Source organism: Microtus pennsylvanicus, chromosome 6 (assembly GCF_037038515.1).
Source record: "Microtus pennsylvanicus isolate mMicPen1 chromosome 6, mMicPen1.hap1, whole genome shotgun sequence".
Classification (NCBI taxonomy): domain Eukaryota; kingdom Metazoa; phylum Chordata; class Mammalia; order Rodentia; family Cricetidae; genus Microtus; species Microtus pennsylvanicus.
Window position 1 is genome coordinate 26,731,838 of NC_134584.1, and position 102,562 is coordinate 26,834,399.

At 41.8% G+C, this 102,562-nt stretch overlaps 4 protein-coding genes across 6 annotated transcripts; 3 read left to right on the top strand and 1 right to left on the bottom strand.

The window, feature by feature from the left end:
• The first annotated feature begins 333 nt into the window (after positions 1-333).
• Positions 334-51,869, top strand: Ttc23l (tetratricopeptide repeat domain 23 like). The gene is made up of 12 exons (XM_075977804.1): positions 334-401; positions 7,009-7,192; positions 11,759-11,882; positions 13,865-14,021; positions 15,077-15,202; positions 19,756-19,933; positions 22,356-22,464; positions 28,622-28,746; positions 37,366-37,509; positions 42,304-42,386; positions 49,779-49,879; positions 51,768-51,869. Exons 1-11 carry the CDS (start codon positions 334-336, stop codon positions 49,852-49,854), a joined length of 1,374 nt encoding a protein of 457 aa, XP_075833919.1. The 3' UTR covers positions 49,855-49,879; positions 51,768-51,869.
• A 2,673-nt stretch (positions 51,870-54,542) lies between these two features.
• Positions 54,543-60,676, bottom strand: Rad1 (RAD1 checkpoint DNA exonuclease). The gene is made up of 6 exons (XM_075975889.1): positions 60,494-60,676; positions 59,962-60,188; positions 58,343-58,451; positions 56,797-57,055; positions 56,285-56,383; positions 54,543-55,796 (listed from the first exon to the last, which is right to left on the bottom strand). Exons 2-6 carry the CDS (start codon positions 60,157-60,159, stop codon positions 55,619-55,621), a joined length of 843 nt encoding a protein of 280 aa, XP_075832004.1. The 5' UTR covers positions 60,160-60,188; positions 60,494-60,676; the 3' UTR covers positions 54,543-55,618.
• A 124-nt stretch (positions 60,677-60,800) lies between these two features.
• Brix1 (biogenesis of ribosomes BRX1) lies at positions 60,801-69,726 on the top strand. Its single transcript, XM_075975888.1, has 10 exons — positions 60,801-61,002; positions 63,358-63,469; positions 65,116-65,159; positions 66,758-66,828; positions 67,096-67,145; positions 67,246-67,319; positions 67,425-67,475; positions 67,578-67,679; positions 68,987-69,115; positions 69,323-69,726. Exons 1-10 carry the CDS (start codon positions 60,844-60,846, stop codon positions 69,590-69,592), a joined length of 1,062 nt encoding a protein of 353 aa, XP_075832003.1. The 5' UTR covers positions 60,801-60,843; the 3' UTR covers positions 69,593-69,726.
• Positions 69,727-74,386: 4,660 nt separating this feature from the next.
• Dnajc21 (DnaJ heat shock protein family (Hsp40) member C21) lies at positions 74,387-98,559 on the top strand. 3 transcript variants are annotated; one of them, XR_012910871.1, is made up of 13 exons: positions 74,387-74,723; positions 81,588-81,681; positions 83,369-83,492; positions 83,726-83,848; positions 84,317-84,621; positions 85,987-86,138; positions 88,552-88,639; positions 90,517-90,675; positions 91,069-91,111; positions 93,668-93,840; positions 95,792-95,867; positions 96,370-96,779; positions 98,457-98,559. XR_012910871.1 is itself a non-coding variant. In XM_075975890.1 (12 exons), the coding sequence occupies exons 1-12, from the start codon at positions 74,627-74,629 to the stop codon at positions 96,535-96,537; spliced, it is 1,602 nt and encodes a 533-aa protein (XP_075832005.1). In that variant the 5' UTR covers positions 74,387-74,626; the 3' UTR covers positions 96,538-96,877. The 3 variants fall into 3 exon arrangements, 2 of the variants coding, with proteins under 2 accessions (XP_075832005.1, XP_075832006.1); XM_075975890.1 differs by lacking the exon at positions 98,457-98,559 and having other exon boundaries at positions 96,370-96,877; XM_075975891.1 differs by lacking the exons at positions 90,517-90,675; positions 98,457-98,559 and having other exon boundaries at positions 74,388-74,723; positions 96,370-96,876.
• Positions 98,560-102,562: the final 4,003 nt, after the last annotated feature.

Here is a 102,562-nt window from a genome sequence, read left to right on the forward strand (position 1 = left end):
CTCAGTGCTGCCAAAGAGTATTTGAGTTGAACAGGTCACCATTGTTCTGATGACCCAGTAAATATAAAAGATGGGCCCTTTAGGAAATACTTTAAAGGAACCTTGGGGACGTAATATAGAGTAGACAACAGGAAAAAGAGATACGACTCTGAAAAACACCTCCAATTTCATCATCTTAGGAGTTTCTCAACATGGGTCTGCGTGGTCTATTTGTAGATTTATATTTAGCAGTTTTCATTTATAAAGTTAGGAATATCCAGCAGAAGGAAAACAGAACAAACGTCTAAGCCCTTTCCCCCCAAACTGACCTCATTTGTGATTCTTGGTAGGAAAATGCAAGCCAACCCTATTCGCATTCCAACCGTTAGCAACGACACCGACTGGGACTTCTGCTTCCACCTGTAAGTACCGACAGGCCTTGCTAGGATTCTCGCTCGCCACGTTACGGGAAGTCTGGGTGAAAAGCTGTACAGGCACTTTCCATAGAGGAGAAAGGTCCACAGCTGGGCCTTATGTTAATAAGATTATGGAATAACCTCCATTGGTGTCTATAACTTCTGAAAGATGGAGGGCAATTGTATTTCCCTAACTTATGAAGATGTTCACGTTTATAAAAATAAGGCGGCATTAGAACAGCTCCAGTAAATCCAGGGAGAAAAGCATAACAAAAATCAGAGTAAGACTTCATGAAAAAAAGAGACAGTGGATACACGAAAGCATTTTTTAATTTATTTTTACTGTCTTAAATTTCAAATGGGGAGGGGCTATGTGGGTTCGGACCACGAGTGGAAGCCAGAAGAGGGTGCTGGGTTCCCTGGTGGTTGCAGGGAGTTAGGTGTAAACAACCCGACCTGAGTGTTGGGAAGAGTCGTAAGTGCTCCTAGCAACTGAGACATCTCTCCAGGCCTACTTTTACATCCTAATAATCAATTCTTATTGAGCAGATTCTGTGTGCCTGTCCTTTCACAACTCTGTAGGGACGAGCTGTCTGGACCATCATTACAGCATTGTCTAGATGGTAATTATAAATCTGAGAGAGAGAGAGAGGTTGAGCAGTTTGCCCAAATTGCACGGCTAATTAGTGGTATTTAATCCAGGTAGTCTACTTTCAACAATTAGCTTTTTCTCTATGTAGCTATCTCTTACTCATGGCACTACTGACTTTTTGAGTTGAATAACTCTCTGTTAGGAAGATTTAGAAGTATACCTTGCTTTTAGCCACTATATGCAAGTAAGACTGTCCCGTCTGTGGCATTGCCAAATGGCCCCAGGGAGCAGAATCTGCCTTAGATGAGAACCACTGCTTTATTCCAGGCCATTGTGGAGAGACACAACGGCTGTCAACCACTTACAGCATTTACATTTTTCTGAGAGCCGTAATAAAAATAAACAAAAGTATGTTTGATTTTAATGCTGTCTTATTTCAGTATACTTAAAATATTATATGTAATTGCTAAATATTTTCTACTGTTTAATATTTTATACAATTTTTTCATAGTGCACCATCAAAATTCAGCCAATTTTCACATTTTTGAGAGTATTTTAATTCTAACTAGCTATATTTCATGCTCATAATAGCCACCCGTGGCTAGTGGTTACCTTATTGAAGATTATATATTATAAGATATCGTGTTAAATGTTATGGAACTATAAAAATGGACTTTTAAAAAATATAGCAATATTTTTTTATTCTATATTCATCTCTGAGACTGATGACTCAACAGTTAAGAACACATTTTATGCATCCAAAGGACTAGAGTTCAATTCCTAGCACCGACATGGCAGCTAATAACTGTCTACCTGTTTCCAGTTCTGGGAGATCCAAACCCTTGTTTGGCCTCCATAGGTACTACATACACAAGATGCACAGACCTAATACAGGCACAACTGTGGAATATCCCTTTACACTGTGTGACTATATATCACTGTGATTGGTTTAATAAAGAAGCTGACTGACCAATAGCTGGACAGGATAAGGTTAGGGGCAAGCCAGACAGAGAACCCTGAGAAAAAGGAGGACAGAATCAGAGTTGTTGCCACATACCAGAGAGGTATGCCACGAGCCTTGGGGCAGCATATGGATTAGTAGAAATGGGTTAATCTAAGTTGTAGGAGCTAGTTAATAATAAGCCGGAGCTATTGGCTAAGCATTTATAATTAATATTAAGACTCTGGTTATTTGAGAATGGCTGGGGGCACAGGAAATCTCTGCCTATACAAAATACCCATGAAATAAAAATAAATAAATCATTTTAAGATGTAGAGTTCACAATACAGCATATTGGAAATAACCATTCTTCAAATATATTACCAATCAGGCTTTATATTTGTTATTTCAAAAGATGGAATGAGTCACAGCCTAAAAAGTTTTCACTCACCTTGCTGATTCCTTTTATTCTGACTTTCCTGAGATATCTCACTTGTGATTATGTGGTGTCTTAGGATTTTATTGCTGTGAATAGACACCAGGACCATACAACTGTTAAAAAGGAAAACATTTCATTGGGGCTGGCTTACAGTTCAGGGGTTTAGTCTATTATGTCAGGTCAGGAAGCATGGTAACACGCAGGCAGGCATAGTACTGGAGCATTTATAATTAATATTCAGTCTCTGGTTAATATTAAGGAGCTGAGAATTCTACATCTGGATCCTCAATCAAGAGAGAGTGCCCACTCCCACAACCACACACTTCCTGCAACAAGGCCATATCTCCTAATAGTGTCACTTCCTTTGGACAAAGCATTCAAACACGAGTCAAGGGAGGGGGGCAATTCCTATTGAAACCACCACATGCAGCCACCTTTTTTTTTTTTTTTACATTCTTTTACTAAATGCTCCAAGCTAGCTCAGGGATTTTTGTTTTCAACTCACCTGGGAAGACTTCAAAGTTTGTCATTCTTTGAGGTTGTTATTGAAGACTGCTGCTTTGATCTCAATATAATCTCTTTCAAGGCTTAATTAAAACATTAGAGCTTATGATTTTTAATATCCATAATTAGCATTCTCTCTCATGACTTCATGGACTTGACGTCTGCACCACATCTGTGAAATAAGAAGCTCAAGCAAAAGTTTTCTATTGAGTGAAAATGTCCTTTAGCTGTTCTGAGTTGATAATCTTTTTTTTACAGGTTTCTCCACTCCTTGGTACTTTTAAACAGTCTAAAGACTCATGTTCTTTTTTTTTTTTAACCCTTCCTTGTTTGCTAACAAATGGCTTAAATTTACTGAGAGCTAGATAGGGCTTGAGAAACAAATGTGATTCAGACCCTACCTCAGTGGAACTTACTTCTAGAAGGCCAGCAAGACTCTCAGGAGGTGGGAGGAAGCAGTGAAGAGAGGCAACTAGAGAAGGGAGGTTAAATCAGACTATAATATGAATTGTATCTTAGTAGAATTTAGGAAAATTTTTGAACCCCCTTTGGAGTGTATCTTTTTAGTTCTTAAGGAATTTCATACAATGTATTGTAATACTGTCCAACCCCCTTCCCCGCCTACCCAATTTGGTCTTCTTCTGTCACTATTGAGTGCAATTTGTGCTAACCACACACTCTTGAGTGTATAGCCACCCACTAGAGTGATACCCTGAAGAGAACTGACTCCCTCTCCCAGAATCCATCAGTTGCCAACAGCAACTCAGCTAAGGTTGAGACTTCAGGCCCACCTCCTCTCTGTATGCTGGGATTCTGTCTGGCTTGATCGTGTGCAGGTCTCGTACATATGATCACAATGACTGTGAGTTCCTAACTGTAATCACTCTGTGGTATCCAGAAGACACCATTTTCCTGCAGTCACCCACTACCTCGAGCTCTTACTGTCTTTCCACTCTCACTTCTGAAATGATGCCTAGGCTTTGGGAGGAGGGGTGTGCTATAGATTAGTTACTTTTCTATTGCTGTGAGCCATGACCAAGACAACTCAGGAAGAAAGAGTTTTATTGGGAGCTTACAGTTTCAGAATCTATGACCATCATTGCAGGAAGCATGGCTGCAAGCAGGTGTTTATGGTGCTGGAGTCATAACTGAGTGTACATCTTGAGACACAACCATGAGGCAGAGAGAGCTAATTGGGAATGGCATGGAATTTTGAAACCTCAAAGCCTACCCCCAGTGACACAGCTTCTCCAACAAGGAGAATCCTTCCCAAACAGTTCTACCAACTGGGGACCAACCTTCAAATATGAGTCGATGGGGGCCATTCTCAATAGTCTGTAATGTTTAGGAGTCTACAGAACTTCACTGGCCAACAACTCCAAAAGAAGTAGCCCATTCATGACCCTGGATTTTTTTTGTTAGCCTCCTGTGTCTAATAAGAACATTGTCACCCTATTATGGGGTACCTCCATTTCAATTCACTTTACTACATGATCCAACTACACTTCTCTTGGGCATATAACCCACAGCACTGTATATCCTGTATCTCATCATATACTGTACTACAGAGTTGTAGTACCAAACTGCTCATCCATGTTCATCACAACTCTTTATTCACAATAGCCAGGGAATGGAAACAACTTTGATGCCCATTGGCTGATGAATGGATAATGGTCATTTACAAAATGGAATGTTACTCAGTTCAGAAATTATGAAATTCTCAGGTAAGTGGATGGAACCAAAAACAGTCATTCTGAGTAAGGTATCCTAGACCCAGAAAGACAAATGTCATATGTTTTCTCTCATCTGTGGATGATAGTTTTGAATGTTCACTTATGTGTGCTTTATTTGGAATACCCAAAGAGGTCAAGAAGTCAGTAAGGGGCCATGAAGTGGGGCTTTCAAGGAAAGAAAGGTGGAACACAGTAGTAATAAGAAAAGCAATGGAACAGGAAGGGTTAAACTGGGGATGGAGATGGAGATGGTAAAGCAAGGTAGAGGAGGAAATATGGGGAAGGACAACAAACATGAAGACCTTTAGGGCAAGGTGGAATACAGAGGAGGATAGCTAGCACAAATAGCTCTTGGAAAGGTCGTAGAGAAACCTTCCACTGGAGAGTCCTCTTGTTATACACATTAGACATATTATACACATATAAAAAGAGTTGGAGTGTCTGGATCACTTCTTCTGAGAGAGATTTCCTGACCTGAGGGAAAGTATAGCATTGAGCAGATGGATAAGAACCCAGTTTATTTCTTGCTCTCCAGCCACACCATATCACCAGCCTTTCTCTTGGTTTATTCAAAGCACGCTCATCTGTGGGAAGGGCTTTCTTCCCGGCCTGAAGAAATGCTCCTCTATCCAAATGACCTGGCATGCCTGCTTGCCTTTGGATATGTTCTTTGGGAGACTACTCTGAGTGGGTATTATATAATTTTTCAAACTTGGTCTAAAAGATAACACTTGACATCTATTTTCCTGTTCTGACTCTCTAAATTCCCTATTTAAAAGAACAACAAATGTATATTTCCCAAGTAGTCAATGTGAAAGGATAGTGTTTCTTCTTCTTTTAAATCATTTTTGCAGCCCATATTGGCCTTGAACTCATAATTCTTCTGCTTGAGCCTCCTGGCATTAAAGGCACGATCTACTACAACTGTTTAAGAAAGGTAAACTTTATTTTAACAAGTTTGCATTGGTTAGAACCCTAAGAACCCTTGTGAATATGAAGATGATCCTCATGGGAGACATTGCTAATTAATTGTCATTGCTCTTAAGATGTCAGAATTCTGTTTATTCCATATCATTTTGACTTATGTTTTCTGGTGATGTTAGGATACGTTTGTGTCTTTTCTCCATGAATACACTTCCAGCTACCTCTTTCTAAATTGCGCTCAGCCTTGAAGTTAGAGATTTATCTATATTGTCTGCTAATGTGTTTTTGGTGTTTGTGGGGAGAATTCTCAACTTGCTTCTTTCTTACCGCAATGGTCTCTAAGACAACAAAAGAGGCACTGGCTTCTTGCTCTGCACTTGACCCAGAATGTGGTTAGCTGCCTTCTCTTAGTGCAGCACCCACGTGACTATCGCAGCTTCCCCTGACTCCTGCGACTTCTGTACAACTGCCACTAAAGCATTCTCTTTGGCTAATTACAAATTATACATTGAGGTTTTTGAGACTTATGAAAGAGGAACTGTGAAGTTAGCCTACCCTCAAAATGTTATTTCGTGTCCCCTATTTCATTGTATCCATTCCTTTTCCTGGTTTGGATCTAAATTTGAGGACTTTAAAGGTCTTCCAACTCAATACTCTCATTTTGTAGGAAGAAATCAAGCCATGGGGCCAATTGCAGTAATAATAGCAGACATTAAGGAAGTGCTTGCAAAATGTTGCTCACTGTACACAGTGATTCAGGAGTGTCAGCTCCTTTAGTCCTTCTAACTGCATTAGGCAGGCATTCACATCAACCCACATTTACAGAGAAATCATTTGAAGAGCACTTACTCAGAGTTACACAGTTTACAAACAGAATAACTGTGACTCTAATGCAAGGTGACAAGCTTGCCAGATGTTTTACTTTGAGCTACGGCATTGCTGCATAGATGCTGGATTCTGAGAGTAGTGTGAGTTTACTGTATATCTTTATTTAAAATTGAACTGAGACAGTGTGGTGGTTTGAATAGGAATGGCTCCCCATAGACTCATGCATTTGACTGTGTGGCACATTGGAAGTGGTGCTGTTAGAAGGTTGTGGCCTTGTTGGAGTAGGTATGGCCTTGTTGGAGGAAATGTGTTATTGCAGAGGTGGACTTTGAAGTCTTATATAATCAAGCTAGGCCTAGTGTAGGGATCTATTCTGCTGCCTCTGGACCAAATTGTAGAACTCTCAGCTCCTTCTCCAGGACCGTAGCTGCCTGCATGCTGCCATAACAATATTAAACTAAACCTCTGAAATTCTAAGCCAACCCCAACTAAACACTTTCTTTTATAAGAGCTTCCGTGGTTATGGTGTCTATTCACAACAATAGAAACCTTAACTAAGAAGAAAGCAAGTTAATATCCTCCAGCTGCAGATATTTTAGCCTTCTGTTGGGTCTTTTTGAGAATTCTGATCCATGCCCACCTTATGCCCACAGGTCACAGCAAACCAGGAACCCCGCACAGTGTGCAGATGAGTTGTTTGCTGCTTGTCAGTGTAATCAGACTGAAGAAGACACCAAGGTCCAGAAAGAAGGTGTGACTGCTGATTGTATGTCTTTTCCCAAACAGAAGCTGGCTCAGTGCCAGAGGAAATATGACCAGCTCATTAAGGAAAAAATGGTAAAACAAACAAAATATTTACTGGGTTTGGGTTGTCATTGAAAAGTGTGCACATAACATGAGATTGCCTGCCTTTACTATGGAATAAAGCACACGAGGAAACCGTTGTTGGAACTTGAAAAAAACAGAGCAGAACAGGATCGGGGAGCCAGTCTACCCTTCAGTTCTCTGCCCATTTCATTTTGTCCCTCACAGAGGGCTCGTACTTTTAACTTTTAACCAAAACTTTAACTAAAACATTGGGTGTTTGTCATACCCAATTGCTGTTTGTTTAGCCTTATCTTAACAAGTCTCTTATGCCTTATATCAAGGTTTCGAGATAATCCTTGGGTAAGAAGAGGGTCAGGATGGTAGAGCAAAAGGCCAAGAACAGCAGTAGTCAAACAGATAATTGATGTAGGTAGGATGTCATGATCACAGTAGAATCAGACATATTGTAAGAAGCTGCTAGTTTGTTTAATGGCTGCTCAGACCCGAAATAATCACACAGAAACTATGTTATTTAAATCACTGCTTGGCCCATTAGCTCTAACTTCTTATTGGCTAGCCTTTATATCTTAATTTAACCCATTTTCATTAATCTGTATATCACCATGTGGTTGTACTTACCATTAAGGTTAGGCGTCTGTCTCCCGTGGGGCTACATAGCTTCTCTCTCACTCGGCCTTTCTTTCTCCCAGCAGTCAGTTTAGTTTTCTCTACCTACCTAAGTTCTGCCCTATCAACAGGCCAAGGCAGTTTCTTTATTCAACAATGGTATTCACAGCATACAAAGGGGAATCCCACATCACAGACATAAACCAAAGAACACAAAACAGAATGTAGCAGAGGTTTGCATCCAAATGAAGGTGAACATATTTATATGGTTAAGTTAAGGACTTGGGAATTCTGATCTCTGAACTGGTATATAAACAAAAGGATTCAAAATCTAGGATCTTGAGATAGCAACACATTCACTTTCTTTATTAGGACACGGCCACCAGCCTGCTCCCAGATTGTGGTTTATCAACAGAAAAGTTCATACACTGACTTCTGGCCATATGTGGCCAAGAGAAAATGATTCTAAAGTACATGTGAGGAAAGTGGGAAGAGGGCTCAGGGAAGACTGAGAAGGACCCTAGAGGCAAACACTGCTGTTACCTCTCTAATGGGTATCTGTACATCTGCCTCCACAAACTGTCTTGAGAACTTCGGTGGACAACCATCACAACCTGGATTCCTCAGTTCACACATGCATTCCAGAAATCTCATTTCTATAAGCAAAGTAGGGTCTTCCACACAGTGCAAGTGTGCTTCTCTGCTTCTGCTGCTACAATAAACAGCATGACCAAGAGCAACTTGGAGATCCAAGGGTTTATTTAGCTTATGGTTGCTGGTAACAGTCCATCACTGAGGGAAGCCATGGCAGGACTCATGCAGGGTCAACAGGCAGGAACCATGGAAAAAAGATGCTCTCTAGCTTGCTCTTTCTGGTCCATGCCCAGCTAGCTTTCTTATGTAGCCCAGATCCACCTGCTTAGGGATTTTCTGCCCATAGAAAAGGGCTGGGGCCCTCCTACACCAATTAGCAGTCAAGATAACAATTCGTAGACAAGAAGCCAATCTGATCTGAGTAGTTCCTCAGATGAGAGTCACTCTTCTCGGTCGACTCTAGGCTGCTGTCAAGTAGACTGCAGACTAACCAGCATAACCAGTAGAGGTTTCATGGTTTGAAACTCTTTGTCCAGTTTAGATAATGAAAATATTTATATCTTAGGAGTTAAATGTCACTCAGTCTAATAATCACAGCCTTAAAGGACAGGATACTACTGTAAGCAACAGTGATGGGGTAGTCTCTAAAGCCCATACTGCTTCCCTAGGACAAGGAGTATAAGAGTGATACAAACTATTAATGGTTAGCCAGCCCAACCCAGGGCTCTGGACTCTTCCTGCTGGCAGTTTTCCTGGTACTTGCTTTTATATTCATAATAGAGCTTAATGTTTGTTATGATTATCCCTTGATGAACTCTCCAAAATGCTGACTGGATATTTTTAAAGTGTGGGGAGATGTCCCTTGCTTGTGGCTTGCATCAGAAGAAGCAGAAGTACCTGGTTGATGTAGGAAATGCAGGAGTCGGGAGGAGGCAGTCTGTGGGTCCATATGAAGGGTTACTGTATTTTAAGAAGGATATAACTAGATGAGTCTTAACAAATTTGGATCACATGAACATGAACTAGTTGTCTTCTTGCAATAACTCTTTAAGGTAGGTGGTACAGGTTTCCAAATTTCAGGAAAGGGAGCTGGGATTTGGTTGACCTTCCCCAAAGCAAGGTAGCCAGCACACATCACAGATTGGCTAGAACTTTAGCTCTTGATTCCTTAAAGGGCTATTTTGACTTCACCTAAAAATTAATGTCTGGAGTTGATGACCACTGTAGCCACTGAATGACTATGTAAAGTCACTGAAATGCATGACAACACAAATGTGTGGTTTGTGGTCTTCTAGAGCTCTCTCCTGAGCTCCCTCACTTATCTTATTGTTCTAAGAGATGGTCCATTCATTGGGTGCTGTAAATATACCTTCTCTGTGTACAGTCCTATAACAGTGAACGAGAGGGAAAAAATCCCCTCTCTTTCTGGTTTTTTTTAATACAGGGTCTCACTGTATAGCTCTGGATATCCTGGATCTTACTGTGTAGACCAGGCTGGTCCCTAACTCACAGAGATCTACACACCTCTGGCACCTGAGTGCTGAGATTAAAGGTATGAGCCATCACACCTAGCAGGAATAAACTTCTTAAGGAAGTTAGAGTCTATTTGGGGAGGCAGATAGTAAACCAACAACAATATCAGATGGGAGTACCATGGATTAAAAATAAAGCAGGTAGGGAACAGGTTATTTTAGGACAGTAGCCAAGAACAGCCTAAAACACAATAAAACACAATAAAAGTGAAGTAAGAGACCCAAGTACTCCCAAGGGCATCTCAGGCAGGGGAGCCCATCGTGGGAGCTCGTTTGCCCTGTCTGGGGGCAGCTGGGCAGTATGCTTGCAGCAGTGAGAGAAAGGCGAGAATGGGAAGGGGTAGGAAATTAAGGAAGTGATCAGTGTACGGTCATACTGAGCGTGTGGAGGCTAATGGTAAAGACTTTGGATGTCCTTAAAAATAGAAAGGGATGATTTATATATACAGGACAGTAACATAAGCTAATTATACTCTTAAAAGATTATGTTGCCACACAAAATGTTTAAGAGCATTTAAGCTTATAATAATTACAGTAACATACTTGCTTGCCTTTGGAGGAAGCCAATGAACAAGCTTGTTGTTCTGAAAGTGGGTAGGCAAAGAGAAAGAATGATCATGTAGCCTGCCTTTTCATTACAAACTGTTCCACTGGGCAGCCAAAAAAAGTAGGTGGGTGAAATGTCTGTTTATCATTCTTGACAACTGTGTGTCTGTGCACCTGTGCCTGCGTCAGAGCACATGTAGTGATGAGAGGAGAGCATTGTGGAGCTAATTCTTTCCAGCTTTCCATGGGATCGGGGATTGAGCCTTAGATCATCAGACTTGCAGTTTTAGGCAGCAAGTGCTTTAGTCTACTCAGCCATCTCACCAGCCCTAAGGAATTTTAATTCAGAGAAGTATTCCAGCTAACATATGAGGGAGCAATGGTGGAAAATGTGTGCTAATATCAGGAAACAAGACAAGCAAATATTAACTTCTGACAGAAGAGCGTGCTATACTTACAAAGTAGTTGTGCCTACAAGTTTTTGTTTGGTTCGTCGTTTTGTTTTGCTTGCTTGTTTTCTTTGTTTTTAAAGATAACCTGGGCATGGTTTCACTCAATACTCATGAGGCAGAGACAAGAGGATCATAAATTTAAGACCAGCCTGAGCTACATAGCAAAACACCAAACAATAAAACATGCCTTTAATCCCAGCACTCGGGAGGCAGAGGCAGGCAGATCTCTGTAAGTTTGAGGCCAGCCTGGTCTACATAGTGAGTTCCAGGACAGCCTCCAAAGTTACACAGAGGAACCTTGTCTCAAAAAAACAAAACAAAACAAACAAACAAACAAAATCCCTTCAAAATATTGGGTTTATTGCTCTATTTGATATTAAGAAATCACTGCTAATGTTTTGGTGATAATGATTTTGTGGTTGTTTCTCATCTACCCACGAGATTACTAATGGATGAAATAATCTAGATTTTCTTCAGTGTTACAGAAGAAGGTGTGGGGCGGATAGGCTTGGGTAGGAGTGGCAATGGCAGGAAACAGGAAACTAAGGATGCTGTTTAACCCACTCTCTCTATTTGTGATGAAAGCTTTCCCTGACGAGTGCTAAAGGAAGCTCTTGGCTGACAGATAGAAGAGAGAGTGTGGCGGACAAGAGAAGCAGCAGTCAGGAGGGTTCCTGTGCAGCCACATAAAGCTGGGAGTGGCTGAGACACGACAAACTCAAAGCGGAAATGAGAAAAGCTTGGTTTTAGGGTATATGTGTAAGGGGAAGCCAACCAGACTCAGTGATGAAACAGAATGGCAAAACGATTCCTTCCCTAAACTGACTTTTTTCCCCTCTCTGCAGAATATCAAAGCAAACAAGGAGCTGATTCGGTGTTTCATCCTTTCTCGGATTATTTTTGGGAAAGAACACTGGAAGTGTGCTCAGGCTTTAGCCAACCTGGCTTATGGTTACCTGACTCTGAGAGGTACTTGCTTTCCCCAGCCAGGTCTTGCTGGGCCAGCCTGTGAGGGCAAACTGAGCCCTCCCTTGGGGCTTGGATGACTGGGAGGGCCCCTACTTAATTCCATGCCACATCTCATCAAGGGAAAGGGGGAACTCCATGGACACAGGAGACAGTGTACCTTAGTGATAAAGATGATGACAGTGACAACAGTTATTGACTGTTCACTGTGTGCCAAGGTAGCAGTCTTTAGCACTCACAAATCCTTCGAAGGACTGCAGGTGTTAGTTTGTGGCTAAGACGCTAAGGCACAGTGAGAAAGAGCAGGGCAATGGGGAGCTGACTCCCAGGTGAAAACACTCAGCTCATGCAGAAAGCTAACCCAAGAGTTTTCTGGTACAGGAGTACAAGCGTGAATGCATTTGCTAACACTGGAACCCAAGTAAAAGCTCTGAGTCCAGAACTTTTCAGTGAGGGCTCAATAAATATCTTCAACAGATTGAGGCATTTCTGGAACATGGTGAGTGGGAACTATGTCTTTTCCAATGGAAAACTCCTTATTCAATACATTGCAGGCTCTCTTCAGACACAAATGGTGAGAGTCTTTGCTGAAAGACACATGAAACTTTCCTCCTGGTGGTGCTTGTGGTCAGGTTTATCCAGCAACAGAAAGCAAACTAGAATTGTCAGCAACTAAAAAGTAGATCTGCAGCTGGGAAAACACAAGTTTGGGGGCGATTGGTACAGAGTACCAAGTTCAAGCCATGGGGTTCAGGACCATGTTCAGAGCCGTTCCAGAAAAGCCTTTGCTCCTTTTATTGTTGCAACCCAATAAGGTCTTGCACATTTAGAACATATGAGGGCTGTGGGCGCCATCGGCCAGTCCTTTCTGATTACCCTGGTTGAAAACTGAGTTGGATTCACGCAGAGAAACCATGCTCCAAGGACAAAGGCAAAGCAGAATAGTTTAGGAACAAGCCAGTGATGTGAAGTGAGGATTCAGGGCTCAAGAGACCTACTTGGCAGGAATGACCATGGTTGCCAGCCCTAGATGCCTGCAGAGAGGGCCGAAAGTGAGCGCTGCTTCTAGTTTTCTGTAGAGTGGAAGGGAACAGGGTGGTGTCTGACCCTTTTCTTTTCCCATGGGGAAAAGGAAAGATGTGAGTCAGGGTCGATGATGAGGCAGTAATCCAACAGGCAGTGTTCTCAAGTCTGCCTTCTACCTCTGTTAAAAGGACAAATAGCTTGGATAAGTTCTCGGGAATACCTTTTTTTTTTTTTTTTAAGAAAACAAGAGGAACACCCCCCCCCCAGTTCTGTCTAGCTGGGGCTTGACATTCCCTGCATTTCCCTAGTGCGGAGCCTCACTGCACTTAGAATTGGGGTGTGTGTCTGTGAGTGTGTGTGTGTGTGTGTGTGTGTGTGTGTGTGTGTGTGTGAGTGTGTGTGACCAATTAGTATGACCAGCTTCATCTTGGATTGGACAAAAAGGAACCTCAGATGGAAGTAATTACATTCCTAACCCCTTATATTTATAGAATGTATTTTCCAGAAAGCTGAAAGCTAGCCCCGTATGTCTCCATGTGCTTGGTAAGGGGCAACTTTCATAATGAGCATCATTTGCTACTCGGATGGCAGATGGAGAAGCTTGCAAGTTGAAAAGGTCACATGTATTTGCAACAACATTTCAGAGGGGCTGCTCAGCTCCCATTCTTCTCAGTTAGGGATTTCTAAACTGAGGTCCACATCTGTGGAGTTCAAAATAGCACTTCCTGGGTCTGTTTGTCTAGAGAGTCCATCTTACTAGGCCTAGGTTAGAAATGGGGGTCTGTGCTATCTAAACACCCCTAATACTGTGATTCACTAGATTAAGAACCATACCTGACAACCACACTATCTGCCTTCTGCTCTTTGAGAATTACCCTTTACTGGGACATGCCTTATGTATTGTCTTTTTTTTTTTTCTTGACATTTCCTAACTTTGACACCTCTGTAACCTTCCTCAGGCCTTCCATCTCAGGCCAAGAAACACGCTGAGTCGGCCAGGGGCACGCTACTGACCTGGAAGCGAAACATAACCCCAGACAAGGAGAAAAAGGAAATCCTGGGAGCTCTGGTCATGCTCTACTATACTCTGGGGATCGCCTGGCTCCTGCAAAACCGATATCCTTTCTTTCCCAGGTGGATCTGGAGATGAAGGTTATAGGCCACGTGCCAAATGGGAGGGCGGAAGATGGAACTGGCTCCTGTTAAACTGGGAGCAGCTAGGTCCTCCACAAGGTCCACCTAAAAAGGTACGCATCCAGGAGTGCCTAGTGAAGAAAAAACACTTACTTTATAGCCAGGGAGGAGATGAGAAAGAAGGAGGAAGGTTCTGGAAACCCACCATGTCCATCAAGGGCATCTGCCCTGACTGGATTACACTTCATCAGGGTTCCCCCGTCTTCCAGTAGGATCATGCTAGTACACAAACTCTTGATACACAGACTTTTCCGGACACCGGAAAGCAAAGTGATATCAAATGTCTGTCCTCAAAACACGTGTGGTTTTGATCTTTGTTTATATTCTCCTCTCTCGGGAGATGACAAGAGAAGTAGAGTTCCTGAGTGATTTTGGACATTCCAAGCTCAGAAGGCCCCAGCTCTCCCCACCTACCCCTCCTCTATGCTGGGTCTGTCAGCTTGTAGAGCTGATATGTGGTCTTCTGCTGTTCCACCCTCAGTGGGCAGAGACTGAACTTCGGGAAATGGAAGGATGTCTGGGAATTAAGGGGATTTTCCTCCCTGGTATTTGCCTCTGGCCCCAAACCTGCTTTTCTTGGGTTTCTGAAATGAACCAAAAAGTCCCTTTCAGCATAATTAGTTGCTCTCATTTCCCATTGCTATGAGACAGTTTGGTGAAAATGAGTAACTGTTGTCAGGCAGTCAGTGTCTGTAAAGGAAATGTAGTATAAATTACAGTTTCCGTTAGTTCTCGCAGACACTCCCCATTCCAGACCTGGATTCAGGCAGCCGCCACAGGAAACCCAAGGCTGTGCTCTTTTCCAGAGAATTCTCCCTTCTTGATGACATCCACATGGAGAATCGAGAACACAGTTAAATAAATACCTATTTTCAAACTCTGCTTTGCTTTCCCAGGGGCCCCTTTGGTGAACTGATAGACTGCCCTCCCTGTACAGTGACCGTTAGTGTGCTTGGCATTTCTCTTGACTGCTCCACAGGCAAACAGGCTTATATCCACCTGCAGAAAGCAGGCAGAAACATGAAGCAACTGAAAGAGTTAAACAACGGAAGCATTGGTGGAAGCCAAATCTCGGAGAAAGACCTAACCATTGCTTTGGGCAGGTAAGATCTGGTTATAAAGAAGCAGAAACTTTTTGTGAATGAGGTCTGGGATTTTTCCCCCCTTTATCTCTGACCTGATAAAAGGAGGGAAATGTTCAGAGCACATAGCCCAGAGCCCAGTGGATAATAGAAGAGGTCATACATACCAACTGGTTCTGTGAGTTTACGGTACACTGCCATGCTTAATTTTCACAGCCGCCATTGAGGTGGTCAGTAAGATGTGGTTTCCTCCAAGAGCCAGGAGACTGAATTGAGGCTGAGCAATGGGTCGAAGGCAGTGAGTCTAACTCACCTGTGGGTTGTGACCCCTTGGGGTCGCAAAACACATCCTGCATTGTCAGATACTCACATTGTGATTCCTAACAGTTATGAAATAACAAAAACATAATCTTATGATTCGGGATCCCCGCGCCATGAGGAGAACTGAGTTGGAGTGGCAGCATTAGGAAGGCTGGGCACTGCTGCTTGAAGGTGACTTCACCAGGACATAGCTGATCTGTGAGCTGAGCTCGCCTCCCTTTGCCCTGCAGTACCGTAACGCTCTTGCATTTACTTTGGGGTTGGTTTGTTTTTCTGAGTTGCCCCTTACTTTTGCCATCAAGTGTGGCATCTTAGCAGATAAGGAAAGAACACTTAAGACGATTACCAGAGCTGTGGACAGACATGCGCGCTTAGGGAAAGCGCTATCCTGTGTAGAAACAAAGCCCACGGCGTGTGTCCAAGCCAGAGCAAGACTCGAAACCGTTCTGAGTTGAGTTAAGGATCCTCTGAGAATCGAGTATTTAGAAAGGAAAGTGGGCCCATCAGATTATCAGGAAAAAGAAATGATGAAAGTTTACTGCTCCTCAGATTTTTCAAATATCATCACATCCTGGAAAGAAATCTTTCTAAAAGCTATAAGCACTGGGCACTGCGGGGGGGAGGGGGGCAGATGGCGGAATGGTGAATAAATGAAACACATGCGTCACATCTGCCTCCTTAAAACAGCCATGACTCTAGAAGTCAAACGGGACATGGTTAGAATCTGGTGGATGTCTCCTGCTGTTCCCAAAGGCAGTACTTAAAGTGCTCTGCCTTACGTGAAACAAGCTCATGTTTCCTTCTCTCAATCAATTCTAGTGTTTATTTTGCTCATCCACACCACGGTCTTTGAGTATCTGTTTTGTGTGTGTACTAAGTGTTAGAAGGCTTACTAGGTATAACACATAGCATACCCTGTCCCGAGTGCTTTGGAATTTTATTTCATTCAGGCCTGGCCATAACCTATGAGGATTGGCATTCTTTTTTTTTTTTAATAAGGTTTTTTTTTTCTTTTTTTTTATTGAGAAAAGGAAAAAAAAAAAAAACCAAGTTTCCTCCTCCTCCCAGCCTCCCATTTCCCTCCCCGTCCTCCCACCCTTCTCCCCCTCCCCCCACTCCTCTCCCCCTCCCTCTCAAGTCTGAAGAGCAGTCAGGGTTCCCTGCCCTGTGGAAAGTCCAAAGTCCCCCCCCCCCCCATCCTGGTCTAGGAAGGTGAACATCCAAACTGGCTAGGCTCCCACAAAGCCAGAACATGAAGTAGTAGGATCAAAACCCAGTGCCATTGTCCTTGGCTTCTCAGCAGCCCTCATTGTCCGCCATATTCAGAGAGTCCGGTTTTATCCCCTGCTTTTTCAGTCACAGTCCAGCTGGCCTTGGTGAGCTTCCAATAGATCAGCCCCACTGTCTCAGTGGGTGGGTGCACCCCTCGTGGTCCCGACTTCTCTGCTCATAATTGGTTTCTAGCCATAAATAAGGGTCACGGAGTCTACAATTGGTGAACCTAAAGAAGCTGAGTAAGAAGGTGAACCCAAGGAAAAACATATAGTTATCCTCTTGTCTATGGGAAGTAGACAAAATTGCCGGGGAGAAAATTGGGATCTTGGGGGTGGGGTGGGATGGGGGTAAGGGGAGAAGGGGAGAGAAAAGGGAGAAGGGGAGGATGGGGGGAACTTGGGGGAAAAGGATGATTGGGATAAAGGAAGGTTGGATAGGGGAGCACAGAAGCACAATTCTTAGTTAAGGGAGCCACCCTGGGGTTGGCAAAAGACTTGAACCTAGAGTGGCTCCCAGGTGCCCAAGGCAATGTCCCCAGTTAGTTCCTTGGGCAGCTGAGGATAGGGAACCTGAAATGACCCTATCCTATAGCAATACTGACGAATATCTTGCATATCACCATAGAACCTTCATCTGGTGATGGATGGAGATAGAGACAGAGACCCACACTGGAGCACTGGACTGAGCTCCCAAGGTCCCAATGAGGAGCAGAAGGAGGGAGAACATGAGCAGAGAAGTCGAGGATTGGCATTCTTAATAGTTTTATTTGACAGATAAGAAAACAAGGCAGAGAAAGATTAACTGAAGGTGACAGAATGAGTTTAAGAACTTGGCTTGTCATGAAACATCTGAATTTGTAGTTTATTTTCTGCACCATGCTGCTATATTTGATTCTAGTAATGCCTTTTTCCATTGAAGGGTAGAGATACTAAGGCAAGATTGTCAAGGTCAAACAACTTGCTAATATTTCCTTCAAAGCTCTTGCTGGGAGCCATTCTTAATGTCTGAAGAACAAGAGAAATACTTTTAGTCAAGAGAAGCACTTGTCTGGTTGATATAAGTATTTGTCAGAAGATTGATTAGATAACCTACCAGTGACTTTATCCCTCATCCTCATCTTCATGACAATATCCTTCTGCCAGAACGGCTAGCTAGCAGGCCTTGGCTTTCTTCAGGTGCAAGTCACAATTAGGCAGCCCTGAGTTCCTTTTTATTGAGTCAAACTCAGCTCTGTCACTTAGGCTGTTCTCCTAAATTTACACGACTCCTCCGGCTTCTGCATCATCAGTGCTGGACATACACTGTGGGCCGTCACATTTAGCCAAGCGTTTTGGGGACTCACAAACCCAGAGGCTTTAAGCCCTAACCCCTAGAGTTTATGACTTTAGAAGCCAGAAATTTGTAACTGCAGGCACTCAGGCAGAGGCTTTGAGTCCTGTCGTCTTACAGTAGATGGTACGGCATCTCCTGCATCTCAGGAGTCAGGTCCTCATCTTTTAATCATTGGTGGCTCTCTAGATCTTTGCTTGAGGGTCTCACAGTACCATCTTTCAGAGTCTCTCGCCTTCTATAGTCTTAGCTTTCCAGTTCCAAACCCTACCTGTGCTACTCTTCAGACACTTTTTTTTTTTTTTTTTGCTGATAGGTAGTCTCGGGCTGAGTGTTACAGGGTCTTCCTGTCTCCTGTTAGAGCAATAAAGACAACAGGAGGGCAAGAAAAGGCAATTCTGGAGAAGCCTCTGTTGGAGTCTATTTTTTTTTTGCTCTCGCATTTTCTTTTCTTTATTTTTCCAGGTGTAGGTACACAGCCCAGTTCCATAATTAACATTTGAGCTCATTCTCACTCAGTGAGAAAGGTGGAAGGAAATCTTGTTCAAATGAACAGAGAACTAACTAAGGTAAACAGACTAAGGCGAAACATTATTGCTGCTAACTAAGGCGAAACATTATTGTCGCTAAGGTGAAACATTGTTGCTAACCAAGGTGAAACATTGTCCCTAACTAAGGCGAAACATTGTCGCTAACTTAGGCTTAACATTGTTGCTAACTAAGGTGAAACATTGTTGCTAACGAAGGTGAAACATTGTCACTAAGGTGAAACATTATTGTTGCTAACTAAGGTGAAACGTTATTTTTTTATTATTATTATTGAAAAAAATTTCTGCCTCCTCCCCCCTCCCATTTTCCTCCCCCTCCCCCCACTCCTTTCCCCCTCCTTCTCCAGTGAAGAGCAGTCCTGGTTCCCTGCCCTGTGGGAAGTCCAAGGTTCTCCCCTCTCCATGTAGGTCTAGGAAGGTGAACATCCAAACAGGCTAGGCTCCCACAAAGCCAGTACATGCAGTAGGATCAAAACCCAGTGTCATTGTCCTTGGCTTTGGAGTCTACTTTTGCATCATAAGTACTGCCCTACTGAGAAGTCTCCAGCCTGTCCTGAAAAAGCATGGAAATGCGTCTGCCCGTGAGGCAGAGGAGGTGCATGGCATGCTGATGCCTAGCTTCTCATTCCACTGTCACAGCTCACATGCACATGACTGCTAGTTCTATCCGTTATCAGTCCCACATATAAACCAGTCTCATGTGTTCCATATGTATGGCATGTACACATGGCAGTCACAGGCTTTTTGCTGAGTCATTAGGGCTGGTGCTTTACCCCACCTTTACTAGTATTACAAGACTCACAGTCAGTGTTTATGAATAAATTATCCCATTTTATAAATTTCTGGGTGCCATTTTTCTATTTTTATAGAAATTGTATGAGAACCAAACATATTCGTGGGTTAAGCAAAGGCTGGTAGTTTGTGGGACCTTGTGGGCAAAATTCAGGATAATGGGAGTTTATTTAAAGCAATGCTGGATTTTGAGCCAACCGTCCAGATGATTTGTCTATGAAGACAAATTCTTCTTGGAATTAATTCCTTCCATGTCTGCAAAGGAAGTGACCTCCGTGTGACTTTCCACCTTCTCTTCTTTTCTTGTAGAGCCTCCTTGGCCATACACAGGATGAGCCTAGCTCTGGCATACTTTGAAAAGGCCATTGGCAATGTCATCACTGCCAAGGGACATGGCACATCAGATCTGATTAGTCTGTACGAAGAAGTCGCTCAGATTGAGCAGCTGAGGAAGAACCATGAGCAGGCCATCCAGTATTTGCAGCAGGTTGGTTCTTTGGCAAGGTGGCCTTGTTTGAGCCCAGGCCCAGTGGCTTCTCATGACAAAAAGATAAGATTGGTTCTTTACTTTAACCCTAACATCTTAAGGGGCAGAATTGGTTCCATGTTGTCTTAGTTAGGGTTTTTGTTGCTGTGAAGAAACATCTTGACCACAGCAACTCTTAAAAGGAAAATGTTTAATTGAGGGGACTCACTTAAGTTTCAGAGGGTCGGTGCATTATCATCAGGACAGGAAGCATGGCAGCATGCAAGAAGACGTGGTGCTGGAGGAATAGCTGAGAGTTCTACATCTTGTAGGTAACAGGAAGTTGACTGAGATTCTGATACCCTGAGCATAGGAAGCCTTAAAGCCCACCCCCGTAGGGGATACAGTTCCTCCAACAAGGCTGTACCTACTCTAATAAAGCTATACCTCCTAATAGTGTCACAACCTATGAGATTATGGAGGGCCAATTACATTCAAACTACCACACATGTTAACTTTGACTTTCCTCCAAACAACAGCCTCAAACCTAAAAAACCTGACCAGAGGTCCCTGACTCTAGTAAACATATATGTTCTTCACCTAACTGGGAAATAACACAACCTCTCCTAGGCCTCTCATCTCTGTCAGTGCTAGGAGGAAACCAAACCTAAGTCCAACCCAAAAGGAAAAACACATAGGGGCAGCTGAAGTTGACTTGAAGAAGACAAAAAGGGAAGGCTGGTGACCAAAGTTTGATCCCTGGAACCCATGTGAAAGTGGAAGGAAACAGTAGATTCCACAGAGTAGCCCTTTGACCGCCACACGTGTCTATACATGTATATTTGCTTGCAAAAACAAATAATAATAGTGACAATAATAAATAATAATTTTTAATGCTTGGATCATACAGAACAGCCCTATTAGGTGTAGTCTTGTTGGATTAGGTGTGACCTTGCTGGACGAAATGTATCACTGAGGAAGTGGGCTTCAAGGTCTCATATATGCTCAAGCCTCACACAGTATGATTAGATAGTTCACTTCCTGTTGCCTGTGGATCCAGATGTAGGACTCTCAGCTCCTTCTCCAGCACCATGTCTGCCGATATGCCACCATGTTTCCTGCTGTGACAGTAAGGGATTAAACCTCTGACCTGTAAGTCTGCCCCAATTAATGTTTTCCATCATAAAAGCTGCTGTTGTCATGGTGTCTGTTCACAAAAATGGTAATTCTAAGATAGGCCTCCTACATAAAACTCATGGTATTTTGTTATATCAGACTCCCTTTAAGATCATTGCAGCTGATTTTATTTCCAAATTTAAGGTTAAACCAATAAAGTATATCTCACGTGGAGGTAACTAAACTGACAAATACTCGGGGCAAACCAACACAAAGGAATATCGAGTCTGTGATATAAAAACCATTTAAGGCACTTCCGTTTAAAATGTGCTTGAACTGTTAAATTCACCTTTCTCTTTTTTGAATAAAACGTGGCAATATTGCTTTCGGCACAGATGTATAGACATGCTGGATTTCGTACATGGGAAAAATAGTAGCACAGCCCCATAGTCTTATGTTGAAACCCATAGAGTTAAGAAAAGGCGTGGAGAACGGTTAGACAGCCCAAGATTATAGATACCAGGCAATGGGGAGAAACACGAGAGGATCTGCTTCGGTGCCAGAGTCAGTGCCTGCAGGGAAAGACATGAGTTTTGAATTCAAGGATCTCTTAAAACTATGGTCAAGGGCTGGAGAGATGGCTCAGAGGTTAAGAGCACTGACTGCTCTTCCAGAGGTCCTGAGTTCAATTCCCAGCAACCACATGGTGGCTCACAGCCACCTGTAATGAGATCTGATGCCCTCTTCTGGCCAGCAAGCATACAGATAGACAGAACACTGTATACATAATAAATAAATAAATCTTTAAAAAAAACAAAAACAAAAACAGTGGTCAAGCCAGGCAGTGGTGGTGCACATCTTTAATCCCAGCATTCCGGAGGCAGAGCCACGTGGATCACAGAGTTTGAGGCCAGCCTGGTCTACAGAGGGAGTTCCAGGACAGCCAGGGTTAAACAGAGAAACCCTATCTCAAAAAAACCCCAACCAACCAACCAACCAATAAACAAGCAAAAAACTGATCAAATCAGAATGAAAAAAGTAGTAGTCAATGCTTATAGCAACACCAAAAACTAAGAGTTAAAAATTATAGATTGCTTTTATTGTGTGCACTTGAGTATGTATTTCATTTAACCCACAAAGATTTTTAAATAATTTATCCTTATTTTATCTCCCTTTAAGGATCAGAAAAGTGGAGCACAGTTATAGCTAATTCAACTGAAGTTATATGGCTAACGAGTGGCAGCAGAGATTTGAACTCAGATCTCACCCAGGAGCTTACAGTTAAAGGAACAGTACTGATCTTGTCACCGTTTTTTTCTTTTTCCAGGCCTATTCTATCTGTGTTTCTTCGTTTTCTGAAGTCAGCCCCCAAACCGCTGAGGCGAGTGCTTTACTGGCTAAAGCGTACGCCATGTCCGGAGAATCCCAGCACAGGGGTAGGTAGAAGAGATGACCTTGCATCTACTGTCACTCCCCAGCGACATGAAAAGCAAACTAATGAATGATCCATATATAAATAAGAGACTGTAGGTAGCTACTTCCTAAATCTGAATTTTCATTGAATAATTTTTTTCTTTTTAAGATATATATATACCCATGGTGTGTGCATTCCATGTATAACAAATTTTCATACTTTACAGTTATAAGAAATTTGATATATTTGTAAATATGAGGAATATTTAGCTTTTTATATGAGAAAAACCTCGATTTCAAGAAAATATTTTTCTCAATACTTAATTAAAAATAATATTTATTCTGTGTGTGTGTGCCCATGTGCTTACTATCAAAAGATATGCTTGCATGTGTGAATGCCATGGTGCATTTGTGAAAATCAAAAAAGTTAGTTCTTTTCTTTCATCATGGAGACTTGGGGGTTGGATTCAATCCCAGGTCATCAGGCTTGGAAGCAAGTTCCTTTACCACTGAGTCATCTTGCCAGCGCCCTGCATGCTTCTTTTTAATATTAAAGAAAAGATGTCAAACATGTGCATTGGGGAAAGAAACAGGCTCTTCAAAATAAGGTGCCAGCAAAACTGGATTACCACATGTAAAAGCTTGGGACTCGATCTTATCTCTTAGCCTGTAAGAAAATCAGCTCCAAATGGGATCACCAAACAGAAGATGAGGCTTGAAATTCCCCAAGTGATAGAGACATAAGCAGGGGCCACACTTCATTCTTGGTGCAGTGAGCGCCTTCTGAGCATGACTGCAGGCACTCAGCAAACAACACCAGCAACTAACAAATGAGATTTCACAAAATTCAACCATTGCCCAGCAGAGGAAAATACTGAGGAGGCAGCCTGCAGCCCAGGAAGAGATCTCTGCTAGCTCTACATCTGAGTAATATCTAGAATATAAAAAGAGCTAAAACAAACAAACAAAAACAACCCCGAAAAGCAGTCAATAAATGAGATAATGAAATGAGCCAGCAGTTCTTAGGAGATGAAATGCAAATAACCATGAGGCCTGGTGGTATGGTGGTAGGCGCAGTAACCTTCCAGATGGCCCGTTGTGGAATATTTTTTAAGGTGTGTTACTTTTGTTTGTGCTCTGGAACATTTGTTTAATGATGCAAAGATGTGTTTGATTAAATAAAATTCACCTGTGGTCCAGAGGTTGCATAAACAGCTAGCAGACAGGAAGTTGTAGGGAGGAGCTAGGTGGAGAAAGGGCTATAAGGAGGGGCGAGGAAAAGCACCGCGAGGACTTCTTGGGAGACGCGAGGAGGTTTGTGAGCGGCTTGGTAGTCAGCCTCTCTGGGAAGCAGGATTCTACCTCAACCTTTGAATCTTGCATTCATTAGTGGGAAAGAGATTTAGATAAGTTCTCTTAGTAGGGAAGAGAATTTCCTCAGACTGTGGCTCTTGCAGCCACGCGGCGGAGGGGTACTTGCTGACATAGATAGCTGTAGCTTAAAAGGCATCAACCGTTACAAAAGTGGACAACAAAGGGCCGATAAACCTGAAGTAATATTCAACATCAGAAACAGTCAGAGAAGAGCACACAGAGGCTAAGTTGAGATTCTATCACCCCAGGCAGAATTCACAGGAAAGGAGCTTGCTAGCCACCCTCCCCCGTTAAATCAGTCAAGTTGGCAAATGTGTATCTACAAGCCTTATAATTAGCTAAATTAAATTCCAGCTAAACTTTTGTCCATCAAAACTGAAAATAAAATATTTGTGGATAAAACTAATAAATCTTGTTATATAGATATAATAAATATCTATATATAATATATAAGTATCTAAAATAGAAAGAACTAAAATTAAACTTAGAGAAAAGACTTTCTAAGCACACATAAACATATACAATTGTATATATACACATATACATTGTGTGTATGTATGTGTATATATATATATATATATATATATAAAGATTATATAGAGATATACAATGAAAGAAGCTAGAAATTTTCACTCCAAAAATATCTAAAACCATGTCTGTCAAGCAAACAAACAAGAAAAATGCTGGTGAGAATGTGGACCAGCCGGACAGTGGTGGCGCACGCTTGTAATCCTTGCACTCGGGAGGCAGAGGCAGGTGGATCTCTGTGAGTTCAAGGCCAGCCTAATTTATAAGAGCTAGTTCCAGGACGGGCGCCAAAGCTACAGAAAAACCTTGTCTCAGAAAAACAAAACCAAAAAACCCAAAACAATACAAAAATTCTCTGAATCAGAGAAAACGGACCAAAGCAAACTCTTAGACAGTATCAGTGGGAGTGTAAACAGAGACTTGCACATTGGTGTTTATTAACAGTTACAGTATGAAACAACCTAGGTGGCCATTCACAGGAATGGATAAAATACACACACAGTGAAATGTTTCCAGCCATAAAGAAGAATGAAGCTATGTCATTTGCAGGAATACATACAGAGGACATAAAATGAGAAACAAAACTGGGCGGGCAGGCGACTTGATGGGCAGGGAGGCTAGGAGGGCACCTTAATCCCATGTCTCACTGCTGCATCACAGTGCCTGACGCACAGTTCCGGGGAGTGCATCCCGTCAGAGCAGAGGATGCGTGCTGTAATGGTAGCAATTGGCTTACATTCAGGAAGCAGTGCACTCATGAGGGCCCGTTCTCGGCTCCCCGTGTCCTTTTAATTCATCCTGGACCCCAGCCCACAGAGGGACATTGGCCATACTTAAGGCAGGACTTCTCATTCAGCTAATTCCTCACAGACTTGTCCAGAGATTTGTTCCCATGGTGATTCTAAGTAACATAAATTTAACAATCAAGAGTAACACCATATGAGGTATCAAAGGCTTGCATGAAAGAAGCCTTGTGTAACCCAGTACAATAAATAAAAAGTTTTAGAAATTGTATATATTCAAGTTTTATCATTAACTTAAACTTCAGCTAGATTAAAACTTTATCCCTACCTGACCACGGTCATCCGTGACATGACCACTTTGGTATAATTGACAGACTCGTGGCTACATTCCATGCCATCACAACCACCAACGTATTGTCTCTGCAGAAAACAAACGCAGAGGGGGCTGGAGAGATGGCTCAGAGGTTAAGAGCATTACCTGCTCTTCCAAAGGTCCTGAGTTCAATTCCCAGCAACCACATGGTGGCTCACAACCATCTGTAATGGGGTCTGGTGCCCCATTACACCAGGCATACACACAGACAGAATATTGTATACATAATAAATAAATAAATATTAAAAAAGAAAACTAACACAGATATGGAACTTCTAGAATCAGTAAGTTCAAGCTTATCAAGGTCTCCAAATGAAATCAGAGCTGACCTAACTAAGTGTAGCAACAGCCTGTGTGTAAAGTAGAAGGTTTAATAAAATGAATGGGCCAGCTTTTCTAGAAGCAATCTAAGAACTTAGCATAATTACAGTCATTGTCCCAGCAGGACCTTTTATAAATAAAGGTCAGACTCTAGAATCCATCTGGAGAAGTGAAGAAGCTGAAATTGCACATTCACATCTAAAGATGACAAGGCAGAATTTGCTTGTGTCATGCACAAGCTCTGAGTCATGGTCCCTTGTCTTGAATGTTAGAACTAAAGTTAAAGCAGAAAGGCAGGCAGAAGAGATCAAACACTGCATAAAAACTAAATGTAACTGGTCACTAATCATGAGAAAAGTATTAACCAAGAAATGAGTAAAAGGTAGCAAGCTGTGGTAGTTGAAATGCCTGCAATGTCAAAAGTCAGGCCGATGAGGAGGTAGGACTGTGAGCTTGAGACTAGACTGGCCTACATGGTGGGGAGGGAGAAAAGGGAAGGGGAGAGAGAGAGAGAGAGAGACAGAGAGAGAGACAGAGACAGAGACACAGAGAGACAGAGGGATAGAAAGAACTAAAGATAATGCTTTTGCTTTTTCCAACTGGAGTCTTAAATAACCAGTTAAAGTACACCACAGAGCAAATGGCCTTAGCAGATACCCACAACTATACTAATAAACATTCCTTGCAGCAACCAATTTAACCTTCTATAAAAACAAACCACATTCTAGGCCACAAGTCAAGCCCCACCATACTTTCGTGGATCTATCTGATCATATCTCACCCAAACTAGGAAACAATAGCAAGAAAAGCAGAAACACATGGAGGCTGAACATTGAGTATATCGGGAAAGAATTAAAACCAATTTCTGGAATCAAATGAAAAGTGAAGCTACAAATTACCGGAATCTTTGCAATGCACCAAAGGCAGGTTCAGGAGAAACGTTTGTACTCAAGGGTCCTTACATCTAAAACCTGAGACCAGGTGGAGTGGCACGTGTCTTTAATATCAGCACTGGAGGAAGCAGAGGCAGATGGATCTTACTGACTTTGAGGCCAACCTGGTCTACATAGTAAGTTCTAGGACATCCAGGACTATGTGGAGAGACACTGTCTCTAGTTAATCAATTAATTAATTAAAGACAAACCCTGAGTGCTTTCAAATAATATGATGCTGTGCTTCAAAGTCTTATAAGAACCAGAACAATCCAAACTAAAATCTGTAGATGGTAAGAAACAATACATATTAGAGCAGAAATTAAATAAAATTGACATAAAAAGAACAACATAAAGAATCAGTCAAAGGGTTAGTTCTTTGAAAACCAAACAAGAGTTTAAAACCCCTAATCAAACTAAGCAAAAGAAAGAGGAGACCCAGATTAATAGCAGTGAAGATGAAGAGGAAAAAGTTAGTACAGAGTTCATTGAAATTCAAATAATTCCTAGGAAATACTTTGAAAACCTACATTAGAAAATAACAAAAATGCAACAAAAACCCTAGAAAATCCAGAAGAAATGAACAAATTCCTAGGCACATATGTCTTATCAAAATTAAATTAAGAGGACTTATAAACTACTTAGGAATTCCACAATAAAAAATTGAAGCAATAATAAAAAGTGTCCAACAAAGAAAAGCCCAGGACTGGATGAATTCACTGCTGGTAACTAACTCCAAAGCTTCCCAACTGTTACAGAAAATGGAAACATTTGAACACTGCCAAGCTCATGAACGAAGCCAGCATTATCCTGATCCCAAATCTAAATAAGTTTACAACAACCAAAAGGAAAACTACAATTTCCATGATGAACAGAGACACAAAAATTTTCAGTAGAATTATTGTAAATCTACTTCAAGGATACATTAAGATTAGGTCAGTTTGAGTCCAGAGAAGAAAGGTTTAATCAAGATATGTAACTGCTATACGGTAAATAAAATACAGTATAAATAGAACACAGAAATCACATGATCATCTCAACCAATGCAGAATAAAACCTTCAAAAAAGTCCAGTGTTACACAATTATCACATGTACTCACTCATAAGTGGTTTTTAAACATAAGGCAAAGAAAACCAGCCTACAAATCACAATCCCAGAGAACTTAGACAACAATGAGGACACTAAGAGAGACTTACATAGATCTAATCTACATGGGAAGTAGAAAAAGACAAGATCTCCTGAGTAAACTGGGAGCATGGGGATGTAGGAGGAGGGTTGAAGGGGAGGGAAGAGGTAGGGAGGGGAGCAGAGAAAAATGTAGAGCTCAATAAAAATAATAAAAAAAAGTCAGTGTTCCTTTCTGATAAAAGCCTATGAGAACTAAAAATCGAAGGAACATGGTTGAACATAATAAGTCTATATATGACAAACCCATAGCAACTATTGTACCAAATAGGAAAAATAGTACATTTCCTCAATAACAGTAAATTTTCCAATGGTAAAAATCGCCAAATCATATTTCTGTATACATACATATGCTTATGTTATTATATGTCTTTATATATACACATAATTATATATAAACACAAACTATCTAAGTTTTAACTAAAGATATAGTCTTTTAATGTCCCTGGGTGTTTAATATGAGAATTATTTGGGCCTTTTGGATAACAGGGCTATTTGGACGGTTGCCCCTTCCCCCGCACTTGAAATCCATACATGTGTTTCATCATGAGCCTATCGTCTGATTCGATCTGATCCTGTCTTGATCTTTTGAAAAGTTTTGTGAAACCCGAGGTACGAACAGACACAGACTTTAAGCATGATGATGCCAAAGGGACCCAAGCTGATAATAGACATTTATGAAGGCTTGAGATTTGATTTAAATAATCCTCTCCGTTTTTTCAGATGCTGTTGAGATATATTTCATAAGGAGTATTAGTGCATATCAGATACTGGGCTCTGACGACTCTGAGAGTCTCACCACCATTGAAGACTTTTGTAGGTGGCTCCTCCAAAATGGCGAAAATCATGTAAGGTTCCCAAGTTGTAAACATGACTTCTCTGTTGTTTGTTAGATATAGATAGATGGGCCTTGTTTTGTCTCACAGTTCAGAAACTAGAGTTCACAGAAGTGTCAGATAAAACTGGTGTCACACACAGGACTGTTGCAGCTTATGATATTGATAAAATAGTTTGCTTTTGTTGTAATACGTGAAGTCCTTCATATCCAGTACATTTCAAGTTCTACCTAGCCACTACCTTTGGATCTAACTACTGGTTTCTTTCTTTTTTCATGGTTGTGTTTCCCTTTCAGTCTGACCTTCATCGCTTACTAGACACAACCTCATCTTCACATTTTTTTATTTTTTTTTATTTATTTTTTATTTTTTATTTATTTTTTTTATTGAATAGACCAATAATTTATTGTTAGTAAAATATTAAAATGTATAAGAAATGAACAGAGAGTGTGGGACACAGTGCACAGGCCCTGACAAAGTCAGATTACAATGAGTGAACCAAGTTCTTCCATAGCAGAAAAATAAGGAACAAGAAGATTGGTGATTATTGAAAGAGCAATGCACTGCGTTCCTGCCGGCGGTGGTTGCCTGGCTAGCTTATGCCCCAAAATAACAAAACACAAACTGTATTCATATAAACACTGCTTGACCCATTTCTATTAATGTGTGTAGCACCACGAGGTGGTGACTTATCTTGCCTAACCCATATTTAGTAATCTGTATAGCACCAGTCTTATCTTGCTTCATCGCGTCTGTCCTAGAGAAGAGCGGCATGGCGTCTGTGCTCACTTCCTCTTCCTCCCAGCATTCTGTTCTGCTTACTCCACCCACCTATGTTCTAACCTATCAGGCCAAGCAGTTTCTTTATTTTTTTTTATTTTTTAATTTATTTATTTATTAAAGATTTCTGTCTCTTCCCTGCCACCGCCTCCCATTTCCCTCCCCCTCCCCCAATTAAGTCCCCCCCCCCCCAGCTCGAAAAGCAATCAGGGTTCCCTGTCCTGTGGGAAGTCCAAGGAACCCCCACCTCCATCCTGGTCTAGTAAGTTGAGCATCCAAACTGCCTAGGCTCCCACAAAGCCAGTGCATGCAGTAGGATCAGAAACCCATTGCCATTGTTCTTGAGTTGTCAGTAGGTCATGCTCAACTTCCTTAGTGATCAGGGAAATGCAAATCAAGACAACTTTAAGATACCATCTTACACCTGTCAGAATGGCTAAAATCAAAAACACCAATGATAGCCTTTGTTGGAGAGGTTGTGGAGAAAGGGGTACCCTCATCCATTGCTGGTGGGAATGCAAACTTGTGCAACCACTTTGGAAAGCAGTATGGAGGTTTCTCAGGAAATTTGGCATCAACTTACCCCTGGACCCAGCAATACCACTCTTGGGAATATACCCAAGAGAGGCCTTATCATACAACAAAAGTATATGCTCTACGATGTTCATAGCAGCATTGTTTGTGATAGCCAGAACCTGGAAACAACCTAGATGCCCTTCAATGGAAGAATGGATGAAGAAAGTATGGAATATATACATATTAGAGTACTACTCAGCAATAAAAAACAAGGACTTCTTGAATTTTGCATGCAAATGGATGGAAATAGAAAACATTATCCTGAGTGAGGTAAGCCAGACCCAAAAAGAGGAACATGGGATGTACTCACTCATATTTGGTTTCTAGCCATAAACCAAGGACATTGAGCCTATAATTAGTGATCCTAGAGAAGCTAAATAAGGAGAACCCAAAGAAAAACATATAGGCATCATCTTCACATTTAACTTCTGTAAAGTGAGGTGCTGTCTCTGTTATGAGTTCTAGAGCTGAGATGGAACACCAAGTCCATATACAACATTGGGAAGGAAAGGACTTATTTCAGCTCACAGTTGGACATCACAGGCCATCACTGAGGGAAGTTAGGGCAGAAACCTATGTAGGACAAACTTGGACCTGATGCAGAAGCCATGGAGGAGTACTGCTTACTGGCTTGCTCAGCCTTTCTTACACCCAAGACCACCGGACCAGGGATGATACCACCCACAATGGACTGGGCCCTCCCCCGTCAATCCCTAATAAAATGACCCACAGCTGATGTATAAATGTATTTTTCTCTATTGAGGTTCCCTCCTCTTTAACTTGTGTCCAGCTAATATTAAAAATAACCAGCACAGTTACTGACATTCTTATTTAATGACCCTATTAGTCTAAGTCATTTGCTTAGGAAGTTATGACCTAAGCTCTATGTATTTGAATACAGTGAGAATTGTGTTATGAGATTCTATATGACTTTGAGTTGACCAAACCAATCTTATACTTCCTCAGACAAGTGGGGACACTTGGAGAGATTTGACATGATCTCCTCTGTCATATAACAACTAGTTTAAAAATGAATTTATAAGCATAGGGTTAAGAATTTGTTTCTTTTTATTAATAAAAGCTTATTTTATGCTACATAAAAGTACTTTTACAACTAATGATGTTTTTACTAACTAGTATTTATAAAAATGAAAGAAACATAGTTAGTGACTGTGACATTTTCTAATGGCTCAGAAGGTTAATTTTGAATCTCAGTGCCATAAAATAATCTCAGCTCTATAATTTTACTTTCAATGATGAGTTTTTAGCCTTTAAGAGCTTATCTTTTTTATTTTTGAAACAGTCTTATTTTACACACCAATCCTAGTTCCCTCTCCCTCCTGTCCCGCCACTCCTTCCACCTTCGACCTCCCCCACCCCCATCCACTCCTCAGAGAGGGTGAGGCCTCCCATGGGGAGTCAACAAAGTCTGCCACCTCACTTGAGGCAGGACCAAGGCCTTCCACACTGTATCTATGCTGAGCAAGGTGTCCATCCTTAGGGAATGGGCTCCAAAGAGCTTATTCATGATGGTGCAATGAACATCAAGATCTTGTTTTCTTTTTTTAGGCCGCCAACCAGCTCCCAAATCACGACACAGAGACATAGTATTAGTTATGAGTGCTCAACCTAGTTCAGGCTCAGTTTTTGCCTGCTCTTACAACTTAACCAGGTTTTCTTCATCTACATTTTGCCTCAGGACTTTTTGCTTTCCTTTCTGCATGGTTCTACTCCATGTCTACTGGCTGGTGGCTACTTTACTGGGCCAGGGTGTCTCCCTCTTTTTCTCCCTCATTCTCTCTCCTTCTTCTCTTGTCCTTTTTAGCCTAGATTTCTCCTCCTGTTTATTCTCTCTGCCTGACAGCCCCACCTATCCTTATGCTGCCTAGCTATTGGCCATTCAGCTTTTTATTAGAACAATAAGGTGCCTTAGGCAGGCAAGGTGAAACAAACGCAACACATCTTTACATAGTTAAACGAATGCAGCATAAACAAATATAACACATCTTTGCCCAATTAAAATAATATTCCACAACAATCTTGTTCATAATAAAATTGTACACACGAAGTGCTTCACAGCCCTCCTCTTCTTTTTTTAATTTTTATTTTTTTTTAAATTTTTTCCATGATATTTATTGAGCTCTACATTTTTCTATGCTCCCCTCTTTGCCTCTCCCCTCCCCCTTGAATCCTCCCCCAAGGTCCCCATGCTCCCAGTTTACTCAGGAGATCTTGTCTTTTTATACTTTCTACTTCTCATGTAGATTATATCTATGTAAGTCTCTCTTAGTGTCCATATTGTTGTCTAAGTTCTCTGGGATTGTGGTTTGTAGGCTGACTTTCTTTGCTTAATGTTTAAAAACCACTTATGATGTAAGTACATGTGATAATTGTTTTTCTGTGTCTGTGTTATCTCACTCAAAATAATGTTTCCTAGTTCCATCCATTTTCCTGCAAAATTCAAGCTGTTGTTATTTTTTTTCTGCTGTGTAGTACTCCGTTGTGTAAATGTACCACATTCTTTTTTATCCATTCTTTGATGGAGGGGCATTTAGGTTGTTTCCAGGTTCTGGCTATGACAAACAATGCTGCTATGAACATAGTTGAGCACTTGTCCTTGTGGCACAATTGAGCATTCTTTGAATATATACCCAAAAGTGGTATTACTGAGTCTTGCAGAAGGTTGTTTCCTAATTTTCTGAGAAATCGCCACACTGACATCCAAAGGGGCTGTACCAGCTTGCATTCCCACCAGCAATGAAGACGTGTTCCCTTTTCCCCACAACCTCTCCAGCATAAGTTATCATCAGTGTTTTTGATCTTGGCCATTCTTACAGGTGTAAGATGGAATCTCAGAGTTGTTTTGATTTGCATTTCTCTGATGACTAAGGATGTTCACAGCCCTCCTCTTCTAAAACCATGTGCTCTCTAGAATAACGAACTCTTGGAAACAGACAAAAAAGGCCTTGAGTGCAAGTGAGTTCTAATCTGCTCTAAAGCAGGACTGAGGATCAATGGCTCCGCCTTCTAGAGAGGAGGCTCCCTGAGGGCAGGAACTGTTCTCTACTTTGTTCACTGCTCCGCACCCAGTGTGTCAAACAGTACCTAGCACGTAGTATGTGCTCAACAACTATTTCATGAGGTTGCTTATGTGTAGTTTGATTGCACATCTTCTGCTTTGAAAAAGAATTCTTTAGCCTACTTCCAAGCCAGGTGTGAGTTATAGACTCCTTGTAGAGTACCAGAACAGAAGGAAAATTTCCACAACCTAAGGCAGGCCACATATGAAAAGCACATGCTGGTATCAGAGTCTGTGGGGGGGGGGGGGGAAACTGGAAGCTTTTCCTCTGAGTGTTATAGAGTGGGGACAGGACGAGAAGGTCCACTCTCAACACTTCCTTTTAATGTGCTGTAAGTACCAAGGGAGTAGTCTGGAAAAAGAAACAAAAAAGTATTCAAATTAGAAAAAAAATGAATTATCTCTTCAGAATGATGAAATGTTACATAAAAGTCCTAAAGATCTCTCTCTCTCTCTCTCTCTCTCTCTCTCTCTCTCTCTCTCTCTCTCTCCACACAGACACACACACAGACACACATACACACCTAGTAAGTTCAATGATTTTAGAAAAGATAAAAAAACACAAAAATGGGTTTTGTATCCGTGCACTATTAACGGAAAATCTGAAAAGTAAAGAAAATCCCATTTATATGAGTATAAAAAAGAGGACATACTTAGAAATAAATTTACTTAGGTAGGTAAATTATTTTTGAATACTGAGAAAAATAAATGGAGATATCTTTCAACTATATCTACACTTTCTTATTCTGAAAAATGCAAAAGCATGGAGTTTTGAGATTCCTGAACTATTGGCATTATTTGCTGAAAAGTAGTAATTGTTATCCTTAAATATGTATCATTCAACAACCCCTAAGACTCAGGGAGCATTACAAGCCTTGCAAGAGAGGAAATAGAAAGATTGTAAGAGCCAGAGGACCAGGAGGACTGCTGTGAGGTGTTTCTCTGGTCAGAACATGCAAGCTGCACCCTTGAACTCCCAACAATAAAACCTGCACAAGACCATACCAGTGGACGTACCAATCAGGGGAAAGTTCACAAGGTGCATGCCCAGATGACGACCTACAGGCAGTCGGTGACTGAAGAGGGAGGGAGAACCAAGTTTTCTTCAGGGGTGAACCGCCTAATATGTTGTCAAGCCTACATGGTGAAGAGGTCATGAACTTGAGAAGGGAATGTGTGTGGGAGAGGGGCTGTGTGGAAGAAGTTGGAGAGAAGCGAATGAAGGGTAGAAATGAGGTAAATATAGCATACTCATGTTTGAAATTCTCAAAACTATTAAGATATTAAAATATGTAAACTTTTTGGTTCCATACAGCACATAAAAATGATGATTATATGTTCAACTTCGTACTAAAGAAATGTTATGTTTATATATTCTGAAATGGGTATTTAGGCAATGCCATACATAATTCATGAGAGTATAGCAGGAACTGAATAGCTAAACCTCTTCACTCTTCCTAAATAATACATGTTTACAAGTAGATATGCCTAGAATATATAAAGAAATGCAAACACTAGACTCACAAGGGGAGCGTGAGGAAAAGTACACAATGACCTGAACAAGCAGTCCTCTAAAGAAGTACAGATACCCAATAACTGTGTATTAAAGTGGCTAAGGTCTGTGGCCGTCAGAGAATCGCAAGTTAAAGCCTCATTGAAATTCCATCTCACCTCAGTGAGAATGGCTAGAAAATCAAGAAAAGAAATTTCTAGAAATTAAGAGAACAGATGGCGGCAAATGCTGGCAGTGATATGTTGAAGGAGGAACCGTTTTGTCTACTGTTGGTAGAAATCAGTGTAGCGGCATCTCAAAAATGTAAAACTAAAACTGCCGCACAATCCAGCCATTTGCCCAGTAGTGGTCTACCTGTCCCACTACAGAGATACTTGCATATCTGCCTTCATTGCTGTTTGTTTCACAATAGCAAGGAAGTACAATCAGCCTGAATATCCACCGAGTATGGATGGATGTGTGGTACAGTTAGATTTAATCAGTGGGTAAAGAAAGATGTTGGGAGGATCTCTGTGAGTTCAAGTCCAGCCTGGTCTACAAAGTGAGTTCCGGACAGTCAAGGCTACAAAGAGAAAAGCTGTCTAAAAAATGAGAGAGAGAGAGAGAGAGAGAGAGAGAGAGAGAGAGAGAGAGAGAGAGAGAAAGAAAAGAGAGAGGGGGAAGGAAGGAAGGAAGGAAGGAAGGAAGGAAGGAAGGAAGGAAAAAAGGAAGGAAGGAAAAAAGGAAGGAAGGAAAAAAGGAAGGAAGGAAAAAAGGAAGGAAGGAAAAAAGGAAGGAAGGAAGGAAGGAGAGAGAGAGAAAGAAAGAAGGAAGGAAGGAAGGAAGGAAGGAAGGAAGGAAGGAAGGAAGGAAGGAAGGAGAAAGAAAAGAAAGACTTTTCCTGAAAGAGGTGGAAATGAAAAGCATTGTAGTATGAGGATAGCATTTCTCAACCTGTGGGTCTCAATCCCTTTTGGGATGGAACAACCCTTCCATGGGGTTTATGTAAGACCACCAGAAAGCATAAATATTTACATTACAATTCATAGCAGTACACAATTACAGTTATGTAGTAGCAATGAAAGTAATTTTATGGCTTGGGGGTCACCACAACATGAGGAACTGTGTTAAAGGATCACAGCATTAGGAAGGTTGAGAACCATTGTTCAGAAGGTCAAACACCAAATGTCCCTTTTCACATGTGGATCATAACCTCCAGTAAGTGTGTATATTCAGGCTCAGCATGGTGGCACAGACCTTTAATCCCAGCTCTGGGAGGTAGAGGCAAGCAGAGCTCTATCAGGCTAACCTGGTCTACATAGCAAGTTTCAGGCCAGGCACAGCCTCACAACGAAAGCAGCTTCCAAAGAGAAAAAGAATGTGTATTCAGGTGCGAGTCAACATGAATAAAGGCTGGGAAATTAGAAGGGGACCCATGACACTGGGACGGGGGTTTAAAGAAAGGGAAAGCAAATGGAGGAGGATGAAAGAAGCCTGGAAGGAAGGGAGGTGTGTGGACAGCAGGTGTGTGCGGGCAGAATTAACCTGAATGATGTAAGTATAACCATTTCATGGAAACCTGCAACTTTCTACGCTAATTTAAAAAGTACATTTTAAAGATTTTTAAAAAGACAAAATATCGGAAAGGCAAATGCAGACAATTGACATGAGGAGTGGTTTCTGGGTCTACACTGAACACTTTGCCGTGGAGCAAGCAGATAGGGAGAACACTGTACTGGAGACGAGTGGCTTGGGCTGTCGTAAATGTCAATGGTACAGAAGAGAAAGGGGAGGAAAGAACTGCTGTGGAGAAGAAGCCCAAAAACTAAAGTGCAAACTATGATCAGACATGTTCCTCTTTTTTAAATTATAAATAATATTAAAACAATTAGAAAATCTACATGCTTTGGTAGATAGTATTGTATCCATCTAACATTTAGAGTGGCAATGGTATACTATTAGTCTACAAACGGTTCAATATTTAGGAGTAAAAGTTTCTCGGTGTCTACAACTGATTTTCTTTCTTTTCTTTCTTTCTTATTTTTTTTTTTTTTGATTTTTGTGATAGGGTTTCTCTGTAGTTTTGGTGCCTGTCCTGGAACGTGCTCTTGTAGACCAGGCTGGCCTCGAACTCACAGAGATCTGAGTGTTGGGGTTAAAGGCGTGCACCACCACTGCCCGGCTTACAACTGATTTTTAATAACAATATATGCATATGTACTCATCTTCATATATACATATGTCTAAGACATTAGCAATAAAATACATGTGGAGAAGTAGTAAACACTGTAAATCTAGGTAGAAATTTTATGAGTCTGCTATTCTTGGGCTTTTCTGAAAGTTTAAAAAGTGGAAGAAACAAAAAGTTGGGGCCATGGAATTTAGGCTGGTATGGAATCCTGACTCTATGGCCGAAGCTATCTTGAGAAAGAGCTGAGCTTTTATTAGTCCTCTTTCCATTCTGTAAAGTAAGCACAGCGAAAGCTCCCATCTCATAGAACAGCGTGAAGATTAGCTGGTACCTTATATACTAATTAATTGGGTTAACTATCAGCGGGAACATTAATTCAGCATATGGTAGAGTACTGGATGAGTCGTCATCACTGACTGCTCCTGACTGATTGTGTCATTGTGGGGAAAAGGACCTTTCGCCATACCCACATCATAAACATGGCTAATTTTATTTTGAATTTTTACCCCCTAGGAGGCTTACAAACTGCTAATGTGTACACTGAATTCTGGCATCTATGGTGTCTGTGGTGAAAAAGTAGCCGAGACCTTTTATAATATAGGCAGCATCTATTTTGCCAAAGGAGAGCTCAGAAAGGCGATTCGGCTGCTAAGGAAGGTGAGCGAAGAAAGGCGACCTCTGGTTGATTTTGTTACAGTTTTTTCATGGGCTTATTATAAGCAGAATATGGGGGAAATGTGTGCATATATGTATGTGTATTAGCCAAGGTTCTCTAATGGACCAGGACCAACAGAATGATCACACACACACACACACACACACACGGTTTTATTAGAGTGGCTTGCAGTCTGTGGTCCATCCAGCTATTTCAACAATGAGGTTCTACCAACACAAAGTGTAAGAATCTAGTAGTTGCTCAGTCCACGAGGCTGGATGTCTCAGCTGGTCTTCAGTATACACTGGGATCCTGAAGAAGGAGGCTCTAATGCCAGTGATGGGCTGGACTTGCCAGCAAGCGTGAGGGCAAACAGGCCAAGAGCTAAAGCTTCCTTCATCCATGTCCTTTATATAGGTTTCCAGCAGGAGGTGTGACCCAGATTAAAGGTGGATGTTTCCACTTCAAAAGACCCGGATTAAAGGTGGGGCTTCCCACTTCAAATGATTTAAGAAAAATCCCTCACGAGTGTGCCCAGCCACCTGAGTCTTAGTTAATTCCAGAAGTGGTCAAGTTGACAATCAAGAACAGTCAGCACAATATGTATATCTTTTCTGATGTCTTTTTTTTTAACCTTTCTAAGGTATATAACCAGTGAGTATACCACCACCACCAACAACAACAAAAAGCTAGAGACTCAGTGAGCTAAGCAAGGCATAGGGGTGCACTCCTTTGGTTCCTGGACTTGGAGACAGAGGCAAGTAGATCTCTGTGAGTTCAAGGCCAGCCTTGTCAGCAAAGTGAGTTCCAGGACAGTCATGGGCTACACAGAAAATCCTGCCTCACAAAATCAAAACAAACAAACAAAAACTTCACAGAGCACCCCTCTGGCCGGCTCCACCACCATCACAGAGCACCCTCTGGCATTGCTCACTGGTGCTGTCGTTGGGTGATGCCTGGCAAGAGCAGCATGCTTTGTGTTGTTGGAGTTTCTTACAACCTTCTAGACTTAGTCCCTTCAGTAGGTCTACAGGAAGGAGAAGGCCTTCGGCAGGTGTATGAGGCCCAGAGCTTTTGAAACCCAGTGGAAGCGTACTTCTACTGAAGCCTGAAGGACTGAGAACAGCCCTCTGTTACTGACCTCATCAGGGTGTAGCCTGGGCTTTGGAAAGGGCGAGACTGTCACCCAGCTTTCTTACAAGATAAACCTTAGTGGAACCCTCCATTTCTTATCTTTTGGTTGTGCGCCTATGAGCCTAACCTTTAATGGCTGAGCCATCTGTCAGCCCAAATTTTTATTTCTAAAAAGGCAGATTCAATGCCAAGAGCATGATGTAAGCCTGTAATCGTAGAAATTGGGATGCAGGGCCAGGAGGATGGCTGTAAGTTTCAAGGCCAAGCGGGTCTACAAAATGTACTAAGAATCTGTCTCAAAATATAATAAAAGGGGGCTGGAGAGATGGCTCAGTGGTTAAGAGCATTGCCTGCTCTTCCAAAGGTCCTGAGTTCAATACCCGGCAACCACATGGTGGCTCACAACCATCTGTAATGAAGTCTGGTGCCCTCTTCTGGCCTGCAGACATATATGTAGAAAGAATATTGTATACATAATAAATAAATATTTAAAAAAATATAATAAAAGGTGTCTTTCAGAGTTTTTTAAAAGAGAAAAAAGTAGAGAAGTAAATATGAGGAGAAGAAGAGTCTAAAGAGCAGGGGGAGGAGGAACTAGAGAGCATCATGGGATGGGTGTGAATGAGAGCAGAAGGTGAGGAAGCAGAAGGTGAGGAAGGGGTCACTTATCGGGACAGTGGCCACTGGGGCAGCAAGAACCGATATGTGCATATGGAAATGAAACCCATGGCTCTGCATGCTAACAGATTTAATAAATACCTCTGTGTGTCTAGACTCTTCTGCTGCATTGATTTGTCTGTCTATATGCTAATGCATATTGGATAGTGTGGTTTTAAAACAAGGCTTAAATTGGGGAACTTCTAGCGCTTCTTCAAATTTATTGATGGTATTCTGGGAATTTTGCATTTCCAGAGGAATTTTACAGTCACTCTGTCAATTCATATTTTAAAACTTGCTGGAGTTGTGACTGAGATTGCACAGAAGGCCCAGATTTGTTTTTTATATTCTCTCTCTCTCTCTCTCTCTCTCTCTCTCTCTCTCTCTCTCTCTCCCTCCCTCCCTCTCTCTCTCTGTTTCTCTCTGCCTCTGTCTCTGTCTCTTCCTCTCTCCATTATTTGTTTTTGTTTTTTTTTTTTTTTTTGAGACAGGGTTTCTCTGTGTAACAGCCCTGGCTGTCCTGGAACTCACACTGAAGATCAGACTGGTCTCACACTCACAGAGATCTGCCTGCCTCTGCCTTTGAGTGCTGGGATTAAAGCATTAAAGACGTGGGCCACTGTAGTTTTTGCTGGCTGTTGCTGCTGCCTGATGTGCTATCCCTGTTTCCATGAAGGGGCAGCAGGGGGTGAGAAGATGTGAAAGACACAGACTCTGGAGATTCCAGTACAGAGCTCTCTATTGTAAAAAGGTGTGTTGGGGGGTCGGTTATGGGGTTAGGGAAATGAAGCTGCCACAGGACTATTTCTGGTTGGTTCTTTTGAAGCTGGTGGTCACTGCTGGCGAGTTGTCATTGACTAGGAAGGAGTACATGTCATTAATTTTCTCTCTTTGTGATAATCACTTTTTCTTGTTGCTTGATGTCTAGTTCATGCATTTGTTTACTTTCTATTGGCTGTTTGAGATAGAGATTAAATTCATTTTTTTGTGGAAACAAATGTCAGCAATAAAATGTCAAGAAACCTGCCTAAGAATAATGTGATCCACATCAGACTACAAGGCAGCTTTGCCGGACATACAGGGAGTCAATTGTATCTATTTAGCTTGAATTTTTTTTTAAAAAAAATATCCTGACAGAAACGAGTATTATAAACCATGTCTGAAGGAGGGATGCTATCACTTTGGGGTCCTGATGTCTTGGTCGTCTATAGCAACAAGTGCAGTAAACTGGATTGCGTATATATCGCATGCAGGCTACAAAAAGTAACTTGAGCCGTCAGTCCATACCGCTCTTCTCTCTGGCCAGGAACCAGTGGAATAAAGTGCATGCATTCCATCTGTAAACTTGGGACAGCCCAGGTGTTGCGGGAGGTCCTCCTGCTCCTCCAGCCTATAGCTGCTGAGACGTGGTCTCTCTCCCTTTAAAAAAGCGGCCACTTCTCCAAAATATATAAAGAAATCAAGAAACTAGACCGTAAAAGGCTAATCAACCCAATTATAAAATGGGGCACTGAGCTGAACAGAGAATTCTCAACAGAAGAACTTCAAATGGCCAAATGACACTTAAGGTCATGCTCAACTTCCTTAGCGATCAGGGAAATGTAAATCAAGACAACTTTAAGATACCATCTTACACCTGTCAGAACTGCTAAAATAAAAAACATCAATGATAGCCTTTGTTGGAGAGGTTGTGGAGAAAGGGGTACCCTCATCCATTGCTGGTGGGAATGCAAACTTGTGCAACCACTCTGGAAAGCAGTGTTTCGGTTTCTCAGGAAATTCGGGATCAACCTACCCTTGGATCCAGCAATACCACTCTTGGGAATATACCCAAGAGAGGCCCTATCATACAACAAAAGTATGTGCTCAACTATGTTCATAGCAGCATTGTTTGTAATAGCCAGAACCTGGAAACAACCTAGATGCCCTTCAACAGAAGAATGGATGAAGAAAGTATGGAATATATACATATTAGAGTATTACTCAGCAGTAAAAAACAAGGACTTCTTGAATTTTGCATACAAATGGATGGAAATAGAAAACACTATCCTGAGTGAGGTAAGCCAGACCCAAAAAGAGGAACATGGGATGTACTCACTCATATTTGGTTTCTAGCCATAAATAAAGGACATTGAGCTTATAATTCATGTTCCTAGAGAAGCTAAATAAGAAGGTGAATCCAAAGACAAACACATAGGCATCCTCCTAAATATTAACCTTCATCAGGCGATGAAAGGAGACAGAGACAGAGACCCACATTGGAGCACCGGACAGAAATCTCAAGGTCCAAATCAGGAGCAGAAGGAGACGAAGCACGAGCAAGGAACTCAGGACCGCGAGGGGTGCACCCACACACTGAGACAATGGGGATGTTCTATCGGGAACTCACCAAGGCCAGCTGGCCTGGGTCTGAAAAAGCATGGGATAAATTTGGACTAGCTGAACATAACGGACAATGAGGAAGAATGGGAACTCAAGAACAATCGCAGTGGGTTTTTGATCCTACTGCACGTACTGGCTTTGGGGGAGCCTAGGCAGTTTGGATGCTCATCTTATGAGACCTGGATAAAGGTGGGCGGTCCTTGGGCTTCCCACAGGTCAGGGAACCCTGATTGCTCTTTGAGCAGATGAGGGAGGGGGACTTGATCGGGGGAGGGGGAGGGAAATGGGAGGCGGTGGCAGGGAGGAGGCAGAAATCCTTAATAAATAAATAAATTTTAAAAAAAAGCAGCCACTTCCCTCTCCTCTCTCTCTTCACTTCCTGCTCCACAGGTGACTAGACTCCCTTCCTGGTTGCATAGAGGGCTCTTGCCTGGGACAGTGATCTGTAAGTTTTTTCCCCTTTAAATAAATACCACCCTATTAATCATAATTCCAAACTGGTGTGGCATTGTTTGTGACTTACGTCTTCACCCAGGTCCACCAGTCTGCTTCTGGTTTTGGCTTGCAATTGACGTTGACGTGTTTGCTCTGAGTATCTGTAACCTGTTACATTTCACCTACAGTGTCTGGTGGTTCAAAGTTTTGTCTATGGAAGAGAGCACATCAAGAGCAAAGAGACTAAACGCCTCCTTACCCTATTGCAGAGGTAAGTTCTGCATCTTCTGTCAGATTTTCCACAGACACAAATCATGTTGTCACTCTGGTATATGAATCAGCCTGTCTGATTCAGCCAGGTGCTGGTGGTTATCTAATTAGGCAAAAATCTTACCTCATCTATGGTTTTTGTCAAATTCTGTACTAGACATAATTAGTTCATCTCTTATTAGCTTAGGATCTAGAATTGCAGAAGCTGACTGTAATAATATATTATTACAGTGTGCAGGCAGACATGTTGCTGGAGAAGTAGCTGAGAGCCCTACATCTTGACTTAAAGACAACAGGAAGTGGTCTGAGACACTGGACATGGCTTGAACATATATAAGAACTCAAAGTCTGCTTCTGCAATGACACACTTCCTCCAACAAGGCCACACTTCCTCCAACAAAGCCACACCTCCTAATAGTGCTACTTCCTATGAGCTTATGGGGAAAACTTACATTCAATCTACCACAATGGACAAGGTTAGGATCCTGATTTCATTCACCTAAAGTGTCAGCAGACTCCCTGGGTTAGTCAAGCAGGAGAGATGAGCTTGAACAGTTGTAGTGCATGCTGTCCACACCAGCCTCGGGCAGCTACGCTGCAGGTAGACCCTGAAGAAGGCTCTTGCCTTTATTGTCCAGAGAATTGGGTTCCTCAGCCCCTTCTATAACTTTCCATTTACGCGGTACAGAAGACCACACAAAAAAGCAAGGAGGAATTTGCTCCTGGCATGCAAGTGTGTATAAAAGCATATTTTTAAATCAAAACAATAAGAATATGAAAAACTAGAATATGGATCTCCTTCCGTATTCTAACACATAGTATTTCTGATTTATAAGCCTCAGTTGGGTAGGTTAAAATGGAACCTTAGGATGTTTGGGGTCAGATATGAACTAAAGTTGACCAGATTTTTCTTCCTTTTGCAATGTAGTAAGGACTTTCAGTGGACTTGATTATACAAATGGGTACAGGAGCTCAGCTGACACGCTGCAGAATCATTTCTGTACTGAAAACCTGAGAATTGATTTGCTTAAGCTAGTGTGCCCAGAAAGAGGCGGCGTTGGGATTTAATACAGGTCTTTAAGTTTCTAATAGTGGCCTCTGGAGGCAGTCTAACTTCTAAAAGCAGGTTCAAAACTCAAGGCTCCAGTGCTCTGCTCTCCCGTCTTAGAGAATTTACTTTAATGCCCTTGGCCCCACTTAGAGCTTACTTAACTCCTCTAGCCTGTAGTTAGGCACCACTGTAATAATGGCACGCCCTCTCATCTCTGCATTAATGAGACCATGCATAAAGGTCAGGCCTGGCAAACCTTAAATCTTAAATGTTCACTGATTGTCAGCATCATAATAAAATATCGATAATGACAGTAATTCTTGTTCTGAAGTGGAGTCATAATGAGCCAGGATGTTTAAATGACTCATACACATTACCGTATTATTATTTGATGTTATGAGTAGGGTAAGGAATGTTCATGACTGGAGTAAGACTTATGATTTTAACCTATTTTCCACCACTTAGGATGTTCCATGAACCTGAGCAAATTATTTGCTCCTCCTTGAGCCTTGGATTCTCCATCACTGACATATCACTAAATCATGAGCTGTTAGGACTTCTTAAGTCATAAGGATTTAAGCAGAATCCTGTCTAAACAAGCCCAACAGAGCATGTGCCAAGTCAGTGAGAGCTAGACACTCCTCCCTCCCCTTCCTTATAGAACTCCTGTTGCCTCTTACTCTTGAGGTAAGCGTCAGAATATTTGAAATTGGAGGGAATTGTTAGTCAGAATCACCGTATTTTGTGATTGAGGCTTTGACAGTCTGCCCTCATTAAAGGACCTACCGTGTTTTGAAATAACTACTCATGAAACGAGAAGGAAAATACAAGCAGCATGCAATTTCAGAGACGAAACACAGGCTCTTTCCTCAAAATTGTAGTAACTTTTTCTACCCAGCTTATATTCAAGTAAGAGAAACCTCAGAGCTGAAGAGATGCCTAAGTCATTTAAAGGAACCTGCTGCCACGACTGAAGATGATCCCTGGGACCCACATGGTAGGAGAGGAGGATAGACTCCTATAAGTTGTCCTTTGATCTCCAAATGCATGGTGTGTGCTGTGGGAGCACATTCTGCTCCTTCAGCCCTGGTGCTTACCATGGCACGTGCACACATACACACTAAAGCAATCAAAAAATAAATATGTAGAAAGATACAAGACCCACAGATGAGATCAAGGTTCAAAGACTAAGTGACTGCTGAGTGCTCAGCCTAAAAGGAGACATCAGCTGCACTCCCTCCTCCTGGGGCTCAGGGATCATTGTGGAAGAGGGAGCAGAAAGACTGTAAGGGGCAGTGGTGCTTGGATGACTACAGTAAAGAAATGTCCTCTGCATAAAACAGTTGTATATATGACAACATGAGCCAGATCCACACGAATTTAAGGCACACATGTAAAATTATACAGGCAGCATTAATAGGACTTGATGACTAAAAAAAAATGAGAGAACAAAGTTGGATGGGTGAGATCAGAGGTGGATCTGCGAAAAGATGGGGGAGGAGATAAGATGGTCAAAATGCAGTGTATTTTCAGAGTTAGTAAAATATGTTTTAAATTTTTAAAAGAGAAACTTCAAGATAAATGGAGTGAATATATTTTCTCAGTAGCCTCAAATTGACAGGAGCCATAGGAGGAGGAGAAACTGTGGGAAGCCAGTGCAGACCAGACAGTCTAAGTTTCCTGAAGTGCTTGAACTTAAGTCAATCAGGTTTCAGATTCCCATTCTTTCACTGTGTAGAGAATCTGGCTTTGATGGGTTTTCATCTGCATCTGGAGAGATCTGTGAAGCAGGTCATACTCCAGAACCCGTCTGACACACAGGCACACTGAAAACTGAGTTTTTCCAGATACTTCGCCCAGGAAGAGGCAGGGCTGCTGGGATTTTAACATAGGTCGCTAATTGCTCTTTCTCTGCTGAAGACAGTGATATCTAGACCTAGCCAGAGTCAATATAAGGGGGAAAGAAATCTTTTGATGTCCTCTGCTGTAGTTGATGTTACGTCAATAAAGGATTTTCTTTCCCCGAAACAAGCCCATATCTCGTTTCCCAAGAACTGCTGAGCAAAGCCATGGGGTAGTTGCCAAAGCCCAGATGTCCAAAAGCAGCGCAAGAATCGCTTTCTCGGCTTCAGCCTCTCACTGGAACAATCAGTCCCAGATGTCCCTAGACTCCGCTTGGGATCCGATGTGCTCTAATGTGCTTTACCCCACCTCCTTCAGGAACTCAGTGAAACACTCTCTGGACTGGCATGGCCAGCAGCCTGCATTCTTGTTTTTTGGAGCCTCTGCAAAGAAGTTAGAGCAGAACAGGCCACTCGAAGCAGGAGTTCATTCCAAGGCAGAGCAGTAGTTGCAAGCGCATACTGCAAGATTTCAGTACATAGGAAAGGCAGAGAAAACTTCAGATGTGGGAACAAACTTGGGAGCTGTTTAGCTTAAATTTTACCTGAGTTACGAATGGACTTCATTTTGTTTGTTTGTTTGTTTCTGTTGTTTTGCTTTGTCTTCTGAGACAGGGTTTCTCTGTTATAGCCTTGGCTATCTTGGAACTCATTCTGTAGACCAGACTGACCTCTGAACTCACAGAGAACCACCTGTCTCTGCCTCCCAAGTGCTGGGATTAAATGCATGCACCACCATCACCTGGCCAAACACTTCTATTTTAACCATTCATAAATAAAGCTCCTAAGAATAAGAAGTACTTAATATGTTTCAGATATTTTCTTTTGGAGAAAGCATACACATAGCCAGTCTAAAAGTCCCCGTAGTACATTTTTGATGGAATTAGGAACAAAAATGACAGGGACTAAATTGTGAAGCCAGAGCTGTGAATTTAATTGTGCACAGGAAGGATCCAGGATCTTAAATGCCTGATAGAAAAGACGCCAGAGAGGGTCTTCCAAGCAGTGTGACCACAAGCTCAGTGTCCTGGAGCTGGTTGGCATTTCTCAGGAAAGTCAGCAGTCTTGACTTGCTATAGTTTAAGGTGCATAGGTGATGACAGGCTGCCAATAAAGTTGGGATGAAATACTAGGGTCATACTAGGGGACTTTCATAAATTATACTAATTAGTTTAGGACTTATTTAGAAGGAAGCTATTGAAGACCTTTGAACAGGATATGGTAGCCGGTTATCAGCTTTCAGACGTTAGGTCTGATAGCGAAGGGCCTGAAAGCCAGTCCCTAGGGAAAAGGAGGGAGAGCACTTTGAGGGCAGGTACACCAGCCCAAGAGAGGTGTTGCGGTCTTTAAGTACCTAAGCTATAGGAAGAGGAGGTATGGGTGATAGATTGAGAAACAGTCTATAGTCAATGCTGACAAACTTGAAACCAATTAGATAGGAAGTGCAGCAGTGGCAAGAAACCAAAGTGACTTTGAAGTCTCTGACTTGGGCCTGGAAAGATGGCCCAGTAGTTAAGAGCAGTGGTTGCTCTTCCAGAGAGGACTTGAGTTCAATTCTCAGCAACCACATGGTGGCTCAAAAACCGTCTGTAATGGGCTCTGATGCCCTCTTCTGGAGTAAGGGTGTACAAGCAGAAAGAGCACTCATACATACATAAATAATCTTTAAAAAAAAAAGCTGGCTCAACAGCTAGATGAACATAATGAACCTCTGCTGCGAGAGGAGAGGAGACTAGCTTGGGGGAGTCTAGGATTTAGGGAGATAGTGATTTCCATGTTGCATGTGCTATGTTTGAAGTACTCCCTGCACAGCCACTTGGCAATGTCTAGTAAGCTGCTGGCAGTTTGGAACAAGAGCTTAATAGGTATATTCTGAAGGCTATATCTGGATGGATAAAATAACCTACAGAATACGTGTATGTGAAACGAGAAGGCTTGGAAAGAACTTTGGGGACCACGCATGCTTCTTCTGGAGAGATTATAGCTCGATGATATAATACCTGAGCACTGGGACACAAATTTGAGCTTTCGTATTAACAGTAAGACATCCTAACTCTCACTTTATCCCTAAAAATAATAAGAGCACTCTATCTAAGCATTTAATATATGGGAGACACATATCTCCCATGAACTGTAGTAGTAACAACAACAATAAGCATTATCAGCTGGGCAGTGGAGGCACAGGACTTTAATCCCAGCACTCGGGAGGCAGAGGCAGGTGGATCTTTATGATTTCCAGACCAGCCTGGTCTAGAGAGCTAGTTCTAGGACAGCCAAGGCTACACACACACACACACACACAAACACACACACACACACACACACACACACACACACACACACAACTCTGTCTTGCGTGGGGTGGGGGTGTGGGCAGGGTAGGGGAATGCAAATGAGCAGTGAGATTGGAAATCTCATGCAGCACTAAAACATACGAACGTTAGCCTACTGTTTGTGATGGATTTTGAAGCTATATATGCCAACGAGGGGGTAAAGAAAATCTTCCTTAAAAAAAAAAAAGAAAATCTTCCTTTTTACAAGAAGAGGAAGAAAGCAGATACTAGAGAGTCCATTGACCTATCAGAGCCCAAGCATCTTTCTGTAAAAATAAATTTTATTATAAAAAGAACTTTGTGGTGGGGCCACTATATACCAAACCAAGGTCAATACATCCTAATGACATCTATAGTAGCCATTCTCAAGCTCTAGAACTTCACCGTGCAGTTTACTCTTTTACTATCAAATGCACGTTAGTGGACTTATTCACCACTCAGAAAGGAAAAACCTAAGACATAATTAGAACTAGAGAAGCCATTAGCATTATTTCTTCTCTTATAGCTTATGTCCATTATCTGCATTCAGTCCTAACGCAAGTCTTCTTGGCCAAGTAAACACAAGGGAGCAGCTGCTTCTGGGCTGGGAGGCTGGGAGAGGAAAGGTGAAGGACTGTAGGGTGGAAACGGGTCTTGGTGCAGTTACCTCTGGAGAACTGTATCAAGAGTGAAATGGGCCAGGTGGTGGTGGTGCACGCCTTTAATCCCAGCACTTGGGAGGCAGAGGCAGGTAGATCTCTGAAGTCAAGGCTAGCCTGGTCTACAGAGTAAGCTTCAGGATAGCCAGGGCTACACGGAGAAACGCTGTCTTGGGAAACACACACACACACACAGACACACACACACATGCACACAGAGGCTGAAATGGAATTGTTCTGAAAGCTGCATATCAGCCAGGCAGTCCCAGGCAAGACTGTAGTGAACTTAACAAACATGCACCATAAACCGCTGCTTGCAGGATTCTGTGTTCGCATTCTTTTCCTACTATTTATAAGTAAATATCCTAACACCGGCTCTGTGAAATTACAGGAGAGTATTTGGTCAGTATGAGAGAGCGAGAAGGACCATTGACTGTAGTGTTCAGATCCTAACTGTCAGCAGCTTTCCAGCTTTCCAGATCAGGATTCAAGCTCTAGCTTGATACAGCCTCACACATGGAGAAACAAAAACTTGGGAGACTAGTTCTCTGCCTTCAGATCTCCTTTATGGCAAACAGTGACTCCTAAGCCATTAGGAGGCAGTTCTGGGGTACCTTGTGTTTGGCAGAACTGGGAGGAGATTTGTAGTCAACAGTCATTCTGCCGTGCCCACAGAATGGACATGTAGGAGGGTCTAGCATGGAATAAGGCAAGGCGAATACACACACTTCATCTCTTGGTCTCCCTGTCGTTATCTTCCTGGAGTAATACTTGCAGCTCAACAGCAACATGACAGGTTTGGTAGTGCTTGGTTTATTGGCATTTTCTGCCACAGGCTGTGGGCAGGGGCATACCTATACCATCCACATGGTATAGGTTCAGGTGAGAAGAGCACTGTCCTCTGATCCAGTGACCCTCCTGAGGGATAGCAACTATACTCTGAGTCACTCAAACATTTCAGACTTAGTTTCTTTGCTTTATTCATGCCTTCAGCATCTGGTAAGCACCTACTAAACAACAGATACATCCAGAGGTCAGAGGTTAGCGATATAAATAAAACATGGGGGCTGGAGAGATGGCTCAGCGGTTAAGAGCATTGTCTGCTCTTCCAGAGGTCCTGAGTTCAATTCCTAGCAACCATATGGTGGTTTGCAACTATTTGTAGTAAGATCTGGTACCCTCTTCTGGCCTGCAGGCATACATCCAGACAGAAAACTGTATACATAATAAATAAACCTTAAAAAAGATATATAAAACATGTTCATTCATCAGATGTCAGAGGTAAGCAACATAAATGAAAGTCCTTCACCATAAGGAGATAGCCCTCAGTGCGGGAGCAGCTCAAAGAAACTATGAAAACACAAAGTGTGAGTTCCAGCTTAGAGCCCCCTGTGCAATGAGAATAAGGTGACAGTGGCTAGTGGACCCAGAAAAGCCTCCAGAGTGTAACCTCTGAGCTGTTTCCCAAAGGGCAAGTTCATCCAGATGGACAAGAGAAGCTGCTGCCGGAAAAAAGAGAAGCGTATGCAGAGACAGAGTGGAATGACGGAGGGCAGTGCCTGAAAGGAATGGTGAGAACCTCTCTCTGGCACAGGGATGCACTTTCTCATAGCGAATACTGACTCCAAGAGATGCACTCAGCCTACCGGGGGAGGGAGAAAGAGCTGTGGAAGAAATCAGCCGAGGAAAACACAAGCAGCGGTAGACAGTGACGGCTGCTTTGCCTCGGGCCTTTGTATGCACTAGATTCTCTACCTACATCTTTAGAGCAGGCTACTATGTTTTTTAATGCTGTATTTTTGTGTACCTGAGTTCTTTTTGAAATAACCAGAAGTTTAAATTTTAGCAAATGAAGCTCTTTACTCTCTTTAGGACACAGATCGACCAAGCTGGTTTTGTTCAAATCAAAGGGTGTGGGACATGCTTGCTCTGAGGGTTCAAGAATGCCTTTGTAGTTTGGTAAAGAATGTGGGTCCTACTTTAGGGCATGGTGAAGTCTTAGGACAGTCATCATTTCAACAATCCACCACTTATCTGATCAGAGAAACTGGACTTTAACATGCCCCTATGAACTAACTGCTCCTTATAATTCACGGGGGTGTAGAGGAGTAGTTCCAAAGCTGGGCATGGTGGCACCTGCATCTAGTCCCAGCTGCTTGGGAGGTGGCAACAGGCAGATCACGTAAGCCCTGAGATCAGCCTTGGCAACATAGTGGGCCACAGTTCCACTCTAGCTCTGGAAACCGGGAGGCCTGGATTCAAACCACGATACCTTCTAGTCATATGTAATCCCATTCAGCGTGTCTATAAAATAGAGAAGACAGTTTTACCTGTGTCGGGATTGCTGGGAGAAGCAGCTAAAATACTTGCAAAGTGTTGGCCCACAGTAATCACGTACTAAATTCACAGTCATTTTTATTGCTGTGAGTTTATGATCTTTTTATTGCAGCATTGATGCTTAAAACAAATGGAGTAGGAGCTAGGAAAATTAACTCTAAGCTAATGCAGAAAACATTTTGTTGGTTAGCATTTCAATTGGGATCTAGAACCCCTGAAAAGAGCAAATATATAGTTTGAAACAAACACTTAAACCCAAAGCAGAGACTTATACAGAGCGCAAGTCAATGCTCTTGCATCACAGAGGATTTTGTGCAGGGGAATCCTGCCACCATGTGGCAGCTGACTTGTGCCTCACAACTTCTGCCACCTCTGATTTGGTGTGACCCTTGAGCAGAATTGAATCTGTGCCTGTTTCCTCTGCTAATATGAACTCTCCTTTACTGACTAGGTAACGAAAGCCACAGATAACTTCCTGTATGTTATGCAGCCCTCTTTAGTGACAGTATGCTTAAAACCACAAGTTCCTTGCAAAATTGTGTATGAGATTTCTGTGGAATGTCGTAACTGCATCCCTCTAAGGGCTATGAAAATCACCCTTTTTGCAGATTTGAGGCACACATAGCATCTGAAAACCGCTCTTTATAGAAACTTTGTGGATGAGTATTTTGGCCCATACGTCTAAGCTAGCTCACCTCTTCCAGTATTAGGAAACAGGAGTATAGAAGCCTTAATGGCTGGAAGCAGGCAAGATGGGTCCTCTTACAGCCACTGGGACTCGAATCTCCATGCTCTTCAGAAATTACTCGAAAATCCTGAAGTATATTGGATAAATTAGGTAGGATTTTCTCAGCTGCTGTTAAATATGACCCAGGGAGTTGTTACCTGGCTTTGCCAACTAAGTCCAGGAAAGAACTTCTAGGTCTTTTGGGAGAAACCCAAGACTCTGATTCTATTTTGGCCATGTTTAAAGATGCAGCAGGGTTGAGTTGGGTACTGTGGAGCCATGCTATGCTGTCCTTGCCTCGGGTGAGCACAGCTTTTCCACACAGCTGAGGCAGGGAGGACTGTCAGCTAAGGGAAAAACCAAGACCAATGAAAATGCTTTCTCCTTCCTTCTAGGCCTTCCGCTATCAGTGAAGGAAAACTCTACATAAGATAGCCAACAATAAAAACAACTGGTTGCTAACCTGAACGCTAAAGCACAACATTCTTTTATCAGCATGGACGGCAGTGGCGGAGCCAAAGGGAAAGAGATTTTTTTAAAACTAAGGATTCCTGAGGAAATTCTTGTGGAAAAAGTTCCACCTAGCAGCACTGCAGGTGGGATACATAAGAGCTCTTAGAACCGGTCGGGGGCTATAACTTGGTAAAGAGGTCTTGGATGGCGCTGTCTAGGCTGGACTTCTCACCTCTCATGTGTCTCTCTCAGGAATTTGTGCTTATTATGACTTATCATCTTCCATTTCTTTTCTAATTGTAGTTCATTCCTTTAAGTCCATGTCCCCACTCCCCATCCCTCTAGATACTATGGGCTGAACAGAACCACGTGCTGGTCCAGTACAGCACCATATCCCCAGTCCTGAGTTTAAAAAAAAAATTAGACAGTACCTTACTAAGCAGTTTATCCATGAGCGTCCTTGAAAGTGGTGTTAGTCACAGCCTGTTTAAGGCTATTAAAACTGCTTTGTGAGCAATGTTGGGGTCTCCTGAGACATTTGCCGTGCATGATCTGACGATGTATCAGAATTAGAATAGACTTGATTTGATAAATGAAAAGATTGTAGGTAGGACAAGAGAAATTAAGGGTTTTTTGTCTAAGGTCATCTTGGCAGTTATCCCTGGATTACAGCTGGTTGTTGTTCCTTCCACACTGCCTCCACCAAACTGGAGTCAAAAATCTTTAGGAAAGGGTCTGCTGGTGAAGGTGGCTCCGCGCATACAAGGCTTAGCTGTGCAAGCCCGACTGCCTGATTTCGGTCACTGAACTCAAAAAAAAAAAAAAAAAAAATCCCAAGCTGGGTGTGGTGGCACGTGTCTGTAATCCCAGCCCTCCTAGGGAGGGAAGAGAGGCAGAGGAAAATCAACTGGAAGTAGAAGCTGATAGCAAGCTAGCCTAAAGCATGCAGCACTGCTTTATGTAAGAGAGACTAAGGGAGACACTGTATGCTCTACCTAAGATAGACTAAGGGAGACTCTGGCCCCCAGGTCCATGCCAAGAGCGGATTCCAGAGCTGTCTCCTCACCTCCACACAGGTGCCATGGCGTGTGCCCCCCTCACACAGAAATAAGCAATAAGTCTTTATAAAAGGAAGGCTGAGAGATTTGTGAAGACATTCCTCAGCTGTTGAAATATCTAGGAAAGAAGTAGGCATTACTGAATCATAGGATTTTTCATGGGTGCAAAGACAAGAGAGAAATTTCATAGTTGTTTATACAACTTTAAAACTTCTCCTCTCTTCACCCTGTTACCTGAACTGACTTTGGGGAACGCGGTGTCTCACTACCAACTACCCTACCACTTAGGACTCACAGGACATTTTGGTTTTACATTTGTTCAGTCTGTAAAATCCAATAATCACACAATCCCAAAGTGACATTTGGCTGTGGCCAGAGCCTGCGCGCACCGTATTCTCAAGGCCAGCCCACAGACTGGCAGGTTTTCTCCAGCTGCTGCCAGTGTTCTCCCAGCACGCTTTAGTCTGGCACTCAGAATCAATGTCCTCGGGTGCTGCCCTGACTCTTCTTTTTGTCATTGTTTAGTGGTTACTCGGCTTGTCATTGTTCATTTTAGCCCTGCCTGGAGATGGGACATTTGCTGGTATCCAGACGTTCCACATTGACTTGTCAGCTTGGGATAGTCGCTTCCACTGCCACACACTAGTTTATGGATTTGACAAGTGTATAGGCATGAATCCACCGTGGTAACATGAGTTGTTTCACAAACTTGAAATTTTTACTGTTTTGTGTACCATTAAGAACAGTAGAAATGTTCAGCATAGCATAACCTAATTTAAAATGGCGTTCTCTTCGGAAAACTAGGTAAGTAGCAAGCTTTCTAAATCAGTCTGTTGGGAACCAGTGACAGGGATCACACAATTAACTCTTGATATTTCTCCCATCCAAGTACTAATGTGTACTAACACTGCTAAGCTTCTGAGACCTACTAGAATGTGTATGTTTGGGGTGGTATGGCTGTAGACAAATGCTTCCTGCTGCTAATGGGCCTGAGCCACACAACTCTCTTGAATTAGCTAACAGGCAGTGGCATTTTTGGGTGTGTAAGGGTAAGCTAGTTTCTTATGATCTTCATAGCAAGTTAGAAGAAATCCAAGCCCAAATCAAAATCTGCCATATTGGACACATTTAAGCAACCTGTCCATAAATTCAGAGTTCTGCTTATGGGTTGAGACAGCCACACCCTTTCTTATCAAAGTTCCACTTGATCAGAAACAAGACAATATACAGTGTATGCTGGGAGAGAGGGGTTAGTAGAAAGCAATTAAAAATTCCAAGTGTTACAATATTGTCTTAAATATAAAGGAAAAGCGTGCTCCCTCAAGTGCGAATGGCTGCCTTTCATAATTACAGTTTACAGTGGCTCTCCTTCTAGTGTTCATGGAAACAAAGTTTTCTGACACTTAGGAGATTGTTCCATTTCCCTCTTAAAACACACACTACAGTTCACAAACATCTCCTGCTTGGTAGCTGCTGGACACCCTGAGATTGTCTGGGATTCTCACAAGTCATCACTACTAACCCTGGGCCTTAGCCACCTGATTCATTTCTCCCCAAGCCAGCTCTCTGCAGGGCTCTGTGTGCTGCTTTAGGCTGGGGCATTCCAAAGGCACCCTCACGTTCTGGTAGATAGCACCCAATCATTTTCAATCATCAGTTGTCTTGGGTATTTTTATTTGGGGACAGGAGTCAAAATGACTGGAAAAACAGATTAACTGCCAGGAATGCTAAATGAATATAGCAATAGAATGACAGTATTTTCTCATGACAAAATACCATACCCCAAAACTATTAGTACCTATGTACACTAAGTTGCTAGTACCTAGCACAGTGAAGTCAGAAACTTCATTTTAGTTGTGTATTTTTTCCTACAATTTAATACTATGTTTTCTAGTGACAAAAGACTATATGCCTCAAAAACTATTTTAGTAAAACCTACTCAGGAAAATACAAAAATTCTTAATGGCTGGTTTCAATTTGGTCAAGAGGCTTCTGTAGACAAATGGAAGGTGTCTGGTGCTAACTGCATTAAGCAGCTCCGAGAACAAGAAAACCTGTAACCCTGAAGGCTATCTGTACATGGTATTCAGGGAAAAAATAAGCTATAGATCTGGGCATGATGACACACACATTTAATCCCAGTACTCAGGAGTAGAAGGCAGGCAGAGCTCTATCTACAAAGACAAAGGCTAGCTACAAAGGCTAGCCTGCCTGCTCTACAAAGGAAGCCGGGGCTGTTACACAGAGAATCCCATATGTGTGTGTGTGCCTGAGTACATATATATGTATAAATTCTAAAGATAGTCATGGAGAGGGGAATGCTGGAGAGATGGCTCAGAGGTTAAGAGCATTTGTTGCTCTTGTAGAGGACCGGGATTTGGTTCTCAGAACCCACATGGTGGCTCATAACCATCTTTTACTCCAATTCTAAGGCATTCAATGCCTTTTTCTGAACTATGTAGACACCAGTCACATATGCAGTGCATATACATCCAAAGTAGGCAAAAACGGACATACACATAAATAAAGATATTCATGGGGGCAGTACAATAAGTGAGATTAATTTATGGCTATATAAAAATATTTATTCACAAAATAAAAATATTTACACAATGGAACCTTGATCTTGTTTTCTCCATGAGTCTCTGCAGACAATCCACTATGAAATCATGAAGACTATGCAGTCAGAGTGACAAGACAACTATAAATACACACAAATATTCACAACGAATTATTCAAGACTCAGGAACGTCTTCATCAGGGCAGCAGTAATATTCCACAAAACATATCTGCCCATCTTCATTTCTAATCATGTACTGTAGTGAGAGGAATCCTCGATTATCTGTCCGAATAGATACTTTACAGGATAGAGCTAATGCCTTTGTAGAGGGTTTCAGTAAAGCAAGTTTGTATCTGCAGGAGAGCAAATGAAAAGCTGTTATTTGGATCCACTAAATGCAATGCACACAACACCAAGTATGGTTAGCTAGGAACTATTTAGCAGCAGATACTTGCCAATGTGTTGGTCTTTTCTCTCGCTTTATCTACCTGTGATTACAACCCAACATCCCCGGGAAAGCCAGAGCCCATCTACTTTTTTTTTAATGTGATGCATTTTCTAACATATTAAAAATTACCTGGTTTGGTTTTATATGGGAATTTTGTACTTAACTTCATCTTTATCAACAATGCAGCCTTTATATTAAGAACTGACCTGTTGCTGGGACATGGTGACACACTCCTTTAATCCCAGCTCTTGGGAGGGAGGCATTTGGATCTCTGAGTTCGAGGCCTGCCTGGTCTACAGAGTGAGTTCCAGGACAGCTAGAAATGTTACACAGAGAAACCCTGTCTCAAAAACAAAACAAAACAAAACAAAACAAAACAAAAAAATAACTGACCTGTTGATCTGGGTCTTATTACAGTGAAATGCTTCCACCAAGTCAGAATCTTTGGGATAGTCAAGGTGAGAACTTCCAGCATTTCCAAAAGTAGATAGCCTAGAGTTGAAAGTAAGCAAATCATTCATTTATAGATTTGATAATAAGCAATATTAGGACTCATGCTGCCTTAAATGACATATTAAAAAACTGGCTATAGGAACAGGGGAGATGGTTCAGTGGGCAAGTACATTTGCAGTGAAAGCCTCAGGTAACTGAGTTCAAATCCTCAGAACTCACATAATGGCCAGATATGACTGTAAGTCTTATAACCCTATCACTAGGGAACAAAGACTGAAAGATTCTCAGAACCCAGTAGGTAGCTGCTTAGCCAAAATTATAAATTAATCAAATGCTTCTGAAAGTTCTGAGAATTTTAGGAGGGGTAAAAAAATTCCTACAACTCAAGCAAATGTTGGGTGTAGAGTTGGATCCACTGCCAGACCACATTAAGGATAATTGCACTCACGTACCTGAAGTAGGGCTTGTCAGGAGATACGGTGATTTGTAGAACATCACTCGTCATGTCCAGCTCAGAAAACGCTTCCCGCAGCCCCTCTGACTGCAGGATAATTTTATTTATAACATTGGTGCTACAGAAATCAAAATCGAGAGTCTCTTCAGGCTCCTGGGTGTTAATTTTGCAGACTGTTACCACTCCTCCTTCTTCTAGAAACAGCATCAAAGGATGACCATAGCCTTGGTAACACATCCGAAGTGCAGTTAAAGTCCCTGCAAATGAGAAGTCACAGGGGCTCAGCTCTGTGGCTCTGGGTTTAGCTTTCCCTCCAAATGGCAAACATACTGCCTCAAGAATAATTTATTCTGCGAAGCTTCTAGAATGCATGTCTCTTCTTAAAGGATCCCAATTCCTGTAACTGCAAGGACACGAGAGCAAGCTTAGCTTGTTAGATGAATTTTCCACTTAAAATGGAAACATGCCTCAGAAAAATGCCTCCTACTGAGATACAGCATTATTTTAAATCAAATTGGTAGTAAGAAAGGGTAGCCATTGATGATGTTATTTAACACCTTAAATTGGCTCCTTTCTCCTGGTAGGAGAGCCAGTGAGGGATCTGGGAAAGCACATACTCTTAGGAAAAACCAGCGGGGGAACTGCGTTAGAAAATGCAGTTAAAAACATGTTTTCTGTAGATGTTAGTATGTGGATAATGGCTGTAAGTGTGGTTGCATGAATTCCATGGCATGTCCATGGATGTCACTCAACAATTTTTGGGTGTTGGTGCTCCTAAAGGACCTGGGAATCAAACCCAGGTTTTGCCAGGCTTGCTGGGTAAGCACTTTTACTCACTAACCATCTCACTTGTTCAAAAGGTGTAGTCAGACCCATTATCCCAGTATTTTGAAGGCACAGGCAAGAGATCACAGCAGACTCCAGGCCAGCCATGGTCCATAACATTGCAGAGTACACCGTAATCCCAGCACTTGGCAGTTAAGGCAGAAATACCTCAAGTTTAAGGGCAACCTGAGCTATACTCAAGTCCCTGTCTACAAAACAAAAATTAACAGTGTAGCGGCCAGTGCAAAGCCATGGTTTTAGATCAGTACCTAAATGTTCCCTAGCTTACTACAGCCAAGTTACTTTCCTACGAAATAAAATCATTTCTTGGATTCTTGTAATCTTATGCCCATGGCAACTGAATTTTTTAATCTCTAAAAATAATTTCCTAAGCAAATAAAAATATGTTTTGAAGAAACTTTTTGAGGAAGCAGACATAATTTACAAAAGTCTTAATTTTAGCCAACCATTTTAAACATGGTAGACTGGGAGTCAGGAAAATTTGTTTTTCTCTACCTGTAAGTAGATGTCAATTCTGAGTAAGTTAGAGAAATATGTAATTAAAACAAATTTCACAATGTTAAAGATATAATTAATGACTGTTTAAAGTCTTGATTTTAAACTTAGAATCTTAGAGCCTTGTGAGCTGATTTTGTCAACCAGACAGAATCTAGACTCACCTAGGAAATAAACAATAATAAAATAACAATAAAGTTTACCTGGAGTAGGACTTGATCCAAAAATAGATAAACAATCTAAAAGGATAGTTAAGTTAATTCGGAAAGTAACAGATTCTTCCTGAATGGTGAATTCTTGAAACACTTCAGCCTGCAAAAAGTGAACATGAAAGTAGGGTTATCGTAAACAATGAAAATTCACATGCAATATTTCATTTTACACTTAAAAATGAACAATACTGTGCCAACTCTATGAGAATAATTTCTCATTCCCCACTGAGATATGGCAAATTGTCAACCATTACCCACTGAAATACCACTCAATGGTTTAATTGTTGGGTCTCATTTAGAAGCTCCTGAAGTGTGTGTGTGTGGGGGGGGGGTATGATGAAAATGTGTGAGTTTAAAAGGGATGCTGGAGAGGAGATAGATAGCTTAGCAGTTAAGAACACCAGCTACTCTTCCAGAGGACCCAGGTGGCTCATAACCATCTGTAGCCATTTCCAGCGGATCTAACACCCTCTTCTGGAAGGTACTCTGAAGGTACCAGATACATACCTTTAGCAGACATTCATGCACACAAAACACTCATACACAAAAATTAAAAAAAATTAACTAAAAAGCAACAAAAGAGACCACTCCCCCCACAAACAATGGTCCTTCATCTTCATTTCTGGATATAAACCTATTACCCACTTCCCTTACTCCTTCCTTGTGTCATTCAGGCTAGAGTAACCTGAAAACAGGGCAATTTAATAATGCACGAATGACAATAGTTTCTAATTACTTTTTTAAAAAATTAATTAGTTTCATGTGCATTGATGTTCTGTCTGTGTGAAGATGTCAGATCACCTGGAACTATAGTTACCACTATAGTTGTGAGCTGCCACGTGGGTACTGGGAATTGAACTAGGGACTTCTGGAAGAGCAGCCAGAGCTCTTAACTGCTGAGCCCCTCCAACTTCTTTTGAAGACAGAAACCATGCTTTCTTTATTTCTCCATTTGTGAGGTCATACTATACACATGTTCAAAAATATGAACTGAATGTTGAGCTCCGATCTGAACCATATAAAGGATAGGATTATAGCTATAATAGATTACAGTTACAGGTGATGGTGCAGGGCTTTAATCCCAGTACTTCAATGCAAAGTAGAGGCGGGTGGCTTTCCTAGCCCTGGAGTTCAGTGTGGTTTACAAAGCAAGTTCTAGGTAACGGGTTTTATGTTAGAACCTGTCTCAGCTCAAAAAATAAAATAAAAATAAATGCTACTACAGTCAGTAAGATGAAAAACTAAACCGTGCAGGACAAGAATGACAATGTAAGGAGTAAACAAACATTCTGAGTTTTCATCAGGAGACTGCTGAAATCAAATCTGTTGCAGTTACCACTTTATGTAAAGCAGGAACGATATATGTGCCTATTTTTGTGAGGACTTTTAAAAGCGGTAAACGATGAGAAGAGTGCCTCATAGTTTAACCTTAATAAACTATCACTAGTAATCATTATCTGTGTGAGACACGATGGGAAAAGTATTTGTTGGCAGGAAAGGAAAAAATAAATCAAGTAATGACATTTTATTCTCTAACTTGAATTTTTTAGAAGTCCTTCAAAGTTTAATAACCAGGCGAATGCTACAAACGGGCCTCCGCTCCCCCATACCTGAATAAAGGCATTGGCTTGCACACACTTTGCATTTTCTACGGTAACTTTGAGTCCATTTTTGGTAGCAAAACACGCGGCGTGTTCTTTGAAATGAATGGCTTTCAAGACGGTGGAGAGATTCCTAACGTTGTCGAGGCTGGCCACTAAGCAGTACTGCTCGTCCTCGTCCGGAACGCGCTGGGTTAGGAGAGGCATGGATGCTCCTCTTCCAAACCTCCGAAAACCTGAGAGACGAACAACAGATCTGTATCAGTGCTAATGGGGCTGGCGACCTCAATCCGAAATCGGCTGTCAAAAGTGCCCCGCTTCTTGCCACTGTACGGTCTTCAACTTTTGGGGAAATTCTATCTCCCTGTCTCAAAACTACGGTTTCCTCGTATTCTAGGGGAAAAGAAGCGATTCACAGGGCAGCTGTAACTGGCGCGGTTTCCACGTGGTAAAAAGGCGTCGCAGCTCGCTTAGGGTCTACTCGGCAGCTCCCAGCGCCGCCAACCCGGCCGGCCGCGGCCCCGACAGTCACCCGGCTCACCAGCCCGCCTGCCGCACAAGGGGAGCCCCGGGCACAAGCCCCTGACTCTGCGGCGACGTCCGACGCCTCAAGGTCCTCTCCAGCCCCGTCCCAGGAAGGACAGACACAATGAGCGTCCCGAAGCGAGCGAGCCTGGAGCACAGCTCCCGCCGCTCTTCCGCCCCGCCGCCCCGCGGGCCACCGTCACCACCGAGCCGCCGCCAGCCTAGATAGTCTACCGCAAGACCGGAAGAAGGCTCCTTCCGGCTGGATGACTAACCCAGAACCTAGCGTGTACTATCATAGAGACTGGAAGGAGGCGCGAGCGGCAGAACCGGAAGTACGGCGGGCCACTAACGCGGCGAGGCAAGATGTCGGCGACCAAGAGGAAGCGGCGTGGAGATTTGGAGGTTCAGGCAAAGAAGCCGAAAAAGAGTCGGAAAGATACCGGGAAGCCAGCTAAGCAGGCGGCTGTGACAAATGAGGTGGAAGAGGAAGATAGGGATCGCATCCCAGGTCCCGTTTGCAAGGTAAAAGCCCAGCTCCAGGGTTGTGCATGTGGCGTAAGCTTCGTGAGCCGCTTATCGGCTACCAACGTGACTGCAGCCAAAGCTTTCCTGGATCACGAGCTTAGGGATCCCCTTGACTGAACTGGACCATGTGTATGTTAAAGTTTTATGCATGTGGCCTCCTTGAGTCTGCCGTCCGTAGAGCTTGTAGCCAAGGAGGCCACTTAACGGGGCTTTTACTTCTAATATTGTTTTCACTCGTCTCCCTGAAAGACCCTCGACGAGGACCTCTTTTCGGGAGGATCCCCACATCCCTGCCATCTCAGGGCAGTGTTTTTCCTTGGATTTTGTCGACGTTGTTCTTTGTTTTATTTTTAATTTGTTTTTTTCTCTTTTGGGTATATCTACCCCATTCCTTCTATTCCCTGCCAATGTTGACCGGTATCAGACAGGATCCTGAAGTTTCTCTCTCTCTCTCTCTCTCTCTCTCTCTCTCTCTCTCTCTCTCTCTCTCTCTCTCTCTCGTCACTCTCACTCTCACTCTTTTGGTTTTTCGAGACACGGTTTCTCTGTAGCTTTGGAGTCTGTCCTGGAACTAGCTCTTGTAGACCAGGCTGGCCTTGAACTCTCAGAGATCCGACTGCTTCTGCCTCCCGAGTGCTGGGATTAAAGGTGTGCGCCATCACCACCCGGTCCGAAGTTTCTTTGCCAAACCTTTAAAGTTATGTCTTGTTTGGTTGGATCTTAGGGATAATAAAATATTACACTAGACCTTGAGTTTTCTCTGTGTTCAGCAGTTCACCCTCTGCCAAGGTGAGCTTCCTTGGCCTTGGCATCTCAGAGATGATGGACAAGACTTCTTCCAGAAATACTGACGTTTCGAAGGAAAGAGGGCTTCATAGAAAGTTATATGCATATTCAGAAGGCCAACAGAGTTAATTTTCACTCAGCTGAAAACCCCTTAAGGAAAATGTGTTAATGGAGGAAAAGATCTTGCCTGTGACCTGTTAATATCTGTCCTCTGTGCTTAGTGTAGTACTGTAGCTTTTAGGTAAAAAGGAAATGTAAATTATAGCCCAGATTTAATTAACAGTTAAATCTTGTCCTCTAGTCTGAAAGGAAAGCTACTTTTGAGAAAAATGAGCTGGACTTTTAGGTTTTGAATACATGTTAGTGCTCTCCCCCTCCTTTAGGAACTGACAACCATGTGCGAATCGTTAGGCAGTCGCTCTGTGATGCATTCATTGAATTCATGAGATATAGATTACTTTTAAGATAGTGAGGAAACGTGAAGGACGCCTCTGAGCTGGATTTCAAAGAAAGGGTTTAATTTTGATATTCAGAGAGAGAGAGAGAGAGAGAGAGAGAGAATAAAAAATAATTCATCAAATTCATCAAAGGCATTAAAGTTGGGAGACAAAGAAAATCTAAAATTAGAACCAGGTTGGATGAGCAGTTTTCAGGGCCAATGTTGGGCAGTATTTTAGAATCCAGTAATAGAGGGCATATGCCATTTTGAACTGTGAAAACCCCTGGGAGGTAAAGTCATGATTTGGCCGTTAGACAGCTGCCAGAGTGCTTCTGTCTGGGGACGCCAGGCTTCAAGAGCTTTGCAGCTCACAGTCAGCTGTAAGGGTTTAAGACAAGACACTGCACAAGCGTTCCCAACTGTATAGAGGCACTGATAAGTATTTAGCAGTGCTTAAGATGGCGATATAAGAAAATAAAGGCGCCGGGCGATGGTGGTGCACGCCTTTAATCCCAGCACTCGGGAGGCAGAGGCAGGCGGATCTCTGTGAGTTCGAGACCAGCCTGGTCTACAAGAGCTAGTTCCAGGACAGGCTCCAAAGCCACAGAGAAACCCTGTCTCGAAAAACAAAAAAAAAAAAAACAAAAAAAAAAAAAAAGAAAATAAAGGCAAATGGGATATTCAGAGTCAGAGGAACTGAAATGGTGGTAGCAGAAAGAAGGAAAGGACAAAGGACAGAAAGGAAATTTGCCAGATATAAGGATACTTGAGTTTGAGGCTTTCCTTTAATACGTGTATTATTAGGACTAGAAAGACTTCTTATATTTTTGTGCATAGTTAAACTGGGAATGAGCATAGGAGACTATAAATTCAGAGAATAAAAATTTTTAAAAATGAAAAAGTGCTAAGAAGGAATTGTTACGGTAGTAAGGGGTGGCTGGACAAATGTGTTTGTTTTAGACACTGTTTGTGGCATAGCTGTAAATTCCTAGGTTCAAGTGGTCCTCCTGCTTCAGCCTCACTAGCTGGGGCTAATGGAGGTATACCACCATGCCTGGTTCTAATAACTCTCGTGAAAACACACCAGATAAGTTCAGCACAAGATATTAAAGTTTTCTTTTCTTTAGGGCAAATGGAAAAATAAGGAGCGGATCCTCATCTTTTCTTCCAGAGGAATAAATTTCAGAACAAGACACTTAATGCAAGACTTGAGAATGTTGATGCCTCATTCTAAAGCAGGTACTTCAATATTGTGTACTTTAAGCTTGTATGCACACATTTGCAGAATTGATATCGTTACATATTTCCTTGTTTGCTCAGCCTTGTCAGGTAAAGAACCACAATACAAGGCTTGGGGGTATAGCTCAGTCAGTGAAGTTTAATCCCCAGAACTGCCGTAAAGGACCTATGTCACGGTTGTAACTCCAGCTCTAGAAGATGGAGGCGGGAGAATATCTGGGACCTGTGGGCAAGCCAGCCTGGACTAGTTGGCAAGCTCTAGGACCCTTCTCAAAAAACACGGTGAGCCACCCCTGAAGAACACACCTGAAGTTGACCTCTGACTGGATCGACAGGGAAATACACACATACATTTCTAAAGTTTATTTTCTCAAGTACCATAGTTTTTAAAGAAATTTAACATTTTGTAATAAATTATTGACAGAATTCACATTTTTAAAATTTTCTTAAACATGTATCTTAATATAGAAACATTTTCTAAAAGTCCAAGGATTCATTACAGTGGTTTCTATGATCAGAAGGTGGTAAGGTACTCAGTAAGGACTGGCATATATTGCTTTCTGAATTTAAAAAAATTATTTTATATTTTATTTATTTTTTTTTGAGACAGGGTCTCACTAGCCTTGGCTATCCTGGAGGCCAGTATGTAGACCAGGCTGACCTGGAACTCATAAAGATCCACCTGCTTCAGCCCAGCGTTGGGACTAAAGTATGTGCCACCACGCATGACTTAGCAGTGAAAACTGTTTGCCCCGAGATTAGACCTCTGCACTGATGTGGGTGGCTGTGCCCTGAGATGTTTCTGTATTGTGTTTTATATAATGGTTGCTTCTCAAACTGACATTGATTGTGTTGTCTTTCATCCCTGAAACTAATTCAAAATTTTCATTGATGTCTTTCATTCCTGTGATTATCCAAAGCCAATTTTAAAATTGGTTTATTTGATTCGAAATTATATTTACATTAGTTAAAATTGTAAGTATTGGCCAGGTGTGGTTGCACAAATCTGTAGTCCCGTCCTTTAGGAGGCAGAATCTCTTGAGTTCAAGGCCAGCTTGGTCTACATGGCTTGTTTCTTTAGTTTCAGGAGCTTGAGCAGAGTGGTGCTTACCTGTCATTTCAGTGATAGGGGGTTGGAGGCAGGAGGATCAGGAATTGACGGCCATCCTCAATTACATGGGCTATTTGAGGCTAGCCTGGACTACATGAGACCCTATCTTAAAAAAAATAATAGTTTCAATTTTGAGCCAGGCCAAGCGACACAGGCCTACGATTCCAGCTACTTGGAATTTGGGGTCGGAAAATTGAAAGTGGAAGGCCTGCTTGAGCAAATTGGTTAGACCCTGTCTGAAAATGAAAGTAATAAGAGGGCTGGATAAAGTAAAAAGCTAAAAACAGAACAAAGCTGTAGCCCAGTGATGCCTCGCCCTGGGTTCCATTCCCCAGAGCAGTGGCAAGTATGCACTACATAATTGGCCCACTACTTGCTTAGTTTATGTTTACAAAGAATGAAGAGGTTGAATGGTTTTCGGTCTAATCAGTCTTGAAAATCTTTATTGTAAAAATAATTATTTAGGTAGCATATATAGTCAAAGTAAAGTAGTCTTCAAATCCATAATTTAATTGCTTTCTCTTTCTTTTTATAGATACTAAAATGGACCGTAAAGATAAATTGTTTGTGATAAATGAGGTAATTTTATAATTATTACAAATATTTTATCAACGAAAAGATAACTCATTTAACAAAGGTTATTTAATGACTTGTAAAAATCATTTTGTGAATAATTCAAATTTTATTATTTTCACTAATCTTTCACTTATTTTTTTTCCATGATAGTATATGTGAAACTTAGAATAGATACATAATAATAATTATCAATCAACATATATAAAGTTTCAAAACTGTGGCTATAGAAAACTTATTGTATAAAAGGACTTTATCAATATTAAATATGCAGGGAAAATTTGTTCTTGCAGTATTACAAACTAGTAATAGTTAGAATTTCAAAGAATTGTTGAAGTTGCTAACCTTGTATTTCCAAGCGAAATTTTCTAAACAGTTTTAAGATAATTCTTTGGCTGTCGAAAGGCTTTTATTTGGTAGTTTGGCACAAATGTTGCTGTAGCATGACAGTATTGTGCGAGCTGTGGCAGCATTGTTGACCAGAGCTAGAACAATCTCTTTTGTTGGGAGCTTTTCTTGCAGTGTGAGAGACAGGACACACATGATCTACAATTTCAGGTGAAAGTGTGAGAAAGAAAGTGGTGTGTGTATTTTTCATTGCTGAGCTAGACTAGGAAAGCCTTTCTGAAGGGGAGTTGTCAACTTACTATTCCAGGCTTAAAAAGGAAATTGGCGGAAGAACATTCCAGTAGAGAAGGCAAATACAAACTCAGAAAGTAGTTTAAAAAATAAAACCAGCCACAAAAGGTAGATAACAAAAATTTTAAAAATAAAGAAAGAAAGAAAAATGTACTTAAATTTCTTAAGTTGGCAGGGTTCACATCTTGGGTAGCTTGAGATTACTAACCATAGGAATTTATTCTTATGATGGTTTTGTGATTTAAAATGGGCAGAGTTGGGAGGCAGTCAGATCTCTGTGAGTTCAAGGCCAGCCTGGTCTACAAGAGCTAGTTCCAGGACAGGCTCCAAAGCTACAGAGAAACCCTATCTTGAAAAACAAAAAACAAAGATGTTGATTAAATCACTCTGAAGGAGGTTTTGCTTCTTACCGAACCCTTAATTCTTGAACAAAAGCCTATGTAAATAAATTTTTAAATTTTATAAAATTAAAACTCAAAAGTTGATGCTTAAAATAAAGGGTATCTTTGTTTTGTTAGGGTTATATTTTGAGATAGAGTTTAGTTATTGCACCTCTTATGCCTGGTGCCTTATTTTCTGTCATTGTTTATGCAGGGACTGTAATTAGAGGACATCTTCAGTACAGCAAGGACACCAGTTACTGTAAAATACTAGGCTGGCTGGGCATGTAATTCAAAACTTGGGAGGGGGAGAGTATCAGGAGAAAGCCAGCCTGGGCTGCATGGTACCCTGCCAGTAAAAAAAAAAATACATTATACCATAGACTAGAGAGTTGAGAGGATTGCATACAATATCAGGTTTACCTTGAGTAGAATGCCAGAAAGGAAATAAAATTCTGTGAGTAAATATGCACAGGGTTTTTTTGGTGGCCATGCTTAAATCTTTTTAGAGAAATCTGGTTATTGCAGCAAATTACTTTACTTCTTAATAATATCTGTTGCTTTTTTTATTTTTCTATTTTTTAGGTCTGTGAAATGAAAAACTGCAATAAATGCATCTACTTTGAAGCTAAGAAAAAGCAGGATCTCTATATGTGGTAAAAGAATATGACAATAGAATTGAGTCGGGCTGTTGGAATGGGTTTATTGCTTGTCCATCTTATACAAGATCAACCATTTATGTGAAAGGGAGGGATAGAGTATACTTGTTTGATTGCAGAATATTTGAAGCCCTGAAAGAACATTTGACGTGAATATTAGAGACATGGGCTGTCTATACCATACACGTGCTTTTTATATAATTTGCCTACAGTAAACACTCACTGCATCCCAATCCTCTAAAAAACTTTCTTCTTGTATTTCAGGCTTTCCAATTCACCTCATGGGCCATCTGCAAAATTCTTAGTTCAGAATAGTAAGTCTGGCTTAACATTTTTTTTTTCAATGAAAATCTTAGAAATTTGGGGGTTAATTGTGTCAAAGGACTTTACTGTGTTTTCATTACAATTCTTTAGTTCATACCCTGGCTGAACTGAAGATGACCGGAAACTGCTTGAAAGGTTCTCGTCCCCTTTTGTCTTTTGACCCTGTAAGTTTCTCATTCACTATAAATTCTATTTAGTTATTATTAAAAAAAGGTCTTTAAAGAAGGTACTTTTGATTTCAAATAATGTATTTATATTTTTATTTGTAGGCTTTTGATGAATTTCCACATTATGCGTTGTTAAAAGAACTCCTAGTTCAGGTACATAACTGCCCTAACAAGTATTTGTAGAGTGGATAACAGATGACTGTCTTCCTCTGGACTTGCTTTGGGATGGAAACTAACAGGCTTGTTTCCTGCAAGATCTTTAGTACACCACGGTACCACCCCAGGAGCCAGCCGTTTGTGGACCACGTGTTTACATTCACCATTCTGGATAACAGGATATGGTTTCGGAACTTCCAGGTTAGCCTTGCTTTACTTTTTATGTGCTTAGATATATTGGGATATATAGCATTACTGACAATGCAAATGTACGTTCTTTGAAATCATCTCTTGTCTACTTCTTTTTATGGTTTTCATTTGATGTGACCTATAACATCTGTAACAAGCCACAGTACTCATTTAGAAAAGAAAGTAGATTGGAAATCTGTGGGCTGAGTGGCTTGCGGCCTTTCCGGAATCCTGTAAAGGACAGTTCATTGTTTCTCTCCCGCAGTGTTTGAGTGCAGCAGGGAGACGGGTAGGATGCTGTAAGACTTCGAAAAACATAATTGCTATAATAACAGCTTAGGTGAGTCATTGCATGACTCATCAGAAGTAGGGATGCTGGAAATCTCTATCAGGAATTTGGCAATGCAAATGTGCAGAAAAATGGAGAAGAGTTCATGCAGCAAGTGATGTTCATGCAGCAAGTGATAGATGTAGGACTCCTGTCTGCATGTTTTATAGAAGATGCTTTACAGTATCAGTTAAATTTGACTTCGGAGAGTAGATCTATTAAGAATGTTAATGTCGGCCAAATCCCTGAGACTTCAAGGCCAACCTGTTCAACATAGTGAGCTCTAGGGCGGCCAGGGCTAAGTAAGGAGACCCTGTCTCAACAGACAACCAAAAAGAAAGTTAATGTTTGTGAGACTTAAAATATGAAACAAATTCAAATATCTCAACTTACAAAAGCACTGAGAGGTAAAGTTCGTGGTATGTGAGCATGAAGACTTGAGGCATAAGTGGCATGTATATCATCCTAGCTCTGGAAAAGTAGAGGCAGGTAGATCACTGGGGCTTGTGGACTGGCCAGCCTAATTTAACTGCAAGCTCCAGATACCAGTGAAGCCATCTTAAAAAGTGGGGCTGCTGAGATGGCTCAGCTGGTAAATGCTTGCCACTAAGACTGGTAACCTGAGTTTGTTTGGGACACATGTGGTAGGAGAGAACTGAGTCCTGTAAGAAGTATTATGATTTGCCACCTGCCAGGTTCTTACCATACCTTTATTTCCAAGATTATCACTCGTGGTCTTGTGCTTCATTTTTTGTTTTTGTTTGTTTGTTTGAGACATTGTCCCTCTATGTAGCTCTGGCAGGCCTGGAACTCAGTATGTAGATGAGGTATAGATCCACTTGCCTCTGCCTCAGCCCAGCAGTGATGAGATTAAAAGTGTGCCGTGCTTGGTTTATTAATTCTTAGAGCACACTCGTGATGACAGCTTGGCTAGTTTACCTTTTGTCAATATTATACCCAAACCAGAGGACTGTTTCTTTTTTTATTGAAGATTATAGAAGAAGATGCTGCTCTGGTGGAAATAGGACCTCGTTTTGTCTTAAATCTCATAAAGATTTTTCAGGGAAGCTTTGGAGGACCAACTTTATATGAAAATCCTCACTACCAGTCTCCAAACATGGTAAGCTGGGTATTTTGATTGTTTTGGTTTTGTTTTTTCTCTCTCTCTGGGGTGGGTGGTTTTTGTCTGCAACTTGTAATTAGTGTTTTGCCACCTATATGACTAAATTGGTTTTATTACAATTTACTACTTTAAAAAAAATGAGTGTGGGTGAAAGGACATAAGTGGAGGCCTTATTAAAAACCATCTACTGTTTGTTGTGTCTAGCATCGGCGTATCATAAGGTCCATCACAGCTGCAAAGTACAGAGAGAAACAACAAGTCAAAGATGTTCAGAAACTAAGAAAGAAAGAACCAAAGACTATTGTTCCACCCGATCCCACTGCAGATGTCTTTGTTATACCAGCAGAGGAGAAACCAGTAGAAATACAGTGGGTGAAGCCAGAGCCTAAAGTAGATCTGACAGCAAGAAAGAGACGGATTTACAAAAGGCATCGGAAACTGCAGCAAAAGATGAACAGAGGGAATGCAAAATGAATCAGTGGATAACTGGCTTCTCTAGTTACTGTATATTTATTTTGTATTCCACTTGTAAATACTTGTAGTATCAAAAACTAGCTATGTCTAATTAGGGTGCCTTTATTTTCTAAATAAAGCATCTCCAGAATGCACCAGCTACTTTCCGTTCTTCTCACAGCCCATTTAGTGCTATTGGATACTTAGCACACTGACAATTTGGTTAGAATTGTAATCTGGTCAGCCTGAAATTCAGTCATGTTTATTGGGTCCTGAGTACTTACAAAGGTGGTAGGCACTCAGAGCAGAGTTTGTGGTTGGCAAGGTGGGGAATGGTCATTTTACTGAGTTTTTACTGCTGAAGTCACTAGTTCATGACGCCTTGGGAAACTGACTTCTGATTATTTCTTTAATCTCAACCAAGAGTACATTTAATTCTTAGGTTTTGAAAACCAACCAATGCCTGTCTTATTGATAAATTTCAAATTTATATTAGAAGCAATTACTACAGATTATTTACTTAGACGTAGTAAAAGGAAAAGTAGGATGGGATATAAGAATATTGGAGGATTTTCCTCCTGTGAAGAACAATTACAGCTTCTAGAGAGCAGTAGCAGCAGGGAAAGCAGCAACTTGATCCTCCAGTGATCGTGGGGATATGTGACTGGGGGGATGCACGGATGTTATATATAGTTTTTAACATCCATACATATATGTTAGACTTGTATCAGATGGCTTGTTGAGGGTGTTTCACCACATCTGCAGCCTGTTTACTAACTGAATATGTTTCTCTTGTAATCACAGCCATATCAGCATCATTCCTTATCCCTTTAAAGAGCCTTCAGCTTGCTTTTTGTCTTTCTAATAGTGATGGCTGTGGCAAATACTTCTATATAGAAATCTCTACAACACTCATGGTTAAAACTGGTCAAAGGTTTTAAACAAGGCTTTCTGATGATTTTTGTAAGGTCCAAAATTGTACCTTGCCAGCCATTAGAACATTCATGTTCTTGTGTGACTTCCCAATGAGAATGCCAACTGCAAAAGGATTTTGTGTGTGTGGAGGGGGGCCAGACTAATCTTGTTTTTCTTTGGTAGGGTCTCTTACATATTTCTAGAAGTTTTATATAGTTACATAATTCTAGACACAATTTCTAGTTTATTATTGATTTTTGTCTGTCCTTTAGTTTTTAGTACTATGATAAACATTCTGACCAAAAGCAACTTGGTTTATCTTAGACTTATCTTAGACTTCAAGGTTCATCACTGAGGGAAATGAGGGTAGATAAATACTAGGCCCAGAATCTGGAGGCAGGAACTGAAGCACAGACCCAGGAGGAACACAAGATTCCTGGCTTGCTCAGCTTTTTTTTTTTTAACTTTAAATTATTTTTGTAAACAATCTTCATTTTGCATACCAATCCCAGTTACCTCTTCTGCCCTCCTGCTCCCTCTACCCCTCCACCCAACCCCCAATGCACTCACTCCTCAGGGTAAGGCTTCCTATGGGCAGTCCACAAAGAGGCATATCACTGAGGCAAGACCAAGTCATCCTTGCATCTAGGCTGAGCTAGGTATCCCTCCTAAGAGAATGGGCTCCAAAAAGCCAGGTCACAGCTTTGTGGTTTTGTTTTTTAACCTACCTCCTGCCTAAGGATGGCACCCCTTACAGGGGTCCTTCCTACATGAATTAGCAATTAAAATACCCCACAGACATGCCCACAACCCCATGTGAAAAAAGTACTTTGCCACAGTTGTGGTTTCCTCCAAAGAGACTAGTTTGTCAAGTTGACAAAAACCAGCACAAAGTTAACTGTGTGTATGGGGGCTGGAGAGATGGTTCAGGGTTAAGAGCACTGGTTTCTCTTTCAGAAGACCAGAGTTCTGTTTAGTTCAATTCATGCTTTTAATTGTGCTACTTTTCTTGAACTAGTTTAAATGAGACTACTTGAAGTCATTTAAATGCTGTAAGTGATTGGAGTCAGAAGTTCACCTGAAGTTCTGGACTGGCCAGTTTCTCATGGCCGTAGCTGGTTAAATACAAAAGACAAAAGGGGCATTGGTTCTTTAGGCAGTTAAACATCTCGAAGAGTTTATTAGAGAATATATTTTATAAGCAAGTTACATATCATTAAAAAGTTGCCAGTCTTGAAAGAGGTGAATTATTAATCCTTTGGATGTGGGCATCACAAGGGTTTGGTAGAATTTCCCACTTCACAATTTCTTATATTTTTTTTTCTGTTCATTTTTCCAGTCATAATTCCAAACAACTTGTAGAGGTTTTGATCCCTTGAGTCGCATCTCTTCACCTACAGGTAGCTTATATAAAATCAATGTATTTAATAAGAGTGCTCTGTAAACAAAGAACAATAGCTCCTGTTTGTAATCCTAGCTCTTGAGAAGCCGAGACTACAGACCTGCAAGTTCAAGACTAATGTTACTGGACTATCCAGTCAGCCAAAGCTAACCAACCAAAGAGGACTCACTGAAATAACCAGTTCAAGACTAATATTACTGGACTATGCAGTCAGCCAAAGCTAACCAACCAAAGAGGACTCACTGAAATAGCCAGTTTAATCAACTTTACAGTCAATCACTTGTTACAGGCTAAAATAAATGCCCCCCCCCCCCAAGCAGCCAAGTGACTTGCAGTTTACAAACAACCACACATGGCAGAAGGAAGGAAAACTGTATCCCCTTTACCCCAACTCCCCACTCCTAATTGATTCTCAGGAGAAGAAAGGTCTTAGGTTTCTTGCAAACTCAAACTTTTCCAGCCCTATCCATTACTAATTTAACAAATGACTGAAAAAGTAGGCAAGTGTTAATTTTGAGTAGTGACTTAGACATCTGATACATAGAGAAAATGAGTTGGGCTTTGTGAATGTGTTGGGGACGAGACATTAACGAAGGCACTGTCTCCCTGATCTGTGTGGTTTCTCCAACCCTGTACAAAAGACACCCACAAGGAATACCTTCTGCGGCCATATATTGTTAAATAGAACTTCATGTAGGTAAATATTCCATCTTAAAGTGAAATTATGGGAGCATTTTAATGGGCATTAGATACGTTTTTCACATTCAGTTGATTAGAGTAGGCGTCCAGATCTCTCATCACATAGCTACTCAAATCCACCCAGACCTGCCTGCTGGGTAAATACATCCCATGACTCCATTCTCAACCTAGTCTTGAGACGGTAGTAGAACACAGAAAGGTAGGATTCACCAGTGATATATAGTACTCAGGCATCTCTTAGGTCATATATTTTACCTTTTATTAAATATTTCCATGCAGAGGGACAAAGTTTGGGGAGGAGGGGCCTGAAGAAGACAGTTTTTTTTAAATGAAAGATTGGTCTTAAAATCATGACAATCCTGCCTCAACTCTGCTTCCAGGGTTTGCAGATGAAAACACATGAAGGGAGGGGAAAAATGTGTTTTCCTCTCCACAATCAAGGAAAGGTTCTAAAATAGGAACTCTCTCTAACCTTTTTTCTTATAAGTTCTCTCTCTCTCTCTCTCTCTCTCTCTCTCTCTCTCTCTCTCTCTCTCTCTCTCTCTCTCTGGCCTTGCTTTAGCAAGGCTGCATATTTAAAACAAGACATTTCACGACACTGATTAACTGATGTTTCCTTATGACTCATTCGTAGGAAGAGCACTTGCTGTCACGTGGACATTTTGGGTTTAATGTATGTGTAAACGAACTAGTCTAGTGGTGAAGGCCAAGAAGTCCAGTATTTGGAGGCAGAGGCAGCTCTTGTGGATACCGAGATGGCCTTGAACTCACAGGGTGGGGTAATTAAAAGCGGGGCTGGAAGTCACTGAATACTCTAAACCTGCTTCCTGGGTGGAGGCTGGAAGGTGCGTTCTTCATAACCGGCTTGTTAAGAATAAGAGCAGCTCCGCGGGCGCAAGAAGTCCAATTAGGTCAAATCAAACCAAATCAAAATGCCCATCGTTTTATTAAGGATGACACTCTCAGGTGGCCGAGCGCACGGCGGGGAGACCCAAAAACCACGTGTTCCTCCTCTTTTAAATACCCTGTGGGACTGGTCCTGACCCCACCCCCCAAGGAGGGGTCAGGACCTTGCATGCTGGGATTTGGAGTCTAGAGCAAAGCAACTCCCAGGCCAGGGGCTGGGGCTACGCCCCCAATTTTACATGGCCCACAGCCTGGTTTTTGGTATGCTTCCTTAAAATTTGTGAATATTGCCCTACTGGATGGTGGTGGTACTCGTCTTTAACAGGGAGCCAGAGGCAGGTGAGTTCAAGGCCAGTCTGTCTGGTCTACAGAGCGAATTCCAGGACTGCCAAGGCTGCGCAGAGAAACAAGTTGAAACTTGCCTCTCAAGTTGTTTCAAATACTGATTTTAGCGATCATCTTATTTACTATCCTTTATCATTATTATTGGTCAAGATGAGAAAAAATAAGAGATCCTAGTTAGGTGGGAGCTGAAGAGAACTGAAAAGGTATTTTAAACACTCTTGCTTCGACCAAGAACTTCTGGCTGAAGCACTTGACTACTTAAAACCCGAGTTTCTCCATTGTTAAGTCTCCTCTGCCCAGAAACCACCCGAACACCAGGAAGGCGTTTCCCAGACAACTTCCCTTGCCAAGCCTCTCCAGCCCTCCGTCCAGGCCGGCCAGGAGGGGCCCCTCAAACAGTCCACTGTGGCCCTCACAATGCTCCCCCGCGTCGCACCCCCGCCCTCCCTCGCCCACCCGGGCTCCGCCTCCGCAGCGCGCGGCTCGCCCGGAACCCAGCCTAGCCCCCGCCCATGCGGAGCCGCCGGCGCCTCCCCCTCCGCGCGCCCGCGTGCCGCAGCCCGCGTCGTCCGCCGCCGCGCGCCTCCGCCGCCCCGCGCCGCTGCCGCCGCCGCCGCCGCCGCCGCCGGGCTCTCTGGGTGGCGGGCTGCTGGCACCGGGCTCCCGCCGGAGGGGAGGACAAGCAGCGCCGCCGCCGCCGCCGCTTCGGCCCGGGCCCGGGCGTCGGCCCCGCCCCGGGCCCCGGCCCCGGCCCCGGCCTCGGCCCCGGCCCGGTGTCCAGCCCGGCCATGAAGTGTCACTACGAGGCGCTGGGGGTGCGGCGCGACGCCAGCGAGGAGGAGCTCAAGAAGGCCTATCGGAAGCTGGCCCTGAGGTGGCACCCGGGTAGGTGACCGACCGGAGGGCGGGGAAAGCCGGGCGGCCCTCCTCACCCTCCCCGCGTCCGCGAGACCCCGGCCGGCCGGGCCCCCGCCCCCTGCCCGCCGCCGGGCCTGGCGAGCCGCACGCGGTGCGGACGGCGCGGCCCCGCTCATCCCGCCCGGGCGAGCCTCCGCCCCCGGCTGGGCAATGGCTTTTAAACAGGGCCTGCTCGCGCCCGCCTTCGGATCCCGGGCTCCCGCAGATTGCCACGGCGACTTCTTAGTTGGGTGAACGGCCCGGCGAAGTCCCGAGGTTACTTAGGAGTTTGCTTGCCTCGGGATGCTTTGTGTCGCTGTAAAATGGGTCTGTGGGACTCGGGCGAAGTCTGATCTGTCTTCCAAACGACGAAACTTAGTAGGCGAATCCCGTCCTTGTGAGTCCCAAGTTCCGCCTCTGTTGGTCCTGGGAATTAAAGCCAGCGCCGCGCACCTGCTGGCGAGCGCCCCGCCGTCCAGCTACACCAGCCGGCGTTTTTAAGAAAATCATTTCGGGACGAGGTCTCACTAGGTTGCCAAGGCAGCCTTTGAATTTGAGATCCTTCTGCCTCGCCTCCGTGAGTAATTAGGATTTACTGACTTGTGCCACCAGGTGTGACCGGTTTACCTATTTGTATTATTTTTTTAATAGTTCACTTTAACTTCATAATGTTCAGAGTGGCTATGCACACGTAGATGCCTGAGAAGTACTAATAAATAACCTTATTTCAGTAGTATACACTTTCTTTTGCTATCCAAACAAGTTTAAAAGAGAAAAAGAAATCATATAATACAAACATGTTTAAACTTAGTTTTTTGCATTGTGTCCAGAAGATCCAAGTCCCTTGCACAAGTGTATACTATTTAGATTTTTGAAATGCTATAACAGAGACCCCAGAGTCTTGTTAGGAAAGCATGTCTTAGACCCATGCTAACTACTAGTGTGTGATTGGAAAGAGGAAAAGGAAAGGAAATGACTGCTCCCAGGTCTGCTGGAGAAGAAAGTGTATTATAGATGAAAGGGAGTTCATAGTTAGGGGCAGACTGGGAACCTTCAGAGTGGACGTGATCCTGAGCCATGGCCGGACGGGAGAGGACCAGGTGTAGTCACCAGGATGCCAAAGGTACAAAAAGAGCAGGTAACCAAAATGTCTGGATTATTTAGGGAAGGGCAGCTCAGCCTTTGGGCTGGAGAGTTCAGGGTAGAAGGTGGGGTAGTTAAGTCATATGGCTTAACATGTAGAGACTGAGGGATGCTGGGAGAATCTGGAGGCCAGGTCTGCTTTGATGTGTTAAATAGGCAGGCACCTCAGCTTTTTGCCCTTGGTTTGAAACTTAACATGAGGAGAAGAGTATCATTGCTGTTTGGGTAAATAAAGCAACTAGTAAGCACCCATCAGTGGGGGTGGGGTTACCACCATGTTCTGAGAGATGCCCAGGCTGCGCCCCAGAGGGGGCCTTGGATTGTGCCCTGTTTCAGAAAGAGCACTGTGGTGGGCAAAAGATTCCCAAGGTAATGAGGGGCAATATTTACAGGAAGGCTACAGAATGGTTTGAAAGAAGAGTGGAAGGAAAAACTGGAGGCCCACACTGGGAAGGTCTACAGTAGGTGAAAGAACAAACAGGCACTGGTGTGTTGATAGTAAATGAGGAATATACATATATGTGCACATACACATAACCTATTGAAAAGACAGATGTTTTATCATTGCAGGAATTCAAAAGAAAGAGCCAAAGTCAATAAACCCAAGGAAAGTGTACAGGTGGCAGAAAAGCATTTTCATAGAGTAATGGCTAATTATCATTAGAAGTTGAATTGGAAGTTGGGAGTTCCTTGACTTTCAGAATGGGAAAGGGCAGGACAGAGAATTCTAATGGCAAGTGCATATGTACTTTTGAAGATAATTAATAAAGCATTCTTGGAGCGTGGACTGAAATCAAATTGTAAAGGGCCTTAGATATTAGGCTAAGCACTATGTTTTACCATTATTAATTTGCTAGTATATAGAGTCCTTGCTGGCTTTATTATGATGTCTGGGATAGCACCAGGAAGACAATTGAGAACTGGAGAGGCCTGGATACCAGAGTACCAGTGGACAGGGATGGGCCCTTGGGGCCAAGGGAGAAGAGAGGCCGATAGACAGGAAAATCAATGAGTTGGACAGTTCAGGGAGGGAAGGAAGAAGTATTACTGATTGGTTTGGAAGCCGAACCTGTGAGGAACGGAAGCAGCATCTTCTGAGGTCATGATTCGTAGCATCCTAAATATCTTTAGTTTGGAAATATTTGTGTAGTTCTGCTTCCTCAGGAGACACACGATTTCGGTATGGTTGCTTAGCTGGTTCACTTAGTCTTTTGGTCGATACATGTTTAATTTCATTACGTGTGCAAGGCACTGTGTTAGATATTTTGGGAGCTAAGCCTTGATTGAGAGAAATAGTCTTCCAGAATTCATCCCATGACTATTCTCTGAGTTCTCTGCCAGGTAAACAAGGCCAGAGAGGTCCCTGCCATGTTTTTACAGACGTTCTTGAGACAGGAGAGAAAGCAGGCAGTTTGAGCCCGAGGAGAGCAGGGTTGTTTGAGGGCAGGCAAATTCAGATGTTGATGGGTCCCTGTACTCACCTGGGCTAGCTTTGTATGTGCGGGTGACAGTGATGGGAAATGGACCCAGGAAGATGGGCTGGGAAGAAGTAACATCCAGGCGGAGACACAGAGATAGAGTGGTCGCATGCCTGTCGGAGGGAGGAGGAGCACAGGCTAGCATAACCGACTAAGTGGGGGTAACTCTGGGGTAGGAGTTTAGCCTGAACTTGGGCAAACCATAGAACTGGAAAGAGCAGGAAGTGTGCTTCAGGCAGAGCCCAGCCTGGAGATGAGGGCGGGAGCACCAAACTGGACCTGCTGAGCACTTCGCCAGCTTGTCAGTGGATGAGAGCGGTGGTTAGGATAGAAGAATGCAGGGGAAGGGGAGGCATTGGTGGTGGAGACTATTAGTTAAAGGTGTAAATCTTGAAGGAATGGCGAGTAAAGGGTCAGTGACCAGACACAGGCATGTATCACCATGGGCTGCCATGGAAGTTCTGTGGCAGGAGTAGAGCCCTGCGGAGAACTGATGCTCTCTCAGAGCAAGGTGCTTCAAGGGACAATCCAGCAAAATCTTCCAGAAGGCTCGGTATGAAAGCTTAGGGATAATAGCAGAATATGAGAGTATGTCAAGAGAAAACTACGCAGACTGGTGCAACCTTGGATGCTTGGTAAACCTCAGTGACTGTTTGCAGTACCTCTGTCAAAATGTAGACTTGCTTATTGCTTGTTTTGTTAGGTTCCTGCTGTTAATTTCATGTCAACGCAGTCATCTAACTCAGCTGCACTTATGTAAAATGAAGCCATGTGACGGATTGACAAAAAAGGTTCTGCTTGGCAGTAAGGGTGCATGCTTTTAATCCCAGCACTCAGGAGGCAGAGGCAGACATTTCTATGAGTTTGAGGCCAGCCTTATCTATGGAGTGAGTTTCAGGGAAGCCAGAGTTACACAGAGAAACACTGTCTCAAAAACAAACAAACAAACAAAAAAGACCAAAGAAAGAACCACTCAAAAATTAGATCTTGTTGTTAGCTGGTATGCCCATAGATTTTATGTGTTTAAAAGCTTTAGTGTTTGCTGGTCTATGGTGCTGCACGCCTTTAATCCCAGCATTCAGGAGGCAGAGGCAGGTGGATCTCTGTGAGTTGAAAGAACTCTACAGAGCAAGTTCTAGGGCAGCCAGGGCAACACAGAGAAACCCTGTCTTGAAAAGCTGAAAAAAAAAATAAAAGCTTTAGCTTTCTGCAAATTTCCTTGGGGAGGTAAAGAAGGGGAAGAAGGTGGACAAGATGCAATAGTACTGATTAAAAAAAAAAAAAGAAGAAGAACGCATATATACACACCCCTGGCAAGCACTGTTTTTGCTTTATGTAAGGAGAATCGGTTGACAACTTTTTACATTTTTAGGTTATTTAATTTGAACTGTACTGTTGTGTCTTGACAGAAATGTTTGAGACTTTTGGTTTGTCTCGTTTTCCTCGGAGACCAAAACAAAAACCAGTGACTCTGTAGTTGTTTGGCAGCTTACCTGAGGTGTGCTTATTGAATGCTGAGGTGAATATTGGAAAAATACCACCGTGTCCTAGGGATTTGTCCTCATCCTTTTCTTTTGGATCTGTTTATGAATGAGTTGATGAAGACAGAAATCTTAACCCTTGTCAAGGGGACTCCACCATGAAGGGGTATGAGGAGCATGTTCAACTGTGTGTGGCAGGAAATGGGGTGTTGTTGCTAATGCCAAACTTTTTTTCTCACCTCACAAGAAATCAGAGATGGCTAGTTCTTTCTGACAGCCCCATGTGTTTGAGGAAGCTGTTGGAGACTTGCTCCAGCATCCTCACCATTTGTGTTGAGTGCTTGACTCAGATGTGAGCAGTGAGTCCCGAATGTAGAATTGCTTTCTCTGTAGGGACAGCTTAGTTCTTGTCCATGGCCCCAATGGACTTGCTGCCTACCATCCTTTGGATGCCCCCTTTGCTCATCATCCAAGGTAGCAGCTGAAGCTACTAGTCACAGAAAGGGATAAAGAAGAAACAAGAGTTGGTGCTAGTTGTCTTTAAAGGAAGATTCTTAAAACCCACTGTAGAATAATTTTATAGACTTTATTACAAGAGCTTAGTCACATGGTACACCTAAATGTTAAGGAAGACTGAGGAACAGAATCTTACTACAAGGGCCAGGTACCCATCATAAAGGCAGGGCTCAGTGCTTAGTTGGAAGAAAGGAACAGTCAGTTTGGGGTATGAATTGCAGTCTGCTCCAGTTCTTGTCATTGAGAGCTGGGGCAGGATACAGCAGTGGGTTAAGGGCACACTGTAATAAGGCCCACCCAAGCCCACACCTTTCCACCAGAGATCAGTGTTTTTCTTGGAAAGCATCACTTTTGTAAACTTGTCTTTATGTCTTGTTTTATTACTTTTCTATTGGTATGATAAGATGCCGTGACCAAGGCAACTTAACAGAAGAAACTTTATGAGTATGGTTTCAGAGAGTTGGTCCACGATGGCAGAGCAGCAGAGGTAGCCAACAGCAGTGACTGGAGTAGCAGCTCAAGAGCTTACATTTTGGTCTCCAAGTAGGAGGCAGGGAGAACTAACTCAAAATGGTCCTAGTTGTTTGAAACCTCAAAGCTTGCCTGAAGTAACACATCTCTTCCAACAAGGCCATACCTTCTAATCCTTTCCAAACAGTTTCACTAACTGGTACCAAGTATTAAAGTTTATGAGCCCTTGGGGGAGCTTCTTAGTCAAAACGCATGATTGGCTAATGCTTCCTGTCCTCAAACGGGTGCACACTGCTCACTTCTCAGGGAATGGGAGGCTTACAAAGGTAGAAGTTATTTTTAGTTAGTGTAAGACTAGTTTTAGTGCCGTAGGATAGAAGAGCCATGGCAAACTGCTCTGCTTGGGAAAATACCAGTGTTAGATATTTGGCAGAAAAGCGGCTTGTAGGACTTGGGATCAGGTGATGACACAGGAAACAAGATGCCCTCCCTCATGAGCCACTTAGACAAACAGTAAGATGCTTGGCTATTTGAAGGGAACACATCCTGTCTTCTGACCTCTTAGAAGACAGGCATTGAGTAGTAGCTTAAAGAACTTGGAGAGTTCCATGTTAGATTCAAAATGATTTCCGAATATATTACTTATTTATGACAGGACAAAATTACCAGTGCCTTAGGATTTAAAGCAGCTAACAACACCAGTTCATTATGTAGACTCTGAAGGTTCTGAAGCTTAGAATGTGGGAGTGGCTCGTCTTAGAGCTTCTGCTAGGGCTGCCTCACCACTGTAGGGAGGACCTGCTTCTGGACTCGTGGACATGGTTGTTGGCAGGTCTTTGTTCCCTCCTATTCTCTGTTCCTCACCCCGAGCTTCTTTGTAAACTGTCCAAGTTCCTCACACTGTGATTTTAGTATTCCAGGAGAGGGCAAGAGCGCGGAATGGGAGCTGTGGATCTGTCTAGTCTCATAGGTCCCCTTGCCCTCCCTCTGTGCCTGCTGTTGGTCAGACCAGCACTGCTGATGAGAAGTGGCCTGTACAAGGGTGATATCAGAGACCACTGCTGGCTGCCACTTTCAGGCAGAAGCTTTTTGAGTTTTGCAGTTGAGGCACGAATAAGCAAAGAATAATTAGCATGTATGTGCGTCTGTGTGTGTGTGAAAAGGTACACGTGTGGTGAGAGGACAACTTTTAGGAGTGGATTCTTTCCTACTATGTGAGTTTCAGTGATGACAGGCTGTCAGGCTTGATGGGCAGCATTTTTATCTATTGTGCCATGTTGTCAGCCCCTACTATTTAAAATTTATATACACACAGAGTCTCACCTGTAGTCTTGACTGGCCTGGAACTGGCTATGTAGACTAAACTGGTCTTACATCTTGAGCTCCAACTGCATATTCTGCCCAAGTACTGAATTGAAAGGCATATATCACCATGCCCAGCCTATTTAAAAGAAAAGAATCTCTCTCACACACACACACACACACACACACACACACACACACACACGATACATAGTTATCTGTGTACTATTAGTACATGGCATACATATGGGTATGCCTTGGAGGTTACAAGGAGATCATGTGTTGGCTAGTGGATGGACAACTTGCAAGAGTCCAGTTTTCTTTCTCTGCAGTATGGTTCCAGAATTGAATTCAGGTCTTTGGGGTTGGGAACAAGCATCTTTTACATTGAGCCATCTTGATGGGCTATGCATGTCATCTACTTTTTCCATGACTAAATTTCTATGACTTTATTTTAACAGATAAAAATCTGGATAATGCCGCAGAAGCAGCCGAGCAGTTTAAATTAATTCAAGCTGCGTACGATGTGTTGAGCGACCCCCAGGAAAGAGCATGGTAAACATTGTATTGTCACTCTCATCCTTTAATTTGTTAGCAAGAATTGTCAAGACGGGGTTGATGGTTTCTTCACAGTTGAATTCACTGCCTGGTTTGGGAGTGTTGTAAGCTGTTGTTGCCTCTTCCTTCTGTAAAGTGCAGTCTGTGTGTAGGAAGGAACTTTAGTGATGATTATCCCAAGTGTCTGCTGTTATCCATGATGAAGCAGGTTTGGTGGTTACATAGCTTTAACTCACACCGCAAGTGATTTGCCATCGAGTGGGGTCCCTTTAGTGCATGGCAAATGTATTGGTACACAAGAAGGACATTTTGTCTTTAGCAGCAATTCTTACTTTAGAATAAGACTTATAATACATTTTTGTAGAGTAACTGAATAAATTTTATTCTACAAATGTAATAGGTACTTTCAACAAAGATGAATTCATAATATAGTTTCATTTTGTAAGAAGAATTATGTGTTTGAAGTTGTGAGTTTTTATCTTCTTGGCCTTTTGCTGCAGACAGTTAGGTTTTGAACTTAGACACAACAGTGAAAAACCCTGCTGTTGGGAAAGTGCTGCTGTGAAGGGCACCTGCTATAAATTGCATAGCGCACCAGCTCTCAAAAGAGAAAGGATGTACAGGAAAGTCTCAAACACTCTGTAAACCACATAGAAGACCTTAAACTTTTCTCTGATCAGGGTCTTTGGAGCTCTGTCCTAAAGCCAGATGTATACACATGGCTGTAGCTTCTGCCTGTGGTCCTTGTCCTCAAGAGAGTCACCTGGGCTACATAGGGAGATCTGTCTCCAAAACCAAACAATTAGTGTTCCTTTTAGAGCATTGGTATGCCTCCCTGGCTTCCTTTTATTTAGTTTCTCTCTAAATCATAGATTGTCTTCCTTTTTTTCCAAGACTCCCTTAAAGCGCCTGCCTGGTGGTGCTGCTGTCATCTGGAGCTTGGCAAGAACCTAGCCTTAGCAGTAGAAGGGACCTGGGTTCTTACAGACTTTATGATGAACAACCAGTACTTTATATCATATATCACTGAGCTTTAGTTTCCTGCTGTATCAAGCAAGGACTATAATAATAAATACTATTATAGACTTTTTTTTAGTTTTTTGAGACAGGGTTTCTCTGTAGCCTGTCCTGGCACTCTTGTAGACCAGGCTGGCCTCAAACTCACAGAGATCCACCTGCCTCTGCCTCCAGAGAGCTGGGATTAAAGGTGTGCGCCACCACCGCCTGGCTATTATAGACTTCTTATGAAGAGTAATTGTGTGTCTCTCAGATGAAGTTTATGTAGACATAAATATGTTTTTCAGGTATATTGTTCGTAAATTCCCAGGTCATAAATGTAAACTTAGTGTATTAACCAGATTATGTTCAGTACTTTTCCAATTAGTAGTTGTCTTTCCTATGGATATCTCTACCTGCTCAGAGAGAGTGTAGAATTCCAAGTTGATAAGGACTAATACTGTATGCAGTGTTAGAAGTTGTGGGCATGGTTTTAATCCTCAATTCCTGAAAGTCTCCCAAGTCTGTTAGTTTCCAGAATTCCTTTAAATTGTGTGGTTATGAATGGGACGTGTTGAAACATGCAGTTATTTTGGCTGATTCAGAAAGAGAGTCCTTGTGAGTTTCTATGTAATTGTGTTTAAAATGAGTCTTTGTCTGGCTCTTTCCATTTTTTAAATTCTTTTAGGTATGATAATCATAGAGAGGCCTTACTTAAAGGAGGGCTTGATGGAGAATACCAAGATGACAGTTTAGATTTGCTTCGTTACTTCACTGTTACCTGTTACTCCGGCTATGGAGATGATGAGAAGGTAAGATGGGGAACTTCTGATCTCTCATCAAGCGGTTAAGTAAAACTCAAATGCAAAGAGATCTCATAAAATTACAACAGAAGGTGGAACGCACAGCTGTTTGTGCTTAGCTGTGGGCACACGTGAATGCAGAACACTTGAGGTAGCCAGAGCTGTGTACTTCATCAGGTAAATCCTGGCTCATGTTTTCTGTGCTTAGACTGAGTTTCTGGTTTTGTTTTATTTTGTTTCAGGGTTTCTATGCAGTGTATCGTGATGTCTTTGAGCTAATTGCAAAAGAAGAACTAGAATGTGTGTCAGACGGAGATATTGAGGATTTTCCAAACTTCGGGGACTCCCAGAGTGACTATGACACGGTAAAAGAAAAATGACAGTTCGCTTCTCTCACTGTTCTAAAGAAATTATTTGTGTCCCCTAACCTGGCTTTTCCCCTCCCTCATCCCGATGGAGCTTGCAGCTGTTTAATAGTGCCCACACTTGACTTGCACTCCCTGTTGTTGGAGTAGTCGTTTTCTCTGGCCAGTGAGACTATTTTCTTTCTTCTCTAAAATGTCTTGTTCTGAAAAGTCTTTTAAGAGGACCTTCTTCCCCAGCGATTAATAGTGTCAGTGTGCATGGGTGTAGAGTTGTGGTCTAGTGGTAGAGCGCTCATCATGCAGGAAGGCCTTGGGTTCAGTCCCCAGCACTGCGAAAGCTACCACACAGCAAAAGTAATCTTAGGTACAGAAAAAGAATGGTAGAAGATGTTTTAATCTATAATATCTACTGCCTTTTAAAAGAAATTTAAGTAAAAAGATAATTTTACCCATTTTCTTTGTCACTAGGTGGTCCATCCTTTCTACGCTTACTGGCAGAGTTTCTGCACACAAAAGAATTTTGCTTGGAAGGAAGAATATGATACCCGGCAAGCATCAAATCGCTGGGAAAAACGGGCGATGGAAAAAGAAAACAAAAAAATTCGAGACAGAGCAAGGAAAGAGAAAAATGAACTGGTGCGCCAGCTTGTAGCCTTCATTCGAAAACGAGACAAAAGGGTGCAGGCTCATCGGAAGCTTGTGGAGGAGCAGAACGCAGAGAAGGCGAGGAAGGCGGAGGAGATGCGGAGGCAGCAAAAGCTGAAGCAAGCCAAGTATGCAGTGTGGGAATAGATCCTTCCTGGTGATGGGAGGTCAGGGTGGCTGTTCGTGGGGTCGTTAGCATGGAAGAGCCTGCCACTAGGGAGCCAGCATGAGCCTCCATGTTAACTTGGACCATCACCTTGCCTTATATCTTAAAACATAGTGTTTCTTCTTTTTAAATCTCTAAATTCTGGCATTGGACAGTGTTTCTTTATCTACTATGTACACCTCTCTAGTTTTAGCTGCCATCAGAGGCCCTTTATACTTGAGATCTTTTATTCTACCAAAGTTTGTTAGTAACTAATATTAATTCAATCCTTACTCTGTGTAAGAATCTATTTCAAGTGCTTTTCTGCTTTCTTTCATTCTTGTGAGGATATGAGGCATGCAGCTGTAAGTCACAACTGGGAATGGGGCTCAAGAAGTCTAATTCATAGCTTTGCTGTTTAAAAAAGAATTCATTTTAAACCAGGTATAGTGATAACAAGCCTTTAATCCCAGGGAGGCAGAGACAGGTGGATCTCAAGGTCAGCATGGTCTATGTTATATAGAGAAATGCTGTCTTGAAAAACCAGAAAAAGAAAGAATTAATTTTGTATGTGTGGGAGGGGGCATTCACACGGAGAGGGCAGTTTGCATGGGTCAGTTCTCTTCCTCTGTTATGGTTCCCCCAGATTCTCAGGGTTGGCAGTGAGTTTGTTCTCCTGCTGGGCCGTCTTGTCACTGCAGAGCCCTGCTGGTAGCTACCGTGCAGGCTGCCTGTCAGTACTGTTGTTATTCTACTTAATTTTGGTATTTTCTTGTTAAGTTATTGTAAAAATTTAGTTTCTAGAGTATTTAGGATTTTTCTTTTTTTGTTCTTATTTTTGAGGTAGGGTATCTCTGTGTAGCTTTAAGTGTTCTGGAAATCATGCTGTAGACCAGACTTGTCTCACACTCGGAGAGCCTTCCTCCTGCCTCTGCCTCCCTAGTGCCACTACTGCCCAGCAATTTTTTTTTTTTTAAGCACAGGTTATTCATTTACTAAAATTCTACCCAATACCACATGTTATCTTGTATTTTTTTGACCCTTCACCAGAAGACTTAGGCTGAGCTGCTAAGGTTTATATTTCAAGTCCTTCTTTTTTTTTTTTTTCAAGACAGGGTTTCTCTGTGGTTTTGGGCCTGTCCTAGAACTAGCTCTGTAGGCCAGGCTGGTCTCGAACTCACAGAGATCCGCCTGCCTCTGCCTATCAAGTCCTTTTACTTAAGTAGAGTAGGTACAGCCAGCCAGGTGCACTTACTGGCAGCATGGGGGAAGGTTCTCCGTAGGGCTAGTTTTAGAGCCCTGCGGAGCTTTGCCTGCCAGCGGCAGTGAGGCTGTGTTGTGTGTCTAGACTGGCAGAGCAGTACCGGGAGCAGAGCTGGATGACTATGGCCAACTTGGAGAAGGAGCTCCAGGAGATGGAAGCGAGGTACGAGAAGGAGTTTGGAGATGGATCGGATGAAAATGAAGTGGAGGAACAGGAGCCCAGACACGGATTGGATGGTAATTTTTCTTGCTATATTAAGTAGTTTGGGGAAATATATATTAAATTTTGTGTACTTAGTTGCCCACAGTGGCCCCGGGGTGAGATACTGGGGAGTAGAAGAACAGATGTTCACCCGGACAGCACCTGACTTCTGCCGCATTGGTTTAGTACCTCACTTTCTGTTTTGTTGTTTTCTATAAGGAACTAAAAATTGGAGTTCTTTTGTGGCAATTAAAAAACATTTTGTTGGCCTGGAGAGATGGCTCAACAGTTAAGATCACTGACTGTTCTTCTGTAGGACCCAGGTTCGATTTCCAGCACTCAAATGGCAGCTAACAACAGTAACTCAAAGATCTAACACCCTCAGACAGACATATATGCAGACAAAACACCAATGCATATAAAATAAAAATAATTTAAAAACAAAGAACATTTTGTTAAGGAATATGTGAATTGCTTTTTGTTTGTTTGTTTTTTGAGACAAGGTTTCCATTGATAGACCTGGTTTCCTAAAAGGAGGTCTGTAGACTAGCTTCAAACTCAGGGATCCACCTTTTTTTCAGCCTTCAGAGTGCTAAGTTTTAGTCTCTTTTAGGACAGTAGTTGTTAGGCAGGACTCTGCTCCGTGCCTTGTACCTCCCACTTACGACTAGAATGTTTGTTTTCTCCACCTATATTATTAGGCAGACAGGTATGTATTTTAAAAGGCATGGTTTAGCCATTTTGGGGACTACCTATAATCCTGATTTTTTTCTTGATTCCCAGCTTTTCCATTTATGAAGCTGATCTGAATATAGTTTCCTAATTTTACTTATTTATAAACTGTAAATTTTAAGGCAAGTAACTCAGATGATAAAATGACAATCTTTTTTTTTCCAAAATGTTTAAGATTGAACGGTTTATTAATGAGTCAAGTTAGAATGTACTTTGAAAAGTCCAGAGCACTCTATACATGTGGAATGATCTAATTATATTTCTATTATAAAGTACTTTCACATACCGGGCCTTGTTTCCTTTTCAGAAAATATTCCTTAAACAGAGGTTGTGCTAATGGAATTATCTCCATTTAACTGGTGAAAAAAGTAGGAGCCTATAAAGTTGTGGGATATGCCTGAGAACATATGAGCACTTAAAAATCCAGACTTTTTTGTTTCATAGCCAGAATTTTTGTCAACTGTTTGATGGATTAAAGATGGTTCCACACATGGGAAATGTTGGAAGTACGTGTGCAATTAAAAATCGCGTTACGTATAGTGGCCCTGCCTTATCCTCCTTGTTACTTCTGCACTCTGAGTGACTTTCAGTCAGCCGTGGTCTGAAATGTTAAATGGAATAATTCTGAAATAGCTTCTGTGTTTCAAATGTTGCCTTAGTCTGTGGGTGATGAGCTCTTCTGCTGTCCCGTTCTCTCTGTGCAGAGTTCTGTGCAGTATATACCTTCCTAGTCACTGAGTTCTGGTCTCCTGCTAGTCAAGCAGATGGTAGATTAGTTGTGCTGGTGTCGTAGTACTTGTGGTCAAATAACCTCAATGTAATGGTGACCCCAAAACATGAAAGTATGGATGCTAACATGGATCATGCCAAAGAGAAGCCACAGAGTGCTTTCTTCAATAGAAGACGAAAGTCTTTGAAGGAAAAAGAAAGGGAAAAGATCATATGCTGACATTGCTGTGGTCCAGGATAAATGAAGGGTATCAGGAAATTGAAGGAAAGTCATGGCTATTTTACTGTCAGGCTTCAAATTATAAAGCTGTAGCTTTATATGCATTTTGTAAGGATGGAGTTGAAATGGAAAAGACATTAATTTGTTTGGTTTGGTTCTGTACTGTCCAAGGTTTCAGACATCCTCTGTTAGGGATCTGTTGAAATTAGCATTGAGCATAGGACATAGGATGTGTTTTGGCTCTTGTTCATTGCTGTCAGAATGTCTTTCAGAATCATAGTACTGTCTCCAAAGAGCTAAAATGTGGAATATGAGACACTTGGGGATTCTTATTGTTAAAAAAACAAATCCCAAATAGCAGTCATTTTACTTACTTCTTTAAAGTAGATTATAAGAAATATGTAGAGTCTTTCATTTAAGGTTTAAGTCATTTAGATTTTTTATATTGTGTTGGTAGCAGTCATTTTGCTGTAATAAGCCTCAGATTATGCAAAAGGTCTGCATAAACAGTGCTAAACTTTACATGTAATAAGCTGTTTATGACCTCATTGATAATGAGAGAGTGCTGTAAGCTAAGCTCCAGTATGGTAGGGTAGATCACAGTTTGAGTGTGTTTGTAGCAAATCTTTCTAAAGATTGAAAAGGCCTTTGTAGTAGAGGCATTGCAGTGGTACTTCCCGTCTTTGACTTAGCTCACATTTAGGGCTTTAAGGATTTTTGGTCTCTGTGAGCATCTTTGGTTCTTACCATAGTCTGTGATCCCACAGGGAAAGACAGCGATGAGGCTGAGGAGGTTGAACTCTATGATGACCTTTACTGCCCAGCTTGTGACAAGTCCTTCAAGACAGAAAAGGCGTAAGTATCTGTCTTTAAAATCACCTTTTATTTTGAGGTAGTGTGTAACACCTTGTAAATATTCACGGGAGTGTGGTTGGAGCAATTTGATCAACAGTACCTCATCCTCTGGGGATTTCATGCAGTAAGCAGAGGGATTTGTACAGTTAAGCCTGTGATACCCATTAACATATTCCAATATTCCTCTGTGCTAGTCCAGAAATTCAACTACGACCGGTTGTAGTTGACACAGGAAGGAAATGAGACCAAATCTAACCATCTCTGCACTGGTGTGAGGCTCCCACCATTACGTTCCCTCCCAGCGGCTTGTTGCTGTTAGCCTAGGGAGTTAAAAGTTGTCTGCTGAGGTAGAAGTGCTTCCTCTTGTGAAGAGCATGGGAGACTGAGCACTTCAGAAGAGAGTGGCTTGTGGGCGTCAGAGAGAGGCCCTAGATGTCCCTCAAGAGGGTACCCAGGAGTAAGAGAAGCAGCAGAGATATAAACAAAACAGAATGCAATAGTCAGAGAGTAAAATTGTAAAATAAAATTGTTGTTTATTTTGGAAATAATTAAGCCTAAAGAAAAGTTAGAGGAATAGCATATGGTGCACGTTAACGCATTGCTTACACACTGTTCATTTGCATGCTTGCTCACTAGCACCTGTATAGACATGTAAGCATGCATAAGCATACAGTTTTCCGAATAATTTTAAAATTACATATATAATGCTTCTTTATCTCTAAATATCTCTCTATATATAATTTTTCAATAACAAGGAAAGTTTGAAATGATTTTCTAAACTGTTCTGGTATAATAAAAATTCAGGAAGTTAGAAATTGAGATAAAGACCAGGTAAATCCAAGGAACAGCTGAGAGTCAACTGGCTGACCCTCTCTCCATGTTTTTCCCAGTCCACCAGCACCAGACATCCTGCCCCCAAATCCTTTTTCTCTCTTTCCCAGTTTATTTTTTTCTACTGTGGAATTTTATTTATTTATTTATTGTTTTGTTTTTGGGCAGGGTTTCTCTGTGTAACAGAGCACTGCTTGTCCTGGAACTCGCTCTGTAGACCAGGCTGGCTTCACTCACAAAGATCCACCTGTCTCTACCACCCAAGTGCTGGGATTAAAGGTGTGCGCCACTACACATGCAACCATGTCCTTATCATTTTGAGTATTTATTTTTAACTCAAGATACCTTGGTTTCCCCAGGGGATCATGGTCTAAGAAGAATTTTACACGAACTAAATGGCCACACAGTTTGCTGCTAAGGGTTTTGTTACTGTTTCTGTGGCGCTGAAGATCAAATGCAAGGGTTCTCTGCAGGCTAGTCAGCACTGTACCACAGGCTACATTCTGAGACTGGTTCCGACTTGACAGTTTAATGTCTTTGTTTTCTGTATATTATGTAGGTTGATATTTAGGATATCTGCCTGAACCCTCATTTAAGTAGTAGGAAAGAGTTGAGAATATGATGTTGAAAAAGTAAAAGGAAGTAAACTTGTTCTTTGAGGCTTAACACCACGTCTTCTCTAGGTCCCACTGTCTTCTCTAGGTCCCACTGTCTTCTTGCAGTTAGGATATGTGCCTTACTGTAGCATGGCCTGGAACAGAGACACACACTAAGGAGATACTTAGTGATTAAAAAAATCAAAATAAAAAATGGAGAATTTGGCAAGAAAATGCATTTAAGTAAAATGGAATTAGTAAGGGAATGCTGGTGTTGGGAAGAAGGAACTCCTTCATGGTCTAGCTGGGCTGGTGATGCAATCCCAAGAGACTTGTATTGCTCTGTATAAAATCGTGCATGTGGCGGGTCCAGTGGTTCCGTCATCCCTCAGTGTACCTGTGCACATGTGGTTACCATAGTACAGCACTCATGCCACATTGTGCTTTCAGCATGAAGAACCACGAGAAGTCAAAGAAGCATCGAGAAATGGTCGCCTTGTTAAAGCAGCAGTTGGAGGAAGAGGAAGAACATTTTTCAGGAGCGCAAATGGATGAAAATTTATTGGATGCCAATTCTGAGGAAGAAATAGAAGATACACCAAAGCAAAAGTAATTCATAGGATTAAATGCCCGTTACCCTTTTGTCTTGTTAGAGAAGATGGTGAAGTGTGTTTTCTCCCAAGGAGGTTGTTACCTTCTGTTGTCTGTATCTCCTCCTGTTTACAGGGACCGCAGTGTTACAATGGGTAGAGACCACATGTCTGATATCTTTTAGACTATCTAATGACTGACTGTTGAAAGCATTTTTTCCTTAGGCAATTGACATGCTAATTACTGCTTGTTTTGTGTTCTCTAAAATAGGGCCATTTTCCTGTCATTTTAATGCTTTATGATACACATTTTTAGTATTTCTTTACCATTCTATTTCAGTATTTTTTAATTTTACTTAATAGATCCTCACAAAGTTACATACTTTACATTTTGATTTATATTTGCTCTTAGGCTTTCTAAAAAACAGAAGAAAAAGAAACAGAAATCAGCCCAGGTATGCTGAAAGATTTTATTCTCTACTTTCTAACTCCTACAATAAATACATTTGAAATAATATAGTTGTAGATTGGAAGTGTACTTTGTTATTTAGTATACTCCGTATTCAGTGCTTCACTGTTATTCTATGTTGGTAGTAAAATGATTTTCTGCATGTGTCCATGTGTACGTGATGTGTGTACATGCGTACTTATGGATGTGGTTGCCTTTCCACACATTTGGCTGCTAGGGGAAGGTCTTGGGTATCCCCTATCACTTTCTGCCTCATTCCTTTGAGACAGAGTCTCTCACTGAACCTGAAGCTTTATCTTTGAACTGGGCTGGAAGCCAGCAAGTCCGTGGGTCCTCACTGCCACCCTTCCGGTGCTGGGATTACAGGTGCATATGAGATAATGTCCGTCTTGTTCTGTGGGTGCTCGTGCCGTGCAGTGTGTGCTCTTCACCGTCTAAAATGTTCAGAAGGAAGTGTTTTCAGGTTTAGGACATTTTCCTCCTTAAATGTATGTAACTTACTTATTATTGTTGCATATTTGGAGATTTTGCATGTAGAACTTCTCTGATTGGAATTAACTGAGTGTCTTTTTTTAAAAGTTAAATATATCTGATGATAGTTATTGATATCAGTCAAGATAACAATTTAAAATCTGGACATAGGAAAATCTGGGTTTTGATCATTGCATATGTAAATTTAATCTATCATAGAAGACTTTAATCTTTATTTTTAAAGAATAATTTTGCTGTGATCATTTAGAATGGATCACAGACCCAAATGTTAGGCTGAAATGTGGACCTTTCTGAGAGGAGCAAGGCTAAGACTCACCTACTTGCCACCTACTGGTTAGTTGGGGCGGAAAGCATGTGTGTTACAGGAGGACACTCACGAGTGTGAGTCTGCAGACTGTGTTATAGGAGGACACTCACGAGTGTGAGTCTGCAGACTGTTACAGGAGGACACTCACGAGTGTGAGTCTGCAGACTGTTATAGGAGGACACTCACGAGTGTGAGTCTGCAGACTGTGTTACAGGAGGACACTCACGAGTGTGAGTCTGCAGACTGTTACAGGAGGACACTCATGAGTGTGAGTCTGCAGACTGTTATAGGAGGACACTCACGAGTGTGAGTCTGCAGACTGTTACAGGAGGACACTCACGAGTGTGAGTCTGCAGACTGTTATAGGAGGACACTCATGAGTGTGAGTCTGCAGACTGTGTTACAGGAGGACACTCACGAGTGTGAGTCTGCAGACTGTTACAGGAGGACACTCACGAGTGTGAGTCTGCAGACTGTTACAGGAGGACACTCACGAGTGTGAGTCTGCAGACTGTGTTACAGGAGGACACTCACGAGTGTGAGTCTGCAGACTGTGTTACAGGAGGACACTCACGAGTGTGAGTCTGCAGACTGTTATAGGAGGACACTCATGAGTGTGAGTCTGCAGACTGTGTTACAGGAGGACACTCACGAGTGTGAGTCTGCAGACTGTGTTACAGGAGGACACTCACGAGTGTGAGTCTGCAGACTGTTACAGGAGGACACTCACGAGTGTGAGTCTGCAGACTGTTACAGGAGGACACTCACGAGTGTGAGTCTGCAGACTGTTACAGGAGGACACTCACGAGTGTGAGTCTGCAGACTGGGGAGTTGTTTCTCAGAATAAAGCATTCCTGCACTTAGAGAAGGTTCTTCCCATTGCTTATTATCCTGACTGTAGCAGTAATGTTTCTCATAATAATTAAGAAATAGAGAAGTATAAAAATCTTCTTGAATTCTATAGAGATTGCTTAATATTGAATTGCATTGTAAATTGACTGTATATATACTTTTTCCCTTTTGAGTTGCTAATACGGTTTTTTTTACATTATTCAATGGATAGATTAAATTTATTTCTTATATTCACCTGTTCACTTATAATTTTTCTCTAATATCTGTAATGAGCAACTAGAGATTTGTAAATTTTTATGATACAGCATTTTCTTTATCACAAGCTGGGGTTGAACTATGTAGTCTAAGCTGACCTTAAACTCAGTCTCTTTGCTGTCCTTCCTAGTGCTGGGATTATAGTCCCACTGTGTTTAGCTTTAGAGCATCTTAACTGTTTCTTTTGTTTTTCTGGAACTTCTGTAAGTGTGGGGCATCGTTACATTATCCCATGTTTTGGGAGCATAACAAAACCCACTGTTATATAGGGGCTAGGGAGATATTTTAGTTGATAAGTGCTGCACAGTATGAAGACCTGTTTTTATCCTAAACACCCACATTAATAAAAAGGCAAGCTTGGTTGTGTTTGGCTGTAATCTGTCCTGGGATTGCAGAAACAAGCAGCTTCCTAGAGCTAGCTGGTCAGCCAGCCTTGCCCGTCAGTGAGCATCAGGTTCAGAGAGAAACCCTGTCAGGAAAAGAGAGACCGATAGTGGGAGGTACCTCATACCCGCTCCTGGCCTCCGCATGTATACATGTACATATGCATACAACACAGGTATGAATTTTCACAGATGAAAATGAAGCTGTTACTATTAGATTGGTTGGTTTTATAATCACATATGTGTTCTCTAGAATTATGATAGCAATTTCAATGAAAATGGAACTGAAGAAGGAGTAAAGGCTGACCCAGAAGATGGTAACGTAAATGAAGATATTGCCAAAGAATTAGAAAATAGGCCCCAAGAAAATGTCTGTGTCACAGAGACCACAGAAGTCTGTGAGGCTCCACAGAGTGAAGCTAAAAGGTAAGACAGAGCTGCCAGCTCTTCCTAACTACTGAGTAGTTAATGGTATAGGCATCAGGGCAAGACAGATAGAACCTCCTCCCTATGCCTAGGTAGGTGTAAACTGCACGTGTGTGTACACATTCGTACAGACAGCTTAGCTATCACTAAGCTAGCATCGGACTCAACTGTGGTAGTGTCAGTACCACTCCAGTAGCAATATTACTGTCTTAACCATTACTATGGTAACAGTATCACTGTGCTAACAATGATACCACTGTGGTAACAGTCACACCACTGTAGTGACCATAATTTTACTGTGGTAACAACAGCGTCACTGTGGATCAGGTCTAGTTTCTCTTATCCTGCTGGGAAAGGCTTACTTTACTCTTGGCAATCTGTGGGAATAGGGCTACTCCTGAATCTTGTTTCTCTATCCCACTTTATTAGATTGGCCCTAACTAAATCACCATGTCGTATTCAGCTGTGAGATGTTAGATCCTAGTCAACATCTTGGTGCCTTCCTGCTTGATGAAGCCCTGATGTGCTAGAGGAGGGGTCTAGTTCCATGGGCCTAGTCCGTAATGATCCTGCGGGCTACACAGTGCACATGAGGACTGGGTCAGAGGTGGAGCTACAGCCCCTGAACTCTTTCTGCATCTAGAGCTAAAGAGTGTTTTACTTTCCATGTGACTTGTACATGAGTATTCACTTGAGAATGACAGTTCTTGGATTATAGTCCACTTGTCTCATTTTACCCATGTGAGAAAAGGACTTAGAGAAATCAACTGATTTCTCAACTGCTGAGGAGTGGCAGATCTGAGATATGTCTTCCACCCCCAGCCCATTGCTTCTTTTGCAGTGGTGCACATAGTGAGAAGTGCTTCTCTTCTGCCATTCCTCAACAGTTAGGAAATTACTTGGATTCTCTGAATTATTGTTAATATAGCTCAACCGGGTCTCAAACTTGGAATCCTCCTGTCTCAGCCACCTACACATTTTTTTTAATGAAGCACACCATAGTGTTTATAATCTTAGCACATATAACATGACAGAGCAAATAAGAGCTCACAGAGGAAGGAGATTGATAGAGGAATGTTCAGGATGCAAGCAGAGTAGGAGGAGCCTGACTGCAATGGCTGGTGCTCTAATTTTTGGTTTATAGAGTACTGGGAGAACACACTAGGTCAGCAGAAAGATGTTATTTTTTATTTTTAATTTCCTTGTTAGCATATAAATAATGGGTTTATTATGACATTTTCACACTTTTTACTTTTCTTAGTCACCCCAGATACCATTTTTAATAAAAGTAATTTCTTGGTATATAATGAATTAATTTTATAAAAAATGCATTATAATGTTTTTATTCTCATTTTATTGTGGAACTCTTGAAATGTTTGTCACAGACTAGATTAGGATTTCCTAGTTGTTAGTTGGGCATGGTAACTAACACCAGTAATCCAAGCCTTCAGGAGGTTGAGGCAGGAGGACTGCCATTAATTTGAGGTCAGCCTGACCTACATAGTGAGCTCTGGGCTAGCCTTGGTATAGTATGAGACTTGTCTTTAAAAACTAAAACAACTACTACAAAAAACAAGAAACAGCTGGAGAAAAAAAAAATAAGTTCATATAGGCTCCTCAGTGTTGTGTGCTGGTGTGTTCAGAACTTGTTTTAAAGGGAGCGTGAGGTGCTTTTCTTCTTCTTCATTAAAACATGTATGTATTTACCCAACAATGTTTTGGGGGGTATTGCTTTAGCTTTTGTTTTTAGTAATTTTTTAGTTTTGTGCCAAATTTAATTTTATCTTTCAAGTTTTTTTTTAAATTCTTTGTTGATGTGAAAATTAAATTAGATATTAAAATGAATAAACAAGCTTGACTCATACATTTCATCTTTTGAGTATTTTTGGAAGTAGATGACAACTAGGAAAGAGTCTTTCTTTTGTGTTATACCAAGTAATTTATTTTCCAGTGTTCCTAAATCCAAAGGAAAGAAAACCAAAGATGTGAAAAAATCTGTCAAAATACCTGCTGAACCACAAACAGTGGTAGGTTAATCTTTACATTCACCTCTCTGTAGCATCTTTGTCTTAAAGATGTTAGTGTGTATCAAATAAGCTTTTCAAGGGTAAACTAGAATTTGTATGTAATTCTGTCTCTCTGTAAAATATGAACTATATAAAATATATTTCTGTATATTCTGTTTTCATTTCTTTTTACTCTAAAAGAAGCAGATTGGAGATATGGTAACTGGTAGAGTTACCATTTCATTTTCTACGACGAATCTGAGACCTTGGTGATAAGAGTTGGCCTGTTACGTTGTGAAGCAGAGACTTGTAGTTCTCGTAGTGAAAGCTCGTGGCTTCTCAGGGCCACTACAGTTGATAGTGCTTGATGATTTACCTCCTGAGAATGTCTGCCTTTGTTGGGTGCTGTGAGATTTGTTAAACATACTTATTTTGCATTTATTTGATGTTTAACCTTGACATTAAAATATAAAATGCTATCAACTTACCATGTGCTCTGACATATTTTTACTCTCTTCCTCAGAGTGAAGTCCTTATCAACTGTGCAACCTGCCATAGGGAATTTCCATCTCGGAATAAACTTTTTGATCATCTAAAGGCTACTGGTCATGCAAGAGCAACCTCAGCATCATCATCTTTAAACAGTGTAACAAGTAGTCGAAACAAGAAAGAGAAGCGTAAAAACAGATAGGAATTCTGCCAAGTCTTTCTTTTCTTTTTCTTTTTTAATTCTGTCTCTAGATTTTGAAACCAAAAACTGAACTGAAATAATCTAGAGTTAAAGTTTCAGTGATCTGCAATTTATTGCATTGTGGAAGATTATTTTTATCTTATAAAGACATTTTTGTTTAATATATCTATATTTTTAAACATTTCACTAGTGATTGAATTCTACCTATGCCATCTGAAATTCACTTGAATGTTTCATGACAGGTAAATATTATAAATGTGTATCTTGATTTCTCATGTGAACAGAAATGTACAGGGAAAATTAAATTATTTTGACACATACATGTGCCTCTTCTGCTTCAGCGTTTTCATTCTGCAGCACTTTATTTACTTACTATTCTTTTTTTTATGTTTCCTGATTTCTCAAAACATCATATCTCTTTAAAAAAATTACGTCTTTTTTCCACTTGATACCATGACTCCACTTCTAATTATAAATAATCAGTGGTGGATTCCAATGTTTTTCTTGCCCCTAAGGACAGTGATAGAACCAACTGGACACAGGCTCAGTTCAAGACCAATGTCTCTGATTTAACTATGTTGGCTTAGTTTGATTTACTGATAATAATAAGGTATTTTGTTTTCTTTGTATAGTGGAGGTGGAGGTCATTTAGTTTAAATGCACCTCCCTTAATAAGGTGACAGCATGAAGCACCATGGAGCAGCAGTGCTAATGACTCTTAAGAGGTAAAGAGGGAAAGTGTTCTTCATGATCCCCGGCCCACCACCCACACACACTGTTTTCTGAAGTTTTTTGTTCTGCTTTTTCCCCGTTATTCTTTGGGGGAAAATTTTCTCTTAGTCCTTTAAAAACAACAACAATAAAACCCAACAACAACAAACACATGCAGGTTCTTGCTGTGTAGCTCTGATTAGTCCTGAATTCAGAAACCTACTGCTTTAGCCTTCCAAGTGCTAGAATTAGAAGCTTATGCTACACTGCTTGGTTTTAAAAACACACACACACATATATGTCTTTGGAGACATGATCTTGCTGTATAGCTTTGGCTGGCCCAGAGCGTACTGTGCAGATGTGACTAGCCTCCAGCTCACAGATCCATGTCCTCCCATGTGCTAGGAGTAAGTGCCATCACATCTAGCTAAACAGCTTTCTGAATGCAGTATTTTAGATAGGGGTGGTACTTAAATATTTATTCTGTAGCAATGGTGATTGTTCATTACAGAGAATCATATAGATGTGTGCGATCTATAGCCAGAGAGGTATGAGGGTGGATGAAAGAGGCAGCTCTTTCATTTGCTTTTGAGAGGAACTTTATACTCATTAGCTTGAAATGTATGCTGTCTAGTAAATGGAATTATTTCTGTTTTATCTTATAAATGAATAGAATTTACTATATATAATTCATTTATCTTATAAATGAATATAAAATCTTATAAATTTGAAGACTTACAAAAGTCCTCAAATGAGTGTGTCTTCATTCATAGGTAAGGTTTAAAATACCTAGAGTCCTCAATGACAAGGTCTTTTCTAATAGCCTTCTAGAGGAAAATGCTTTGGTGATCTTGGTCATTCTGATTACATTACATTAGATACTGGTAGAGTTACCATTTCATTTTCTATGACTAATCTAAGACCTTGGTGATAAGAGTTATGCCCGTTAAATAAAATGGGTAAAATAGATAAACAAAATGCTTGGATAGTCAAATTTGAAAAGACCATTGTCACTTAATGTGGCAATTATTTTATGCTTTCAGATGAGCAAAAGATAAAACTAGCAAAATATCAAGTATTGAATATTGAGACTTAGGAACATACTTTTTTGAAAGTCAAAGGTATTTAGTTAGGTGATGTCTAAGGAAGTTGAAAGTGCAATGTTATGACCTAACAATTCTCAGTGTTCATCTTTTATATCTACACAGAGTGTGCAAGGATACCCACAGCTGGGTTGTTTGTGCAGGACTCTGGGTAAAATGTGGCCTTCTTACAAGATGGCAAAGGACTGGTGGTAAGAATGAGTGCACCTGATAGATCTGTTGTGGACAGCGAGCCCTGGAAAAGACAGAGTGAAAATAATTTGTCAAGGTGATATGTATACCCCATGCACAGTTTCTTACAGTGCTGTTCTGGTTGCTGGTTGTTATTTATGTAATTCTCAGTTTCCCACCAGGAAGAAAAAGATTGAGAACAGTGATCCCCTCTGTAAGTGAAAGGAAAGAATGGACTGGGCAGGCTGTCAGAGGACATCTGAGTTCTTTACCCTGAAAGAATTGCAAGCATTTGCTAATTCTGAATTCTGGCTTTGTGGGAGCTTGTTACTCTGGTTCTCACAAAAATACTTAAGATAGCTCAGAAAAAGTTAAATTACCATTTCAGTAGAAAAATTATATGTACTTAAATAGATTGTTATAATTGTTATTCCTGGCATATTAAGCCCATTGTGGCCAGGTTCTCTTGTTAATGCTCCTTCTTCCTTTTAGGAGTGTGGTTTGTGGTTGGGGGAAGAGCAGTCTAAAAGATAAAAGCTGCCTCTCCAGCCTGCTTGCAGTTCATTGTCAGTCCTGGACACTGATCTGAGTGGCTTTGGAATATGTCTTTAAAAGTTGTGCCTGTGTCCTTATTCCATCTTTTTATCTAGGTTAAGTGAAGAGGCAAGAATTGGATGGCTGGCCCCAATCTGGAATCATGAGTCCTTACTAGGGTTGATGAGCAGAAGGATAAATCTACTATCCCAATCCTTGGAGGGACCCTAGATGAGATAAATTACGTGGGTACTAGGGAGAGGTAAAGCTACGATGTCAGGAAGCCACTGCTCTGGACTTTCTGTCACAATGACTCAAACCCGAATTGACTCACATTCAAACGTGCACAGTTATCTAGATGAGGAACGGCTTTGAACAGAAATAGGGCATATGGGATCTTGTGTTGAATCACAGCACTGATGTTGACTATGACCCTGGGCAGATTAGTTAAGGAATCTAAGTGATTTCTTTTTTATGTATGAAAAAGCTGAGACCAATCTTACAGAATTATAGTTATAGTCCAAAGCATAAACATGATGCCTAGTCCTATGTAGAGTAGCTGCTACTCGTTTTCCTTACTTGGTTTATTTACTTTGGTACCCAAAATAACCCAAACAAAGTAACTTGGATGGAAATTGGGGACTAAATTGATCCTGTGCTGATTAAAAGGAAGTGCTATTAAACTGAATATGGTGTCTCTCCTAGCTCTTGGGAAGCTAAGGCAGAAGGATTGTGAATTCATTCACAGTCTCAGGAAAAAGCAGAGCTAACTCCCAAATGACTATTGTATATATGTTAAATACATTGAAATTCCCTCCAGATACACAAGATGTTATAGCTAAAGCTGGACACTATCTTGGAATGGTAATCTTTAATTACTTTAGAAGACTTTGTATAGATAATTAGTTGACCATCAAAAATAGGTAGAGGCCTCACTGATGTCTATTTCAGATGTCAAGTGCCTTCTGAAAATGGAAAAGGCTCATTACACTACAGTCAGTTGATTTAGCGTTCCCCCAAATTCCTGAAAATGTAAGAAAAACTTAGCCATTAGACAATGTAGTCTCTCATCAGATACTTTCCTTGTTTTTGAATTTATTAAGAATTCAGGTGTCATCATGTAACAAATCAGATTTTTTGTTTGTTTTGTAAGCAGTGTTTTCTCTGTGTAGCCTTAGTTGTCCTAGAACTCACTCTCTGTAGACCAGGCTGGCTTCTGACTTAAAAGATTTACCTGCTTCTGCCTAGCGCTGAGATTAAAAGTCTCAGAATTTCTAATAGTCCTGTCCTTTAGTAACATCAGGCTCTTGTGGTGTTGTGAGCTTGCTGTCCATGTGAGTACATGGGCAGAGCTGGTCATTTCTCTGACAGAACACTTGAGAAGAATGAAAGGGTACCTGTGAATCTGAGGGTAGTGTCAGTAACAAAAAACTGACTGCCCCAGAGAAGTCCCACCTACCGATGACCAGCAAGACTCAGGCATGCTCCCATGCCTGACCATTCAGACTCTCTTTGAAGACTTGTACAGACAGCTGTTAGCTTCCTATGACAGTGGCAGTGGTGCTCACATGCTGTCAGCATCTGAAAGGAATTCTGTTTTGGCCCAACGATTCAGGAATTTCAGGCCATGGTCACTTGGTTCCTTTGTTTTGGGGCTTGTAGCAAGGTAGACTACGGTGATGGAGAGCAAAATTGGGCATCTTATGGAGGCTGGGAGCAAGAAAGAGGTGACCTCAAGTTCCCCGTCAAGGTGGAGCTCCCAGTGACTTTTGTCCTGCACTTTCACTCTGTCACCTGTCGGCGACACCACAGACTGGCGACCAAGCCTGTAGAGCATGAGCCTTTGGGGACATTCCATACCTGAAGTATGGCAGTCACTCCCCACTTTCCTTTTCAAGGATACTTGACTCATTGTTTCAGATCCCCACAGTGATGCTTCTGTTTTAATCATAAGATCAGCCCATTGGAAAGTACATGCTGGGGATGTAAAGAGTCATTTTGTGTTTCTGGCAAGATGGTTAGGGACAATTTGTCATGTTTTTGTTTTGGAGTTTAATGCGTATTTTTTCAGAAAGAAGCAGCATTTGGGAGAAGCTGGCTTCATTTTTTAAGTTTAGGAATTGTTTCAAAATGGCATTATAAAGTATTCTCTAAGAAATACTCAGCGTAACATAAAAACAAATATTGCCTCAATCCTGCATCTGGAAACATTTCTGTGCTTATAACCCCAAACTGTTTCTAGGCAAATGTGTTTTCTACAGTTGAACATCCCCACTTGATATTGTTTGAAAACTTGCATTCCAGCGTAATGTTTGCATTCCATGTCAACATGAGATTTTAAAGGCTAGTGCTGATTTTCCATGATCTAATCAGCCTCCTATTGCATTGAGTTTTTATTCTCACATCCTGATGAACATGTTTACATTTAGCTTTTTGCTGCTTTGATTTTTGTCTCTCCTGCCTGAGGATATATTCCTAAAGAAGTGTTTGAGCAGAGGGATTACCCCTTTAAAATATGCATTGCACTAACAGTGTGTCTGCTTGTTATTTCCTGGTGACCGTGTAGAAACGAAGAACTTAGATCCTGGCAGGGCCATGAGTCATCGACAATACAGCTTGGACATTTGAATGCAAGTTTAAACTTAGAGATGAAATTGTTTTCAGCAACGCCATTTCTTCCTTACAGCACATACATTTGTTCTTGAGTATCTGAATGGCATCCATGTATACTTCTTGTGACCGATGTGGGCTTTTAGACATTGACAGGCAAACAGAATGTCCTGCCCAGTCATCTGACAGTATGGGACTTTACCCTATTTTTACCATATTCAAGGCACTTAGTGGGATTCTGGGATATTGGCGCAGAGAAGATGACAGTATTTTATTTCAACAGTCTCCCTACACTAACGCAAATAGACCTTCCAGGGTCCTCCTGGATCCTTGCTGTTTCCCAAAGGCCTTGCCCTCCTGATGTATGGGTTACAAATGGCTGGAAAAATCAAGGTATGTGGGGGCCCTCTTCTCGCAAACAAAAAATAGCAATAGAGAAATATCGTTCATTTGTATAAGAGAGCAGAGTGAAGAAAAAAGCGGTAAAGGGAGTTGGAGACCACAGTTCCAATTCCAGTGCTCACATCAGAAGGTTCACACTGCTTGTGAGTCCAGCTCCAAGGGATCTGCCAGCACCTGCATGTCCCTGCCTCTCTATACATAAATAAAAACAAATCTTTAAAACATGTGTCCCTTCTACTCGGGACTGGGAAACTTCTCTTGGAAATGTCACCCAACGCACTGGGATCCTCATTAAAGTGTAGACAAGTTTAAAGCCATAAGAACTATTTAACACCTACTGTTAGGTTGCTATCTGTTGTCCTGTAGTCCACAAATTGTTCTGTATAGAATGGAAGATGGTTCTTCTCCCTGAACCCGGGCTTTGCAAGTAAATAGGCTTGGGTTAGAATCTAACTCTGCCACTAAGTAGTGTGTGTCCTGAAATATGTAACCTC

Coding starts and splice junctions, on each gene's coding strand:
- Ttc23l (XM_075977804.1), top strand. CDS start 334: ATGCAAGCCAACCCTATTCGCATTCCAACCGTTAGCAACGACACCGAC. Junction 7,193..11,758: donor AGCTCATTAAGGAAAAAATG/GTAAAACAAACA, acceptor CCCTCTCTGCAG/AATATCAAAGCAAACAAGGA. Junction 28,747..37,365: donor TCCAAAATGGCGAAAATCAT/GTAAGGTTCCCA, acceptor TTTACCCCCTAG/GAGGCTTACAAACTGCTAAT.
- Rad1 (XM_075975889.1), bottom strand. CDS start 60,159: ATGCCTCTCCTAACCCAGCGCGTTCCGGACGAGGACGAGCAGTACTGC. Junction 56,384..56,796: donor CCTGACAAGCCCTACTTCAG/GTACGTGAGTGC, acceptor TTTCAACTCTAG/GCTATCTACTTTTGGAAATG. Junction 55,797..56,284: donor AATAAGACCCAGATCAACAG/GTCAGTTATTTT, acceptor GCTCTCCTGCAG/ATACAAACTTGCTTTACTGA.
- Brix1 (XM_075975888.1), top strand. CDS start 60,844: ATGTCGGCGACCAAGAGGAAGCGGCGTGGAGATTTGGAGGTTCAGGCA. Junction 63,470..65,115: donor GATGCCTCATTCTAAAGCAG/GTACTTCAATAT, acceptor TTCTTTTTATAG/ATACTAAAATGGACCGTAAA. Junction 67,680..68,986: donor TATGGTTTCGGAACTTCCAG/GTTAGCCTTGCT, acceptor TTTTTATTGAAG/ATTATAGAAGAAGATGCTGC.
- Dnajc21 (XM_075975890.1), top strand. CDS start 74,627: ATGAAGTGTCACTACGAGGCGCTGGGGGTGCGGCGCGACGCCAGCGAG. Junction 81,682..83,368: donor GACCCCCAGGAAAGAGCATG/GTAAACATTGTA, acceptor AAATTCTTTTAG/GTATGATAATCATAGAGAGG. Junction 93,841..95,791: donor CCACAGAGTGAAGCTAAAAG/GTAAGACAGAGC, acceptor TTTATTTTCCAG/TGTTCCTAAATCCAAAGGAA.